The sequence below is a fragment of the Elephas maximus genome, chromosome 5 (genome assembly GCF_024166365.1).
Source record: "Elephas maximus indicus isolate mEleMax1 chromosome 5, mEleMax1 primary haplotype, whole genome shotgun sequence".
Lineage (NCBI taxonomy): Eukaryota > Metazoa > Chordata > Mammalia > Proboscidea > Elephantidae > Elephas > Elephas maximus.
The window spans coordinates 87,975,695-88,119,873 of NC_064823.1; the positions used below are offsets into that span (position 1 = coordinate 87,975,695).

At 36.4% G+C, this 144,179-nt stretch overlaps 1 protein-coding gene and 2 long non-coding RNA genes across 4 annotated transcripts; 1 reads left to right on the forward strand and 2 right to left on the reverse strand.

Moving 5' to 3' along the window:
* Nucleotides 1–2,560: 2,560 nt before the first annotated feature.
* Nucleotides 2,561–11,287, reverse strand: LOC126077149 (uncharacterized). 2 transcript variants are annotated; one of them, XR_007517661.1, is made up of 6 exons: nucleotides 11,200–11,287; nucleotides 8,726–8,789; nucleotides 7,680–7,700; nucleotides 7,580–7,600; nucleotides 6,374–6,475; nucleotides 2,561–2,988 (listed from the first exon to the last, which is right to left on the reverse strand). It is a non-coding gene; the product is annotated as an uncharacterized LOC126077149 (long non-coding RNA). The 2 variants fall into 2 exon arrangements; XR_007517662.1 differs by having other exon boundaries at nucleotides 11,178–11,263.
* A 4,478-nt stretch (nucleotides 11,288–15,765) lies between these two features.
* On the forward strand, nucleotides 15,766–35,876 carry LOC126077154 (uncharacterized). The gene is made up of 3 exons (XR_007517668.1): nucleotides 15,766–15,875; nucleotides 22,576–22,671; nucleotides 35,643–35,876. It is a non-coding gene; the product is annotated as an uncharacterized LOC126077154 (long non-coding RNA).
* Nucleotides 35,877–42,391: 6,515 nt separating this feature from the next.
* On the reverse strand, nucleotides 42,392–100,688 carry STATH (statherin). The gene is made up of 5 exons (XM_049885290.1): nucleotides 100,664–100,688; nucleotides 95,023–95,137; nucleotides 92,589–92,652; nucleotides 91,509–91,529; nucleotides 42,392–42,833 (listed from the first exon to the last, which is right to left on the reverse strand). The coding sequence occupies exons 1-5, from the start codon at nucleotides 100,686–100,688 to the stop codon at nucleotides 42,795–42,797; spliced, it is 264 nt and encodes an 87-aa protein (XP_049741247.1). The 3' UTR covers nucleotides 42,392–42,794.
* Between the last annotated feature and the right edge of the window lie 43,491 nt (nucleotides 100,689–144,179).

Genomic DNA, 144,179 nt, shown 5'->3' on the forward strand with positions numbered 1-144,179 from the left:
TCCAGTTGAGAGAATTTTTGTTTCCTTTATGCTGCAGCGTAATCCATAATGAAGTCTATTGTCTTTAATCTTCACCAGTAAGTGTTTCAAGTCTTCTTCATTTTCAGCAAACAGGTTTGTCTCATATTGCATGTTGCTAGTGAGTCTTCCTAAAATTCTGATGCTGAGTTCGTCTTTAGTATCATCCAGTTTCTGGATTATTTGCTCAACATACACGTGGAATAAATACGGTGAAAGGATACAACTCAGAGGCACACCTTTTATTATTTTAAACTACGTCCAGTATTCCCTTGTTCTGTTGGAATGACTGCCTTTTGGTTTATGTACAGGAGAGATGGAATAAATATGGTGAAAAGGTATAACCCAGACACACACCTTTTATTGTTTTAAACCAGAAAGTAGTGCTCATGAAATTTATCTTCAGTTAAAGTACTTTTTTCCATGATAATAATCTGAAGAATATAGCAAAAGTAGGGAGGAGGCAACTTTGATCATTTATTGTAAAAATTTAGGATTTTTCTCAATATATAATTATCTTTATTCTGAATGCAATGGTTTGTTAAATTAGGTTTCAAAAGACTAAGTAAGTACCTAACAGAAGTATCACATATTGTCATTAATTCTGAACTATTAATTTGTTCTTGGTCTTTGGCTTATATTTACTTTGTTTCAATATCTTTCGTTCCCTTTTAAAATCATTTAAGGGATCATAAAATTCATAGATCAATTTTCTTGTGCCATGTCTGTATCAATTCTTAATCTCTTCTTTAAATTAAACATTTGATCTCTATATAAATTAGAAATCTCCGGTTTTTCAAGGTTTTCACTTCCATTGTGGGCTAAATCAAGTGTCTGATGGTTTGAAATACATTCCTTTCTAAGGGCAGTAACCACCATCCATCTGTCAGTTTTTCCTATTGTTGTGGCTTGCGTGGTATGGTGATCCTGGAAGCTGTGCTACTGGTATTTCAAATACCAGGAGGCTCACCTATGGCGAACAATTTCAGGGAAGTCTCCAGACTATAATAGACTAGGAAGAAAGGGCAGGGGATCTACTTCCAAAAATTGGCCAGTGAAAACCCCAGGGATCACAATAGACAATTGTTCGGTGTAAGGCTAGAAGATGAGTTCACTAGGTTGCAAGCAACTTAAAATACATAGTGGCCTCAACAATGGGCTGAAGCATATGGATGATCATGAAGATGGTGCAGCATCAGATAACATCTGATTCTGTTGTCCGTGAGGTTACCAGGAGTCTGAGCTGACTCCTGGCAACTAACAACAAGCAAAGACAAGAGCAACAAAGTAGGAAGAAGCTGGGAGAGGCAAGGAAATGGATTCTCCCCTAGAGCCTCCAGAAAGGAACACACGCCTTCTGACATCTAAATTTTACTCCAGTGAGACTCATTTTAGACTTCTGTTTTCCAGAACTATAAGATAATAACTCTGTGATTAAGCCACGAAAGTTCTTGTAATTTTTTCACAACAGCAGTAGGACATTATCGCAGGCATTCTAGGGTATTATGATCCCATGGGCTTTGGAATCTAATGGACCTGAATATAGTTTACATCTCTAACAATTTACCCACTGTGTGACCTTGGGCAAATTACTTAATTCTGTTACCTAGGTCTCTTTATTCAAATGTAATTTTATCTGCTTCAACAGGATTACATAAAATCAATAAAATTACTTGTGGGAATGCTTACCCTTAGAGCATAAGAAAACCCAGTTGCCATTGCGTCCTTTACGACTCATAGCGGCCCTATAGGACAGAGTAGAACTGCCCAATAGGGTTTCCAAGGAGCGACTGGTGGATTTAAATTTCTCTTGGTATTTCTATTACAGTAGCACTAGATGACTAAGACACTCGCCAAAGTGGGAGGGATCAAAAGGCAGGTCAGGGGAGAGCACACAATGCTAACGCACATCTCACAGCATTCTCCCCACTTGCCCTCCCTCTCTAACTCCTTCCCCAGCAACTGAGCCCTAGCACTCTCCTTCTGCTTCCTTACAAAGGTCTTTGTCCCCAGCAGAGACCTTCCCTGCTCTGTGTAACTGGGGACTGGAGATTGGACTTTAGTTGCTAAACTCAAGGGGGAAAGCTCTGTTTTCATGGATTTTGGTGAATACAATTGTCTATCTCATCAAAATTGTAATACAGTGTAATCTGCAGGTTTTTAACTGCCAGTATGTGCAACCATTACATAGCTGAGATTTTCTTTTCAGCTACATAGTCAATCACTTACCTTTACAAATATGATTACAATTAGAAATATGATTTTGGTTAATAGTCTAGTGATTTCTTGTAAAGAGCATGGATCGGAAGTTCTTTGACTTCAAAATTAAAATGAAATTGCCGAGACAATGTTCATATCCCTTGATTAACCACCCAGCTATATCATGGTCTTCTTTCTTCCAATATAATTATCCCAGAAGATTATGATATGGTATTATGTGGCTTTTCTTTAGAAATATTGAGATACTGGAGAAAGAGTATCGGCGTATCATGTATGCAGAAAAATTATATTGAGATTTGAGATAATGATGAGATATACAGTATATGCTTGAGAGATGAATTTATTATGTATGAATAGTTTTTTTTTTAATTTTTATAATACTATTATACCAGAGAGCAAAGTAGAAAAAAATCAAAGAGCCTAGGAAATACTGTTACTACAGTTTCTAAAAATATTGATTATTATTGCAGGTATATAGCCATATTTGATTAAATTCTCTTTTCTGGCTTCAAAACATGGAATTTGGATACAGAGAAATTGTCCATGGATCAAATTATTTTCAAATTCCAATACAATACATGAGATAATGCAAATAGTACTTTCATATTTCAGATAATTTTATAAAACTTGCTTTTTAAAGAACTTCTTATGTGTTGTATGAGGTTTAATGAAACGTCGCTTGATGAGCAAACAGGTTTTAGAGTAGCAAAATCATCGTGAGTACAGAGCCAATAGGACTTCTTGACAAGCCTGTGGATAGGAAGAAAATACTATTTTTATTAAATTTGAACTATGTATTAAGTCACTGTTAATATTCTTATGCTTTCTTGGTTTTGAGTTACATCAGATGGTCAGTTACATCAGTTATGTCAGATGGTATGTTCCTTTGTGAAAAATATCCACCCCTAAAAATAGTGTCATATTGATTGAAACCCTTTGTATAAAAAAAAAGCTCTCCCAAAATTGTTCAAAAGCAGCCATATAATCAGAAGCAAAATTAGAGTACATGGCTACTGTATCTATCTCTACTACTTCTTTCTTAGTTCATTCTTTTATCTCTTTAAATTATTTTGACTGTTTCCCAATGACTCTTCATTATCTGTCTATCCTCTCTCTCACTCTTGCTGACATACCCCTGTTTGTGTTACATACCTATATAACCCATCCGGGCACATTGCTTCTTTATCAAAGGGTGTTCTATCCGATGATTGCCTGTTTTTTCATTTATCTCTAAAAGTAGACAATAAACCCTTAAATGCAAAGACTTTGGAGTAATGATATTTAGATCCCCAATGGCTATCACACTGCAATTCTCACTGATATGTGATCAAGAAATATCTAATGACTGAATAAACACCAATTTCAATTGGATCTTTCTTTCCTAAAATAATAACACAACAGTCAGGATTTCTTTCCAATCCTTCCAATCTTTTCTTACTAATATTTAAAAAAAAAAAAAAAAAGGACTCCTTTATTTCTTTCCTTAAATGTTGTAACTAAGCTAATTACATAGCAAACTACTGTTGTTTTTCTTGTACTTCTGGTACTTAAATATTTATTGAACGAATTTCTATGAAGTCTTTTTTTTTGTCTTTTTCTTCTTGTCATTTTTCATAGGAGGTTTAGTAGTTCAGTTCTGCGTTTTAACCCACTTTACTTTTCAATTTGAATGTTTCTTCTTTTTCAAAATTAGCATAATTATGTTCTTTAATTATCTTACTTATGTGGAACAAACCATACTCATAAAACAGAATTCCTTGGAGGGATCAGAGATAAAAACAAGCAAACAAACAGACTTTTAAAAGTTAAACTATTGCCCTTTTTTGGGAAAGGAATATTTGCTTACCACTTTTATCTGATAATCCATTCCTGACAAATTTAATATTTTTTTCCTCCATGGCTTGGTCTCTCATTCAATCTATCATGAAATCTGTTCATTATTCTTTCTTAGAGCCTCTTTTTCATGTTTCTTTATGTCTTTCTATCACCAAACTATTTCAGTTTTTCCCCTTAAATATAGCCTACATGCTTCATCCATAGTGGTCTTCCCAGAATAATATTTTAATACATCCTTACTTGATCAAGTATCTTTAGTTATTACCTAATGGCTAGGGGACCATGTTTAGACTCTTCACCCTGTCATTAATGGCAACAGAGAATTCAATTTGAATAAACTCTACAAGTGCATTTAAAAATAATTGAAATCCTTTGGAACAATGTCAACTTTAAATGTAAGACAGTCTTCTTTTATCTCCAGAAAATATTGCTTTATTTTTTGTAGCAAAATTCTTCATCTATCATAGAATTTGGAAGGCTTTATCTTCTGTGTGAATGGCTAAATTTAAATGTCTCAAAAAGAAATTAATAGTATTTTATATCTTCTTTTAGGTATTATACTAGGTCAGTGATCCTACTCCTAATTTCTCATTTTACTGTCTTAGGACAGGACTTCTCAATTTTGTGTATGTGAATTATATAGGGATCTTATTAAAACACAGACTCTGATCTGGTACAGTTGCTCCAAGGATTGTATTTTAGGTGGGAAATTTTTAAACAACATCCTAGGACAGATTTATAGACAGGACAGACTATAGTCACAATTATACACATTTCTGATCAAGAGCTTCATATGATATATGTCTTTTAACAGTTTCACCCTTCCTATACATGTGGTTAAGTATTATTATACTATTTTGTCAATGAAAAAATTGAGGTTTAGAGAGAATTAAGAATAGTTCATAGTCATGGAACTGCAAGTTGTCAGGTCCAGGATACAAACACAGGTGTTTCTTTCCACAGAGTCCAGACTCTTAACCTCAGTGGGATAAAAGCTTTCTTTTGGAAGCATTTACACAAATAATTACATTTCAGGAGAGGCACACCAGGGATGTCATTGCTGATATCAGATGGATCTTGGCTGAAGGCAGAGATTACCAAAAAGATGCCTACCTGTGTTTTTTTGGCTATGCAAAGGCATTCGACTGTATGGCTCATAACAAATTATGGGTAACACTGCGAAGAATGGAAATTGCAGAACATTTAATTGGGCTCATGAGGAATCAAGAGGCAGTTGTTTGGACAGAACAAAAGGATACTGCGTGGTTTAAAGTGAGGAAAGGTGTGCATCAGGGTTGTATCTATCCTCTGAGCAAATAACCTGAGAAGCTGGACTATATGAAGAAGAACAGGGCATCAGAATTGGTGGAAGACTCATTAACAACCTGCATTATGCAGATGACACAACCTTGCTTGAGGAAAGTGAAGAGGACTTGAAGCACTTACTGATGAAGATCAAAGACCACAGCCTTCAATGTGGATTACACCTCAACATAAAGAAAACAAAAATACCCCAGCTGTGCCAATAAGCAACATCATAATACACAGAGAAAAGATTAAAGTCAAGGATTTCATTTTACTTGGATGGCAATCACAGCCCATGGAAGCAGTAGTCAAGACATCAAAAGGCACATTGCACTGGGTAAATTTGCTGCAAAAGACCTCTTTAAAGTGTTGAAAAGCAAAGATGTCACCTTGAAGACTAAGGTGCACCTGACCCAAGCCACGGTATTTTCAATAGCATCATATGCAAGCAAAAGCTGGACAATGAATAAGGAAGACAGAATAAGAATTGATGCCTTTGAACTTTGGTGTTGGTGAAGAATATTGAATATACGATTTACTGCTAAAAGAACAAACTAATCTGTCTTGAAAGTAGTACACCCAGAATGCTCCTTAGAAGCAAGGATGTCAAGGCTGTGTCTTACATACTCTGCACATGTTGTCAGGAGGGATCAGTCCCTGAGAAGGACATCATGCTTGGTCAAGTACAGGGTCAGCGGAAAAGAGGAAGACCCTCAACAAGATGAATTGACACAGTGGCTACAACAATGTTCTCAAGCATAAAAAGAATTGTGGGAATGGCATACGACTGAGCAGTGTTTCGTTCTGTTGTATATAGGGTTGCTTGTTAGAACTGACACGATGGCAACTAACAACAACAACACCAGGAAAAATTTCTTGATGCAGAGCCAGTTTTTGTTTGAAGCTTTCTTTTGTTTTCCTTCTTTTAATTATATGTCATTATTGATATTTAGAAAAAAAATGGAGACCAAAAATATCACTAAACTGGGTTTACCTGTGTAATCAAGCCTCATGGTTACTGAGCAAAGTTGTTAGCTTATGGACCTCGGTAACGATAGGGATAACGTTCATAACGCTGATATTCACGATCCTTTTCCTGTATACACACAAAAGGAAAGAGAAAATCGCAGAGAATTGAGGCAGTGACAGTGCAATTATTTCACAATAATTTCCATTAAAAACTTAGGTTGTTTAAATTACTAGGAACTTATATATTATCTACATAACTATTTTTTCCGTTTCAGTTAGCTTTTCATTTTTTAAAATCAAATTTTAAAAAGAAGCTAAAATCATAAAATATTTACCATTTTACTTTTTACAGGCAATTTTGTTGTTTTGTAGTGCATCTGAGATGGCTGATTACATCCAAACGCTCAAACAGGACTTACATCTTCTTTATAATATTACCACCAAGCTACAGTCTTGCCCATCTTTGAATATTCCAGGAAGGAATAATTGATTAATGTCAACTTAGGTGGAGAGAAAGATTGTGTATGTGTGTGTGTAAAAGAGAGAGAAGGACGGAGAGAGATTCTGACTGCTTCACCTCACTTTTGATTTATAATAATTTTGCTCTTTCTTAAAATTCCTACATTACTTAATATTTACATCTGTTAATACAAATATCCTTATCTTTCCTTCTGTATCTTTTTATTTTATGCCATTTTAATTCATTTATTTACTATATTATTAAGAACAATCTTTCAGATCCTACTGCATTAATATAATATGCCAAAATAATCAGATGTCAAGGACACAGGTCATTAAGAAAAAATGTTAAAAAAATTAAAATTTCCACCTTTTTTAACATGGTCAGTTTAACCTACTGACTTTATCACCCCCCAAAAATCAGAAGGTAAAAACCACATCACTTACTTTATCAGCTCCATTAAGCATATATTGTACTTAATGGAGTCAGAATTTCAACTGCATTTTAGTCAAGGTGTTCATTTACCAGACAAAGATACTGAAATTCAGAGACTGGCTTCTTGAAGGTGGTATTTGAGTTTCTGTTTATATGTTACGGATACAACACTCTTGGATCTTTCTCTCGTGTATCATAAATATACGAAATCAATGTGTGTTTTGGGCATTCATGATATAAATACATTTCAAAAAAAATATCAACTTTTTTAATAGAATAAATACTCAGAAAAGGAAGTAGGTTTGAACAACACAATTTTATCAGGCAAATACTTACATGGAATCTTCTATGATGATGCTGTTAAAATAAAGAACAATTGTTTAAAACACAATACACTGTTGATTATTAAATGTTCCATTGAATGAAACTGTCTTACCTCTTCAGATGAATCAGCTCTCTTAAAAGGAGAAAAGAACAATATAGTTAACATCTTAATATTAATTCAAGATTGATTGTAAAAATGCGCTTAGCTGCCGCAACTGTGATTAAATCTAATAGATGGAAGTTGCTACTCTAAACTGGACAACTTTGTACAATGGCATCTTTAAAGTAAGTGAAGAGTAGGCTTTTGCTCTGAATAATCTGGGACATTTAAATGTCAGTTTACTTTGGGCCATGTTTCTTTTGTGTGGGAAAGATAGGGAGAGTATATTGCTGTGAATAGGAGAGTGAAAACTGAAAAGGTAAACTTTGATTTGGCCCCAAACAAAATTTTTTATATGCATAATATTTTAAGTAGCTCAAAAGCTACTTAAGCTTTTGTTGTGATGATAGAGCTCAGCTGTCTGCTTTTCTTCTTAGAGTTTTATTTTTTTCTGTCTATCCTTTTATAACAACATAATGTGATAAACTATGTTTCCATAGCTGATTGGATGTTTTAAACATCCTTTAGAATTTGGTGGATTAGTTGAAGTACTGTTATTACATGATAAATTTCCCAGTAATTTAGACATAAAGGATACCAGCATATAAACAAGCATTAATTTTACCAGAAGAAGAAAAAAAACCAAGTTTCGGAAAGGTCAAGTGCTTCACCTAGAGAAACAGAGTCATAAATGACAAAACTGTCTGGGAACTTCTGACTTCAGGTAGATCTGGAACTTTTTATATTTAAGTACATTTTATTAGGCTTATAGTTCCATATCTTTATGGAGGCTTTTTTAAAATTTATTTTTTCCATGAAATAATTACATTTGAAGTCTGTTTGTGTGGCTTTCTGTATGCACGTGTGTGTACTGAAGATTTATTCTATGTCTTGAATGAACTTATGTAGGTTAATTTAAGGAAAAAATTCATACAAAAGCATTAACATTTATAAAGCATTGTTTAGGTCAATGCAAAAAGGCCAGGACCCAGGTAATGAGCAAGATTCTTTGGAAAATTTCCGGGAACATATTCTTCAAAATTTCCTGATCTACTTACTGTCAAGGCAGCCATGATGGCCAAGATGAAGGCAAAGATAAAGAACTTCATATTTTGCTGAGTCCTGTGAAAGCATATGTTAGAAATCAGCAACACATTCATTCCTTGGCTCATTCATTAAACATTCATTGATCAAGCTTTGCTCCAAAGCTTTATGAAACATATTAGACGTACGAAGACAATTAGAACACATACCCTGACATCAGGGAATTTACAGACTAGTAAACCAAGACAAACAAACCCACTGCCATTGAGTTGATTCCAACTCATAGCAACCCTATAGGACAGGGTAGAGTTGCCCCATATGGTTTCCAAGGAGCAGCTAGTGGATTTGAACTGTTGACCTTTTCTTTGGCACCTGTAGCACTTTACCACTGGGTAAGAGATATTAATCAGTAAAAAATGAGTGTTCTGAAATGGAAAAACTAACATGCTCTAAAAGCACACAAAGAGGGCACCTTAAACAGACCAGGAGAATAAAGGTATAGAGTAAAGAGAGGGAAGGGAGAGGGGAAATGGAACATGTCTGGAGCCTGAAAGGAAATAAAAATGAGAAAAGCATAGAATGTTGGAAATGTAAATACTTCAGTAAGTAATGAGGAAACAACCTGAAACAGGACAACTTCTTATATAGTTGTGAGATTATATGAAACTTTGATTAAGGGTAATAATTAAGGCACAGTGCAAAGAGATGTTCAGAAAGTAGAATGACAGGCAATAGAGCCTGGTTTTACAGTAGAATGAGTCTCAATGTGCCAGGTTTCTGGCCTGAGCATTGTGTAGATAGTATAACCCTGATATCAGAACATTGATGATACTGGGCAGAGAACAACTGAATTGCAAAAGAACTCACGGGGAAAATATCTGTGGCTACTTTGGGCAATCAAAATGGTAAAAACAATTTAAATTTCCAAATATTCTTATTCAACATATTTAAGCTAGTCTGGAACTCTTTGATATATTTATATAATTCTTTGAATCCGGTTTCATAACTGTTGAAAAAGAAGCAAAGCAGATTATTTATCTCTGAATTCAAAAAAAGAAAAAAAAAAAAGAGACAAAACCGGTTGCCATCGAGTCCATTCCAACTCATTGCGAATCTATAGGACAGGGTAGAACTGTTCCTTTGGATTTCCAGGATGTAGCTGGTGGATTCCAACTGCTGACCTTTAGGTTAGCAGCCGAGCTCTTAGCCACTGCACCACCACGGCTCCAATTTGGAATTACAGACACCGGAGCAAAAATATTTTGACTGGAAAATTTTAGTATGGAGGAACTCACAGATACATGATATTTATACCTGTGAATTACAAACTGTAAAGGAAATCTTTAATGAATAAAGGGCATTTTATTTCATTTTTTAACTTGTCAGTTGTGATAGAATATTACAGTAACATCTTTTGTCTAATGATAGAAAAACTATTCTTCTCCTAATAACTTCAAAGTCTTCAACACGTGAAGCAGAGATCATGACGAGTGGTATGTTACCTGTTTCTTATCTGCTGTTTCTGCCTCACTGACTTAAGCCGAGGATGCTTGTATTAGACAAACTGTAACAATTACTTATTTGTTGATGAACGTTTTCTATCATTTAGTAGTTAACCCAAACTTTCCGTCATGTTAAGATGCAAAAAAGAATGCAACTTTTAGTTGTGTATGTCTGGAATTTGTATCAAAAATAAAGTTTTGGTGTTTTATATGCCTGGAATTTTATTGAAAATATCAAGGAATGCTTATATGAAGTGATTATATATATATCCCAGTGGGGCCATATACATATTTAAGGGCTGTGAGTCAAAAATATTTCCTAAAAATCACAATTAAAAATGTAGCCATTGAAATTTTCCCTTTCATCAAAATCAAAAATAAAAATGAGTTAAGACTAAGTAAAACAGAGAAGTGTAACTGCCATGCACTGTTAATTATGGAAAATAACAAAAAGTGTTTTGAATGATGAACAATGAAGAGTCCATTGACTTTTGAATTGAAGCCTTGAAAAGTCCATTTAAAATGATTTAACGATGGGAATAAAGTAACTTTGAGAAAAGTTACTTAAAACCTTTGAAACAGTACATACATTTGCAAACAGACAGCTTTTTAAACTACCCAAGAGATTATTTTCCTATAAAATTTAAACTTTAATTTTAAATTAAGGGTAAAATCATCATTGACAAAGTGGATGTCCGATATTTGGTCAAGGACGAAGAAAAGATAGCGCACATCCCCTCCATTTTCCAATGTTGACTTTGGACAGCAATGGCTAATGTTGACTCAGAGGCATTGAGATCCTGAACTCACCTTCAGATCCTGACATAACATCACCATTTCTTTAAAACTTTTGATGGAAAATTATCAATAAATAGTAGGCATTTTCATAAAAGGTTTTCAGTTTATTCTAGTAAGCAAAAGATTAGAATAAAACTTCATATTATAGTGCATGTAAATACATTACCTTTTACTCAAAATGAACTCACCAGTCAGAGGAGCCCAAATGAAGCCCTGAGAGATGGTGTGCTTCTCTAGAGGGCAGGTGTATTTAAATGCACTGGAATCCTTCCTCTGTTTTCCTAAACTATGTCAGTTATGAGATCATATGGGAACTGAAGTTAATCCTCAAAATCTGCCCTTGAGGATGCTGAGAAGAAACATACCAATGTGATTTTACAATAGAAGATTGTGAAGGCAAATTAACCAGGAAACAAAACACCCATCAAATGTTAATGCCAGTGTTAGTCTAGGCACCTGTGAATAGGGCAAAGGAAAAAGCATTTTAGAGTAAACCACGTGTAGAAATGAGTTGAAGTGGTAAAAATATTTCTGTAGAACTTCGTGGCCTCTATTTTCACAAACACATGTCCAAAAAAGATACCTACCATGTGAGTAAACTTAACCTGTCTTCTAATAAATGGTGATAACTGGCATAAGAAAATTGAAGTCATTTGTTTCTAATGCATTTCCTAAAAATTATCATTTAAATGTCACTTTCGCCTTGTTCCGTGGAGTCTAGACTATCTTATCAAGTAGAACCAAACATTTGCCAAAACCAGTGATTCTTTGGGCATTGTATGGTAAAATAAATCTGAAATTTAAAGTTAAATGACCCTAAAAGCTCAGGAAAGAAGCCCGGGTCACGGAGTGCTTAGTGAACTGGGCTGCTAAACAAAAGGTCAGCAGTTTGAACCCACCAGCTGCTCCCTGGAAAAAAGATGTGGCAGTCTGCTTCCCTGAAGATTTACAGCCTTGGACTTCCTATGGGTCCTTCTGTATTCTATTAGGTCCCTATAAGTCAGAATGGACTCGACAGGGGTGGGTTTGGTTTTTTTGTTTTAAGAGCTCAGTTACTATCTCACATTGTAACTGGTGCATTTGTTTGGGAACTTTAATTTACTTCCTTTGAGATTTTAGGGACTCATTCCTTATTGAAAACTGTGTGTTGACATGAGAACGCTAGATGGAAGGAAAAAGTAGTTTCAGTAAGTCCTTAGCCAAATGTGTACACATACAAAAAATCACCACTTTGCTACTGATTGGATAATTCATTATAGTCAGAACTGAGCAGCAGAAAATCATTTGGAAAGTTTGGCTGAGTTATATACCCTAATTCCTTGCTACTCCAGGAGCAGTCTATGGAACCCTCAGAATGAGCATCACCTGAGAGCTTGTTAGGACTGCAAAATCAGCCCCTAGTCCAGGCTGCTGAATTAGAGTCTTGGCAGTACAACAGGAAAATGCATTTTAATGACATCTACAGGTGATCTTATATGTACTCTAAAGTTTGAGAAGCCACATGATAGACCTTTACATGCATTGTCTATGGACTTGATGCCAAAATAGAATTTAAGGTTTAATTTTGTGTCAGTTGTTTTAAGGAAATATTTATTTGGTGAATTTTCTATGCTATATTTGAACAGCCCCATTCAAAATTAGGGTTATTCTCTGGGTAATATGCAAATTAATTTTAATGTTTATTGTTGTTATTAGGTGACCATCAGGTGTTTCTGACTCATGGGACTCAAAATACAAAAGAAAAAAAACCCTTTGCAGACTTGCCCCATCCCCACAATCCTTGCTATGCTTGAGTTCATCATTAAAGCCACTGTGTCAATCCATCTCATCAAGGGTCTTCCTCACTTTCCCTGACCTACTTTTCCAAACATGATGTCCTTGTCTATGGGCTGGTCCCTCCCAATAACATGTCCAGATTAATTGAGACGAAGGCTTGCCATCCTTACTTCTAAGAAGCGTTCAGGCTGTACTTCTTCTAAGATGGGCAAGTAAAAAATTCAAGTTAAATTTAATTTTAATTGTTCTTATTGTTTTTTGCCACAGGATTTCTAAGCATTTTACATACATCTACTCAAATGCAAAGCAAACTCAATCTTTAGTGCATTATCAACAGAAAAAAAAAAAAGATATATAAGACCTCTAGTGCATTATCCAGAAAACCTGCAGACGTAGTGCTTAAGAGCTACAGCTCCTAACCAAAAGGTCGGCAGTTCGAATCCACCAGGAGCTCCTTGTAAACCCTATGGGACAGTTCTACTCTGTCCTATAGGGTCGCTATGGGCCAGAATTGACTTGACGGCAATGGATTTGATTTGGTTTAGTGCATTATCAACAGAAAAAAAAAGAAGATATGTAAGGTTCCGTGGCTGTTGAAATGTTTTATTTTAAACAAATAAACCCTACCTTAGTCATTTTGGGAGTTTCAAAGAATGTTTTCCTTCCTTCTTTGACTTTTCCCTTTTCTCTCTCCTCTTTTCCTATTTCATTCCCTCCCTCTTTTTCTTTCTTTCCTTCCTTATTTAGTTCTTCATTAATTCATTTAACTGATGTTAATGGAATTATGATATACATGGCCTTTTGTTGTTGTTGTTGTTAGGTGCCGTTGAGTTGGTTCCGACTCATAGCGACCTTATGCACAACAGAATGAAACACTGCCCGGTCCCGCGCCATCCTTACAATCATTGCTATGCTTGAGCTCATCCTTACAATCATTGCTATGCTTGAGCTCATTGTTGCAGCCACTGAGTCAGTCCACCTCGTTGAGGGTCTTCCTCTTTTCCACTGACCCTGTACTCTGTCAAGCATGATGTCCTTCTCCAGGAACTGATCCCTCCTGACAACATGTCCAAGTATGTAAGATGCAGTCTCACCATCCTTGCCTCTAAGGAGCATTCTGGCCGTACTTCTTCTAAGACACATTTGTTTGTTCTTTTGACAGTCCATGGTATATTCAATATTTTTCGCCAACACCACAATTCAAAGACGTCAACTCTTCTTCAGTCTTCCTTATTCATTGTCCAGCTTTCACATGCATATGATGTGATTGAAAATACCATGGCTTGGGTCAGGCGCACCTTAGTCTTCAGAGTGACATCTTTGCTCTTCAACACTTTGAAGAGGTCCTTTGCAGCAGATTTGCCCAATGCAATGGGTCTTTTGATTTCTTGACTGCTGCTTCCATGGCTGTTGATTGTGGATCCAAGTAAAATGAAATCCTTGACAACTTCAACTTTTTCTCCATTTATCATGATGTTGCTTGTTGGTCCAGTTGTGAGGATTTTTGTTTTCTTTATGTTGAGGTGTAATCCATACCGAAGGCTGTGGTTTTTGATCTTCATTAGTAAGTGCTTCAAGTCCTCTTCACTTTCAGCAAGCAAGGTTGTGTCATCTGCATAATGCAGGTTGTTAATGAGTCTTCCTCCAATCCTGATGCCCCATTCTTCTTCATATAGTCCAGCTTCTCAAACTATTTGTTCAGCATACAGATTAAATAGGTGTGGTGAAAGAATACAACCTTGACGCACACCTTTCCTGACTTTAAACCAATCAGTATCCCCTTGTTCTGTCTGAACAACTGCCTCTTCGTCTATAAAGGTTCCTCATGAGCACAGTTAAGTGTTCTGGAATTCCCATTCTTTGCAATGTTATCCATAGTTTGTTATGATCCACACAGTTGAATGCCTTTGCATAGTCAGTAAAACACAGGTAAACACCCCTCTGGTATTCTCTGCTTTCAGCCAGGATCCATCTGACATCAGCAATGGTATCCCTGGTTCCATGTCCTCTTCTGAAACTGGCCTGAATTTCTGGCAGTTCTCTGTCTATATACTGTTGTAGCTGTTTTTGAATGATCTTCAGCAAAATTTTGCTTAAGTGTGATATTAATGAAATTGTTCTATAATTTCCACATTCAGTTGGATCAGCTTTCTTGGGAATAGGCATAAATATGGATCTCTTCCAGGCAGTTGGCCAGGGAGCTCTCTTCCATATTTCTTGGCATAGATGAATGAGCACCTCCAGCAGTGCCTCTGTTTGTTGAAACATATCCATTGGTATTCCGTCGATTCCTGGAGCCTTGCTTTTTGCCAATGCCTTCAGAGCAGCTTGGACTTCTTCCTTCAGTACCATTGGTTCCTGATGGTATGCCACCTCTTGAAATGGTTGAATACCGACTAATTCTTTTTGGTATAATGACTCTGTGTACACTTTCCACCTTCTTTTGATGCTTCCTGTGTCATTTAATATTTTCCCCATGGAATCCTTCACTATTGCAACTCAAAGCTTGAATTTTTTCTTCATTTCTTTCAGCTTGAGAAAAGCCAAGTGTGTTCTTTTCTTTTGGTTTTCCATCTCCAGCTCTTTGCACATGTCGTTATAATATTTTACTTTGTCTTCAGTTCAGTTCTTTTACCTCATCAATTCTTCCTTTTGCTTTAGCTGCTCAGTGCTCAAGAGCAAGTTTCAGAGTCTCCTCTGACATCCATCTTGGTCTTTTCTTTCTTTCCTGTCTTTTCAGTGACCTCTTGCTTTCTTCATGGGTGATGTCCTTGATGTCATTCCACAACTCGTCTGGTCTTCAGTCACTAGTGTTCAATGTGTCAAATCTATTCTTGAGATGGTCTCTAAATTCAGGTTGGATGTACTCAAGGTCATATTTTGGCTCTCATGAATTTGCTCTGATTTTCTTCAGTTTCAGCTTGAACTTACATATAAGCAATTGACGGTCTGCTCCACAGTTTGCCCCTGGCCTTGCTCTGGCTGATGATATTGAGCTTTTCCATACAGTGAATATATAAAGTTAACTAACACTCCAAAATCACAACCAAAAAATAACAAAACGACCACCACAACAGCAAACTACCAGGTAAGTTAAACTGATAGATGCTAAAAAACACTTTTAAATATAAGTTAAATCACACCTATTTTAGATTGTGATAAAAATTAAACAGTATTTCTGTAAAATAAGAGTTTTATTCAGATTCAAAGATTTGCAAATCTGGAAACGTCAAAATGAAAGTTCAACATGGTGTTCCAAAGAAGGAGCATAAGTATATGTCTTTTATAATTAGTTTTGCAGAACTTTGTACAGAGTTGGGAAGACTATGGGCATACAGTTGATTGGTTGGCATTTGACATGCTATCATAAGCCTTATTTAGAAAGAATTTCTATGAGCTTGGGTACTCAACCTTAGCTACAGTTCCCTATGATCCAGAGCTGGTTCCTTCTCCATCCCGCAAAACTCTGGGTGGGCCACCTCAGAATGTCACAGAACAAGTTTTCTTGGTCAAAAGCATGGTCATGGATCATGTATTCTGAAAAGCAGAGGCAAAGGGCTAGGATAAAATGGAGTCTGATTCAGGCCTTTGCCAGCCATTTTAGTTGTGGTTTAGAGTCCTCTTTCACATTTGGAACATCAAAATGCAGGCATTTTTCCACCCATTATTTTCTGATGCAATAAGACAGGAAGTGTGGGGATTATGTATGACAGTGGAAATAAGTATAGTTGACAATTGACACAAGAGTGACCTTCTTGTGTTATTCACCATCTCATACTCCAGTTACTCCAGTTACAGTAGGGCATTTTAGAAGACTGGTGAACCAGAACATGTCATGATATTTTATAATTAAGTAAAACAGATATTTTATTCTCTAAAACCAAATGCCACACACTTTGAAAATGTCAGGGTCATTTATAAGGAAAATCATCAACAAATTGCTGTTGCTAAATCACAGGTATGGCATTAAATTGATGGCGTAAGGATACAACCCGTGAACAGATATTTTTAGTGATATTTATGTTGACTTTTCCATCTTCTTCTCCTCCTTCTCCTTTATTTTTTCTATGATGAAAACATGGTCTACAATCTATGGGAAAACTCCATGATGCCTATTTAGTGAAAGAAATTTCTCGGATTATATACCCGATTTAATTACTAATATGAAAAAATCCACTGAAAAATTTCCTGAACACTGGAAATACAAAGAGACAAAATACTGTCCATTGTCTCAAGGCACACACTTTAAAATTTGTGAAACAGACAAGGTTAAAGGCAATGTCAGGTAGACAAGTCTAAGAAGCGTTTGGATATGTGAGTCTAAATCTGGGAGATGGTCCAGACTAGAACCGCTAATGTGGAAATCATCAGCTTATTGATTGTGATCACAACTCTGAATGTAGATTTTGGTAGGAAAAATGTATAGAGTCAGAAGTGAAGTAGATTAAGGAAAGGAGCCCTAGATAACATGAGTATAATGTGTGTGGCACAAAGAAATAAGTTTGGCTTTTTGTCTCTGGTTCCTGAAAATACCCTGGGCAATTAGGTCACTTTTTGAATGTTGATATTATTGTTGTTAGGTTCCATCAAGTCAGTTACGACTCACAGTGACCATATGTGCATCAGAACAAAACACTGCCTAGTCCAGTGCCATCCTCACAATCACTGTTGTGCTTGAGCCCATTGTTGCAGCTACCGTGTCAGTTCATCTCTTTGAGTGACTTGCTCTTTTTTGCTGACCCTCCACTTTACCAACCTTCTCCAGGGACTGGTTCCTCCTGATAACATGTCCAAAGTAAGCGAGATGTAGTCTTGCCATCCTTGCTTCTAAGGAACCATTCTGGCTTTATGTCTTCCAAGAAACATTTGTTCACTCTTTTGGCAGTCCATTGTATATTCAATATTCTTATTCAACACCATAATTCGAAGATGTGAATTCTTCTTTGGTCTTCCTTATTCATTTTCCAGCTTTTGCATCCATATAAGCCAATTAAAAGTGCCATGGTTTGGGTCAGGTGTACGTTAGTCTTCAAGGTAACTTCTGTGCTTTTCAACACTATAGACGTCTTTTGCAGCAAATTTGCCTAATGCAATGTGTCTTTTGATTTCTTGGCTGCTTCTCCCATGGCTGTTGATTGTGGATTCAAGTAAATTGAAATCCTTTACAACCTTGATCATTTCTCCATTTATCATGATGTTGCTTATTGGTCCAGCTGTGGGGATTTTTGTTTTCTTTTTGTTGAGGTGTAACCCATACTGAAGGCTGTGGCCTTGATCTTCATCAGACAGTGCTTCAAGTCCTCCTCACTTTAGCAAACAAGGGTGTGTCATCTACGTAATGCAGGTTGTTAATGAGTTTTCCTCTTATCCTGATGCCACCTTCTCTTTCATATAGCCCAGATTCTTGGATTATTTGCCTAGCATATAGACTGAATAAGTATGGCAAAAGGATACAACTGTGACACATACCTTTCATCACTTTAAAACAAGTAGCATTCCCTTGTTCTGTTCAAACCACTACCTACGTCACGTCTCTCATGAAAACAATTGAGTTTTCTGAGATTCCCATTCTTCTCAATGTTATCCATAATTTGCTCTGATCCACACAGTTGAATACCTTTTTCAGTCAATAAAACACCGGTAAACATCTTTCTGTTATTCTCTGCTGTCAGCCAAGATCCAACTTTCATCAGCAATGATATCCCTGGTTGGTTCCATGTTCTCTTTGGAATCCAGCTTGAATTACTGACAGTTCCCTGTTCATATTATTGGGTGTCACTAAGTCAGTTCTGATGCAGAGGGGCACTATGAACAACAAAAGGAAACACTGCCTGGTGCTGAACCAATCTCACAATTGTTGGTGTGTTTGAGCCCATTGTATTATCCACTGAGTCAGATCATCTCACTGAAGGTCATCCTCTATTTGTTGACCCTATTCTTTACCAAACATGATGTCCTTCTCTAGGGACTGGCCCCTCCTGATGTCATGTCCAAAGTACATGAGACAAAGTCTTACCATCCTCCCTTCTAAGGAGCATCCTGGCTGTACTTCTTCCAAAACAGATTTGCTCATTCTTCTGGCAGTCCATGGTATATTCAGTAAATGAATTAGGAGCACCAAATTTATCCTCTTGGGAACAAGACTCAGGGACATGATGAGCCCTCCACTGCCTTACCTTTAGAGGCCTGATACTTGCACATGTAGCATGCTATCTGGGCTTTGGAGTTTAAAAATGGCTGGCTGAGGGACCTTATCTTAGTTTTCTCATACTGCTATAACAATAGTGCTATAAGTGAGTGAGAGAAACATTTTCTCTCTCACTGTTTAGAGGGCTAGAAGTCTCAGTTCAGACTGCCAGCTCTAGGGAAGGCTTTCTCTCTCTGCTCTAGAGGAAGAGCCTTTTCTCTTCTGAGCTTCTGTTCCTGGGCAATCTTCATGTGGCTTGGCATCTCTTTTCCCCATCTCTACTACTTAGTATGCTTGTTTAATCTCTTTTATATTTCAAAAGAGAATGACTTTAGATAATCCTAATCCTGCCTTATTAACATAAGAATCATAATTTAATACTCATTAGCATAACCAAATCTTGCTTCGTTAGTATAACAAACATATTCCATTCAGAAATGAGATTATAACCATGTGCAGAGGTTATGATTTATGACCCGTCACAGAATGGAGGATAATTACACCAGATCACAAAATGGAGGACAACCATACAATACAGGGAATCATGGCCTAGCCAAGTTGGCACGTATTTTGGGGGAACACAATTCAATCCCCCTAGTTTTTTTAGTGTCCTTAACTACAATGCTGGGACAGAGCATCCACAGTGTTGAATTAAATATCCTGTTTCCTTTGCTGGACTTTCTCTCCCCCCAGCTTTGCATCTGAATCCTGTTTTTCCTTGGAAGTTATAGGTAAACCCTACTGTGTCTGCATAGTATGCTTAAGAATGTTGCTGTGGTAACTTGTATGAACTCCATGCTTGTAAACCCTTTAAAAGTAACTTGCCTGCCCACCCTTGGCGAGCAGTCTAGGCAGCAGCAGCTCTGCCTGATTCCTTATTTTGGTACAGTGAAATAAAAATTTCTTTCCTGTATTCCCACCTGCTTCTCTTATTTTGTTTTCTCTTGCTTATTGACCAATACGAGTCACGCCCAGCAAAAAGCTGGGGTTTGCACCTTCTAACTATGCTAGGTGGAACATGGTTAGCATAATTTTTCAGCCTACCCAATTAGGTCTACCTGACCAGGAGGATACTAACAAAATTTGCATCCTCTTCTTAAGTCCGTCACCTATGGAGCTGTGAACACACTAAAATCTTAAACAGGCTTTGCTGGGCTAAGCTGAAAGATGTTGACTCAAGGTAAAGAACAGGAAACCTCCCTTAAAGCAAAATTCCTTAATGCTTAAATTTCCAGATGTCCTTTGATATATGGCAAGTCCTTAAAAACTGTTTTTGCAGCCTACTGACCCTGAAACCCTGCAAGTGCTTTGATGTTATCTCCTGAAAAATTAACATGATAATGACCTTCAGGGAACTGCCCTGCAGGACCCAGTACTTTGGATTCTTGACAGCTGGTCACCTTGAAGATCAATGGAATGCACCTTGATGAACAAGGGCTATGGTGCTATATCCAAAGGTCAACCAATGACCTAAACAACCAGCTTTCACTGTTCCCTCTTTGGAGTACTCTTCCATTACATTTGGATTGGCGCTGCTCCAGTTGAATTGTATCTGCTCATAATAAACACATTCTGTTACACTGATTTCTGCTGTTTCCCTGCACATTTAGGTTTTTGATAGCACATGGTGGGGCGCACATGGAAGAGTCGCCATTTCCACCCAGACAGCCTTCTCAGGTTGGGGGATGCTCAAAAATGGATCCGCATATGTTCTGGTGTGCTGTCTGCTTCTTGATGAATGGAATAAAAGCTACTTGCCATGTGCTCACATCTGTTCCAGCTCTGATTGAAAGGATATGATCTTATGAAACAATCTGTATTAAGAGTTATTTCCCTTTTACTAATGCCCTCCTAACTATCTATTTTGAAATCAGTGAGCACCCGAGAGTTCCATGCAGTCTTGGCATGTTGTCTTGTAATATGTGAGAGAAAATAGAGAATCCCATGAAAATATTCTGTAAGAAAAAGAATACCAGAAGACTCTTTCTAAGCAAGTTATATATTGTGAAATCCAAGGGGAAGATATTTTAAAAAGGAAAGTTAAAGCACCAAGGACAAATGTTGCAGTGATGCTGGAGGTTACTTAATCTCTCAGCATCAATTGTGTTATCTTGAAGATGTTATAATAAAGTTGGGAATGGATTAAATGATAATGTATATAAACCATGTAGCAAATAGAAATTGTTCAAATATAAATGTTAGGTACTATCATTATTATTTTTATCATCATAATCTTCTTTTGAAAGTGTTTTAACAATAATACTAAAAATCCTACATTTAAAATAAAAATTTAAAGTAAAAATGTCCTAATAATAAAGTAGGAAATGAAAACTAAAAAACAAAGAGAAGATGTCTGTGGAAAGATGAGGGTCAGCTCAACTTTAAGCTTGGAGAGAGAGAGTTTGAAATCTGATGAGTCAGAGATCAGTTTACAGAAGAGTGAGTGTGGAAAATGGAAGGCAGTTATGTAAAATGAACTCAATTTTCTCTATGAAATAAGAAGATGATTTTTTTTTTTAATTGAGTACTAGGGGAGATAAGTTAGATACTACCAAAAATTATTGATGTGTTGGCACTTTATTGAAGGGAAAAAGAGAGCTATTTGATCAAATATTAGGAAGAGATTTACAAAACATATAAAAGACACATTATCTTTCCCTTGAGAACTGAGATTCCTGGGTAGAGAAATAGTGTACATAAATTTAGGGATATTCCAGGATTGAGAGTTTAACAAGTAGAGTTACTCAAAGCCAGGGGTTCACAGAATTTGTTTGAGTGAATGATAAATATGAAGTCATGAATTAGAAGAAAATAATATGAAATTAAAACTTAACAGATAGAATAAAAAGATACAGAAAAAGCAAGAGTGTAGAGATTGCTATAAGGTCAACAGAAAGTTATAATTGCTTTCACCCTTGCCTCCCTTCCAAAGTATAAATCAGATCATGTCTTTCTTCAGTGGCTTCCATCTCAATCCAGAATTTAAGTTTAAACCACAGAGATTTAATAACCAGCACCTCGGTATCTCTCTAACCTAATTTCTTTCTATCCACGTCTTACCTTCTTCTTCATCCATGTTTTTCTCCTTGAAGACTCCCCAAGCAAAACATATTCCTACCACAATGTATTTGTATTTGGTATTCCTACCTCTTGGAATTGCATTTCTCCGTGCACAACCCCATATCTAATTCATTTCTTATCTAAAATGTCACTCTACAAGAAAGGCCATCCTTGACTATGCTGCTCAAAATTGTATGTATGCCCTTGCCTGTGTTTCATTCTTTATCGTTATGTATTATTTGCTTATTTCTTGTCTGTTCTTCCCAAATGAAATATAAGCTCCATGAAAGTAGAGCTTTTGTCTTCTATTCCTGCTACATTTTCTGCATCTAGAACAGCTTCTGGTAGTTAGTAGGTAACTAAATCGACTCGATGGCACTGGGTAGTTAGTAGGTACTCAATACATATTTTTTAAATGACAGTTATTGGTGACACCACTGCTAAAAAAAAAAAAAAATTTTTTTTTTTTTTTTTTAATGCTTATGTTCTCAGTGTCTGCCACACTGCCTGCGGATTGACAGTAGGATTTCTTTTCTTGCAGGTATGAACTGAGACAGGAAATGCAACCAACTCTGGGAAAGATTTAAGAAAGGTGCTGTGGCAAAGGGAACCAGAAGCAAATCTGGAAAATGTTAAAGTAAGTAACTCAAGGAATTCAGGTATGGTTGTCAACCATATATTTGTTGTTATTGTAGTTAAGTGTCACTGAGTCATTTCTGACTCATGGTTACCCTATAGGACAGAGAAGAACTGCCCCATAGGATTTCCAAGGCTTTAATCTTTACCGAAGCCTACTGTCACTTCTTTTTCCTGTGGAGAGGCTGGTGAGTTTCAACCACCAACTGCCTACTTTTTGGTCTCTATGAGGGTCTCTAGGAGTCAGATTGACTAGATGGCAATGAAAGATATTTGTGGGATATAAGATATTACAGTCTAAATTGAAATTAATTGACCTCGAGTGAACACTCATATTAAGTAGTCTTACTGCTGCCCAAACTGGGAAAAATAAGTGCTTAAAGGAATGGTTATGTTAGCATAGGAGCCCTTGTGGGTCAGTGGTGAAACAGCTTAGCTGTTAACCAGGAGGTCGGTGGTTAGAGCCCACCAGCACATCCGTGCGGGAGAAAGCGAAAATTCACAGCCTTAGAAACTGTATGTGGCCATTCCACTGTGTCCTGTAGGGTTGATATGATTTGAGTTGACAGCAATGGGTTTGGTTTAGTTTTTGAGTATGCTAGCATAATCTGTAAATATGAAAAATAGAAATAAAGACTGTGTATGTAGGAATATGCTTGAAATTTTTGTCTTTTTGAAAGAAAAAAACATATTTCTAGTCCTCTGAAACAGCAGTGAAAACAGCTCAATACTTTGAAATTGTGACCATTTTATCACACGCGGATTAGGACAGGAAGTATCACAAAACAGAAAATATGCAGCATAATCTTTCTTTTATTGTACATTGTCTTTTTGATAATTCTGCCAAAACATACTTGTAGTATAGTATGATATGAGAGATGACAGAATCACATGTATTTCCGTCAAACCTATTCAGAAAAAGAAAATAACAGATTATCCATAACAGTCAGAATTCTGTAAACACAAACACACCCATTATATCTATATCTATGTCTGTGTCTATGTCTATACCTGTATCTCTATCTCTTTCTTTATCTCTATCTAATCTATATCTCTATCTGTATCTGTATCTATCTCTATCTGTATCTCTATCTATCTCTTTATCTCTCTCTAATCTATATCTATATCTGTATCTATCTACATATCTGTATCTCTATCTCTATCATCTCTTTATCTCTATCTAATCTATATCTATATATCTATACCTATCTATATCTATATCTGTATCTATATCTGTATCTAATCTATATCTATATCTATGTCTGTATCTGTATCTATCTATATCATCTATCTCTATCTCTGTCTCTATCTCTCTATCTCTATCTCTCTATCTATGTATCCTGGCCTTGTGTAGAGTACCTATTTATAGGTCATTTTAGTTGGAGTCCTGGCGGCACATAGGTTAAGAGCTTGGCTGCTAAACGGTAAGTCTGTACTTCAAATCCATCAGTAGCTCTTTCGAAATCCTATGGGGCAGTTCTACACTGTCCAATTGGGTTGCTATGAGTTGGAATAAACTTGATGCCAATGGGTTTTTTGGAGAGGTTATTTAATATAATCAGAGGTCCTAAATAGTATCTGACACAGACTAGAAAGTTACATATTTGTTAAATTAGTACCTGAAAAAAATAAAAATTAGCTTTTCTAGCTTCTTCAATTACACAAAAAGAATGTTTATATTTATACATTCGATAACAAATATTTGTTTTAGAAGATGTTGATGGAACATAGTTAATTGATTCTAATTTTGTTCAGTAGTTTTGTAGGCATTAGAAGACACTGCAACTTCCTAAAATTACAATATTTTGATCTAATTGAAATCTAGATTTACTCAATTTTGATATCAGAATAGCCTTGAACAACTGCAGAGTAACTTTCTTTAGAATTTATTTTAAAACAAAACCCTTCAAACTTGTATTGCTGCTATTCAATCATCTCCAGATAGCCTTCATATGAGCCTTGTAAATTTCCTTAATTTTTTGCCTTAAAATGTCATCCTACCATATCTAATTATTCTAGAAGTCTTAGTTCAGCAAAATCTACATTTTGCTTTTGTGCTATCACAGAATCCTACTCATTTAATTTTTCTGGAACTAATCTTCCTGAGGGAAGTGTCCATATTGCATTTCTGCATCTATAACATTTCTTGATTTGTATGGTGGATATTGTTTTGTTATGAGCCATGGAGTCAATTCCAACTCTTACTGACACTATCTGACAGAAAACTGCCACATAGAGTGTAGTCTTTACAGAAGCAGATCAACAGGTCTTTTCTCTCACAAAGTGGCTGGTGGGTTTAGAGTACCAGCCTTTTGGTTGGCAGCACAGGCCTCACTGTATGGTACGTAAACAAAAAATTCATGTTGTTGAGTCAGTTCCAACTCATAGCAACCCTATAGGACAGAATAGAACTACCCCTTAATGTTACCAAGGATCAGTTGGTGGATTCGAACTGCTGACATTTGATTAGCAGCCCGAGCTTTTAACCACTGTGCCACTGGGTCCCAGTATACCCCGTTGCTGTCGAGTCGATTCCAACTTATAGCGACCATATAGGATAGAGTAGAACTTCCCTGTGGAGTTACCAAGGAGTACCTGGTGAATTTGAACTGTCCGATATAGTACATTAAAAAAAAAAAAAAAGGCAATTAGTCAATTCCAACTCATAGTGACTCTGTAGGCAGAGTAGAGCTGCCCCACAGGCTTTCTAAGGAGTAACTGGTGGATTCGAATGGACAACCACTTAGTTAGCAGCTGAGTGTTAACCACTGTACCACCAGGGTTCCGTATGATACATCGTGAGTACTAAATAAATGTGAAATGAATGAGTGAAAAGAAGTTTCAAAGTGTGCATTACTACAGTGCAATCAGTGAAAGCCAGAGCTCAAAGGGCCTGCCTTGTTTTTCTTGGTCTCACAAATATTCTGCTTTGGACAGGTGCAATTGTTTTACCACTTTCCTATCGCTGATTTTAATGGAAAAATATCTTCATTTCCCTTCTCCGACAGTTTCCTGCCTTAGATTTCTTCTTTAGCAGGTTTTACTGTATTATGCAAATTATATGTGTAACCTCAACTGTTAACAAAATGACGATTTTTGTTATTATTTTTCTAACACTGTGTTACTATTTTTAAGTGTCTTTTTCCTTTCATGTATTTCATAAAGAGAGAGACCATTGAATCTTGTTGTTGTTGTTACATGCCATTGGGTCAGTTCCAACTCATCACGACCTTATGCACAGCAGAACGAAACACTGCCCGGTCCTGCACCATCCTTACAATCATTGCTATGCTTGAGCTCATTGTTGCAGCCACTGTGTCAATCCACCTCGTTTAGGGCCTTCCTCTTTTCCGCTGACCCTGTACTCTGCCAAGCATGATGTCCTTCTCCAGGGACTGATCCTTCCTTACAACATGTCCAAAGTATGTAAGATGCAGTCTCGCCATCCTTGCTTCTAAGGAGCATTCTGGCCTTACTTCTTCCAAGACAGATTTGTTTGTTCTTTTGGGAGTCCATGATATATTCAATATTCTTCACCAACACCACAATTCAAAGGCGTCAATTCTTCTTCGGTCTTCCTTATTCATTGTCCAGCTTTCACATGCATATGATGTGATTGAAAATACCATGGCTTGGGTCAGGCGCACCTAAGTCTTCAGGGTGACATCTTTGCTCTTCATCACTTCAAAGAAGTCCTTTGCAGCCGATTTGCCCAATGCAATGCGTCTTTTGATTGAATCTTAGGAGAATATTCTGTAGGTAAGATGTTTTTTTTTTATATATTTCCAATAGTGTATAAATACCCCCATTCCTTTAGAAGAAATGTACTATAATTTATTCTTAAGAGAATACTTACAAGGCATGCTTTCAAGTTACACAATTTTCCTTTGTGATTTAAAGACATATTAAAGATTAAAGTATGTCGTAACTGGCCGAAAGTTTGACAATTCAAACCCACCCAGAGGAGACTCAGAAGACAATCCCAGTGATCTGTTTCTGAAAGATCACAGCTTTGAAAACCCTATAGGGTGGTTCTACTTTGCATATGTGGGGTCACTATCAGTCATAATTGACTCATTGGCAAGTAGTTTTCACAATCCTGGGAACAAAAACAGGCTTAAAATAGATAATGTTTCCACTATTCAAAGTGGAAATACCTTGTGGTACACCTGATATTGATTAAAGAATGCAGAAAGGTATTGCTTCAATAGTGGATTAAATTAGCCCTAGGTGGAAGCCTTCTCTGCTGTGTTGCCAAATTATTATAATAAATTCACTGACACATAAAACATAAAAGATATTCAGCATCCAAAAAAGGAAAAATCACAATATCAGATGTACAGTATAAAATTACCAGGTTTGGGAAAATAGGAAAAATGTGAATTCTAATGAGAAAAATCAATTAATATAAAGAAATCTAGAAATGGCACCCCACACGTGTCTGTTGGTTTGTCAGAACTGTCAGAAATTCAGGCTGGATTCAGAAAAGGATGTGGAGCCAGGGATATCATTACTGATGTCAGATGGATCCTGGCAAAAAGCAGAGAATACCAGAAGGATGTTTACCTCTGTTTTATCGACTATGCAAATGTATTCGACTGTGTGCAGCATAACAAATTATGGATAACATTGAGAAGAATGGGAATCCCAGAAAACTTAATTGTGCTCAAGAGGAACCTGTACCTAGATCAAGAGGCAGTTGTTTGGAAAGAACAAGGGGATACTGAGTGGTTCAAAGTTAGGAAAGGTGTGTGTCAGGGTTGTATCATTTCACCATACCTATTCTATCTGTATGCTGAGCAAATATTCCTAGAAGCTGGACTATATGAAGAAGAACAAGGCATCAGGACTGGAGGAAGACTCATTAACACCCTGCAATATGCAGATGACACAGCCTTGCTTGGTCAAAGTGAAGAAGACTTAAACCACTTACTGATGAAGATCAAAGACCACAGCCTTCAGTATGGATTACACCTCAACATAAAGAAAACAAAAATCCTCACAACTAGACCAATAAGCAATATCATGATTAACAGAGAAAAGATTGATGTTGTCAGGGATTTCATTTTACCTGGCTCAACAATCAATGCTCACAGAAGCAGCAGTCAAGAAATCAAAAGACACATTGCATTGGGAAATTTCTGCTGCAAAGGACCTCTTTAAAGTGTTAAAAAGCAATGATGTCACCTTGAAGACTAAGGAGCACCTGACCCAAGCCTCGGAATTTTCAATCACATCATATGCATGTGAAAGCTGGACAATGAGTAAGGAAGACTGAAGAAGAATTGACACCTTTCAATTGTGGTATTGGCAAAGAATATTGAATATACCATGGACTTCCAAAAGAAAAAAACAAATCTGTCTTGGAAGAATTGCAACAAGAATGCTCCTTAGATGCAAGGACGGTGAGACTGCAACTTATATACTTTGAACACATTATCTCTAGGGATGAGTTCCTGGAGAAGGACTTCATGGTTGGTAAAGTACAGGGTCAGCAGACGAGAGGGAGACCCTCAATGAGATGGACTGACACAGTGGCTGCAACAATGGGCTCAAGCATAACAACAAATTTAAGGATGGTGCAGGGGCAGAAGCATTTCATTCTGTGCTACATATGGTGGCTGTGTGTTGGAACCAACTCAATGGTACCTAACGACAACGGCAACAACAGAGGTGACATGATAGAATTATCAATGATATTAAATTACTTACTGTAATATTACATATGTTTAAGGCCCTAGAAAAGCAGAAGTGTGGTAACTAGAGACATAACAGGGAGAAGAAGACCCAATTTTTTATTTGAAAACCTTAATGTTTAAAATGAGAAGTACACTGTATATAATTAACACCAAACTAAATACTGAAGAGGAAAAGTTTCATAAACCTGAAGATAGGGAATATAGTGAATAAAACTATCAAAAGTAACATGAACAAGAAAAAAAAGGGGGGAAGCACTTCAAATGGCTGTGGTACAATTTCAAGTGTCCCATAATAGATGTAATTGTAGTCCCTAAAAAACAGGAAGGGGACAGGAAAAATATTTGTGAATAATGGTTCTAAAATGTGGAAATCTGATGAAAACTCTAAACTCATATATTCAAGAAACTCAACAAATTATAAGAAAAGAATATGAATAAAACAATAACAAAGCTTATTATAATCAAATTGCTTAAAATCAGTGAAAAAAATAAGTCCTAAAAGCAGCCAGAGAAAAGGAGACATATTAGGTACAGAGTAATAAGCAATCCAGAAGAGAGAGACACAAAGTTTTAATATCTGAAAAGGAAAACTATGTTGACCAAATTCAATAACCAACAAAAATATATTTCTAAAATGAAAGTAAAATACTTTTTTAGATTTACAAAACTGAAAGAATAAATCACCAGCAGACCTGTTCTCCAAGAAATATTAAAGAAAGTCTTTCAGAAAGAGGGAATGATACTACTTGGAAATCTCTATCTTCTCAAAGAAATTTACAGAAAATGATAAATGTGTGGGTAAATATAAAACATTTTATTTTCTTCTTTTTGAAAACACTGAAAAACCCAAATTACATTTAAAAATAATAGAGGCAGAGCCAATGTGGTGCAATAGATATAACCACCATGCCCATCTAATACAGTAAAAACTCAAAAAACTGAGTAAAACATATAAATGTCAACCCTGGAACATTAAGCATGAAATGAAGAGATAACTCGATCAAGCAGTAAATGGAATAAGATAGTGACAAAGAACAGAGAAGGAGGAGTGCTATGGCGTGGAGGTCCCCTACTAGCTAACGCAGCACAGATTCACCATTTTGACCTCAACCACCAAGAACAGCAGACAGGAGGTTCATAAAGGCAAATTCACAGAGTTCACAACAGGAGACAGAGTACCTGATCTATACAACACACTCGTTCCCTTCCTTCCTGCCTCTCTGTACTTCCCACCAAATGCCATGCCCCTGAAGGGCACTGGCATAGACAACTGGATCCCACCAGCACCTTCAGCCCCAGTACATGTTGTAAAAAACCCATCCCAGCCCCTCCCCCACTGAACCTGCCCTGCTACACCATAGCTGACCAGCACCACCTATCTGGACAAGGTGGTGAGAAGTATTGTGCCCACAGACAAGCAAGCAAGAAAACAGGCCCAACCTGCCTGCCCAGATATAACTAAATAAAATTAAAAAATCAGGATGAAACAAACAAATCTACAATCAATACACAGAGAAAATAATTCCTGAATGTCTCATAACAGGAAACAATGTTGAAACATACAAAAAAATAGAACAGGATGGCTACAGAAAGCAACCAAAATAAAACAGCAGAAGACCTTCTGGTAGAAGAAAAGGCACTGGAACTACCTGAGAGTTCAAAACTCTAATATTCAGGGCTTTCCAAGAGACGAAGAAAAACACAGACAAAAAATAAGGAAAACATAGACAAAATCATTGAAAATACAGACAAAATCAAGGAAAACAAACAAAGCAAAGGAAGAATTCAGGAAAATAATACAGAAACAAACTATGAAAATAAATAAACAACTAGAAATTGTATGACAGCAGCACTTAGAAATCAAAACAAGATTTCAGAAACGGACAGAGTAATAGAAGGTTTTAGAAGCAAATTTGAAACAATGGAAGACAGGATCAGCAAAATTGAAGACAAATTCTTGGATACCATTTTAAGGAAAAATCAGAGAAATGCTTGAAGACACTCTGAAAACAATGTGAGATACAATCAAAATAAGAAATTTGAGTGTGATTGTAATTACAGAACAGGGAGATAAAATGGAAATCACAGAGAGGATCACTGAAGAATTACTGGCAGGAAACTTCCTGAATATCATGATATGAAAAGCTGACCATCCAAGAAGCTCAAGAACCCGGTATAGGACAAACTCCAGAAGAAAATCTCCAAGAAATATCATAATCACACTCACTAAAACAAAAGACAAAGAATCCTTAGAGCAACTCAAGAAAAATGAAAAGTCACATACAAAGGTGAAACAATAAGACTAAACTCTGATTACTTGGAAGAATCTGCACAGGCAAGGAGGCAATGGGATGACGTATATAAGTCTTTGAAAGAAAAAATTGCCAACCAAGGATAATATATCCTGCAAAACTCTTGCTCAAATATGATGACAAAATTAGGACATTTCCAAATAAACAGAAATTAAGGGAATAAGTTAAAACCAAATCAAACTTACAAGAATTATTAAAGGAAGTCCTTCTGCTGGAGAACCATCAACATCAGATAGCAATGTAAATCTAGGACACAAGACTGCATCAACAACAATAACAACAAAAAAACCCACTATGAAACGACAGCAATAAACTCGTACTTATCAGTAATCACACTGAACTTAAATGGCTTAAATGCACCCATAAAGTGACAGAGAGTGACAGAATGGGTAAAAACACAGGACTCATCAATATGCTGTCTAAAAGAAACACATCTTAGAAACAAAGACGTGAATATATAAAGGAAAAAAAGGGTGCAAAAATATATACCAAGTAAATACCAATAAATAATGAACAGGACTAGCAATACTAATTTCAGATAAATAGACTTTAAAACAAAATCCACCACAAAAGACAAGAAAAAGCATTACACAATGATTAAAGGGACAATCCACCATGAGGACATAAGAATAATAAATATCTATGTATCCAATGACAGGGCTCCAAAATACATGAAATAAAAAACCTCTAACAGCACAGAAAAGGGAAATTGACGGTTCCACAGTAATAGTAGAGACTTCAACACACCATTCTCAGTAAAGGACAGAACATCTAGAAAGAAACTCAACAAAGATACAGAAGACCTAAAGGCCACAACCAATCAATTTGACCTCATAGATGTATATAGAACACTTCACCAAACAGCAGCAAAGTACAAATTCTTTTCCAGTGCAAATGGAACGTTTCCCAGAACAGACCACATCTCAGGCCACAAAGCAGCCCTCAACAAAACCCCAAACACTGAGCTAATACAAAACATCTTCTCTGATCACAACATCAGAAAAGTAGAAATTAATAACAGGAAGAACAGGGAAGAAATTATATACATAGAAAGTGAAAGACACCATGCTTTTAAGACCACTGGTTAATAACTCAGTGCCATCAAGTCGATTCCAACTCATAGCGACCCTATAGGACCGAGTAGAACTGCCCCCATAGAGTTTCCAAGGAGTGCCTAAGATGGAATGAAAAAATTACTAGAATCAAATGAGAACAAAATCACACCATACCAAAACCTTTGGGACAGAGCAAAGACAGTGCTCCAAGGTCAATTTACAGCAATAGCTGCACACATCAAAAAAGAAGAAAGGAACAAAATCAAAGCATTAGCTACACAAATCGAAGAAATAGAGAGCAGCAAAAGGAGCCCACAATCACCAGAAGAAAGAAGGTAATAAAGATCAGAGCAGAAATAAATGAAATAGAGAATAGAAGAACAATAGAAAGGATCAACAAAACCAGAAGTTGGTTTGTTGAAAGGACCAAAACTGACAAATCATTGGCCCAACTGAAAAAGAAACTCAAGAGAGGACTCAAATAATCCAAACAAGAAATGAAATGGGGGACATTATAATAGACCCAACTGAAATGACAAAGTACTATGAAAATAGGTAATCGAACAAATCTGGAAACAGTGGATATGGACAAATTTCTAGAAACACACTGCTTACTTAAACTAACACAAACTGAGGTTGAAAATCTGAATAGACCCATGACAAGAGATGAGATTGAAAAGGTAATTAAAAAAAAAAAACTCTCAACAAAAAAATTCCTGGCCCAGTTGGCTTCACTGAAGAATTCAACCAAACATTCAGAGACGAGCTTGCACCCATACTACTCAAACTCTTTCAGAACATAGAAAAGGAAGCGATACTTCCCAATTCATTCTATGAAGCCAGCATAACCCTGATAACAAAACCAGGCAAAGACACTGTAAATAAACAAAATTAGAGACAAATCTCACGAATATAGGTGTAAAAATTCTCAAAAAAAAACTCTAGCCAATAGAATTAAGAATCATGTACCAAAAAATAATACACCCCAACCAAGCAGGATTCATACCATGTATGCAAGAATGGTTCAACATTAGGAAATCAATCAGAGTAATCTGCCACATAAATGTAACAAAAGATTCACATGATCATCTCATCTAACACAGAAAAGGCATTTGATAAAGTCCAACACCCATTCCTGATTAAAAAATCTCAATAAAATATAGAAGGGAAATTCCTCAACGTAATAAAAGACATCTATACAAAATCAACAGCCAATATCATTCTTCAAGAAGAGAAGGTGAAAACATTCCCGCTAGAACAGGAAAAAAGGCTACCAAGTCAAACCAAACCCATTGCCATCGAGTTGATCCTATTCATAGTGACTCTGTAGGACAGAGTAGAACTGCCCCAAAAGGTTCCCAAGGAGCAGCTGATGGAATCGAACTGCCAATCTTTTGTTTAGCAGCCGTAGCTCTTAACCACTATGGCACAGGAAAAAAAGGCAAGAATGCCTTTTATCGCTTCTCCTATTTAACATTGTGCTGGAAGCCCTGGCTAGATCAATATGGGAAGAAAAGGAAATAAATGGCATCCAAATTGGTAAGGAAGAAGTAAAACTGTCCCCAAATGTGGATGTTATGACACTATAAATAGAGAATGCAAAAGACTCCACAAGAGAAATCCTGGAACTGATAGGAAGATTCAGCAGATTAGCCAGTTACAAGATAAATGTACAAAAATCTATTGGATTCCTATACACCAATAAAGAGAAGGACAAAAAGGACATCAGGAAAACAATATGATTTATAATTTAAAAAAAAAAAAAAAAACCCTAATAGCCCCTAAAAAAATAAAATACTTAGGACTAAGTCTAACCAGGGAAGTAAAAGGCCTATACAAAAAAAAAAAAAACCCTAATAGCCCCTAAAAAAAATAAAATACTTAGGACTAAGTCTAACCAGGGAAGTAAAAGACGTATACAAAAAAACTACAAAACACTACCGCAAGAAACCAAAACATGCCTTCATAAATGGAAAACATACCATGCTCATGGTAAGGTAGACACAACATTTTGCAAATGTCAATTCTACCCCGAGTAAGCTACAAATACAATGCAATCCTGATTCAAATACCAGCTACATTCTTTAATGAGATGGAAAAAATTAATCATTAACTTTATATGGAAAGGAAAGAGGCCGTGGATAAATAAGGCACTATTGAAGAAGAAGAATAAAGTTTTTTTTTTTTTTTTATTGAAGAAGAAGAATAAAGTAGGAGGATTCACACTACTTGACCTCAGAACCTACCATACAACTAAGGTAATCAGGACAGCCTGGTACTGGTACAAAGGCAGACACACTGACCAAAGGACCATCCAGCTATGGTCACCTGATCTTTGACAAAGGCTCAAAATCCATCAGATGGGAAAAAGACAGTCTTTTTAACAAATAGTGCTGGCAAAACTGGGTGTCAATTTGTAAAAAAATGAAACAGGACCCATACCTCACATCGTGCACAGAAACTAATTCTAAAATTATCAAAAACCTAAATATAAAACCAAAAACTACAAGGGTCATGAAGAAAAATAATAGGGTCAATGCTAGAGCCCTTAATACACTACATAAATAGGGTACATACAAAAGTATCAATACAAAAATACCAGAATATAAGCTAGATAGCTGGGATCTTCTAAAAATTAAACACTTAAGCTCATCAAAAGAGAAAAAAAATAATTTACACACTCAGAAAAAAATTTTGACTATGGCACATCTCACAAAGTTCTAACCTCTAAAATCTGCAGAAAAATCCAAAACCTCTGCAAAAAAAAAATTAAAAAATGGGCAAAGGATATAAATAGACTCTTAACCAAAGGAGGCTTTCGGATGGCTAATAGAAACATGAAGAAATGCTCTTGATCACTAGCCATCAGAGAAATATAAATCAAAACCACAATGAGATTCCATGTCAGTCAGACATTACTGGCAGGAATCAAAAAAACGAAAAATAACAATGTTGGAGAGGCTCTGGGGAGATTGGAACTCTTATGCCCTGCTGGTCGGAATGAAAATGGTACAACCGTTTTGGGAAACAATACAGTGTTTTCTTTAAAAACTAGAAATAGAAATACTACTCCTGGAGATATATCCTAGAGAAATAAGAACCATCACACGAATAGACATATACACCCCCATGTTCACTGCATCATTATTCACTATAGCAAAAAGATGGAAACAATCTAAGTGCCCATCAACAGATGAATGGATAAACAAACTATGGTACACACACACAATGGAATACTATGCAATAATAAAGAACAAAGATGAATCCGTGAAACATCTCATAACATGAATGAATCTGGAAGGCATTATGCTGTGTAAAATAAGTCAATCACAAAAGGACAATATTGTATGAGACCACTATTATAAAAACACATGAATTGGTTTACACACGGAGAGAAACAGTCTTTGATGGTTACGAGGGAGGGGACATGTGTCGAGGGAAAAACTCTAATTAGAGAACCCATAAGTGGTAACTTTGGTAGGGTAAGACAGTACACGATACTGAACATCCTTTTAACTGAGTACTGATGTCACTCCTGAGTTTCAACACTCAGCAAAAGATTAGAAAAAAAAATTTTATACAGGCCCATAAAACAAAACAAGACTAAAATGGCACAGCAGCCCAGGGGCAAGAATGAGAAGGCAGGAGGGGACAGGAAAGCTGGTAATGAGGAACTGTTATGAATTGAATTGTCTCCTTAAAAATGTATGTCAACTTGGCTAGTCCAGGATTGCCAGTATTGTGCAATCGTCTACCAGTTTGTCATCTGATATGATTTTCCTACATATTGTAAATCCTACCACTATGACGTTAATGAGGTGGAATTAGTGGTGGTTATGTTAATGAGGCAGGACACCATCTACAAGATTAGATTGTGTTTTAAGTTAATCTCTTTTTGAGCTATAGAAGAAAGAACCGATTGGTAAGACTTGGGGACCTCATACTACCAAGAAAGCAGCACCGGGAGCACAGTACGTCCTTTGGACCCAGGGTTCCTGCTCTGAGAAGCTCCTAGACCAGGGAAAGATTGATGACAAGGACCTGCCCCCAGAACCAACAGAGAAAGCCTTCCCCCAGAGCCGGCACCCTGAGTTCAGACTTCTAGCATCCTAGACTGTGAGAGAATAAATTTCTTTTTGTTAAAGCTATCCACTTGTGGCATTTCTGTTATAGCAGCACTAGATTACTAAGAAAGAAAGCCAAGGTCAAGAAGGAGAGAGTGTTGACATGTTGTGGGGTTGGCAACCCATGTCACAAAGCAATATGTGTATTGTTTAATGAGAAATAAATTTTCTGTAAACTTTCATTTAAAGCAAAAGAAAAAAATAAATAAAAGGTAAAAAATAACAATTGTGCATACTTTAACAGGTGTACAATTAAAATGAGTGACAACTACAATACATTGGTTTGGAGAGGAAATGGAAGGATACTATAAGTTTAGAAAATTGAATGGCCTTATACGAAACAAGCAAACAAACGAACAAAAAAAGAAAAACAAAAAAGCCCTGACTCTTACTTCATATCATATAAAAAAAAAGTAACTCAAAATAAATTATAAAACTGAAAATGACAACTAGAAATACAAAACTTATAGAAGCAAACATTGGATACAATCTTTGTAACTTTGTTGTTGTTAGGTGCTATCAAGTTGCTTCCAACTCAGCGACTCCACGCACAACAGAAGGAGATACTGCCCGGTCCTGCGCCACTCTCACAATTTTTGCTATGCTTGAACCCATTGTTGTAGCCACTGTGTCAATGCATCTTGTTGAGGGTCTTCCTCTTTTCCACTGACCATCTGCTTCACCGAGCATGATGTCCTTCTCCAGGGACTGATCTCTCCTGATAACATGGCCAAAGTGTATGAGACGTAGTCTCGTTATCTTTGTTCCTAAGGAACATTCTGGTTATACTTCTTCCAAGACAGATTTTTCCATTCTTTTGTCAGTCCACGGCATAGTCAATATTCTTTCATCAACACTACAAATCAAAGGCATCAATTTTTCTTTGGTCTTCCTTATTCATTTTCTAGCTTTCTCATGCACACGAAGGGATTGAAAACTCCTTGGCTTGGGTCAGGCCAACCATAGTCTTCAAGGTTATGGCCTTGGTTTTCAACACTCACAACTCAATAAAAAGAAAAACAATCCAATAAAAATGTGTAAGTATTTGAAAAAAAATCAAAGAGATAAACAGATGGCAAAGATTATAAAAAAAAAGATTATAGACAATGGCAAATAGGCACATAGATCTCACTGGTCATTAGGGAAATGCAAATTAAAACCACAACAAATTGTCACTTTCACCACTACAATGGTTACAATTAAAAACACTAACACTACCAAGTTGTAGTGAGGATATAGAACAATTGAAATTCTTATGCAATGCTGTTGGTAATGTAATGGTATAGCTACTTTGGAAAATGAGTGATTTCTTTAAAAAGATAAAAACATATCTACCATTTGAAACAGCCACTCTACTTCTAGTTATTTACTCAAGATAAATTAAAATATATGTCTACATCTGAAAAAGTGTACAAAGACTTGTGTACAAATCTTTATGCCGCCATTACTTGTAATGTAAAAAAGTGTTATATTCTTGCAAGGGAATTTTACTCAATAGCAACAAAAGGAATAAACTATGTCTTGATTTGGGCAAATAAATACATGCATCTCAAAGTAATTTTCCGAAGTAAAAGAGAGAGAAAAACATATATTCATATACAGTATATGATTCCAGTCATATGAAATTTTGTAAAATGCAAACTTATCTATAGTGACAGAAAACAGGTCAGTGTTTTTCTAGGGATGATATGTGAGAGAAATATATTACAAAGAAATACAAAGAAACTTTTGTTGGTGACGGAAAAATTCATTATCTTCATTGAGGTGAAAGTTTCACAAGAGTATGCATATGTCAAATTTTATCAAGAATAAATTTTAAATATGTATGATTTATAATGTGTAAATGATACTTTGAAATAACTGAAAAAAAGCTGGATCGGGGGGAAGATGTACCATGTTTTTACACAAATAACACATGCCTTTTTTTGTGTTTCCTTACCAATTGCTCCCTCCCATAAGAGGGCTATGCTAAATCTTTAACAACAATATGTTAAAAAAAAAATTGGCATAGCAGTATTTACAAAAATACCTGGAGGGACCAGGGAGCAGTTGGCAAAAAAGTATAGAAGGCATGCGTTATTTACATAAAAATACAATACTCTGATTGGATCATTTGGCTTTGAGCAGAGAATTGACGAATACTTATTTCCATTTTAAGAGATAACAACTCTGCTAAAGGAGACAGACAAGTGCCAGGGGAAGAAACATAGAGGACAATCTGGAGATAATTGTAATAATTCACACACAAGATAATGTTGGTAGCAGTGGAAGAGATAAGAAGATAACCTAATGCGGCTATAATTTGGACTTAAGCGTTAACAGAATTTGTTAATGAATTGGATGAGGCATTAGAGAAAAGGGGAAGGTAAAAATTTATTCAGATTTTTGGCTTATGCACCTGGCAGGAGGTATTGCCCTTTCCATGTTTGGGGAATACCATGAGCCAAGTAGGTTTGGAGGCAACATATCAGGACCTTCATTTTGCACATGTTAAGTGTGACATACAAGAAGATATATTGCATAGGAAGTGGTACTGTAGTCTGGATTCCAGGGAAGATGGTAAAGCTGACCTAAACTTTTTGGACTTATTAAATATGGTTACATATGGTGTTTAAAATAATGAAACTAGATAAGATTCCCAAGGGAATAAGTGTAGATAGAAAAGAGATTATATGGGAGCATCTAAGCTCTGGACACTCCAACACTGACAAGTCTTGGAGATGAGGAGGAAAACACAAATGAAGCAGAGAAAGAGCTACCAGAAAGGTAGGCAGATAACAAGTTGAGAAGAACACCCTGGAAGTGATGAAAATAAAGACGGAGCGATGAACTGCATCAAATATTGTAATAAGCAAATTAAGATCAATTTTCTTTTATATGTATAATACTTATGTATTTTTTATGTATAATACTGTGCTGACAAAACAAAAAACATGGACAGATTTCAGCCTGCAGGATCTGCAGCCTGTTATTTAATGTCATTGTTGTTGTTAGGTGCCTTGGAGTCAGTTTCAACTCATATAGACCCTATGCATTAGCAGAACTAAACATTGCCCAGGACTGTGCCATCCTCACAACAGTTGCTATTTTAGAGCCCATTGTTTCATTTCCTTTGTCAATCTATCTCACTGAGGCTCTTCCTCTTTTCCCTGGTCCTCTGTTTTACCAAGCATGATATCACAGATTGGTCCCTCCTGATAATACGTCCAAAGTAAGTGAGACAAAGTCTCTCCAGCCTTGCTTCTTAGGAGCATTCTGGCTGCACTTCTTCCAAGACAGATTAGTTCATCCTTCTCGCAGTCCATGGTATAATCAGTATTCTCTGCCAACACCAAATGCAAATACATTAAATTCTTCTTAGGTCTTCCTTATTCATGTCCACCTTTCACATGTATTTGAGACAATTGAAAACACCATGCTTTGGAAAGGTGCACCTTAGTCCTCAAAGTGACAGCTTTGCCTTTCAACACTGTAAAGTGGCCTTTTGCAGCAGATTTGCCCAATGCAATATGTTGTTGATTTCTTGACTGCTGCTTCCGTGGGCATTGACTGTGAATCCAAGTAAAGCGAAATGCTTGACAACTTCACCATTTTCTCCTTTTGTCGTGATGTTGCTTACCGGTCCAGTTGTGAGAATTTTTATTTTCTTTATGCTGCGGTGTAATCCATAATGAAGCCTGTTGTCTTTAATCTTCATCAGTAACTGTTTCAAGTCCTCTTCATTTCCAGCAAACAGGTTTGTCTCATATTGCAGGTTGCTAGTGAGTCTTCCTAAAATTCTGATACTGAATTTTTCTTTAGTATCATCCAGTTTCCTGGATTATTTGCTCAGCATATGTATGGAATAAATATGGTGAAGGGATACAACTCAGATGCACACCTTTTATTATTTTAAACTACGTCCAGTATTCCCTTGTTCTGTTGGAATGACTGCCTTTTGGTTTATGTACAGGAGAGATGGAATAAATATGGTGAAAAGGTATAACCCAGAAACACACCTTTTTTTGTTTTAAACCAGGAAGTAATGTTCAGTGAAATTTATCGTCAGTTAAAGTACTTTTTTCCATGATAATAATCTGAAGAATATAGCAAAAGTAGGGAGGAGGCAGCTTTGATCATTTATTGTAAAAATTTAGGATTTTTCTCAATATATGATTATCTTTATTCTGAATGCAATGGTTTGTTAAATTAGGTTTCAGAAAACTAAATAAGTACCTAACAGAAGTATCTCATATTGTCATTAATTCTAAATTATTAATTTGTTCTTGTTCTCTGGCTTATATTTACTTTGTTTCAATATCTTTTGTTCCCTTTTAAAATCATTTAAGGGATCATAAAATTCATAGATCAATTTTCTGTGCCCTGCCTGTATCAATTTTTAATCTCTTCTTTAAATTAAACATTTGATCTGTAAATAAATTAGAAATCCCAGGTTTTTCAAGGTTTTCACTTCCATTGAGGGCTAAATCAAGTGTCTAAGGGTTTGAAATACATTCCATTCTAAGGGCAGTAACCACCATCCATCTGTCAGTTTTTCCTATTGTGTAGCTTGCATGGTGTGGTGATGCTGAACACTGTGCCACTAGTATTTCAGATAGCAGAAGAGTCATCTACGGTGAACAATTTCAGGGAAGTCTCCAGACTATAATAGACTAGAAAGAAAGGCCTGGGAATCTACTTCCAAAAATTGGTCAGTGAAAACCCCAGGGATCACAATAGACAATTGTTCGGTGTAAGGCTAGAAGATGAGTTCACTAGGTTGCAAGCAACTGAAAATACATAGTGGCCTCAACAATGGGCTGAAGCATATTGATGATCATGAAGATGGTGCAGCATCAGATAACATCTGATTCTGTTGTCCGTGAGGTTACCATGAGTCTGAACTGAATCACAGCAATTAACAACAAAGACAAGAGCAAAAAAGTACGAAGAAGCTATGCACAACAGATAGTCATCCTCGATTTTTGATTTGGTGTGGTCATACTCTATTTTCACATTAGAACAGTTCTTCATAAAGACCTGGTCTTTGGAAAATAACCATGTTAAAAAGTGAGGAGAGGGTATATATATATATATATATATATATATATATATATATATCAGGTAGAGTCCAGCAGATTTGCTAATACATTGACAGAAGGACACAGGATTTTAATCTGAGCAAGTTCATGGTGAAATTAACTGATACGGGGGGACCCAAAACCATACCAAACCCCTTCCCATCAAGTCAACCCTATAGGACAGAGTCAAACTGTCCCTTAGAGTTTCCAAGGAGCGGCTTGTGGATTAGAACTGCCAATCTTTTGGTTAGCAGCCTTAGCTCTTAACCACGGTGCCTCCAGGGCACAATAATATTGTATTTTTGATATCTTAACCTTCAGAAATCTTTTACACACTGTCATGGGTTGAATTTTGTCCCCCCAAAATCTATGTATAAACCTGGTTAGGCCATATGTGGTTGTCCTTCATTTTACGATTGTAATTTTATGTTAAAAGGATTAGAGTGGGATTTAAATGCCACCCTTATTCAGATTGCCTTCCTGATCCAAGGTAGAGAGTTTCTGTGGAGTGTGGCCTGTAGCAGCTTTTATCTCTCAAGAGATAAAAGGAAAGGGAAGCAAGCAGAGAGTTAGGGACCTTATACCACCAAGAAAGCAGAACCAGGAGCACAGAGGGGGTCCCTGTGACTGAGAAGCTCCTCATCCAGGGGAAGATTGAGGACAAGGACCTTCTTCCAGAGCCAACAGAGAGAGAAAGCCTTCCCCTGGAGCCGACATCCTGAATTTGGACTTGTAATCTACTAGACTGTGAGAAAATAAATTCCTCTTTGTTAAAGCCATCCACTTGTGGTATTTCTATTACAGTAGTACTAGATAACTAAGACACTCACCAAAGTGGGAGGGATGAAAAGGCAGGACAGGAGAGAGCACACAATGCTAACACACACCTGACTCCTTCCCCAGCATCTGAGCCCTAGCACTCTCCTTCTGCTCCCTTACAAAGGCCTTTGTCCCCAGCAGAGATCTTCTCCGCTCTGTGTAACTGGGGATTGGGGATTGGACTTTAGTTGCCAAACTGAAGGGGGGAAGCCGTGTTTTCATGGATTTTGGTAAACACAATTGTCTAACTCATCAAAATTGCAATACAGTGTAATTTGCAGATTTTTAACTGCCAGTATGTGCAACCATTACATAGCTGAGATTTTTTCAGCTACATAGTGAATCATTTAACTTTACAAATATGATTACAATTACAGACAGGATTTTGATCAATATTCTAGTGATTTCTTGCAAAGAGCATGGATCAGAAGTTCTTTCATTTCAAAATTTCACAATTAAAATGAAATTGCCGAGACAATGTTCATGCCCCTTCATTAACCACACAGATATGACATGGTCTTCTTTCTTCCAATACAGTTATCCCAGAAGATTATGATATGGTATTATGTGGCTTTTCTTTAGAAATACTGAGATGCTGGAGAAAGAGTATTGGCATATCATGTAGGCAGAAAAATTATACTGAGATTTGAGATAAAGATTAGATATCCAGTATATACTTGAGAGATGAATTTATTATGTATGAGTAGTTTTTTTTTTAATTTGTATGATACTATTATATCAGAGAACAAAGCAGAAAAAAAATCAAAGAGTCTAGGGAATACTACATTTTCTAAAACTATTGATTATTATTATAGATATGTAGCCATATTTGATTAAATTCTCTTTTCTGTCTTCAAAACATAGAATTCAGATACAGAGAAGTTGTTCATGGATCAAATTATTTTCAAATTCTAATACAATACATAAGATAATGCAAATAGTACTATAATATTTTAGATAATTTTATAAAACTTGCTTTATAAGGACTTCATTTGTGTTGTATGAGGTTTAATAAAATGTTGCTTGAGGGGCAAATAGGCCTTAGAGTAGGAAAATCATCGTGAGTACAGAGCAAATAGGACTTCTTGACAAGCCTGTGGATAGAAAGAAAATACTATTTTTATTAAATTTGAACTATGCATTAAGTCATTGTTAATATTCTTATGCTTTCTTGGTTTTGAGTTACATCTTGTCAGATGATATATTCCTTTGTGAAAAATATCCACCCCTAAAAATAGTGTCATATTGATTGAAACCTTGTGTATAAAAAGCTCTCTCAAAATTGTTCAAAAGCAGCTATATAATCGGAAGCAACATTAGAGTACATGGCTACTGTATCTATCTCTACTACTTCTTTCTTAGTTTATTCTTATATCTCCTTAAATTATTTTGACTGTTTCCCAATGGCTTCTTCATTATCTGCCTATCCTCTCTCACTCTTGCTGACATACACCTGTTTGTGTTACATACCTATATAACCCATCCGGTCACATTGCTTCTTTATCAAAGGGTGTTCTATCCAATGATTGCCTGTTTTTACATTTATCTCTAAAAGTAGACAATAAACTCTTAAATGCAAAGACTTTGGAGTAATGATATTTAGATCCCCAATGGCTATCACACTGCAATTCTCACTGATATGTGATCAAGAAATATCTAATGACTGAATAAACACAAATTTCAATTGGATCTTTCTTTTCTAAAATAATAACAAAACAATCAGGATTTCTTTCCAATCCTTCCAATCTTTTCTTTCTAGTATTTTAAAGGACTCCTTTATTTCCTTTTCTTTAAATATTATAGCTGAGCTGACTACATAGCAAATTACTGTTATTTTTCTTGTACTTCTGGTACTTATTTATTGAATGAATTTCTATCAAATCTTTTTATTCTTCTTGTCATTTCTCATACAAGGTTTAGTAGTTCAGTTCTGCATTTTAGCCCACTTATCAATTTGAATTATTCTTTTTCAAAATTAAGATAAGTATGTTCTTTAATTATCTTACACAGAACAAACCATACTCATAAAACAGAATTCCTTGGAGGGATAGGAGAGAAAAACAAACAAACAAATAGACTTTTAAGAGTTGACTATTCTCTTTTTTTCAGAAAGGCATAGTTGCTTAGCACTCTTATCTGATAATCCAGTCCTGAGGAATTTCATTTATTCCCCCCCCCCCCTCCGCTTGGTCTCTCATTCAATCCCTCATGAAATCTGCTCATTGTTCTTTCTTAGAGTTTCTTTTTCATGTTCCTTTATGTCTTTCTGTCACCAACCTACTTTACTTCTTCCCCTTAAATATAGCCTACATGCTTTATCCATATGGATCTTCCCAGAATAATATTTTAATACATCCTTACTTGATAAAAATCCTCAGTTATTACCTAATGCCTAGGGGACCATGTTCAGACTCTTCACCCTGTCATTAATGGCAACAGAGAATTCAATTTGAATAAACTCCACAAGTGCATTTAAAAGTAATCGAAATCCTTTGGAACAATATCAACTTCAAATGTAGGACAGTCTTCTTTTATCTCCAGAAAATATTGCTTTATTTTGTAGCAAAATCCTTCATCTTTCATAGAATTTGGAAGGCTTTACGTTGTGTGTGAATGGATAAAACTGAATGTCAGAAAAATAAATTAGTAATATTTTCTATCTTCTTTTTGGTATTATATTAGATCAGTGATCCTGCTCCTAATTTCTCATTAAACTGCCTTAGGGCAGGGATTCTCAACTTTGATTGTATATGTGAATTATATAGGGAACTTATTGAAATGCTGATTCTGACCTGGTACAGGTGCTCAAAGGATTGTATTTTAGGTGGGAAACTTTGAAACAAAATCCAGGAACAGATTTACAGACAGGAAAAACTGTAGGCACAATTGTACAAATTTCTGATCAAGAGCTTCATATGATATATATATTTTAACAGTTTCACCAATCCTAAAAATGTGGTTAAGTATAATTATAATATCTATTTTTGTCAATGAAAAAATTGAGGTTTAGAAAGGATTAAGAATGGTTCAAAGCCATGGAACTGCAGGTTGTCAGGTCCAGCCTACAAACACAGGTATTTCTCTCCACAGAGTCCAGACTCTTAACCACAGTGGGATAAAAGCTTTCTTTTGGAAGCATTCACACAAATAAGTACATTTCGGGATAGGCACACCAGGCATATCATTGCTAATGTCATATGGATCTTGGCTGAAGGCAGAGAATACCAGAAAGATGCCTACCTGAGTTTTATTAGGTATGCAAAGACATTCAAATGTGTGGATCATAACAAATTATAGATAACATTGAGAAGAATGGAAATTCCAGAACACTTAATTGTGCTCATGAGGAACTGTACATAGATCAAGAGGCAGGTGTTTGGACAGAACAAGAAGATACTGGGTGGTTTAAAGTCAGGAAAGGTGTGCGTCAGGGTTGTATCCTTTCATCATACTTATTCAATCTGTATGCTGAGCAAATAATACAAGAAGCTGTACTACATGAAGAAGAATGGTACATCAGAATTGGTGGAAGACTCATGAACAACCTGCATTATGCAGACGATACAGCCTTGCTTGCTGGAAGTGAAGAGGACTTGAAGCACTTACTGATGAAGATCAACGACCACAGCCTTCAGTGTGGATTACACTTCAACATAAAGAAAACAAAAATCCTCACAACTGGACCAATAAGCAACACCATGATAAATGAAGATTGAAGTTGTCAAGTATTTCATTTTACTTGGATCCATAATCAACACACGGAAGCGCAAGTCAAAAACTCAAAAGATGCATTGCATTTAACAAATTTGTGGCAAACGAACTCTTTAGAGTGTTGAAAAGCAAAGATGTCACCTTGAAGACTAAGGTGTGCCTGACTCAAGCCATGCTATTTTCAATAGTTTCATGTGCAAGCAAAAGCTGGACAATAAACAAGGAAGACAGAGGAAGAATTGACACCTTTGAATTGTGGTGTTGGTGAAGAATATTGAATATACCATATACGGCCAAAAGAATGAACAAATCTGTCTTGGAAGAAGTATACCCAGAATGCTCCTTAGAAGCAGGGATGGCGAGACTGTGTCCTATATACTTTGGACATGTTGTCAGGAGAGCTCAGTCCCTGGAGAAGGACATCATGTTTGGTAAATTACAGGGTTAACAAAAAAGAAGAAATCCTCAATGTGATGGGTTAACTCAGTGGCTGCAACAATGGCGTCAAGCAAAAGAACGATTGTGGGAATGGCACAAGACCAAGCAGTGTTTCATTTTGTTGTATATTAGGGTTGCTATGAGTCGGAACTGACTCAATAGCACCTAACAACAACGCCAGGATAAATTTCTTAATGCCGACCTGGTTTGGGTTTGATGTTTTCTTCTTTTAACTATATGTCATTATTGATATTTACAGAGAGCAAAAATGTCACTAAACTTGGCATACCTGTGTAATCAACTCTTGTGGTTACTGAGGAAAGTTGTTAGCATATGGACCTGGGTAAGGTGGTGCGGGATAATATTGTTGATAGTATCCTGGAAAAGGCTGATATTCAAAACGTTCTCCCTGTATACACACAAAAGGAAAGAGAAAATTCTAGAGAATTGAGGCAATGACAGTACAATTATTTCACAATAATTTCCATTGAAAATGTAGGTTCTTAAAATTAGTAGGAACTTACATATTATCTACATAATTATTTTTCCAACCTTTCCGTTAGCTTTTCATTTTTTATAATCAAATATTTAAAAGAAGGTAAAATCATAAAATATCTTTTTACCATTTACTGGCAATTTTGTTGTTTTGTAGCACATCTGACACTACTGATTACATCCAAACACTCAAAGGAGACTTACATCTTCTTTATAATATTACCACCAAGCTACAGTCTTGTCCATCTTTGAATATTCCAGGAAGGAATAATTGATGAATATCAACTTAGATGGAGGGAGAGATTGTGTGTATGTGTGTGAGACAGAGAGAGAGGGATGGAGAGAGAGATTATGGCTGCTTCGCCTTATTCTTGATTTATAATGATTTTGTTCTCTCTTAAAATTCCTACATTACTTAATATTTACATTTGTTAATACAAATATCCTTATCTTTCCTTCTGTATCTTTTTATTTTATGTCATTTTAATTCATTTATTTACTATATCTTTAAGAATCTTTCAGACCCTACCATGTTAATGTAACATGCCAAAACAGTGAGATGTCAAGGGTTCACGTCATTAAGAAAAAATGTTAAATAAATTTTCCACCTCATTTAACATGGTCAGTTTAACCTGCCAACTTCATCACCCACCTAAAATTGGAAGGTAAAAACCACATCACTTACATTATCAGCTCCATTAGGCATATACTGTACTTAATGGAGTTAGAATTTCAACTGTATTTTAGTCAAGGTGTTCATTCACCAGACAAAGATACTGAAATTCAGAGACTGGCTTCTTGAAGGTGGTATTTTAGTTTCCATTTATATGTTACTGGTACACAACAGTCTTGGATCTTTCTCTGGTGTATCATAAATATATGAAATCAATGTGTACTTTGGGCATTCATGATATAAATACATTTCAAAGAAAAGTATTGATTTTTTTAATAGAATAAATACTCAGAAAAGGAAGTAGGTTTGAACAACACAATATTTTCAGGCAAATACTTACACGGAATCTTCTATGATGATGCTGTTAAAATAAAGAACAATTGTTTAAAATACGATACACTGTTGATTATTGAATGTTCCATTGAATGAAATTGTCTTACCTCTTCAGATGAATCAGCTCTCTTAAAAGGAGAAAAGAACAATATAATTAACATCTTAATATATAACTCAAGATTGAATGTAAAAATGCACAAAGCTGCAACAATTATGATTAAATCTAATGGATGGAAGTTGATACTCTAAACTGGACATCTTTGTACAATGGCATCTTTAAAGTAAGTGAAAAGTAGGCTTTTGCTCTGATTAATCTGTGATATTTAAATGTCAGTTTATTTTGGGCCATATTTCTTTTGTGTGTGAAAGATAGGGAAAGTCTATTGCTGTAAACAGGAGAGTGAAAACTGAAAAGGTAAACTTTGGATTTGGCCCCAAACAGAATTTTTTATATGCATAATGTTTTAAGTAGCTCGAAAGCTACTTAAGCTTTTGTCTCGCTGATAGAGCTCAGCTGTCTGCTTTTCTTCCCAGAGTTTTATTTTTTTTTTCTATCTATCCTTTTATAACACAATAATGTGATAAACTGTGTTTCCATAGCAGACTGGATGTTTTAAACGTCCTTTAGAATTTGGTGGATTAGTTGAAGTACTATTATTATTGCATGATAAATTTCCCAATAATTTAGACATAAAGAATACCAGTGTAGAAAGAAGCACTAATTTTAGCAGAAGAAGAAGAAAAACAAGCAAAAAGGTCAAGTGCTTTACCAAGAGAAACAGAGTCATAAATGACAAAACTATCTGGGAACTCCTGACTTTAGATATATCTGGAACTTTTTATATTTAAGTATGTTTTATTAGATTTGTAGTTCCATATCTTTATGGAGGCTTTTTAAAATTTATTTTTACAATGAGATAATTACATTTGAAGTCTTTGTGTGTGCATGTGCATGTACCCAAGATTTATTCTAAGTTTTTAATGAACTCATGTAGGTTAATTTAAGGAAAATATTCATACAAAAGCATCAACTTTTATAAAGCTTTGTTCAGGTCAATGCAAACATAGGCCAGAACACAGGTAATGAACAAGATTCTTTGGAAAATTCCTGAGAACATATTCTTCAAAATTTCCTGATACACTTACAGTCATGGCAGCCATCACGGCCAAGATGAAGGCAAAGATAAAGAACTTCATATTTTGCTGAGTCCTGTGAAAGCATATGTGAGAAATCAGCAACATATTTATTCCTTGGCTCATTCATTAAACATTTATTGATCAAACTATGCTCCAAAGCTTTATGAAACATACTAGACATACAGAAACACTTAAAACACATACTGTGACATCAGGGAATTTACAGACTAGTAAACCAAGATAAACCCACTGCCACTGAGTGATTCCAACTCATTCCAACCCTATAGGATACAGTAGAATTGCCCCATAGGTTTCCTAGGAACAGCTAGTGGATTTGAACTGTTGACCTATTGGTTAGCAGCTGTAGCACTAAACCACTGGGTACCCAAACCAACCAACCAACCCAATGCCGTCAAGTCGGTTCCGACTCATAATGACCCTATAGGAGAGAGTAAAACTGCCCCATAGAGTTTCCAAGGAGTGCCTGGTGAATTCAAACTGCTAGACATTTGGTTAGCAGCCATAGCACTTAACCACTACTCCACCAGGGTTTCCAACCACTGGGTAGGAGATAATAACTAGTAAAAAAAAAAAAAAAAAGTGTTCTGAAATGGAAATACTAACATGCTCTAAAAGCACGCAAAAAGAGCACCTTATACAGACCAGCAAAACAAGGGTATAGAGCAGGGTAAAGACAGGAAAGGGAGAGGGGAAGTGGAACACGTCTAGAGCCTGAACAGAAATAAAAACGTGAAAAAGTACAGAATGTTGGAAATGCAAATACTTCAGAAAGTAATGAGGAAACAACCTGAAACAGGGCAACTTCTTAGATAGTTATGAGATTATATGAAGCTTTGAGTAAGGGTAATAACTAAGAGACAGCACAAAGAGACGTTCAGAAAGTAGAATGACAGGCAATAGAGCCTGGTTTTATAATAGAATGAATCTTAATATGCCAGGTTTCTGGCCTGAGCATTGTGTAGATAGTACAACCCCAACATCAGAACATTGATGATACTGGGCAGAGAACAACTGAATTGCAAAAGAACTCACAGGGAAAATATCTGTGGCTACTTTGGGAAATCGAAATGGTAAAAGCTATTTAAATTTCCAAATATTCTCATTCAACACATTTAACCTGTTCTGGAACTATTTGATATCTTTATACAATTCTTTGAATCCGGTTTCATAACTGTTGAAAAAGAAGCAAAGCAGATTATTTATTTCTGAATTCAAAAAAAAAAAAAAAAAGACGAAACCCGTTGCCATCGAGTCCATTCTGACTCCTTGCGAACCTATAGGATGGAGTAGAACTGTCCCTTTGGATTTCCAGGATGTGGCTGGTGGATTCCAACTGCTGACCTTTAGGTTAGCAGCCGAGCTCTTAACCACTGCACCATCACAGCTCCAGTTCGGAATTACAGACACCCGAACAAAAATATTTTGACTGGAAAATATTATTACGGAAGAACTCACAGACACATGATATTTATACCTGTGAATTACGAACTGTAAAAGAAATCTTTAATGAATAAAGGGAGTTTTCTTTCTTTTTTTTTAACTTGTCAGTTGTTATAGAACATTATGGTAACATCTTTCGTTTAATGACAGAAAAGCTATTTTTCTAAATAATTCTAAGTCTTCAACATGTGAAGCAGAGGTCATGGCAAGTGGTATGTCCCCTGTTTCTTATCTGATGTTTTTGTCTCACTGACTTAAGCTAAGGTTGCTTGTATTAGACAAACTATAACAATTACATATTTCTTGATGAACTTTTTCTATCATTTAGTAGTTTAGTTAACCCAAACTTTTCGTCATGTTAAGATACAAAAAAGAATGCAACTTTTAGTTGTGTATGTCTGGAATTTGCATTAAAAATTAAGTTTTGGTGTTTAATATGCCTGGAATTTTATTGAAAAGCATCAAGGGATGCTTATATAAAGTGATTACATATATATATAGATATATATGTATGTGTATATTATATATATTCAAGGGCTGTGAGCAAATATTTCTAAAAATCACAATTAAAAATGTAGGGGTTTAAATTTTCCCTTTGACCAAAATCATGAATAAAAATGAGTAAAGACTAAGTAAAACAGAGAAGTGTAACTGCTATGCACTGTTAATTATGGAAAATAACAAAAAGTGTTTTGAATGATGAAAAGAACAATGAAGAGTCTATTGACTTTTGAATCGAAACCTTGAAAAGTCCATTTAAAATGATTTAGTGATGGGAATAAAGTAACTTTGAGAAAAGTTACTTAAAACCTTTGAAACAGTACATACATTTGCAAAAAGACAGCTTAAGCAATTCAGGAGATTATTATCCTATGAAATTTTAACTTTAACTTTAAATTAAGAGAAAAAGTAATCATTAACAAAGTGGATGTCAGATGTTAGGTCAAGGATGAAGAAAAGATAGCGCACATCCCCTCCATTTTCAGTGTTGACTTTGGACAGCAATGGCTAATGTTGACTCAGAGGCATTGAGATCCTGAACTCACCTTCAGATCCTGACATAACATCACCATTTCTTTAAAACTTTTGATGGAAAATTATCAATAAATTGTATGCATTTTCATAAAAGGTTTTCAGTTTATTCTAGTAAGCAAAAGATTAGAATAAAGCTTCATATTATAATGCATGTAAATGCATTACCTTTTACCCAAAATGAACTCACCAGTCAGAGGAGCCCAAATGAAGCCCTGAGAGATGGTGTGCTTCTCCAGAGGGCAGGTATATTTAAATGCACTGGAATCCTTCCTCTGTTTTCCTAAACTATGTCAGTTATGAGATCATATGGGAACTGAAGTTAATCCTCAAAATCTGCCCTTAAGGATGCTGAGAAGAAACTTACCAACGTGATTTTACAATAGAAGATTGTGAAGGCAAATTAACCAGGAAACAAAATACCCATCAAATGTTAATGCCAGTGTTAGTCTAGGCACCTGTGACTAGGGCAAAGGAAAAAGCGTTTTAGAGTAAACCACGTGTAGAAATGAGTGGTAAAAATATTTCTGTAGAACTTCGTGGCCTCTATTTTCACAAACACATGTCCAAAAAAGATACCTACCATGTGAGCAAACTTAACCTGTCTTCTAATAAATGGTGATAACTGGCATAAGAAAATTGAAGTCATTTGTTTCTAATGCATTTCCTAAAAATTATTATTTAAATGTCACTTTTATCTTGTTCCGTTGTGTCTAGATTAGTTTATCAAGTAGAACCAAACATTTGCCAAAATCAGTAATTCTTTGGGTATTGTATGGTAAAATAAATCTCATATTTAAAGTCAAATGACCCTAAAAGCTCAGGAAAGGAGCCCTGGTGGTGGATGGTTAGTGAGCTGAGCTGCTAAACAAAAGGTCAGCAGTTTGAACCCACCAGCTGCTCCCTGGAAAAAAGATGTCGCAGTTTGCTTCCCTGAAGATTTACAGCCTTGGACTTCCTATGGGTCCTCCTCTATTCTATGAGGTCTCTGCAAGTCGGAATCAACCGGACAGTGTTGGGTTTGGTTTTTTTGGTTTAAGAGCTCAGTTACTATCTCATATAGTAACTGGTGAGTTCGTTTGGGAGCTTTATTTCCTTTGAATCTTTAGGGACTCATTCCTTATTGAAAACAGTGTGTTGATATAATAACGCTGGATGGAAGGAAAAATTAGTTTCAGTAAGTCCTTAGGCAAGTGTGTATACATATAAAAAAATCACCTCTTTGCTACTGATTGGATAATTCATTACAGTCAGAGCCGAACAGCAGAAAATCATTTGGAAAGTTTGGCAGAGTTATATATCCTAATTCATTTGCTACTCCAAGAGCAATCTGTGGAACCCTCAGAATCAGCACCACCTGAGAGCTTGTGAGGACTGCAAAATCACATGCCCCTATTCCAGGCTGCTGAAATAGACTCTTGGCAGTACAGCAGGAAAACGCATTTTAGCGGCATCTACAGGTGATCTCATATGTACTCTAAAGTTCAAGAAGCCACGTGATAGACCTCTAAATGCATTGTCTATGGACTTAATGCCAAAACAGAATTTTAGGTTTAGTTTGTGTCGAGCATTTTAAAGAAATATTTATTTGGTGAATTTTCTATACTGTATTTGAACAGCCCCATTTGAAATTATGGTTATTCTCTGGGTAATATACAAAATAATTTTAAAGTTTATTGTTGTTATTAGGTGACCATCAGGTGTTTCTGACTCATAGGGACTCAAAGTACCAAAGAAAGAACACTAGGCAGTCTTGCCCCATCCTCACAATCATTGCTATGCTTGAGTTCATCATTAAAGCCACTGTGTCAAGCCATGTCATCGAGGGTCTTCCTCACTTCTACTTTTCCAAGCATGATGTCCTTCTCCATGGGCTGCTCCCTCCCAATAACATGTCTGAATTAATGAGACGAAGGCTTACCATCTTGGGTTCTAAGAAGCATTCAAGCTGTACTTCTTCTAAGACAGTCAAGTAAAAAATTCAAGTTAAATTTAATTTTAATTGTTCTTATTGTTTTTTGCCATAGGATTTCTAAGCATTGTATATACATCTACTCAAATGCAAAGGAAACTCAATCTTTAGTGCATTGTCAAAAAAAAAAAAAAAAAAAAGATATATAAGCTCTCTAGTGCATTATCCAGAAACCCTGGTTGTGTAGTGGTTAAGAGCTACAACTACTAACCAAAAGGTCAGCAGTTCGAATCCACCAGGAGCTCCTTAGAAACCCTTTGGGGCAGCTCTACTCTGTCCTATAGGGTCACTATGAGATGGAATCAACTCGATGGCAGTGGATTTGGTTTGGTTTACTGCATTATCAACAGAAAAAAAAAAAGAAGAAGATATTTAAGGTTCAGTGACTGTTGAAATAAGTCTTATTTTAAAAAATAAACCCTGCGTTAGTCATTTTTGGAGTTTTAAAGAATGTTTTTCTTCCTTCTTTGCTTTTTCTCTTTTCTCTCTCCTCTTTTCGTATTTTATTCCCTCCCTGATTTTCTTTCTTCCCTTCCTCATTTATTTCCTCATTAATTCATTTAACCAATGTTAAAGAATTATGACATACATGGCCTAGTGAATAAATAAACTAACCCTCCAAAAACACTACCAAAAAATAAGAAAACAACAACCACAACAGCAACCTACCAGGTAAGATAAACTGATAGATGCTAAAAAAAAGCACTTTTAAAAATAAGTTAAGTCATACAGATTTTAGATTGTGCTAAAAATTAAACAGCATTTCTGTAAAATAAGACTTTTATTCAGATACAAAGATTTGCAAATCTGGAAACGTCAAAATGAAAGTTCAACATGGCATTCCAAAGAAGGAGCATAAGTATATGTCTTTTATAATTAGTTCTGTAGAATTTTGTACAGAGTTGGGAAGACTACAGGCACACATTTGATTGGTTGGCATTCGACATGCTATCACGAACCTCATTTAGAAAGATTTTCTATGAGCTGGGGTACTCAGCCTTTGCCAGTTTCCTATGTTCCAGAGCTGGTTCCTTCTGTTTCCCGCAACACTCTGGGTGGGCCACCTGAGAATATTGCAGAACAAGTTTTCTTGGTCAAAAGTGTAGTCATGGATCATGTACTCTGAAAAGAGAGGCAAAGGGCTATGACAACATGGAGTCTGATTCAGGCCTTTGCCAGCCATTTTAGTTGTGGTTTAGAGTCCTCTTTCACGTTTTTTTTTTTTCACATTTGGAACACCAAAATGTAGGCATTTTTCCACCCATTATTTTCTGATGCAATAAGGTAGGAAGTGTGGGGATTATGTATGACAGTGGAAATAAGTATAATGGAAAATTAACACAGGAGTGACCTTCTTGTGTTATTACCATCTCATACTCCAGTTACAGTAGGGCATTTTAGAAGACTGGTGAACCAGAACATGTCATGATATTTTATAATTAAGTAACAGATATTTCATTCTCTAAAAGCAAATACCACACACTTTGAAAATGTCAGGGTCATTTATAAGTAAAAACATCAACAAATTGCTGTTGCTAAATCACAGGTAAGGCATTAAATTGATGGCATAACGATGCAACCCGTGAACAGATATTTATAGAGATATTCGTAGTATATTTATGCTGACTTTTTTGCCTTCTTCTCCTCCTTCTCCTTTATTTTTTCTATGATGAAAACATGGTCTACAGTTTATGACAAAACTCCATGATGCCTATTTATTTAAAGAAATTTCCTGGGTTATGTTCCTGACTTAATTACTAATATGAAAAAATCCACTGAAAAATCTCCTGAAGAGTGGAAGTACAAACAGACAAAATCCTGTCCTGTCTCTGAAGGCACATACTTTAAAATTTGTGAAACAGACAAGTTTAAAGGCAATGTCAGGTATACAAGTCCAAGAAGTGATTGGATATGTGAGTCTAAATTTGGGAGATGGTCCATACTAGAACTGCTGATGTGGAAATCATCAGCTTATTGATTGTAATCACAACTCTGAATGTAGATATCGTATAGGAAACATGTGTACACTCACAAGTAAGTAGACTGAGGAAAGGAGCCCTAGATAACATGAGTATAATATGTGTGTCACAAAGAAATAAGTTTGGTTTTTTGTCTCCGGTTTCTGAAAATAGCCTGGGCAATTAGGTCACTTTTTGAATGTTGATGTTATTGTTGATAGGTTCCATCAAGTCAGTTACGACTCACAGTGACCATATGTGCAACAGAACAAAACACTGCCTAGTCCAGTGCCATCCTCATGGCCACCGTGTCAGTTCATCTCTCTGAGAGACTTGCTCTTTTTTGCTGACCCTCCACTTTACCAACCTTTTCTAGGGACTGGTTCCTCCTGATAACATGTCCAAAGTAAGTGAGATGTAGTCTTGCCATCCTTGCTTCTAAGGAACCATTCTGGCTTTATGTCTTCCAAGAAACATTTGTTCATTCATTTGGCAGTGTATTGTATATTCAATATTCTTATTCAACACCATAATTCAAAGATGTGGATTCTTCTTCAGTCTTTCTTATTTGTTTTCCAGCTTTTGCATGCATATGAGGTGATTAAAAGTGCCATGGTTTGGGTCAGGTGCACGTTAGTCTTCAAGGTGACATCTTTGCATTTCAACACTTTAGAGAGGTCTCTTGCAGCAAATTTGCCTAATGCAATGTGTCTTGATTTCTTGACTACTGCTTCCATGGGTGTTGATTGTGGATGCAAGTAAATTAAAATCCTTGACAATCTCCATCTTTTCTCCACTGATCATGATGTTGCTTTTTGGTGCAGCTGTGAGAATTTTTGTTTTCTTTATGTTGAGGTGTAATCTATACTGAAGGCTGTGGTCCTTGATCTTCATCAGTAAGTGCTTCATGTCCTCTTCACTTTCAGCAAGCAAGGTTGTGTCATCTACGTAATGCAGGTTGTTAATGAGTTTTCCTCTAATCCTGATGACACCTTCTCTTTCATATAGCCCAGATTCTTGGATTATTTGCCTAGCATATAGACTGAATAAGTATAGTGAAAAGTACAACAGTGACACACACCTTTCCTCACTTTTAACCATGTAACTTCCCCTTGTTTTGTTCAAACCACTGTCTATCTGTGTCACATTTCTCATGGAAACAATTAAGTTTTCTGGAATTCCCATTCTTCTCAATGTTATCCATAATTTGTTATGAACCACACAGTCTAATGTCTTTGTATAGTCATTAAAACACAGGTAAATATCTTTCTATTATTCTCTGCTTTCAGCCAAGATGCATCTTTCATCAGCAATGATATCCCTGGTTCCATGTCCTCTTTGGAGTCCAGCTTGAATTACTGGCAGTTCCCTGTCAATGTTATTAGGTACCACCAAGTCGGTTCTGATTCATAGTGACACTGGGAACAACAAAACAAAACACTGCCTGGTACTGCACCAATCTCACAATTGTTGCTATGTTTGAGCCCATTGTATCATCTACTGTGTCAGATCATCACACTAAAGGTCACCCTCTTTTCTCTTGACCCTGTTTTTTACCAAACATGATGTCCTTCTCCAGGGACTGGCCCTTCCTGATCACATGTCCAAAGTATATGAGTCAAAGTCTCAGCATCTTCCCTTCTAAGGAGTATGCTGGCTGTACTTCTTCCAAAACAGATTAGCTCATTCTTCTGGCAATCCATGGTATATTAAGTAAAAGAATTAGGAGCACCAAATTTATCCCCTTGGAAACAAGCCTCGGGGGCATGATGAGACCTCCACTGCCTTACCTTTAGAGGCCTGATGCTTGCACATGTAGTATGCTGTCTGGGCTTTGGAGTATAAAAATAACTGGCTGTGGGCCTTTGCTTTAGTTGTCTAATACTGGTATAACAAAAATGGTGCAAGCGGGTGGCTTTAACACACAGAAATGCATTCTCTCACAGTTTAGAAGGCTAGAAGTCTCACTTTAGATGGCCAGCTCTAGGGGAGGCTTTCTCTCTCTGCTCTGGAGGAAGAGCCTTGTCTCTTCTGAGCTTCTGTTCCTGGGCATTCTTCATGTAGCTTGCCATTCTCTTCCCTCGTCTCTACTACTTAGTTTGCTTGTTTAATCTTTTTTATATCTCAAAAGAGAATGACTCTAGGTATACCTTAATCTTGCCTTATTCACATAAGAAACATAATTTAATACTCATTAATATAACCTAATCTTGCTTCATTAGTATAACAAACATAGTCCATTCAGAAATGTGATTATAACCATATGCAGAGGTTAAGATTTATGACCCATCACAGAATGGAGGATAGTTACACCAGATCACAAAATGGAGGACAACTGTACAATACTGGGAATCATGGCCAAGCCAACTCGGCACATAATTTGGGGGGTACAATTCAATCCTTGTAGCATTCTCAGCTATGATGCTGAGACAGAGCATCCATAGTGTTGTATTAAGAATCCTGTTTCCTTTGCTTGGTTTCCTCTCCCCCTAGCTTTGCATCTGAACCCTGCTTTTCCTTGGAGGTTATAGGTAAACCCCATTGTGCCTGCATAGTATGTTTAAGAATGCTGCTGTTGTAACTCGTATGAACTCCCTGCTTGTAAACCCTTTAAAAGTAACTTTGCCTGCCCACCCTTGGCAAGCAGGCTAGGCAGCAGCAGCTCTGACTGATTTCTTATTTTTGTGCAATGAAATAAAAGTTTCTTTCCTGTACTCCCACCAGCTTCTCTTGTTTATCGGCCAATACGAGTCATGTCCAGCAAAAACTTGGGGTTTCCACCTTCTAACAATGCTAGGTGGAACATAGTTAGCATAATTTTTCAGCCCACCTAATTAGACTTACCTGACCAGGGGGAGACTAGCAAAATTTAGACCTCCTTCTTAAGTCCCTCACCTATGGCACTATGAACACCCCAAAATCCTAAAACAGGCATTGCTGAGCTAAGCTGAAAGAGGTAAGATGAACTCAATTTTCTCTATGAAATAGGAAGATGATTTTTTTTGGAAATGAGTACTAGGGGAGATTAGTTAGATGCTTCCAAAAATTATTGATGTGTTGGCAGTTTATTGAAGGGTAAAGGAGAGGTGTTTGACCAATATTAGGAAAAGATTTAGAAAACATAAAGAAGAAATATTTCCTTTTCCTTGAGAATTGAGATTCCTGTGTAGAGAAATAGTGTACACGAATTTAGGGATTTTCCAGGATTGAGAGTTTAACAAATAGAGTTACTCAAATCCAGGGGTTCACAGAATTTGTTTAAGGTATTGTAAGTTTATTTTGAATGATAAATATGAAGTCATGAATTAGAAGAAAATAATATGAAATTAAAACTTAACAGATGGAATAAAAAGATACAGAAAAATCAAGAGTGTAGAGATTTCTAGAAGGTCAACATAAAGGTATCATTGCTTCCACTGTTGCCTCCTTTCCAAAGAATAAATCAGATAATGTCTTTTCTCAATGGCTTCCATCTTGATCCAAAATTTAAATTGAAACCACAGAGATTTAATAACTGGCACCTCGGTTTCTCTCTAACCTAATTTCTTTCTATCCGCTTCTTACTTTCTTCTCCATCCATGTTTTTCTCCTTGAAGATTCCCCAAGCAAAACGTATTCCTACCACAATGTATTTGTATTTGGTATTCCTACCCCTTGGAATTGCATTTCTCCATGCACAGCCCCATACTTAATTCATTTCTTTTCTAAATTGTCACTCTACAAGAAAAGCCATCCTTGACTATGCTGCTCAAAATTGTATGTATGCCCTTGCCTGTGTTTCACTTCTTTATCATTATGTGTTATGTATTATTTGCTTGCTTCTTGTCTGTTCTTCCCAAATGAAATATAAGCTCCATGAAAGTAGAGCTTTTGTCTTTTATTCCCTACTATGTTTTCTGCATCTAGAATAGTGTCTGGTAGTTAACAGGCACTCAATACATATTTTTTGAATGACAGATATTGGTGACACCACTGCTAGAGGACATTAAAATGCTTATGTTCTCGGTGTCTGCCACACTGCCTGTGGATTGACAGTAGGATTTCTTTTCTTTCAGGTATGGGCTGGGATAGGAAATGCAACCAACTCTGGGAAAGGTTTAAGAAAGGTGCTGTGGCAAAGGGAATGAGGAGCAAATCTGGAAAATGTTAGAATAAATAACTCAAGGAATTCAGCTAAGGCTGTTGACCATATATTTATTCTTATTGTTGTTAAGTGTCACTGAGTCATTTCTGACTCATTATAATCTGATAGGACAGGGTAGAACTGCTCCGTAGGGGTTTCGAGGCTTTAATATTTCCAGAAGCCTACGGCCATTTCCTTTTCCTATGGTGAGGCTAGGGAGTTTCAACTACCAACTACCTACTTTTTGGTCTCTGTGAGGGTCTCTAGGAGTCAGATTGACTAGATGGCAATGAAAGATATTTGTGGGATATAAGATATGACAGTCTAAATTGAAATTAAGTGACCTCGAGGGGACACTTATATTATGTAGCCTTACTGCTGCCCAAACTGGGAAAAATAAGTGCTTAAAGGAATAGTTATGTTAGCATAGGAGCCCTTGTGGGTCAGTGGTAAAACAGCTTAGCTGTTAACCAGAAGGTTGGTGGTTAGAGCCCACCAGGCCCTCTGTGTGCGAGAAAGTGAAAATTTACAGCCTTAGAAACTGTATGTGGCCATTCCACTGTGTTCTGTAGGATTGCTATGATTTGAGTTGACAGCAATGGGTTTGGTTTGGTTTTTGAGTGTGTTAGCATAATCTGTACATATAAAAAGTAGAAATAAAGACTGTGCATGTAGGAATATGCTTGAAATTTATGTCTTTTTGGAAGAAAAAAATGTATCTCTAGTCCTCTGAAACAGCAGTGAAAACAGCTCAATAGTTTGAAATTGTGGCCATCTTATCACACATGGATTAGGACAGGAAGTATCACAAAACAGAAAATATGCAGCATAATCTTTCTTTTATTGTGCATTGTCTTTTTGATAATTCTGCCAAAACATACTCATAGCATAGTATGATATGAGAGATGACAAAATAACATGTATTTCCAGGCAAACCTATTCAGAAAAAGAAAATAACAGATTATCTATAACAGTCAGAATTCTGTAAACACGCACACATTATACATATCCTGGCCTTGTGTAGAGTAACTATGGGTCATTTTAGTTGGAGCCCTGGTGGCACATAGGTTAAGAGCTTGGTTACTAATCAGTAAGTCAGCACTTCAAATCCATCAGTGGCTCCTTTGAAATCCGATGGGACAGTTCTACTCTGTCCATTCAGGTTGCTATGAGTCAGAATCGACTTGACACCAATGGGTTTTTGGGGGGGATTATTTAATATAATCAAGTGTCCAAAATAGTAGCTGACACAGACTAGACAGTTACATATTTGTTGAATGAGTAGCTGAACAAATAAAAGTTAACATCTTGCTTCTTCAGTTACACAAAAAGAATATTTATCTTCATACATTTGATAACAAATAGTTATTTGTTTTAATTATGTCGATGAAACATAGTTAATTGTTCTAATTTTGCACAGTAGTTTTGTAGGCATTAGAAGACACTGCAAGCTCCTAAAATTACAATATTTTGCTCTAGTTGAAATCTAGATTTACTCAATTTTGATATCAAAATAGCCTTGAGCAACTGCAGAATAACTTTCTTTAGAATTCATTTTAAAAGAAAACCCTTCAAAATTGTATTGCTGCTATTCAATTACCTCCAGGTAGCCTTCAGATGAGCCTTGTAAATTTCCTTAATTTTGTGCCTTAAAAGGTCATCCTACCGTATCTAATTATCCTAGCAAAATCTTTACTTTGGTTTTACATTTTGACAGAATCCTGCTCATTCAATTTTTCTGGAACTAATCTTCTCAGGAAGTGTCTATATCTCATTTCTGCATGTATAACATTTCTCAATTTGTATGTTGCATATGTTATTTTGTTATGTGTCATGGAGTCAATTCCAACTCTTACTGACCCTATCTGACAGAGAATCCCCCATAGGAGGTAGTCTTTACAGAAACAGATCACCAGGTCTTTTCTCCCACAGAGTGGCTGGTGGGTTTAAAATACTGACCTTTTGGTTAGCAGCATAGGACTCCTTTGTATGGTACGTAAACAAAAAATTCATGTTGTCTAGTCAGTTCCAACTCATAAGAACCCTACGGGACAGAATAGAACTTCCCCTTAATGTTAACGAGGAACGGTTGGTGGATTCGAATTGCCGACATTTCGTTAGCAGCTGAGCTTTTAACCACTGTGTCACCTGGGCCCAGTATAACCTGTTGCTGTTGGGTTGATTCCAACTTATAGAGACCCTATAGGACAGAGTAGAACTTCCCTGTGGGGTTTCCAAGGACTGCCTGGTGAATTTGAACTGCCTTGTATTTTTTTTTTTTTTGTATAGTACATTAAAAAAAAAAAAAAAAAAAAATTGCCGATCTGTCAATTCCAACTCATAGTGACCCTGCAGGCCAGAGTAGAGCTGCCCCATAGGGTTTCTAAGGAGTGACTGGTGGATTCGAACGGCCAACCACTTAGTTAGCAGCTGAGCTCTTAACCACTCTACTACCAGTGTTCCATATGCTACATACCAAAACCAAAATCAAACAGTGCCATGGAGTAGATTCTGACTCATAGCAACCCTATAGGACAGGGTAGAACTGCCCCATAGAGTTTTCAAGGAGTGCCTGGCAGATTCCAACTGCCAACCCTTTGGTTAGCAGCCATAGCACTTAACCACTACGCCACCAGGGATTCCATATGATACATATATGATACATAGTGAGTACTAAATAAATGTGAAATGAATGAGTGAAAAAAAGTTTCAAAGTGTGCATTACTACAGTGAAATCAGTGAAAGCCAGAGCTCAAAGGGCCTGCCTTGTCTCCCTTGGTCTTGCAAATATTCTGCTTTTGACAGGTGCAGTCTTACCACTTTCGTATTGCTGATTTTAATGGAAAGATATCTTCCTTTCCTGTCTCTGACAGGTTTCTGCCTTAGATTGATTCTGGCATTAGCAGGTTTTACTGTATTATGCAAATTATATGTGTAACCTCAACTGTTAACATAATGGCAATTTTTGTTATTATTTTTCTAACACTGTGTTACTGTTTTTAAGTCTCTTTTTCCTTTTGTGTATTTCATAAAGAGAGAGACCACTGAATCTTAGAAGAATATTCTGTAGGTAAGATTTTTTTTATATAGTTCCAATAGTGTATAAATATCCCTCATGTCTTTAGAGGAAATGTGCTATAATCTATTCTTAAGCAAATACTTCAAAGCTATGCTTTCAAGTTACGCAATTTTTATTTATGATTTCAAAATATATTAAAGTTTAAAGTATGTCGTAACTATCTGAAACGTTGGCAATTCAAAACAACCCAGAGGAGACTCAGAAAACAGTCCTAGTGATCTCCTTCCAAAAGATCACAGCCTTGAACACCCTATGGAGTGGTTCTACTCGGCATATATGGGGTCACTATGAGTCATAATTCACTGATTGGCAACTAAAAACCATAATGGTGTAGTTTTCACAATTCTGGGAAGAAAAACAGGCTCATAATAGATAATGTTTCTACCAGTCAAAGTGGAAATATCTTGTAGTTCTTTACACACCTGATACTGGTTAAAGTAATCAGAAAGGTATTGTGTCAGTAGTGGATTAATTTAGCCCTGGATGAAAGTCCATTCCACTGTCTTGCCAAATTATCATACTAAATTCACTGACACATAAAACATATATCAAGAATATTTAAAGAAATAAAAGGTATTCAGCATCCAAAAAAGGTAAAATCACAATTTCAGATATCCAATAAAAAATTACCTGGTTTGGGAAAATAGGAAAAACATGAATTCTAATGAGAAAAATCAATTAATATAAACAGAACTAGAAAAGACACCCCATCATGTGTCTATTGGTTTGTCAGAACTGCCAGAAATTCAGACTTGATTCAGAAAAGAACGTGGAACCAGGGGTATCATTGCTGATGTCAGATGGATCCTGGCTAAAAGGAGAGAATACCAGAAAGATGATTACCTGTGTTTTATTGAATATGCAAAGGTATTCAACAGTGTGGATCATAGCAAATTATGGATAACATTGACAAGAATGTTAATTCCAGAATACTTAATTGTGCTCATGAGGAACCTGTACCTAGATCAAGAGGCAGTTGTTTGGAAAAAACAGGGAAATACTGGGTGGTTCAAAGTCAGGAAAGGTGTGTGTCAAGGTTGTATCATTTCACCATACCTATTCTATCTGTACGTTGAGCAAATATTCCGAGAAGCTGGACTATCTGAAGAAGAATTGGGCATCAGGATTGGAGGAATACTCATTAACAACCCGAGTTATGCAGATGACACATCCTTACTTGCTCAAAGTAAAGAGGACTTAAGCCACATACTGATGAAGATCAAAGACCACGGCCTTCAGTATGAATTATACCTCAACATAAAGAAGACAAAAATCCTAACAACTGGACCAATAAGCAACATCATGATTAACAAAGAAAAGATTCAAGTTGTCAGGGATTTCATTTTACTTGGATCTACAATCAACGCTCACAGAAGCAGCAGTCAAGAAATCAAAAGACAGATTAGATTGGGCAAATCTGCTGCAAAGGACCTCTTTAAAGTGTTAAAAAGCAAAGAAGTCACCTTAAAGACTAAGGTGCACCTGACCCAAGGCATGGTATTTTCGATCACATCATATGCATGTGAAAGCTGGACAATGAGTAAGGAAGACTGAAGAAGAATCCACACCTTTCAATTGTGGTATTGGCAAAGAATACTGAATATACCATGTACTGCCAAAAGAAAGAACAAATATGTCTTGGAAGAAGTACAACCAGAATGCTCCTTAGATGCAAGGATGGTGAGACTGCATCTTATATGCTTTGGACATGTTGTCAGGAGGGATGAGTCCCTGGAGAAGGACACCATGGTTGGAAAATACAGGTTCTGAGGAAGAGAGGGAGACCCTCAATGAGATGGATTGACACAGCAGCTGCAACAATGCACTCAAGCATAACCACAATTGTAAAGGTGGCGCAGGGCCAGGCTGCATTTCATTTTGTGGTACACAGGGTGGCTATGTGTTGGAACTGACTCAATGGTACCTAACGACAAGAGCAAGAACAGAAGTGACTTGTGATAGAATTATCAGTGATATTAAGTTACTTACTACAATATTCCATATGTTTAAGACCCTAGAGAAAAGCCTAACCGCAGTAACCAGAGACATAACAAGGAGAAAAAAGACCCAATTTTTTATTTGAAAAACATAATATCTGAAATAAGAAGTACCCTGTACATAATTAACAGCAGGTTAAATATTGGAGAGGAAAAGTTTCATAAACTTGAAGATAGAAAATATAGTGAATAAAATTATCTAAAATACCATGAACAGGAAAAATAAAAAGGGGGTACACTTCAAATAGCTGTGGTACAATTTCAAGTGTCCCATAATAGATGTAGTCCCTAAAAAACAGGAAGGGGACGGGAAAAATATTTGTGAATAATGGTTCTAAAATGTTCAAATCTGATGAAAACTCTAAACTCATATATTGAAGAAGCTCAACAAATTAAAAGAACAAGAATACAAATAGAATAATAACAAGGATAATTATAATCAAAATGCATAAAATCAGTGATAAAAATAATCTTAAAGGCAACCAGAGAAAAGGAGACATATTAGGTACAGAGTAACAAAGATATGAAAGACAGTAGGCTTGACCATACAGAAAGCAATCTAGAAGAGAGAGACACAAAGTTCAAAAATCTGAAAAGAAAAACTATGCTGACCAAACTCAATAACCAGTAAAAATATATTTCTAAAATGGAATTAAAATACTTTTTTAAATATACAAAACTGAAAGAATACATCACCAGCAGACCTGTTCTCCAAAAAATATTAAAGAAAATCTTTCAGAAAGAGGAAATGATACTACTTGGAAATCTCTATCTTCTCAAAGAAATTTATTGAAAATGATAAACATGTGGGTAAATATAAAACACTTTATTTTCTTTTTTTTGAAAACACTGAAAAATCTAAATTACATTTAAAAACAAAAATCATAGGGACAGGGCCAATATGGTGCAATAGATATAACCATCATGCCCCCCCCCAATACAGTAAAGACCAGAAAAGCTAAGTAAAACAAGTACATATGTCAATTCTGGAACATCAAGCATGAAATGAAGAGGTGTCTCAATCAAGCAGTGAATGGAATAAGAAAGTGACAGAGAACAGAGAACAAGGAGCGCTATGGACTGGAGGTCCCCTACTAGCTAACGCAGCACAGATTCACCATTTTGACCTCAACCACCAAGAACAGCAGACAGGAGGTTCATAAAGGCAAATTCACAGAGCTCACAACAGGAGACAGAACACCTACTCCATACATCACATTCTCTCCCTTCCTTCCTGCCTCTCTGTACTACCCACCAAATGACATGCCCCTGAAGGGCACTAATATGGACAACTGGATCTCACTCTGCACTGTCATCCAGCGCAGCACATTCAGCCCCAGTGCATGTTGCAAACAACCCATCCCAGCCCCTGCCCCACTGAACCTGCCCTGCTTCACCATACCTGACCAGCACTGGCTACCTGGACAAGGTGGTGAGCAGCATTGTGCCCATAGTCAAGCAAGCAAGAAAGTAAGCCCAACTCACCTGCCCAGACATAAACAATTAAAATAAAAAATCAGGACGAAACAAACAAATCTACAATCAATAAACAGAGAAAATAATTCCTGAATGTCTCGAAACAGGACACAATGTTGAGACATATATAAAAAAAACCAGGACAGATGGCTCCAGAAAGTGACCAAAATAAAACAGCAGCTGATCTTCTGGTAGAAGAAAAGGCCTGGAACTACCTGAGAGTTCAAAACTTTAATATTCAGAGCTCTCCAAGAGATGAAGAAAAACACAGACAAAAAATAAAGAAAAAATAGACAAAATCATTGAAAATACAGACAAAATCAAGGAAAATAAACCAAGGAAGAATTTGGGAAAATAATGCAGGAAAAAAATGTGAAAATAAATAAACAACTAGAAAGTATACAAAAACAACAATTAGAAATTGAAACAAGATTTTAGAAACGGACAGAGTAACAGAAGGTTTTCGAAGAAAATTTGAAACAATGGAAGACAGGATCAGAAAAATTGAAGACAAATTCTTCAATACCACTTTAAGAAAAAATTAGAGAAAAGCATGAAGACACCCTGAGAATGATGTGAGATACAATCAAAATAAAAAATTTGAGTGTGATTGCAGTTACAGTATGGGGGAGAAAATGGAAAACACAGAGAGAATCGTTGAAGAATTACTCACAGAAAACTTCCTGAATATCATGAAATATGAAAAGCTAACCATCCAAGAACTCAAAGAACCCCATATAGAACAAACCCCAGAAGGAAATCTCTAAGAAATGTCATAATCACAGCTGCTAAAACCAAAGACAGAGAATCCTGAGAGCAGTTTGAGAAAAATGAAAAGTCAAATACAGGCGGGAAACAATAAGACTTAACTCTGATTACTCAGAAGAACCTGCACAAGCAAGGAGGCAATGGGAAGATACATATAATTCCTTGAAAGAAAAAAAAAAAAAATTGCCAACCAAGAATAATATATCCTGCAAACTATCACTCAAATATGATGGCAAAATTAGGACATTTTGAAATAAACAGAAATTAAGGGAATGTGTAAAAGCCAAATCAAACTTATAAGAACTATTAAAGGGAGTTCTTTTTTTTTTTTTTTTTTCTGTTGGAGAACCAACAACATCAGATAACAATGTAAATCTAGGACACAAGACTGCATCAACCAGATACCAACCTAGGTAATGGGCTCACCAGGATTAATCAAAACTAAAAGATTTATAATAAGGAACCAGAGATGTTAATCTGTAAATGACAACTTTCAAATGAGGAGGAAGTCAAGGAGATACCAACTAATAAATGGCTGATTTAAACTTAGGAAGATAATGGTAAATTTCAAGGTAAACGGAAAGAAAGTTAACAAACCAAATCATCAAAATAAAGATAAACACAAAGTCTCAATAAAAACAAAACCTACAAAAACAAAAGAAACAGAAAGAAAAACAATCCAGAAACAAAGGGAATTCAGCACAGGAGAGTAAGTGCAGCAAAGAAAACAACAGCACCACAAGAAAAAAAAAAAAAAAAAGGCACTAGAAAATGACAGCAATAAACTCATACCTATCAAAAATCACACCAAACTTAAATGGCTTCAATGCACCCAGAGAGTGACAGAATGGATAAAAACACAGCACTCGTCAATATGCTGTCTAAAAGAAACACATCTTAGAAACAAAGACGTGAATATATAAAGAAAAAAAAAGGGTGCAAAAATATATACCAAGTAAATACAAATAAATAATGAACAGGACTAGCAATACCAATTTCAGATAAATAGACTTTAAAACAAAATCCGCCATAAAAGACAAGAAAAAGCATTACATAATGATTAAAGGGACAATCCACCATGAGGACATAAGAATAATAAATATCTATGTATCCAATGACAGGGCTCCAAATTACATTAAAAAAAAAAAAAACAAAAAAACTCTAACAGCACAGAAAAGAGAAATTCGACAGTTCCACAGTAAAAGTACAGACTTCAAGACACCACTCTTTGTAAAGGACAGAACATCTAGAAAGAAACTTCACAAAGTTACAGAAGATCTAAAGGCCACAATCAATCAACTTGACCTCATAGATATATATATAGAACACTCCACCTAACAGCAGCAAAGTACACATTTTTTTCCAGTGCACATGGAGTGTTTCCCAGAGTAGACCACATCTTAGGCCACAAAGCAGCCCTCAACAAAATCCAAAATACTGAGATAATACAAAACATCATCTCTGATCACAACACCAGAAAAGTAGAAATTAATAACAGGAAGAACATGGAAAAAATTATATACATGGAAACTGAATAACACCTTGCTTTAAGACCCCTGGTTAACAGAAGATATCAAAGATAGAATCAAAAAATTCCTAGAATTCAATGAGAATGAAAACACACCATACAGAAACCTTTGGGACATAGCAAAGGCGGCGCTCAGAGGTCAAATGACAAAAATAGATGCACACATCAAAAAAGAAGGGAACAAAATCAAGACATTAGCTACACAAATTGAAGAAATAGAGTGTAGCAAAAGGAGCCCACAACCACCAGAAGAAAGAAGATAATAAAGATCAGAGCTGAAATAAATGAAATAGAGAATAGGAAAACAATAGACAGAATCAATAAAACAAAAAGTTGGTTCGTTGAAAGGGTCAAAATTGAGAAATCACTGGCCCATTTGAAAAAAGAAACAAAAGAGAGGACTCAAATAATCCAGACAAGAAATGAAATGGGGAACATTACAATAGACCCAACTGAAATGACAAAGTACTATGAAAATAGGTAATCGAACAAATCTGGAAACAGTGGATATGGACAAATTTCTAGAAACACACTACTTACCTAAACTAACACAAACTGAGGTTGAAAATCTGAATACACCTGTAACAAGAGATGAGATTGAAAAGGTAATAAAAAAAAACCCAACAAAAAAATTCCTGGCCCAGTGGGGTTCACTGGAGAATTCTGCCAAACATTTAGAGAAGAGCTTGCACCTATACTACTCAAACTATTTCAGAACATAGAAAAGGAAGCAATACTCTGAGTTCACTCTATGAAACCAGCATAACCATGATACCAAAACCAGGCAAAGACATGACAAAAAAAAGAAAATTAGAGACAAGTCTCTCTCATGAATATAGGTGTAAAAATTCTCAAAAAAAAAAACAAAAAACTCTAGCCAATAGAATTCAGAACCACGTACAAAAAAAGAATACACCTCTACCAGGTAGGATTTATACCAGGTATGCATTTTTTTTTTTTTTTTTTATGCAAGGATGGTTCAACATTAGAAAATCAATCAATGTAATCTGCCACATAAATGAAACAAAAGATTCACATGATCATCTCATCTGACACAGAAAAGGCATTTGACAAAGCCAGTGTCCATTCCTGATTAAAAAACTCTCAATAAAATAGGTATAGAAGGGAAATTCCTCAACATAATAAAAGGCATCCATACAAAATCAAAGGCAACATCATTCTTAAAGAAAAGAAGCTGAAAACATTCCCCATGAGAACAGGAGAAAGGCAACCAAACCAAACCCATTGCCATCGAGTCAATTCCTATTCATAGAAACTCTATAGGACAGAGTAGAACTGCCCCATAGGGTTTACAAGGAATGTCTGGTGGATTCAAACTGCCAGCCTTTTGGTTAGCAGCCATAGCTCTTAACCACTATACCACAGGAAAAAAGGCAAGGATGACTTTTATCACCACTTCTATTTAACATTGTGCTGGAAGACCTGGCTAGATCAATAACGTGAGAAAAATAAATAAATGACATCCAAATTGGTAAAGAAGAAGTAACACTGTCCCCAAATGTGGGCGATATGACAATATAAATACAGAACCCAAAAGACTCCACAAGAAAATTACTGGAACTAATAGAAAGATTCAGCAGACTAGCAGGTTACCAGGTAAACATACAAAAATCTGTTGGATTCCTATACACCAATAAAGAGAAGGACAAAAAGGAAAACAGGGAAACAATATGATTTATAATAGCATCTAAAAAAAATAAAATACTTAGGAAGCAGGGCCAAGATGGCTGACTATGTAGAAGCTACCAAGGATCCCTCTTGCAACAAAGACTCGGAAAAACAAGTAAATTGATCACCTACATGACAATCTACGAACACTGACCATCAAACACAGAACTAAGGAGTTTACCTGAGTGACAGGGGAGCGAAAAGACATGCACTGAAGCAATGACCACTTCTGGAACTGGCGTCCCGCACTACAGCCTTGAGCCCTCACAGTTCCCTGGTGCCAAAGCGGTTGGGGTGATCACGGCTTACTGAGACGATGCAAGCATGGGATGCAGCCCTAACCCCCTGGAGTAACCTTGGCCTGAAATCCAGCCAGTGCAAGCAGACTGCACACCAACAGGGCTGATAGGAGAAGGAGAAACCACAGGGAAGCAGTGACTGGTTTTGGAGCCTGGAGTGCAGTGTCCCAGCCAGAAAACTTTGGCACTGGGCTTTGGACTAGGAGCAGAGGAGTTGATCACAGCTTCTTAAGACAGCGCAAGCAAGGGACACAGGCCTAACCCTCGGGGGCAATCTCGACCTAGCCACTGCACACAGGCTACACGACACTCTGGAATCTCAGATAAAACAGTCTTCACCAAACAAGATAAGTAAATTTGTCTATATTGCTGGGCTAATCTCTCCTATCTATCTGATCCCTCCCCTCCCTGCCCCAGGTGGATTCATTAACATTGGAATTTCCTGTGCCAGGGAGTGAAGTGCTCTGTGGGGATTTTTTTTTCTAACCCATTCCCCTGGCCTGAGAGAAGCAGCAATTAACAATCCAGGGGTGTGGGGGAATCCTTCCCTGACTTCCCTAAACTGGAACCAACTCCAGCCAAGCAAAAGAGACCCACAGTTTTGGCTTTTATCCCTACAGGGAACCAGGTGGCTATTATAATGCAAAAGCAATTCTGATAGAGATCTGACTGTAATTGTTTTAGCAAAGCAGTGAAAAGACAAGTTTTGGAAGTCTGATACCTCTCTACCTATTAAACAGAGCCCTCACTAATCCACAGACGGGAACTGAGGGCTGCAGCTCCACCCACACCACCTAACCACCTGCTAAAGGGGCCTGAGAATAGAGACACCTACCAATCTGTAGAGGTAGAAGCATTGGGTGCCTAAGGTACAGCTGCAGAGCCCACCCACAAAGTGTTCTAAGAATACAGACACTCCTGCCTCATTGGCATGTGGGGTATGCTCTGAGCATCCTGCCCTCCTCGGAGTGTGACTCCCTGCCGCTACTAGTATCTGGTGCATACAACTATCACCGCTACTCCTCTAAGTTAATAGGTGACAGCCTACACCACACACTAGGTGACCCACAATTAGAACACCTAAGCTGATTCTATTTAAGAATAGTGAATGGACTTATAGGTTCATATATCTGGTAACAGCTCAAACCAGCTGGTAATAGGACATAAGTGATTCAAAGGCTACAACAATCAAGATACCACAATCTAGTAGCCCGTCTGGGTATATTGAAACAAAAAAAAAAAAAAAAGAAGATAAGACTCAGTGAGCAAATATAAAATAAATCATTACAATATCTTATAGATGGCTTGGAGACAGCAGTCGATATCAAATCACATAAAGAAGCAGACCATGACAGCTTCTACAAATACCCAGATCAAAGAATCAAAATCTTTCCCAAATGAAGATACAATCCTGGAGTTGCCAGACGTAGAATATAAAGAACTAGTATACAGAATCCTTCAAGACATCAGGGATGACCTTAGAAATGAAATGAAGCAATCTATAGAAAAAGCCAAGGAACACACTGATAAAGCAGTTGAAGAAATCAAAAAGATTATTCAAGACCCTAGTGAAAAAATTAATAAGCTGCAAGAATCCATAGAGTGACAGCATTCAGAAATCCAAAAGATTAACAGTAAAATTACAGAACTAAAAAGCCAAGGAACACACTGATAAAGCAGTTGAAGAAATCAAAAAGATTATTCAAGAACCTAGTGAAAAAATTAATAAGCTGCAAGAATCCATAGAGTGACAGCATTCAGAAATCCAAAAGATTAACAGTAAAATTACAGAATTAGACAACACAATAGGAAGTCAGAGAAGTAGAATTAAGGAATTGGAGTGCAAAATGGGGGAGATAGAGGATAAGGCAATTGACACCAATATATAAAAAAAGAAAAATCAGATAAAAGAATTAAAAAAAAAAATGAAGAAGCCCTAAGAATCATGTGGGACTCTATCAAGAAGAATCACTTGCATGTGTTTGGAGTTCCAGAACAGGGAGGGATAACAGAAAATACAGAGAGAATAGTTGAAGATCTGTTGGCAGAAAACTTCCCTGGCATCGTGAAAGATGAAAGGATATCTATCCAAGATGCTCATCAAACACCATACAAGATAGATCCCAAAAGAAAAACACCAACGCATAGTATCATCAAACTTGCCAAAACCAAAGATAAAGAGAAAATTTTAAAAGCAGCCAAGGATAAACAAAAAGTCACCTACAGAGGAGAATCAATAAGAATAAGTTCAGACTACTCAGCAGAAACCATGAAGCCAAGAAGGCAATGGGATGACATATATAGAGCACTGAAGGAGAAAAACTGCCAGCCAAGGATCATATATCCAGTAAAACTCTCTCTCAAATATGAAGGTGAAATTAAGACATTAACAGATAAACACAAGCTTAGAGAATTTGCAAAAACCAAAGCTACAAGAATTACCAAAGGAAATTGTTTGGTCAGGAAATCAATAATATCAGATACCAACACAACACAAGGTCACAGAACAGAACATCCTGATATCAACTCAAACAGGGAAATCACAAAAACAAATTAAGATTAATTTAAAAAAGAAAAAAAAAATCTCAAAACAAGGAATCAGAAGTCATTAAGTAAAACATTACAATAATCTAAAAAGTAGGATTAAATACAGGAGGCATAGATCTTCCATATGGAGAGGAAAACAAGGCGATATAGGATGATACATGTTAGGACTTTACTTAGAAAAATAGGTGTAAATATTAAGGTAACCACAAAGAAGTCTAACAATTCCATACTTCACAATAAAAACCAAGATAAACACAATGACTCAGCAAAAAGAAATTCAACTACTATGAAAATGAGGAACACACAATTTACAAAGAATAACTGCTCAGCACAAAAAAGTAAGTGGAAAAATGAAATTGTCAACAACACACATAAAAAGGCATCAAAATGACAGCACTAAACTCATAAAAAAACTCATACTTATCTATAATTACGCTGAATGTAAATGGACTAAATGCACCAATAAAGAGACAGAGAGTCTCATACTGGATAAAAAAACACAATCCATCTACATGCTGCATACAAAAGACACACCTTAGACTTAGAGACACAAACAAACTAAAACTCAAAGGATGGAAAAAAATATATCAAGCAAACAATAAGCAAAAAAGAAGAGGAGTAGCAATATTAATTTCTGACAAAATAGCCTTTAAAGTTAAATCCACCACAAAGGACAAAGAAGGACACTACATAATGTATAAGGGGACAGTTTACAAGAAAGATATAACCATATTAAATATTTATGCACTCAATAACAGGGCTGCAAGATACATAAAACAAAGTTTAACAGAATTAAAAGTGAGATAGACACCTCCACAATTATAGTAGGAGACTTCAACAGACCACCTTTGGTGAAGGATAGAACTTCCAGTAAGAAGCTCAATAGAAACACGGAAGATCTAATTGCTACAAACAACCAACTTGACCTCGTAGACTTATACAGAACACTCCACCCAACAACTGCAAAGTATATTTATTTTTTCTAGTGCACATGGAACATTCTCTAGAATAGACCACATATTAGGTCATAAAACAAACCTTTGCAGAATTCAAAACATCAAAATGTTACAAAGCAGCTTCTTGACCACAAGACCATAAAAGTAGAAATCAATACCAGAAAAATCAGGGAAGAGAAATCAAATACTTCAAAACTGAACAATACTTGCTCAAAAAAGACTGGGTTATAGAAGACATTGAGGATGGAATAAAGAAATTCATAGAATGCAACGAGATGGAAAACACTTCCGATCAGAACCTGTGGCACAGTGAAAAAAGTGCTCAGGGGTCAATTTACATCAAGAAATGCACACATACATAAAGAAGAGCCAAAATCAGAAGACTGTCTCTACAACTTAAACAAATAGAAAGAGCAACAAAAGAATCCATCAGGCACCAGAAGAAAACAAATAATAAAAATTAGAGCAGAATTAAATGAATTGGAGAACAGAAAAACATTTGAAAGAATTAACAAAGCCAAAAGCCGGTTCTTTGGAAAAATTAACAAAATTGATAAACCATTGGCCAGACTGACTAAAGAAATACAGGAACAGGAACAAATAACCTGAATAAGAAATGAGATGGGCCATATCACAACAGACCCAATTGAAATTAAAAGAATCATATCAGATTACTACAAAAAATTGTACTCTAATGAATTTGAAAACTGAGAAGAAATGGATGAACTCCTAGAAACACACTACCTACTTAAACTAACACTAACAGAAGTAGAACAACTAAATAGAGCTGTAACAAAAAAAGAAATTCAAAAGGTAATCAAGAAACTCCCACCAAAAAAAAAAAAAAAAATCCCTGGCCTGGAAGGCTTCACTGCAGAGTTCTACCAAACTGTCAGAGAAGAGTTAACACCACTACTACTAAAGGTATTTCAAAGCATAGAAAAGGATGGAATACTACCTAACTCATTCTATGTGGCCAGCATATCCCTGATACCAAAACCAGGTAAGGACAGCACAAAAAAGGAAAATTACAGACCTATATTCCCTCATGAACATAGATGCAAAAACCCTCAACAAAATTCTAGCCAATAGAATTCAACAACATATCAAAAAAAAAACCCACCATGACCAACTGGGATTTATAACAGGTATGCAAGGTTGGTTCAATATTAGAAAAACCATTAATGTAACCAACCATATAAATAAAACAAAGGACAAAAACCACATGATCTTATCAATTGATGCAGAAAAGGCATTTGACAAAGTCCAACACCCACTCATGATAAAAACTCTCAGCAAAATAGGAATAGAAGGAAAATTCCTCAACATAATAAAGAGAATTTATACAAAGCCAACAGCCAACTTCATCCTAAATGGAGAGAGCCTGAAATCATTCCCCTTGAGAACAGGAACCAGACAAGGATGCCCTTTATCACCACTCTTATTCAACACTGTGCTGGAAGCCCTGGCCAGAGCAATTAGGCTAGGGCACCCGGATTGGCAAGGAAGAAGTAAAATTGTCTCTATTTGTAGATGACATGATCTTATACACAGAAAACCCTAAGGAATCCTCAACGAAACTATTGAAACTAATAGAAGAGTTCAGCAGAGTTTCAGGTTACAAGATAAACATACAAAAATCAGTTGGATTCCTCTACATCAACAAAAAGAACATCAGAGAGGAAATCACCAATCGATACCATTCACAGTAGCCCCCAAGAAGATAAAATACTTAGGAATAAATCTTAGCAAAGATGTAAAAGACCTATACAAAGAAAACTACAAGGTACTACCGCAAGAAACTAAAAATGACCTACATAAGTGGAAAAACATACCTTGCTCATGGATAACCCAAAAGGAAGACTTAAATTGTAAAAATTTTTATTCTACCAAAAGCCGTCTATATATATATTCCACTTCCGATCCAAATTCCAATGACATTTTTAATGTGATCTAGAAACAAATCACCAACTTCATATGGAAGGGAAAGAAGCCCTGGATAAGTAAAGCATTACTGAAAAAGAAGAACAAAGTGGGAACCCTCACTCTACCTGATTTTAGAACATATTATACAGCCACAGTAGTCAAAACAGCCTAGTACTGGTACAAGAACAGTCACATAGACCAATGGAACAGAATTGAGAACCCAGGTATAAGTCTATCCTCATATGATATTTGACAAAGGCCCAGTGCCAGTTAATTGGAGAAAAGGCAGACTTTTTAACAAATGGTGCTGGCATAACTGGATATCCATCTGCAAAAAAATGAAGCTGGACCCATACCTCATACCATGCACAAAAACTAACTCTAAATGGATCAAAGGCCTAGACATAAAGTCTTAAACAATAAAGATCATGGAAGAAAAAATAGGGACAATGTTAGAAGCACTAATACAAGGCATAAACAGAATATAAAACATTACTAAAAATGAGGAAGAGAAACCTGATAACTGGGAGCTTCTAAAAATCATAGACCTATGCTCATTTAAAGACTTCACCAAAAGAGTAAAAAGACCATCTAGAGGTTGGGAAAAAATTTTCAGCTATGACATCTCCAACCAGCGCCTGATCTCTAAAATCTACATGATTCTGCAAAACTCAACCACAAAAAGACAAACAACCCACTTAAAAATTGGGCAAAGGATATGAACAGGCACTTCACTAAAGAAGACATTCAGGCAGCTAACAGATACATGTGGAAATGCTCTCGATCATTAGCCACTAGAGAAATGCAAATTAAAACTACAGTGAGATTCCATCTCACTTCAACAAGGCTGGCATTAACCCAAAAAGCACAAAAGAATAAATGCTGGAGAGGATGTGGAGAGATTGGAACATTATACTCTGCTGGTGGGATTGTAAAATGGTACAACCACTTTAGAAATCAATTTGGTGCTTCCTTAAAAAGCTCAAAATAAAACTACCATACGTTCCAGCAATTCCACCCCTCAGAATATACCCTAGAGAAATAAGAGCCTTTACATGAACAGATATATGCACACCCATGTTTACTGCAGCACTCTTTACAGTAGCAAAAAGATGGAAGCAACCAAGGTGCCTGTCAACAGATGAATGGATAAATAAATTATGGTATATTCACACAATAGAATACTAGGCATCGATAAAGAACAGTGAGGAATCTGTGAAACATTTTATAACATGGAGGAACCTGGAAGGCATTATGCTGAGTGAAATTAGTTGCGAAAGGACAAATATTGTATAAGACCACTATTATAAGATCTTGAGAAACAGTTTAAACTGAGAAGAAAACATTCTTTCGTGGTTACGAGAGCGGGGAGGGAGGAAGGGTAGGGGAGGTTATTTACTGATCAGATAGTAGATAAGAACTACTTTAGGTGAAGGGAAGGACAACACTCAGTACAGGGGAGGTCAGCACAACTATACTAAACAGAAAGCAAAGAAGTTTCCTGAATAAACTGAATGCTTTGAAGGTCAGCAAAACAGGGGCAGGGGATTGGGGGCTATGCCTTCAGGGGACATCTAAGTCAACTGGCAAAATAAGATATATTAAGAAAACATTCTGCATCCCACTTTGAAGTGTGGTGTCTGGAGTCTTAAATGCTAGCAAGCGGCCATCTAAGATGCATTAAAGAGTCTCAACCCACCTGGATCAAAGGAGAATGAAGAACACCAAGCTCACAAGGTAATTATGAGCCCAAGAGACAGAAAGGGCTCCATGGACTAGAGACTACATCATTCTGAGACCAGAAGAACTAGATGGTGCCCAGCCACAACTGATGACTGCCCTGACAGGGTACACAACAGAGAACCCCTGAGGAGCAGGAGAACAGTGGGATGCAGACCCCAAATTCTCATAAAAAGACTAGACTTAATGGTCTGACTGAGACTAGAAGGACTTTGATGGTCATGATCCCCAAACCTTCTGTCAGCCCAGGACATGAACCATTCTTGGAGCCAACTCGTCAGACATGAATTGGACTGGACAATGGGTTGGAGAGAGATGCTGATGAAGAGTGAGCTACTTTCATCAGGTGGACACTTGAGACTATGTTGGCATCTCCTGTCTGGAGGGGAGAAGGGAGGGTAGAGGGGGTTAGGAACTGGTAAAATGGGCACGAAAGGAGAGACTGGAAGGAGGGAGTGGGCTGATTTATTAAGGGGAGAGTAAATGGGAGTATGTTGTAAGGTGTATATGTTTATATGTGAGAGACTGACTTGATTAGTAAACTTTCACTTAAAGCACAATACAAATTATTAAAATAAAATACTTTGGAATAATCCTAACCAGGGAAGTAAAAGACCTATACAAAGAAAACTACAAAACACTACTGCAAGAAAGCAAAACATGCTTGCATAAATGGAAAATATACCATACTCATGGATAGGTAGACTCAACATTTTGAAAATTTCAATTCTACCCAGAGTAAGCTGCAAATACAAGGCAATCCTGATTCAAATACCAACAGCATTCTTTAATGAGATGAAATAAACTAATAATTAACTTTACATGGAAAGGAAGGAGCCCTTGGATAAATAAGGTACTATTGAAGAAGAAGAAGAATAAAGTAAGAGTACTCAAACTACTTGACCTCAGAACCTACCATAAAAAAACAGCTAAGATAATCCAGAGATCCTGGTACTGGCACAACGACAGACACACTGACCAATGGAAAGAATCGAGAACCCAGGTGTAAACCATCTACCTATGGTCACCTGATCTTTGACAAAGGCCCAAAATCCACCAGATAGAAAAAAGACAGTCTTTTTAAGAAATGGTGCTGGCAAAACTGGATGTCAGTTTGTAAGAAAATGAAACAGGACCCATACCTCACATCATGCACAAAAACTAATTAAAAAATGATCAAAGATGTAAATATAAAACCAAAAACTGCAAGGACCATGAAGAAAAATAGTAGGATCAATGCTAGAGCCCTTAATACACTACCTAAATAGGATACATACAAAATTATCAAGACAAAAATAGCAGAATATAAGCTAGATTGCTGGAATCTTCTAAAAATTAAACACTTAAGCTTATCAAAAGAGTAAAAAGAGAGCCTACAGACTCAGAAAAAAATTTTGACTATGACAAATCTGACAAAGTTCTAACCTGTGAAATCTATAGAAAAATCCAAAACCTCTAAAACAACAAGAACAAAAAAACCAAAGAACCCAATTAAAAATGGGCAAAGGATATGAATAGACTCTTCACCAAAGAAGACTTTCAGATGGCTAATAGACACATGAGGAAACGCTCTTGATCGCTAGCCATCAGAAAAATGTAAATCAAAACCACACATAAGATTCCATGTCACTCTGACATTACTGGCATGAATCAAAAAAAAAGGAAAATAACAATTTTGGAAGGCTATGGATAGATTGAAAGTCTTATGCCCTGCTGGTGTGAATGAAAATGGTACAACCATTTTGGGAAACAATACAGCACTTCCTTTAAAAGCTAGAAATAGAAATACCACTCCTGGGAGTATATCCTAGAGAAATAAGAACCATCACATGAATAGACATATGCATCCCCGTTTTCTTCTTTGGTCTTCCCTATTCATTGTCTAGCTTTCTTATGCACATGAAATGATAGAAAAGGCCTTGCTTGGGTCAGGCCAACCATAGTTCTCAGGGTGACGACCTCGCTTTTCGACACTCACAACTCAATAAAAAGAAAAACAATCCAATAAAAACATGTAATTATTTGAAAAAAAAATCATCAAAGAGATAGACAGATGGTAAAGATAGAGAGAATGGAGAATAGGCACATAGATCTCACTAGTCATTAGGGAAATGCAAATTAAAACCACAATGAAATGTCACTTTCACTACTAGAATGGTTACAATTAAAAAAACTAACATTACCAAGTTATAGTGAGGATACAGAACAATTGAAATTCTTATGCAATGCTGGTGGTAATGCAATGGTATAGCAACTTTGGAAAATGAGTGATTTCTTAAAAAAAAAAAAAATGAAACAAGATAAAAATATATCCACCATTTGAAACAACCACTCTACTTCTAGTTATTTACTCAAGAGAAATGAATATGTATATCTACAATATGTCTGAAAAAGTGTACAAGGACTTGTACACAAATCTTTATGCCACCCTTAATTATAATAGTAAAAAAGTGTTAGAGTCATACAAGGGAATTTTATTCAATAACAACAAAAGGAATAAACTGTATCTTGATTCAGGCAAATAGATACATGAATCTCAAAGCAATTTTTCTAAGTAAAAGAGAAAGAAAAAAAATATTTATATATAGTATATGATTCCAATTATATGAAATTTTGTAAAATCCAAACTTATCTACAAAAAAATTGTTTGTCTAGGGATGATATTTGAGAGAAATATATTACAAAGAAATAACAAGGAAACTTTTGGTGGTGATGGAAAAATTCATTATCTTCATCGAAGTGAAAGTTTCACAAGGGTATGCATACGTTAAATTTCATCAAGTATACATTTTAAATATGTATGATTTACAATGTGTCAATGATACCTTGATATAACTGAAAAAAAAGTTGGGTCATGGGGGGGAAGGTATACCATATATTTACACAAATATATGGCCTTTTATGTTTGTTTGCCAATCGCTTCCTCCTTCAGTGAGGTATTTCATAAGAGGGATATGCTAATTTTTTCACAACTTGTTAAAAAAAATTGGCATACCGGTATTTAAGAAAATACCTGGAGGGATGAGGGAGCAGCTGGCAAACAAGTGTAGAAGGCATGCATTATTTGCATAAAAATACAATACTCTGGATCATTTGGCTTTGAGCAGAGAAGTGGCAAATACTAATTTCCATTTTAAGAAGATAAATCTCTGCTACAAGGAGACAGATAAGAGCCAGGGGAAGAAGCATAGAGGACAATCTGGAGATAATTGTAATAACTCAGACACAAGATGATGCTGGCAGTAGTGGAGGAGATGAGAAGATTTCCTAATATGGATATAATTTGGAGGTAAGCATTAACGGAGCTTGTTAATGAATTGGATGAGACATTAGAGAAAAGGGGAAGGTAAAAATTTATTCAGATTCTTGGTTTAAGTGCCTGGCAGGAGGTATTGCCCTTTCCTTGTTTGGAGCATACCATGAGCCAAGTAAGTCTGGAGGCAACATATCAGGACCTTCAGTTTGTACATGTTAAGTTTGATATCTGAGAAGATATATTGCATAGGAAGTGGTACTGTAGGTCTGGATTCCAGGGAAGATGGTAAAGCTGACCTACACTTTTTAGAATTATTAAATATGGTTACATATGGTGTTTAAAATAATGAAACTAGACAAGATTCCCAAGGGAATAAGTGTAGATAGAAAAGAGATTATATGGGAGCATCTAAGCTCTGGACACTCCAACACTGACAAGTCATGGAGGTGAGGAGGAAAACACAAATGAAGCAAAGAAAGAACTACCAGGGAGGCAGGCAGAAAACAAGTTGAGAGGAACACCCTGGAAGTCATATAAATAAAGATGAAGGAGTGATGAACTGCATCAAATGTTGGAATAGGCAAATTAGATCAATTTTCTGTATATACATATATAATACTGTGCTGACAAAACAAAAAACATAGACAGATTTCAGCCTGCAGGAATTTGTAGCCTGTTATTTAATGTTGTTGTTGTTAGGTGCCTTGGAGTCAGCTTCAACTCATAGAGACCCTATGCATTAGCAGAACTAAACATTTCCCCGGCCTGTGCCTATCTCACAATAGTTGCTATTTTAGAGTCATTGTTGTATTCCCTGTGTCAATCTATCTCACTGAGGCTCTTCCTCTTTTCCCTGGTCCTCTGTTTTACCAAGCATGATATCACAGATTGGTCCCTCCTGATAATACGTCCAAAGTAAGTGAGACAAAGTCTCTCCAGCCTTGCTTCTTAGGAGCATTCTGGCTGCACTTCTTCCAAGACAGATTAGTTCATCCTTCTCGCAGTCCATGGTATAATCAGTATTCTCTGCCAACACCAAATTCAAATACATCAATTCTTTTTAGGTCTTCCTTATTCATGTCCGCCCTTCACATGTATTTGAGCCAATTGAAAACACCATGCTTTGGAAAGGTGCACCTTAGTCCTCAAAGTGAAATCTTTGTTTTTCAACACTGTAAAGTGGCCTTTTGCAGCAGATTTGCCCAAGGCAATGTGTTGTTGATTTCTTGACTGCTGTTTCCATGGGCATTGACTGTGAATCCAAGTAAAGTGAAATGCTTGACAACTTCACCGTTTCTCCTTTCGTCATGATGTTGCTTACTGGTCCAGTTGTGAGAACTTTTGTTTTCTGTATGTTGCAGTGTAATCCATAACGAAGCCTATTGTCTTTAATCTTCATCAGTAAGTGTTTCAAGTACTCTTCATTTGTAGCAAACAGGTTTGTCTCATATTGCATGTTGCTAGTGAGTCTTCCTAAAATTCTGATGCTGAGTTCTTCTTTAGTATCGTCCAGCTTCTGGATTATTTGCTCAGCATACATGTGTAATAAATACGGTGAAAGGAGTCAACTCAGATGCACACCTTTTATTATTTTAAACTACGTCCAGTATTCCCTTGTTCTGTTTGAATGACTGCCTTTTGGTTTATGTACAGGAGAGATGGAATAAATATGGTGAAAGGGTATAACCCAGACACACACCTTTTATTATTTTAAACCAGGAGGTAGTGCTCAGTGAAATTTATCTTCAATTAAGGTACCTTTTTCCATGATAATAATCTGAAAAATATAGTAAAAGTAGGGAGGAGGCAGCTTTGATCATTTATTGTAAAAAATTTGAATTTTTCTCAATATATAATTATCTTCATTATGAATGCAATGGTTTATTAAATTAGGTTTCAGAAAACTAAATAAGTACCTAACAAGAGTATGCATGTTGCCATTAATTCTGAGTTACTAATTTGTTCTTGGTCTTTGGCTTATATTTACTTTCTTTCAATATCTTTTTTTCTCTTTTAAAGTCACTTCAGGAATCATAACATTCATAAATCAGTTTTCTGTGCACTGCATGTATCAATTCTTAATGTCTTCTTTAAACTTTGATCTCTACGTAAATTAGAAATCTCCGGTTTTTCAAGGTTTTCGCTTCCATTGTGGGCTAAATCAAATGTCTAATGTTTTAAAATACATTCCTTTCTAAGGACAGTAACCACCATCCATCTGTCAGTTTTTCCTATTGTGTGGCTTGCGTGCTGTGGTGATGTTGGACACTGTGCCACTGGTATTTCAAATACCAGAAGGCTCACCTATGGTGAACAATTTCGGGAAAGTCTCCAGACTATAACAGACTAGGAAGAAAGGCCTGGGGATCTACTTCCAAAAATCAGCCAGTGAAAACCCTAGGGATCACAATAGACAATTGTTCAGTATAAGGCTAGAAGATGAGTCCACTAGGTTGCAAGCAACTTAAAATACATAGAGGCCTCAACAATGGGCTGAAGCATATGAATGATTGTGAAGATGGTGGAGGATCAGGTAACATCTGATTCTGTTGTCCATGAGGTCACCATGAGTCTGAGCTGACTCATGGCAGCTAACAGACAAAAATAAGGGCAGTAAAGTAGGAAGAAACTGGGAGGGGCAAGAAAATGGATTCTCCCCTAGAGCCTCCAGAAAGGAACATAAGCCTACTGACATCTTAATTTTAGTCCAGTGGGACTTATTTTGGATTTCTGTCCTCCAGAATTGTAAGATAATAACTCTGTGTTGATTAAGCTGATTAATTTTTTCACAACAGCAGAAGGACACTGATGCAGGCATTCTAGGGTATAATAATCCCATGTGCTTTGGAATCTAATGGACCCAAATATAGTTTACATCTCTAACAATTTACTCACTGTGTGACCTTGGGTAAGTTACTTAATTCTGTTAAACCTAGGTCTCTTTATTCAAATGTAATTTTACCTGCTTCAACAGGATTATGTAAAAATCAATAAAATAACTTGTGGGAGTGCTTAACCTTAGAGCATAAGAAAATCCATTTGCCATTGAGACAGTTAAGACTCATAGCGACCCTACAAGACAGAGTAGAACTGCCCCATAGGGTTTCTAAGGAGCGGCTGGTGGATTTGAACTTCTGACCTTTTGCTTACCAGCAGGCTCCTAATCTCTGCACAACCAGGGTTCTCAGCTTTGAACAGAGTGAGTGATAACCATAGATGCTGTGATTTGTAAATATCTGCTCTATGCTGGAGCCCTGGTGATGCAGTGGTTAAAAAACCTGGCTGCTAATCAAAAGGTCAGCAGTTTCAATCCACTACTTATAGGGTCGCTATGAGTCGGAATCAACTGGACAGCACTGGGTTCACTGGGTTACCTGTTCTTTGGAAACTCTATGCTCTAAGGTTCTACTCTGTCCTATAGGGTTGCTACAGGTCGCAATTGACTTGATGGCAATGGGCTTGGACTTGCCCTATGCCAGGCATTGTATAAGGTATCTGCCATTGGTTATCATATTAATTTTTCTAGAAATTCCTTTAGGAATTTAGGATGTCTTCACTCAGAAGACAACTGGGATTCAGAAAGTTAAGTACCTTGACCAAATCCCTATCATCAGAAGGTGAGTGATCCATAATTAAATATTTGATTAAAAAAAATTGATAGATGAATGTTAATGATGACTGTTTGAGTGCCAGACCATGGATCAGATAATATCTAAAGGCTGATTATTTCCACCCAGACATCTTCTAAAGAAAGCCACAAAACCAAGTTCTTGTTCCATGCTGATTTACTAACAATGCTAAGTCAAGGGAATGTCTTTACAGCCTCTTCACATTTTAAGGCATATATATTTTGAAACCACCCAGTACTTGAACTCCTTTATGAACAAAATTTTCACTGGGGCCACAAACAGTGAGTTGACGTTTTATTCAACAGTTCACCTTCTCCTCAGTTATCAATTATCTTGTTAGCAGATATTTTGGATTTATGACAACAGTAAAAAATCTACTATCTGACTATTTTGGGCATTAAAGTTCTATGTAAACAAGTGCTGAAAGGTGAGATGAAAATAATGCTGCTTTGATGGTTAAAGTGATATGTCAACTTGGCTGCGCTATGATTCTCAGTGGTTTAGCAGTTAGGTAATGATATAATCTGGCAGTTATGTAATGATATTGTTGTTGTGTACCATTGAGTCAATTCTGACTCATAGCAACCCTATAGGTAGAGTAGAACTTCCCCATAGGGTTTCCAAGAGTGGCTGGTGGAATCGAACTGCCGACCTTTTGGTTAGCAGCCCGAGCTCTTAACCACTTTACCACCAGAGCTCCATGTAATGATACATTGTTGTTGTTAGGTGCCGTCGAGTGGGTTCTGACTCATACCAACCCTATGCACAACAGATAGTCATCCTCGATTATTGATTTGATGTGGTCATACTCTATTGGCACATTAGAACAGCTCTGCATAAAGACCTGTTACTGGGAAACTAACCATGTCAAAAAGCGAGGATAGCTATGAGTCAGAATCGACTCGACGGCACTGGGTTGGGCATATATATATATACACGCATATATATATATATATATAAATAAACCAGGTAGAGTCCACCGATTTGCTAATACAATGACTATATGTAAAAGCTGAAGGACAGAGGTTTTTAATCTGAGCGAGTGCATGGTGAAATTAACTGAGACCGAGGGACCCAAAACCAAACCAAAGCTGTTGCCATCAGGTCAACCCTATAGGACAAACTGTCCATTAGAGTTTCCAAGGAGTGGCTGGTGGATTAGAATTGTCAACCTTTTGGTTAGCAGCCTAGCTCTTAACCACAGTGCCACCAGGGCACAATAAAACTGTATTTTGAATATCCTAAACTTCAGAAGTCTTTTACACAGTGTCATGGATTGAATTTTGTCACCCCAAAATCTGTGTATCAACCTGGTTAGGCCATATGTGGTTGTCCTCCATTTTGTGATTGTAATTTTATGTTAAAAGAATTAGAGCAGGATTTTAACACCACCATTTTTCAGGTCACCTCCCTGATCCAAGGTAAAGAGAGTTTCCCTGGAGTGTGGGCTGTACCAGCTTTTATCTCTCAAGAGATAAAAGGAAAGGGAAGCAAGCAGAGAGTTAGGGACCTCATACCACCAAGAAAGCAGAACCAGGAATAGAGCGTGTCCTTTGGACATGGGGTCCCTGTGCCTCAGAAGTTCCTCAACCAGGGGAAGATTGAGGACAAGGACCTTCTTCCAGAGCAACAGAGAGAGAAAGCCTTCCCCTGAATTTGGACTTGTAACCTACGAGACTGTGAGAAAATAAATTTCTCTTTGTTAAAGCCATTTACTTGTGGTATTTCTATTATAGTAGCACTAGATGACTAAGATATTCACCTAAATGAGAGGCATCAAAAGGCAGTTCAGGGGAGAGCACACAATGAAAACACACATCTCACAGCATTCTCTCCACTTGCTCATACTCTTCTTCTGCTCCCTTACAAAGGCCTTTGTCCCCAGCAGAGACCTTCCCTGCTCTGTGCAAGTGGGGATTGGAGATGGGACTTTAGTTGCTTTACTCAAGGGCGGAAGCCCTGTTTTCATGGATTTTGGTGAATACAATTGTCTATCTCATTAAAATTGTAATACAGTGTAATCTGCAGATTTTTAACTGCCAATATGTGCAACCATTACATAGCTGAGATTTTCTTTACAGCTACAGTGAATCACTTAACTTTACAAATCTGATTACATTTAGAGATACGATTTTGATTAATATTCTAGTGATTTCTTGTAAAGAGCATAGATTAGAAGTTCTTTCATTTCAAAATTAAAATGAAATTGCCAAGACAATGTTCATGCCCCTTCATTAACCACACAGATATGACATGGTCTTCTTTCTTCCAATACAGTTATCCCAGAAGATTATGATATGGTATTATGCGGTTTTTCTTTAGAAATACTGAGATACTGGAGAAAGAGTATCGGCATATCATTGTATGCAGAAAAATTATATTGAGATTTGAGATAAAGATGAGATATCCAGTATATGCTTGAGAGATGAATTTGTTATGTATGAGTACTTTTTTAAATTTGTATAATAGTATTATATCAGAGAACAAAGCAGAAAAAAATCAAAGAGTCTAGGAAATACCACAGTTTCTAAAACTATTGATTATTATTGTAGATATGTAGCCATATTTGATTAAATTCTCTTTTCTGTCTTCAAAACATGGAATTTGGATACAGAGAAGTTGTTCATGGATCAAATTATTTTCAAATTCCAATACAATACATAAGATAATGCAAATAGTACTATAATATTTTAGATAATTTTATAAAACTTGCTTTATAAGGACTTCATTTGTGTTGTATGAGGTTTAATAAAATGTTGCTTGAGGGGCAAATAGGCCTTAGAGTAGGAAAATCATCGTGAGTACAGAGCAAATAGGACTTCTTGACAAGCCTGTGGATAGAAAGAAAATACTATTTTTATTAAATTTTGAACTATGCATTAAGTCATTGTTAATATTCTTACGCTTTCTTGGTTTTGAGTTACATCTTGTCAGATGATATATTCCTTTGTGAAAAATATCCACCCCTAAAAATAGTGTCATATTGATTGAACCCTTGTGTATAAAAAGCTCTCCTAAAATTGTTCAAAAGCAGGTATGTAATCGGAAGCAATATTAGAGTACCTGGCTACTGTATCTATCTCTACTACTTCTTTCTTAGTTCATTCTTTTATCTCCTTAAATTATTTTGACTGTTTCCCAATGGCTTCTTCATTATCTGCCTATCCTCTCTCTCACTCTTGCTGACATACACCTGTTTGTGTTACATACCTATATAACCCATCCGGTCACAGCGCTTCTTTATCAAAGGGTGTTCTATCCGATGATTGCCTGTTTTTACATTTATCTCTAAAAGTAGACAATAAACTCTTAAATGCAGAGACTTTGGAGTAATGATATTTAGATCCCCAATGGCTATCACACTGCAATTCTCACTGATATGTGATCAAGAAATATCTAATGACTGAATAAACACCAATTTCAATTGGATCTTTCTTTCCTAAAATAATAACACAACAATCAGGAATTCTTTCCAATCCTTCCAATCTTTTCTTTCTAGTATTTTAAAAAGGACTCCTTTATTTCTGTTTCTTTAAGTGTTGTAGCTGAGCTAATTACATAGCAAACTACTGTTATTTTTCTTGTACTTTTTTCTGGTACTTAAATATTTATTGAATGAATTTCTATCAAATCTTTTTTTTCTTCTTGTCATTTCTCATACAAGGTTTAGTAGCTCAGTTCTGCATTTTAGCCCACTTTACTTTTCAATTTGAAAGTTTTTTCTTTTTCAAAATTAACATAATTATGTTCTTTAATTATCTTACTCGACAGCACTGGGTACACAGAACAAACTATACTCATAAAACAGAATTCCTTGGAGGGATAGGAGAGAAAACAAACAAACAAAAAGACTTTTAAGAGTTGACTATTGATTTTTTTAAGAAGGGCATATTTGCTTAGCACTCTGATAATCCAATCTTGGTGAATTTCATTTATTTTTTTTTCGCCCCTGGCTTGGTCTTTCATTCAAACCATCATGAAATCTGCTCATTGTTCTTTCTTAGAGTCTCTTTTTCATGTTTCTCTAAGGTCTTTCTAGCACCAGCCTACTTCTTCCCATTAAATATAGCCTACATGCTTTATCCATATGGATCTTCCCAGAATAATATTTTAATACATCCTTCCTTGATATATATCTTCAGTTATTACCTAATGCCTAGGGGACCATGTTCAGACTCTTCACCCTGTCATTAATGGTAACAGAGAATTCAATCTGAATAAACTCTACAAGTGCATTTAAAAGTAATCGAAATCCTTTGGAACAATATCAACTTCAAATGTAGGACAGTCTTCTATTATCTCCAGAAAATATTGCTTTATTTTGTAGCAAAATCCTTCATCTTTCATAGAATTTGGAAGGCTTTACGTTGTGTGTGAATGGATAAAACTGAATGTCAAAAAATAAATTATTAATATTTTCTATCTTCTTTTTGGTATTATATTAGATCAGTGATCCTGCTCCTAATTTCTCATTAAATTGCCTTAGGGCAGGGATTCTCAACTTTGATTGCATGTATGAATTATATAGGGAACTTATTGAAATGCTGATTCTGACCTGGTACAGGTGCTCAAAGGATTATATTTTAGGTGGGAATCTTTTAAAAATAATCCAGGAACAGATTTATAGACAGGACAGACTGCAGTCACAATTATACAAATTTCTGATTAAGAGCTTCATATGATATACGTCTTTTAACAGTTTTACCAATCCTACAAATGTGGTTAAGTATTATTATAATATTTATTTTTGTCAGTGAAAAAACTGAGGTTTAGAGAGGATTAGGAATAGTTCAAAGCCATGGAACTGCAGGTTGTCAGGTCTAGCCTGCAAACACAGGTATTTCTCTCCACAGAGTCCAGACTCTTAACCTCAGTGGTATAAAAGCTTTCTTTTGGAAGCATTTACACAAATAAGTACATTTCGGGAGAGGCACACCAGGGATATCAGATGGATCTTGGCTGAAGGCAGAGAATACCAGAAAAATGCCCGCCTGTGTTTTTTTTGGCTATGCAAAAGCATTCGACTGTGTGGCTCATAACAAATTATGGATAACGTTGCAAAGAATGGAAATTACAGAACATTTAATTGTGTTCATAAGGAACCTGTACACAGATCAAGAGGCAGCTGTTTGGACAGAACAAGAGGATACTGCTTGGTTTAAACTCAGGAAAAGTCTGCGTCAGGGTTGTGTCCTTTCATCATACTTGTTCAATCTGTATGCTGAGCAAATAATCCGAGAAGCTGGGCATTATGAAGAATGGGGCATCAGAATTGGATGAAGACTCACTAATAACCTGCATTATGCAGATGACACAACCTTGCTTGCTAAAAGTGGAGAGGACTTGAAGCACTTACTGATGAAGATCAAAGACCACAACCTTCAGTGTGGATTACACTTCAACATAAAGAAAACAAAGATCCTCACAACTGGACCAATAAAAAACATCTTGTTAAATGGAGAAAAGATTGAAGTTGTCAAGGATTTCATTTTGCTTTGATTCACAATCAACACCCATGGAAGAGGCAGTCAAAAAATCAAAAGATGCATTCCATTGGACAAATCTGTGGCAAAAGACCTCTTTAAAGAGTTGAAAAGCAAAGATGTCTCCTTGAAAACTAAGGTGTGCCTGACTCAAGCCATATTTTCAATAGTTTCATATGCAAGCAAAAGGTGGACAATAAATAAGGAAGACAGAGGAAGAATTGACACCTTTGAATTGTGGTGTTGCTGAAGAATGTTGAATACACCATATACTGCCAAAAGAATGAACAAATTTGTCTTGAAATATGTACACCCAGAATGCTCTTTAGAAGCACAGATGGTGAGACTGTGTCTTACATAGTTTTGACATGTTGTTAGGAGGGCTCAGTCCCTGGAGAAAGACATCATGTTTGGTAAAGTACAGGGTTAACAAAAAACAGGAAACCCTCCATGAGAAGGATTAACACAGTGGCTGCAACAATGGCCTCAAGCATAACAACTATTGTGAGAATGGCAGAAGAAGGAGCAGTGTTACATTCTGTTGTGTATAGGGTTGCTATGACTCGGAACTGACTGGAAGGCACCTAACAACAATGCCAGGATAGATTTCTTAATGAGGAACCGGTTTTGGTTTTATGTTTTCCTTCTTTTAACTATATGTCATTATTGATATTTATACAGATCAAAAATGTCACTAAACTTGGCATACCTGTGTAATCAAGTCTTGTGGTTACTGAGGAAAGTTGTTAGCATATGGACCTGGGAAAGGTTGTTTAGGAAAATATTGCGGAAAGTTTCGTGGAAAAGGTTGAAATTCAAAACGCTCTCCCTGTATACACACAAAAGGAAAGAGAAAATTGTAGAGAATTGAGGCCATGACAGTGCAATTATTTCACAATAATTTCCATTGAAAATTTAGGTTGTTAAAATCAGTGGGAACTTGCATATTATCTACATAATTATTTTTCCAACCTTTCCGTTAGCTTTTCTTTTTTTATAATCAAATGTTTAAAGGAAGCTAAAATCATTAAATATTTACCTTTTTACCATTTACTGGCAATTTTGTTGTTTTGTAGCACATCTGACACTACTGATTACATCCAAACACTCAAAGGAGACTTACATCTTCTTTGTAATATTACCACCAAGCTACAGTCTTGCCCATCTTTGAATATTCCAGGAAGGGATAATTGATTAACATCAACTTAGGAGGAAGGAGAGATTGTGTATGTGTGTGTGTAAGAGAAAGAGAAGGACGGAGAGAGAGATTCTGATTGCTTCACCTTACTCTTGATTTATAATGATTTTGTTCTCTCTTAAAATTCCTACATTACTTAATATTTACATTTGTTAATACAAATATCCTTATCTTTCCTTCTGTATCTTTTTATTTTATATCATTTGAATTCTTTCATTTACTATATTATGAAGTAGAATCTTTCAGACCCTACCACATTAATACAACATGCCAAAATATTCAGATGTCAAGGGTACACATCATTAAGAAAAAATGTTAAATAAATTAAATTTTCCACCTGATTTTACATGGTCAGTTTAGCCTGTTAACTTTATCGAAAAAGAAAAAAAAATTTTTTTTTTTTTTTTCTAGAAGGTAAAAACCACGTCACTTATGTTATCAGCTCCATTAGGCATATACTGTACTTAATGGAGTCAGAATTTCAACCGTATTTTAGGCAAGGTGTTCATTTACCAGACAAAGATACTGAAATTCAGAGACCGGTTTCTTGAAGGTGGTATTTGAGTTTCCATTTATATTTTACTGGTACACAACACTCTTGGATCTTTCTCTGGTGTATCATAAATACATGAAATCAGTGTGTACTTTGGGCATTCATGATATAAATACATTTCAAAGAAAATTATCAATTTTTTTAATAGAATAAATACTCAGAAAAGTAAGTAGGTTTGAACAACACAATATTATCAGGCAAATACTTACACGGAATCTTCTACGAAGAAATCGCTGTTAAAATAAAGAAAAATTGTTTAAAATATGATACACTGTTGATTATTAAATGTTCTATTGAATGAAGGTGTCTTACCTCTTCAGATGAATCAGCTCCCTTAAAAGGAGAAAAGAACAATATAGTTAACATCTTAATATTAACTCAAGATCGAATGTAAAAATGCACTTAGCAGCCACAATTGTGAATGGAATCTAAGGGATGGAAGTTGATACTCTTTATTGGACATCTTTGTACAATGACATCTTTAAAGTGAGTGAAGAGTAGGCTTTTGCTCTGATTAATCTGCAATATTTAAATGTCAATTTACTTTGGGCCATGTTTCTTTTGTGTGCGAAAGATAGGGAAAGTCTATTACTATGAATAGGAGAGTGAAAACTGAAAAGATAAACTTCGGATTTGGCCCGAAACAAAATTTTTTATATGCGTAATGTTTTAAGTAGCTCAAAAGCTATTTAAGCTTTTGTTGTGATGATAGAGCTCAGCTGTCTGCTTTTCTTCTTAGAGTTTAATTTTTTTCTGTCTATCCTTTTACAACAACATGATGTGATAAACTATGTTTCCATAGCTGACTGGATGTTTTAAACATCCTTTAGAATTCGGTGGATTAGTTGAACTGCTATTATTATTGCATGATAAATTTCCCAATAATTTAGACATAAAGGATACCAGCGTATAAACAAGTATTAATTTTAGCAGGAAAAAAAAAAAAAAAAAAACAAGTTCCAGAAAGGTCAAGTGCTTTACCTAGAGAAACAGAGTCATAAATGACAAAGCTATCTGGGATCTCCTGACTTTAGGTAGATATGAAACTTTTTATATTTAAGTACATTTTATTAGGCTTGTAGTTCTATATCTTTATGGAGACTTTTTTAAAATTTATTTTTTCAATGAGATAATTACATTTGAAGTCTGTGTGTGTGGCTTTCTGTGTGCATGTGTGTGGCTTTCTGTGTGCATGTGTGTGTACTGAAGATTTATTCTAAGTCTTGAATAAACTCATGTAGGTTAATTTAAGGAAAATATTCATATAAAAGCATGAACATTTATAAAGCATTGTTCAGGTCAATGGAAACATAGGCCAGGACACAGGTAATGAACAAGATTCTTTGGAAAATTTCTGAGAACATATTCTTCAAAATTTCCTGATATACTTACAATCATGGCAGCCATGATGGCCAAGATGAAGGCAAAGATAAAGAACTTCATATTTTGCTGAGTCCTGTGAAAGCATGTGTGAGAAATCAGTAACACATTCATTCTTTGGTTCATTCATCAAACATTTATTGATCGAACTATGCTCCAAAGGTTTATGAAACATACTAGATGTACAAAGACAATTAAAACACATACCCTGACATCAGGGAATTTACAGACTAGTAAACCAAGATAAACAAACCCACTGCCATTGAGTTGGTTCCGACTCATAGCAACCCTGTTGGACAGAGTAGAGTTGCCCCATAGGGCTTCCAAGGAGCAGCTAGTGGATTTGAACTGTTGACCTTATTATTTGAGACCTGTAGCACTTAACCACTGAGTAGGAGTAAAAAAATGAGTGTTCTGAAATGGAAATACTAACATGCTCTAAAGGCACACAAAAAGAGCACCTTAAACAAACCAGGAGAATAAGGGTATAGAGTGGAGTAAAGAGAGGGAAGGCAGAGGGGAAACGGAACATGTCTGGAGTCTGAACAGAAATAAAAATGAGAAAGAACATGGAATGTTAGAATTGCAAATAGTTCAGAAAGTAATGAGGAAACAGCCTGAAACAGGACGACTTCTTAGATAGTTGTGAGATTATATGAAGCTTTGAGTAGGGGTAATAATTAAGGGACAGCACAAAGAGATGTGCAGAAAGTAGAATGACAGGCAATAGAGCCTGGTTTTATAATAGAATGAATCTCAATGTGCCAGCTGTCTGGCCTGAGCATTGTATAGACAATATAATGCTGACATCGGAACAGTAATGATATTGGACAGAGAACAATCAAACTGAAAAAGAACTCACAGGGAAAATATCTGTGGCTACTTTGGGAAATCGAAATGGTAAAAATTATTTAAATTTCCAAATATTCTTATTCAACACATTTAAGCTAATCTGGAACTCTTTGATGTATTTATATAATTCTTTGAATCCGGTTTCATAACTGTTGAAAAAGAAGCAAAGCAGATTATTTCTGAATTCAAAAAAAAAGAAAAAAAAAAAGACCAAACCCGTTGCCATCGAGTCCATTCCGACTCCTTGTGAACCTATAGGATGGAGTAGAACTGTCCCTTTGGATTTCCAGGATGTGGCTGGTGGATTCCAGCTGCTGACCTTTAGGTTAGCAGCTGAGCTCTTAACCACTGCACCATCACAGCTCCAGTTCGGAATTCCAGACACCTGAACAAAAATATTTTCACTGGAAAATATTTTTATGGAAGAACTCACAGACACACGATATTTATACCTGTGAATTACGAACTGCAAAGGAAACCTTTAATGAAAAAAAAAAAAAAAAAGGGCGTTTTATTTCATTTTTTTTAACTTGTCAGTTGTGATAGAACATTACGGTAACATCTTTTGTTTAATGATAGAAAAACTATTCTTCTCCTAAATAATTCTAAGTCTTCAACACATGAGGCAGAGATCATGACAAGTGGTATGTTCCCTGTTATCTGCTGTTTTTGCCTCACTGATTTAAGCTAAGCATGGTTGTGTAAGACAAACTATAATAATTGCGTATTTCTTGATAAACTTTTTTTGTCATTTAGTAGTTAACCCAACCTTTCCGTCATGTTAAGATACAAAAAAGGATGCAACTTTTAGTTGTGTATGTCTACAATTTGTATTAAAAACAAAGTTTTGGTGTTTTATATGCCTGGAATTTTATTGAAAAGCATCAAAGGATGCTTATAAAGAGATTTATATATATATTTAAGGGGTTTAAGCAAGTATTTCCTAAAAATCGCAATTAAAAATGTAGGGGTTTAAATTTTCCCTTTGATCAAAATCACAAACAAAAATGAGTAAAGACTAAGTAAAACAGAGACGTGTAACTGCTGTGCACTGTTAATTATGGAAAATAACAAAAAGTGTTTTGAATGATGAAAAGAACAATGAAGAGTCCATTGGCTTTTGAATTGAAAAGTCGAAAAGTCCATTTAAAATGACTTAGTGATGGGAATATAGTAACTTTGAGAAAAGTTACTTAAGCCTTTGAATCAGTACATACATTTGCAAAAAGACAACTTTTTAAACTACCCAAGAGATTATTTTCCTATAAAATTTAAGCTTTAGCTTTAAATTAAGAGTAAAAGTAATTATTAACAAAGTGGATGTCCGATATTTGGTCAAGGACGAAGAAAAGATAGCGCACATCCCCTCCATTTTCCACAGTGTTGACTTTGGACAGCAATGGCTAATGTTGACTCAGAGGCATTGAGGTCCTGAACTCACCTTCAGATCCTGACATAACATAACCATTTCTTTAAAACTTTTGATGGACAATTATCAACAAATAGTATGCATTTTCAAAATGGTTTTCAATTTATTCCAGCAAGCAAAAGATTAGAATAAAACTTCATATTATATTGCACATAAATACATTACCTTTTACCGAAGATGAACTCACGAGTCAGAGAAGCCCAACTGAAGCCCTGAGAGATGATGTGCTTCTCTAGAGGGCAGGTGTATTTAAATGCACTGGAATCCTTCCTTTGTTTTCCTAAACCATGTCAGTTATGAGATCACATTATGGGAACTAAAGCTAATCCTCAAAATCTGTCCTTCCAGATGCGAAGAAGTAACTTATCCAGGTGATTTTACAATAGAAGATTGTGAAGGCAAGTTAACCAGGAAACAAAAGGACCTGTCAAATATTAAGGCCAGTGTTAGCCTGGCCACCTGTGAACAGAGCAAAGGAAAAGCCTCTATTTTCACAAACACATGTCCAAAAAAGTTACCTACCACATTAACAAACTTAACCTGTATTCTAATAAATAGTGATAACTGGCATAGTAAAAGTGAAGTCACTTGTTTCAAATGCATTTCCTAAAGGTTTTTAAATTTCACTTTTATGTTATTTCATGGATTTTAAAAAATTTTAAGTTATCAACTAGAAGCAAACATTTGTCAAAATCAGCAGGCATTTGAGTATTGCATGGTAAAATAAATCTCGTATTTAAAGTTAAATGACCCTAAAAGCTCAGGAAAGGAGCCTTGGTGATATAGTGGTTAGTGAACTGGGCTGCTCAACAAAAGGTCAGCAATTTGAACCCACCAGCTATTCCCTGGAGAAAAGATGTGGCAGTCTGCTTCCATAAAGATTTATAGCCTTGGACTTCCTATGGGACTTCCTCTGTTCTATAGAGTCCCTGGTAAGAATCGGCTTGACAGAATGTGTCACTATCTCACACAGTGACTGGTGCATTTGTTTGGAATTTAATTTACGTGCTTTCAGTCTTTAGGGACTCATTCCATACTGAAATCTGTGTGTTGACATGATAACGCTTGATGGAAGGAAAAATTAGTTTCAGTAAGTCCTTAGGCAAATGTGTATGCATGTAAAAAATCACCTCTTTGCTACTGATTGGATAATTCATTATAGTCAAAACTGAACACCAGAAAATCATTTGGAAAGTCTGGCTAAGTTATATAGGATTCCTTGCTACTCCAAGAGAGTTCTCAGAATCAGCATCAGCTGAGAGCTTCTTAGAACTGTGAAATCAAACGCTCCTAGTCCAGGCTACTGAATTAGAATCTTGGCAGTACAACAGGAAAATACATTTTAACAACATCTACAGGTGATCTTATATGTACTCTAAAGTTCGGGAAGCCATATGATAGACCTATAAATGAATTGTCTATGGACTTGATGCCAAAATAGAATTTAAGGTTTAATTTTGTGTCAGTTGTTTTAAGGAAATATTTATTTGGTGAATTTTCTCTACTATATTTGAACAGGCCCATTCGAAACAATGGTTATTCTCTGGGTAATATGCAAAATAATTTTAATGTTTATTGTTGTTTTTAGTTGACCATTGAGGTATTTCTGACTTATAGGGACTCAAAGTACAAAAGAAGAAAACGCTATGCAGCCCTGCCCCATCCTCACAATCGTTGCTATGCTAGAGTTCATCATTAAAGCCACTGTATCAATGCATTTCATTGAGGGTCTTCCTCACTTTCCCTGACCTTCTACTTTTCCAAGCATGATGTTCTTTTCTATGGGCTGGTCCGTACTGATAACGTGTACAAATCAATTGATACGAAGTCTCTCCATCCTGGCTTCTAAGGAGCATTCAGGCTGTACTTCTTCCTGTCTCAAGACAGGCAAGTAAAAACATTCAAGTGAAATTTAATTTAAATTGTTCTTATTGTTTTTTGTCATTGCATTTCTAAGCATTGTACATATATCTACCCAAATGCAAAGGAAACTCAATCTTCAGTACATTACGAGCAGAAAAAAAAAAGATACATAAAGTCTCTAGTGCATTATCCGGAAACCCTGTTTGTGTAGTTGTTAAGAGCTACAACTACTAACCAAAAGATTTGCAGTTCGAATCCACCAAAAGCTCCTTAGAAACCCTATGGGGCAGCTCTACTCTGTCCTATAGGGTCACTATGAGATGGAATTGACTCGATGGCAATGGATTTGGTCTGGTTTAGTGCATTATCAACAGAAAAAAAAAGAAGATATATAAGGTTCAGTGACTGTTGAAATAAGTCTTATTTTAAAAAATAAACCCTGCCTTAATCATTTTTGGAGTTTTAAAGAATGTTTTTCTTCCTTCTTTGCTTTTTCTCTCTCCTCTTTACTTATTTTATTCCCTCCTTGATTTTCTTTCTTTCCTTCCTCATTTATTTCTTCATTAATTCATTTAACCAACGTTAAAGAATTATGACATGCATGGCCTAGTGAATAAATTAACCCTCCAAAATCACTACCAAAAAATAACAAAACAACAACCACAACAGCAAAATATGAGGTAAGATAAACTGAAAATGTAATAGATGCTAAAAAAACACTTAAAAATAAGTTAAATCATACAGATTTTAGATTGTGCTAAAAATTAAACAGCATTTCTGTAAAATAAGACTTTTATTCAGATACAAAGATTTGCAAATTTGGAAATGTCAAAATGAAAGTTCAACATGGTGTTCCAAAGAAGGAGCATAAGCATACATCTTTTATAATTAGTTCTACAGAACTCTGTACAGAGTTGGGAAGACTACAGGCACCCATTTGTTTGGTTGGCATTCGACATGCTATCATGAACCTCATTTAGAAAGATTTTCTATGGGCTTGGGTACTCAACCTTAGCTACAGTTCCCTATGATCCAGAGCTGGTTCCTTCTCTGTCCCGCAACACTCTGGGTGGGCCACCTCAGAATGTCACAGAACAAGTTTTCTTGGTCAAAAGCATGGTCATGGGTCATGTACTCTGAAAAGAGAGGCGAAGGGCTACAACAACATGGAGTCTGATTCAGGCCTTTGCCAGCCATTTTAGTTGTGGTTTAGAGTCCTCTTTCACATTTGGAACACCAAAATGTAGGCATTTTTCCACCCATTATTTTCTGATGCAATAAGATAGGAAGTGTGGGGATTATGTATGACAATGGAAATAAGTATAGTGGACAACTGACACAGGAGTGACCTTCTTGTGTTATTTATCATCTCATACTCCAGTTACTCCAATTACAGTAGGGCATTTTAGAAGACTAGTGAACCAGAAAATGTCACGATATTTTATAATTAAGTAAAACAGATATTTCATTCTCTAAAAGCAAATACCACACACTTTGAAAATGTCAGGGCCATATATTTAGAAGGAAAACATCAACTAACTGCTATTGCTAAGTCACAGGTAAGGCATGAAATTGATGGCATAAGGACACAACCCACGAACAGATATTTATAGTGATATTTATGCTGACTTTTCCGTCGTCTTCTCCTCCTTCTCTTTTATTTTTTCTAGATGAAAACATTGTCTACACTCTATGATGCCTGCCTATGCATTTAAAGAAATTTCTTGGGTTATATTCCTGTTTTAATTAGCAATATAAAAGAATCCACTGAAAAATCTCCTGAACAATAGAAATACAAAAAGACAAAATCCTATCTCTTCTCTTAGGGCACATAGTTTATAATTTGTGAAACAGACAAGGTTAAAGGCAATATCAGGTAGATAAGCCCAAGAAGCAATTGGATATGCGAGTCTAAATTTGGGAGAAGGTCCGGACTAGAAGTGCTGAATTGGAAATAATCAGCTTATTGATTGTAATCAAAACTCTGAATGTGGATATCGTATAGGAAAAATGTGTACAGTCAGAAGAGAAGTAGACTGAGGAAAGAACCCCTAGATAACATGGGTATTAAATGTGCAGCACAAATAAATAACTTTGGCTTTTTGTCTCTGGTTTATGAAAATAGCCTGGGCAATTAGGTCACCTTTTGAATGTTGATGTTATTGTTGTTAGGTTCCATCAAATCAGTTACAACTCATAGTGACCGTATGTACAACAGAACAGAACACTGCTAGTCCAGTGCCATCCTCACAATCATTGTTATGCTTGAGCCTACTGTTGCAGCTACCGAGTCAATTAATCTCTTTGAGGAACTTCCTCACTTTAGCTGACCCTTTACCAACTTTCTCCAGGGACTGGTTCCTCCTGATAGTATGTCCAAAGTAAGTGAGGTGTAGCCTTGCCATCCTTGCTTCTAAGGAACATTCTGGCTGTATTTCTACAAAGACACATTTGTTCATTCTTTTGGCAGTCCATTGTATATTCAATATTCTTATGCAACACATAATTCAAAGGTGTAAATTCTTCGGTCTTCCTTATTTGTTGTTCAGCTTTTGCATGCATATGAGGCAATTAAAAGTACCATGGTTTGGGTCAGGTGCACCTTAATCTTCAAGGAGACATCTTTGCCTTTCAGCACTTTAAAGAGGTCTTCTTCAGCAAATTTGCCTAATGGAATGTGTCCTTTGATTTCTGGACTGCTTCTTCCATGGGTTTAGATTGTGGACGCGAGTAGATTGAAATCCTTGATGACCTCAATCTTTTCTCCATTTATCATGAAGTTGCTTATCTGTCCAGCTGTGAGGATTTTTGTTTTCTTTATGTTGAGGTGTAATCCATACTGGGAACCCTGGTGGCTTAGTGGTTAAGTGCTACAGCTGCTAACCAAAGGGTAGGCAGTTTGAATCTGCCAGGTGCTCCTTGGAAACTTTATGGGGCAATTCTACTCTGTCATATAGGGTTGCTATGAGCTGGAATCGACTCGACAGCTCTGGGTTTGGTTTTTTGGTTTTTAATCCATACTAAAGGCTGTGGTCCTTGATCTCCATCAAAAAGTGCTTCAAGTCCTCCTCACTTTCAGCAAGCAAGGCTGTGTCATCTACGTAATGTAGATTGTTAATGAGTCTTCCTCTAATCCTGATGCCACATTCTTCTTCATATAGTCCAGCTTCTCAGATTATTTGCTCAGCATATAAACTAAGTAAGTATGGTGAAAGGATCCAACCCTGAAATACACCTTTCCTCACTTTAAACCATGTAGCATTCCCTTGTTCTGTTTGAGCCACTGTCTCATTAACTACGTCAGGTTTCTCATGAAAACAATTCAGTTTTCTGGGATTCCCATTCTTCTCAATGTTATCCATAATTTGTTATGATCCACAAAGTCAAATGCCTTTGCATAATCAATAAAACACAGATAAGTGTCTTTCTGGTATTCTCTGCTTCCAGCCAAGATCCATCTTTCATCAGCAATGATATCCCTGGTTTCATGTCCTCTTTGGAATCCAGCTTGAATTACTGGCAGTTCCCTGTCCATGTTATTAGGTGCCATCAAGTCAGCTCTGATTGATAGGGACACTGTGAACAACAAAATGAAACACTGCCTGGTATTGCATCAATCTCACAATCAGCATATAAACTCAAATATGTTTGAGCCCATTGTATCATCCGCTGCATCATATCATCTCTTTTTTGCTGACCCTATTCTTTACCAAACATGATGTCCTTCTCCAGGGACTGGCCCCGCCTGATAACATGTCCAAAGTACATGAGACAAAATCTCACCATCCTCTCCTCTAAGAGGAATCCTGGCTGTATTTCTTCCAAAGCAGATTTGCTCATTTTTCTGGCAGTCCATGGTATATTCAGTGAATGAATTAGGAGCACCAAATTTATTCCCTTGGACACAAACTTCAGCGACATGATGAGACCTCCACTGCCTTACCTTTAGAGGCCTTATGCTTGCCCATCTAGCATGCTGTCTGGCCTTTGGATTATAAAAATGGCTGGCTGAGGGCCCTTGTCTTAGTTGTCTAGTACTGCTATAACAAAAGTGCTGCAAGTGGGTGGCTTTAACACACAGAAATGCATTCTCTCACAGTTGAGAAGGCTAGAAGTCGTAGGGGAGCCTCGTCTCTAGGGGAGGCTTTCTCTCTCTGCTCTGGGAGAAGAGCTTTTTCTCTTCTGAGCTTCTGTTCCTGGGCAATCTTCATGTGGCTTTGGCATCTCTCTTCCCCCATCTCTACTACTTACCTTACTTATTTAATCTCTTTTATATCTCATAAGGGAAGGACTCAAGAGCTAATCCTGTCTTATTAACGTAAGAAACATAATTTAATCCTCATTAACATAATTTAGTCTTGATTCATTAGTATAACAAACATATTCAATTCAGAAATGGAATTATAACCATATACAGAGGTTATGATTTACGACACGTCATGGAATGGAGGATAATTACACGAGACCACAAAATGGAGGACATCCACAGAATACTGGGAATCATGGCCTAGCCAACTGAACACGTATTTTTGGGGGGCACAATTCAATCCTCGTACTGTCCTCAGCTATGATGCTGGGACAGAGCATCCACAGTATTGGATTAAGAACCCTGTTTCCTTTGCTGGGCTTCCTCTCCCCCCAGCTTTGCATCTGATTACTGCTTTTGCTTGGAGGTTATATCTAAACCCCATTGCGCCTGCAGTGTATGTTTAAGAATGTTGCTGTGCTAACCTGTGTTAACACCCTGCTTGTAAACCTTTTATAAGTAACTTGTCAGCCCACCCTTGGCAAGCAGTCTAGGTAGAAGCTGCTCTGACTGACTCCTTTTTTGGTGTGCAATGAAATAAAGGTGTCTTTCCTGTACTCCTACCTTGGTCTCTTATTTATTGGTCAATGCAAGTCATGTTGAGCAAAAACCTGGTTTCTACCCTGTAACAATGCTAGGTGGAACATGGTTAGCATAATTTTTCAGCTCACCTCATTAGGCCTACCTGACCAGGGGGAGACTAGCAGAAGTTAGGACTCCCTTTTTATTTTTTTTTTAATTTTTATTGAGCTTCAAGTGAACGTTTACAAATCAAGTGAGTCTGTCCCATATAAGTTTATATACACCTTACTCCATACTCCCACATCCCCTCCCCCTAATGAGTCAGCCCTTCCAGTCTCTCCTTTCGTGACAATTTTGCCAGCTTCCAACCCTCTCTACCTCCCATCCCCCCTCCAGACAGGAGATGCCAACACAGTCTCAAGTGTCCACCTGATACAAATAGCTCACTCTTCATCAGCATCTTTCTCCTACCCACTGTCCAGTCCCTTCCATGTCTGATGAGTTGTCTTCGGGAATGGTTCCTGTCCTGGGCCAACAGAAGGTTTGGGGACCATGACTGCCAGGATTCCTCTAGTCTCAGTCAGACCATTAAGTATGGTCTTTTTGTGAGAATTTGGGGTCTGCATTCCACTGATCTCCTGCTTCCTCAGGGGTTCTCTGTTGTGCTCCCTGTCAAGGCAGTCATCTGTTGTGGCCGGGCACCAACTAGTTCTTCTTGTGTCAGGATGATGTAAGGCTCTCGTTCATGTGGCTCTTTCTGTCTCTTGAGCTCATAGTTATCATGTGACCTTGGTGTTCTTCATTCTCCTTTGATCCAGGTGGGTTGAGACCAATTGATGCATCTTAGACGGCCGCTTATTAGCATTTAAGACCCCAGATGCCACATTTCAAAGTGGGATGCAGAATGTTTTCATAATAGAATTATTTTGCCAATTGACTTAGAAGAAGTCCCCTTAAACCATAGTCCCCAAACCCCCAACCTTGCTCTGCTGACCTTGAAGCATTCAGTTTATCCCAGAAACTTCTTTGCTTTTGGTCCAGTCCAGTAGAGCTGACCTTCCATGTATTGAGTATTATCCTTCCCTTCACCTAAAGTAGTTCTTATCTACTAACTAATCAGTAAAAACCCCTCTCCCACCCTCCATCTCTCCCCGCCTCATAACCACAAAAGTATGTGTTCTTTTCAGTTTATACTATTTCTCAAGATCTTATAATAGTGGTCTTATACAATATTTGTCCTTTTGCCTCTGACTAATTTCACTCAGCATAATGCCTTCCAGGTTCCTCCATGTTATGAAATGTTTTGCATATTCGTCACTGTTCTTTATTGATGCGTAGTATTCCATTGTGTGAATATACCACAATTTATTTAACCATTCATCCGTTGATGGACACCTTGGTTGCTTCCAGCTTTTTGCTATTGTAAACAGTGCTGCAATAAACATGTGCGTGCATGTATCTGTTGGTGTGAAGGCTCTTATTTCACTAGGGTATATTCCGAGGAGTGGGATTTCTGGGTTGTATGGTAGTTCTATTTCTAACTGTTTAAGAAAATGCCAGATAGATTTCCAAAGTGGTTGTACCATTTTACATTCCCACCAGCAGTGTATAAGAGTTCCAATCTCTCCACAGCCTCTCCAACATTTATTATTTTGTGTTTTTAGGATTAATGCCAGCCTTGTTGGAGTGAGATGAAATCTCATCGTAGTTTTAATTTGCATTTCTCTAACGGCTATTGATCAAGAGCATTTTCTCATGTATCTGTTGGCTGCCTGAATATCTTCTTTAGTGAAATGTGTGTTCATATCCTTTGCCCACTTCTTGATTGGGTTGTTTGTCTTTTTGTGGTTGAGTTTTGACAGAATCATGTAGATTTTAGAGATTAGGCCCTGGTCGGAGATGTCATAGCTGAAAATTTTTCCCAGTCTGTAGGTGGTCTTTTTACTTTTTTTGGTGAAGTCTTTAGATGAGCATAGGTGTTTGATTTTGAGGAGCTCCCAGTTATCTGGTTTCTCTTCGTCATTTTTGGTAATGTCTTGTATTCTGTTTATGCCTTGTATTAGGGCTCCTAACATTGTCCCTATTTTTTCTTCCATGATCTTTATCGTTTTAGTCTTTATGTTTAGGTCTTTGACCCACTTGGAGTTAGTTTTTGTGCATGGTGTGAGGTATGGGTCCTGTTTCATTTTTTTTGCAAATGGATATCCAGTTATGCCAGCACCATTTGTTAAAAAGACTGTCTTTTCCCCAATTAACTGACACTGGGCCTTTGTCAAATATCAGCTGCTTATATATGGATGGATTTATATCTGGGTTCTCAATTTTGTTCCATTGTTCTATGTGCCTGTTGTTGTACCAATACCAGGCTGTTTTGACTACTGTGGCTGTATAATAGGTTCTGAAATCAGGTAGAGTGAGGCCTCCCACTTTCTTCTTCTTTTTCAGTAATGCTTTACTTATCTGAGGCTTCTTTCCCTTCCATATGAAGTTGGTGATTTGTTTCTTCATCACATTAAAAAATGACATTGGAATTTGGATCGGAAGTGCATTGTATGTATAGATGGCTTTGGGTAGAATAGACATTTTTACTGTGTTAAGTCTTCCTATCCATGAGCAAGGTATGTTTTTCCACTTAAGTAGGTCCTTCTTAGTTTCTTGTAGTAGTACTTTGTAGTTTTCTTTGTATAGGTCTTTTACATCTTTGGTCAGATTTATTCCTAAGTATTTTATCTTCTTGGGGGCTACTGTGAATGGTATTGATTTGGTGATTTCCTCTTCGATGTTCTTTTTGTTAATGTAGAGGAATCCAAGTGATTTTTGTATGTTTATCTTATAACCTGAGACTCTGCCAAACTCTTCTATTAGTTTCAGTAGTTTTCTGGAGGATTCCTTAGGGTTTTCTGTGTATAAGATCATGTCATCTGCAAATAGAGATAATATGACTTCTTCCTTGCCAATCCGGATGCCCTTTATTTCTTTGTCTAGCCTAATTGCTCTGGCTAGGACCTCTAGCACAATGTTGAGTAAGAGCTGTGATAAACGGCATCCTTGTCTGGTTCCCATTCTCAAGGGAAATGCTTTCAGGCTCTCTCCATTTAGAGTGACGTTGGCTGCTGGCTTTGTATAAATGCCCTTTATTATGTTGAGGAATTTTCCTTCAGTTCCTATTTTGGTGAGAGTTTTTATCATAAACGGATGTTGGACTTTGTCAAATGCCTTTTCTGCATCAATTGATAAGATCATGTGGTTTTTGTCTTTTGTTTTATTTATATGGTGGATTACATTAATGGTTTTTCTAATATTAAACCAGCCTTGCATACCTGGTATAAATCCCACTTGGTCATGGTGGATTATTTTTTTGATATGTTGTTGAATTCTATTGGCTAGAATTTTGTTGAGGATTTTTGCATCTATGTTCATGAGAGATATAGGTCTGTAATTTTCTTTTTTTGTGATGTCTTTACCTGGTTTTGGTATCAGGGATATGGTGGCTTCATAGAATGAGCTAGGTAGTATTCTGTCATTTTCTATGCTTTGAAATACCTTTAGTAGTAGTGGTGTTAACTCTTCTCTGAAAGTTTGGTAGAACTCTGCAGTAAAGCCATCTGGGCCAGGGTTTTTTTTTGTTGGGAGTTTTTGGATTACTGTTTCAATCTCTTTTTTTGTTATGGATCTATTTAGTTGTTCTACTTCTGATTGTGTTAGTTTAGGTAGGTATGTTTTTCCAGGAATTCATCCATTTCTTCTAGGTTTGCAAATTTGTTAGAGTACAATTTTTCATAATAATCTGAAATGATTCTTTTAATTTAAGTTGGATCTGTTGTGATGTGGCCCATCTCGTTTCTTATTCGGGTTATTTGTTTCCTTTCCTGTATTTCTTTAGTCAGTCTAACCAATGGTTTATCAATTTTGTTAATTTTTTCAAAGAAACCGCTTTTGGCTCTGTTAATTCTTTCAATTGTTTTTCTGTTCTCTATTTCATTTAGTTCAGCTCTAATTTTTATTATTTGTTTTCTTCTGGTGCCTGATGGATTCTTTTGTTGCTCACTTTCTATTTGTTCAAGTTGTAGGGACAGTTCTCTGCTTTTGGCTCTTTCTTCTTTTTCTATGTTTGCACTTATCGATCTAAATTGGCCTCTGAGCACTGCTTTTGCTGTGTCCCAGAGGTTTTGATAGGAAGTATTTTCATTCTCGTTGCATTCTATGAATTTCTTTATTCCCTCCTTAATGTCTTCTATAACCCAGTCTTTTTTGAGTAGGGTATTGTTCAGTTTCCAAGTATTTGATTTCTTTTCCCTAATTTTTCTGTTATTGATTTCCACTTATATGGTCTTGAGGTCTGAGAAGATGCATTGTAATATTTCCATGTTTTGGATCCTGCGAAGGTTTGTTTTATGACCTAATATGTGGTCTAGTCTAGAGAATGTTCCATGTGCGCTAGAAAAAAAAGTATACTTTGCAGCAGTTCGATGGAGAGTTCTGTATAAGTCAACGATGTCAAGTTCATTGGTTGTAGTAATTAGGTCTTCCGTGTCTCCACTGAGCTTCTTACTGGATGCCCCGTCCTCCTCCGAAAGTGGTGTGTTGAAGCTTTCTACTATAATTGTGGAGATGTCTACCTCACTTTTCAGTTCTGTTAACATTTGTTTTATATATCTTGCAGCCCTGTCATTGGGTGCATAAATATTTAATATGCTTATATCTTCCTGGTCTATTGTCCCTTTTATCATTTTGTAGTGTCCTACTTTATCCTTTGTGGTGGATTTAACTTTAAAGTCTATTTTGTCAGGAATTAATATTGCTACTCCTCTTCTTTTTTGCTTATTGTTTGCTTGATATATTTTTTCCATCCTTTGAGTTTTAGTTTGTGTCTCTAAGTCTAAGGTGTGTCTCTTGTAGGCAGCATATAGACGGATCGTGTTTATTTAACCAGTCTGAGACTCTCTGTCTCTTTATTGGTGCATTTAGTCCATTTACATTCAGCGTAATTATACATAAGTAAGTGTTTAGTGTTGCCATTTTGATGCCTCTTTATGTGTATTGTTGACAATTTCATTTTTCCACTTACTTTTTTGTGCTGAGACATTTTTCTTTGTAAACTGTGTGTCCCTCATTTTCATAGTATTTGACTTTATGTTTGCTTAGTCGTTACGTTTTTCTTGTTTTTTATTTTGAGTTATGGAGTTGTTATACCTCTTTGTGGTTACCTTAATATTTACCTCTATTTTTCTAAGTAAAAACCTAAATTATATTGTCCTATATCGCCTTGTATCCCTCTCCATATGGCAGTTCCGTGCCACCTGTATTTAGTCCCTCTTTTTGATTATTGTGATCTTTTACATATTGACTTCAATGATTCCCTGTTTTGAAAAATTTTTTTTTTAATTAATCTTAATTTGTTTTTGTGATTTCCCTATTTGAGTTGATATCAGGCTGCTCTGTTCTGTGACCTTGTGTTGTGCTGGTGTCTGATATTATTGGTTTTCTGAACAAACAATTTCCTTTAGTATTTCTTGTAGCTTTGGTTTCATTTTTGCAAATTCTCTAAGCTTGTGTTTATCTGTAAATATCTTAATTTTGCCTTCATATTTCAGAGAGAGTTTTGCTGGATAAATGATCCTTGGCTGGCAGTTTTTCTCCTTCAGTGTTCTGTATATGTCATCCCATTGCCTTCTTGCCTGCATGGTTTCTGCTGAGTAGTCTGAACTTATTCTTATTGATTCTCCCTTGTAGGAGACCTTTCTTTTATCCTTGGCTGCTTTTAAAATTTTCTCTTTATCTTTGGTTTTGGCAAGTTTGATGATAATATGTCTTGGTGTTTTTCTTTTTGGATCAGTCTTAAATGGGGTTCGATGAGCATCCTGGATAGATATCCTTTCGTCTTTCATGATGTCAGGGAAGTTTTCTGTCAGCAGATCTTCAACTATTCTCTCTGTGTTTTCTGTCCTCCCTCCCTGTTCTGGGACTCCAATCACACGCAAGTTATCCTTCTTGATAGAGTCCCACATGATTCTTAGGGTTTCTTCATTTTTTTAATTCTTTTATCTGATTTTTTTTCAGCTATATTGGTGTTAATTCCCTGGTCCTCCGATTTCCCACTCTGCATTCTAATTGCTCGAATCTGCTCCTCTGACTTCCTATTGCGTTGTCTAATTCTGTAATTTTATTGTTAATCTTTTGGATTTCTGCATGCTGTCTCTCTATGGATTCTTGCAACTTATTAATTTTTCCACTATGTTCTTGAATAATCTTTTTTAGTTCTTCGACTGCTTTATCAGTGTGCTCCTTGGCTTTTTCTGTAGCTTCCCTTATTTCATTTCTGAGGTCATCCCTGATGTCTTGAAGCATTCTGTAAATTAGTTTTTTATATTCTGTATCTGGCAATTCCAGGATTGTATCTTCATTTGGGAAAGATTTTGATTCTTAATTTTGGGGGGTTGTAGAAGCTATCATGGTCTGCTTCTTTATGTGGTTTGATATCGACTGTTGTCTCCGAGCCATCACTAAGATATTGTAGTGATTTATTCTATATTTGCTCACTGAGTCTTTTCTTGTTTTGTTTTCTTTCAATATACATAGATGGGCTACTAGATTGTGCTGTCTTGATTGTTGTAGCCCTTGACTCACTTATGACCAATTACCAGCTGGTTTGGGCTGTTACCAGATATATATGCCTGAGTCCATTCACTATTCTTGAGTAGAATCTGATTTTGGGTCATCAAGTGTGTAATGCAGACTGTTACCTATCCACCTAGAGAAGTAGTGGTGATAGTTGTGTGCACCAGATTCTAGTAGCAGCTGGGGTTCACACTCCAGGTGGGGCAGGATGCTGACAGGCTTCCCCCAAGTGTCAGTGAGGTAGGTGTGTCTCTATTCCTAAAGCACCTTGGTGGCTGGGCTCTGCAGCTGTACCTTAGGCCCCCAATGCAAGTATCTCTACAGATTGGTAGGTGTCACCCTCCTTAGACCCCTAAGGCAGGAGGTTAGGTTGTCTGGGGGGAGCTTCAGCCCTCAGTTCCCTGTTGTGGGTCAGTGAGGGCTCTGTTGAATACACAGAGATATCAGACCTGGTAAACTTATCTTTCCAGTAAATCAGCTAAAAGAATTGCAGTCTGATCCCTATCAGAAATGCCTTTGCATTATAATAGCCACCTTGTTCCCTGTAGGGATGAAAGCCCGAGATATGGATCACATATGCTTGGCTGGAGCTGGTTCTGTTTTTAGTCCAATTAGGGAAGGATTTTTGGTCCCTGGGTTTTTTTGTGGTTGCGTCTCTCAGGGCAGAAGAATGGGTTAGGAAAAGACCAAAAAAAAAAAAAGGAAAAGAAAAACCGTGGAGCAATTCTCCCTCTGTCAGGAAATTCCAATGTTAATGAAGCTGCCTAGGAAGGGGAGGGGAGTGTTCAGATAAACAGCAGAGAGTAGCACCCTGGAATATAAACAAAGTTACTTATCTTGCTTGGGATGACTGTTTTATCTGAGATTCCCGAGGGGTGCGTCGACTGTTTGCGCTGGCTGGCTAGAGATTACCCCCGAGGGTCAGGCCCGCGTCCCGTGCTTGTGCTGTCTCAGAAGCCACGGTCAGTTCCTCTGCTGCCAGTCCAAAGCCCAGCGTCAAGGTTCCCCGGTTGGGACACTGCACTCCCGGCTCCAAAACCTGTCGCTGCCTCCCAGTGACTTCTTCTCCTGTCAGCCGCGCCGCTGCGCTGCCTGCTTGCACTGGCTGGGCTTCCCCCGAGGTCAGTTCAGGGGGCTGGGGCTGTGCACCATGTGTGCACCATCACAGGATGCCATGCTCAGCTCCCCTGCACCCTGTCCAAAGCCCCGCGCCAAGGTTCCCTGGCTGGGACACTGCACTCCCGGCTCCAAAACCAGTCCCTGCCTCCCGGCGACTTCTCCTCCCACCAGCCGCGTTGCTGCGCCTCCCTTGCGGAATGGCTGGGCCCCCTCCCACGGTCAGTTCAGAGGGGAAGGGCTGCGCCCCGTGTTTGCGCCTTCGCAAGATGCCATGCTCAGCTCCCCTGCACCCAGTCCAAAGCCCAGCGCCAAGGTTTCCTGACTGGGACACTGGCTCCAGGCTTCAAAAACAGTCACTGCTTCCCCGTGGTTGTTTGTTCTCAGTCTCTGTCACTCAGGTCAACTCTTTAAATCTGTGTTTGTTGGTCAGAGTTGGTAGATTGTCATGTATGTGATCAATTCCCTTGTTTTTCCGAGTCTTTGTTGCAAGAGGGATCTGAGGTAGCGTCTACCTAGTCAGCCATCTTTGCCCCGCCTCTAGGACCCCTTTTTAAGCCCCTCACCTGCAGCACTGTGAACACCCCAAAATCCTAAAAAAAGGCTTTGTTGGGCTAAGCTGAAAGAGGTCGACTCAAAGTAAAGATTAGGAAACGTTCCTTAAAGCAAAATTCCTTGATGCTTAAACTTCTAGATGTTCTTTGATATATGGCATGTCCTTAAAAATTCTTTTTGTAGCCTACTGACCCTGAAACCCTGCATGTGCTTTGATGTTATCTCCTGAGAAATTAACATGATAATGACCTTCAGGGAACTGCCCTGCAGGACCCAATACTTTGGATTCTGGAGAGCTGGTCACCTTGAAGATCAATGCAAAGGACCTTGATGAATAAATGCTGTGGTAGTATATCCAAAGGTCAAAAAATGACCTACACAACAGGTATTCACTGCTCCCTCTTTGAAGTGCCTTTCTGTTACATTTGGATTGACACTGCCCCAATTGAATTGTATCTGCTCACAATAAACACATGTTTTTATGCTAGTTTCTGCTGTTTGCACATTTAGGTGTTTGGTAGCACATGGTAGAAGGCACATGGACGAGTCATCATTTCCTCTTTGACAGCCTTCTCAGGTTGGGAAGTGTTCCAAAATGGATCTACATTTGTTCTGAAGTGCTGTCTGCTTCTTGTTGAATGTAATAAAAGCTACTTTCCCTGTGCTCACATGTGTTCCGGCTCTGATTGGAAGGATGTGATCTTATGGAACAATCCGTATTAGTTGTTACTTCCATTTTACTAATGTCCTCCTGACTATCTAGAAATCAGTGACCACCCGAGAGTACCATGCAATCTTGGCATGTTGTCTTGCAATATGTGAGAGACAATAGAGAATGTCATGAAAATCTTCTATCAGAAAAAAAATACCATAAGAGAAAACTATTTCTAGACAAGTTATGTATTGTGGAAGTCAAGGAGAAGAAATTTTAAAAAGGAAAATTAACCACCAAGGACAAATGTTGCAGTGATGCTGAAGTTTGCTTAAGCTCTTAGCATCGATTTTCTCATCTCAAAGATGTTATAATAAAGTTGGGAAGAGATTAAATGATAATGTATATAAATCAAGTTGTGATTAGAAGTTGTTCAAATATATGTGTTAGGTAATATCATTACTATTTTTCCCATCATAATCTTCATTACAGAAAGTGTTTTAAAAATAATTTTAAAAATTCCTGCATTTACTATAAAAACTTGAAGTAAAAATTCCCTAATAATAAGGTAGGAAATGAAAACCAAAAAGCAGTGAGAAGATATCTTTGGAAAAGATGAGGGTCATCTCAACATCAAGCATGGAGAGAGAGATTTAGAAATCTGAGTCGGAGATCAGTTTATAAAAGAGTGAGGGTGGGAAGTGGACTGCTGTTATGCCAAATGAATTTTCTCTATGAAATAGGAAGATAATTTTCTTGAATTGACTATTAGGTGAGATAAGATAGATGCTTCAAAAAATTATTGATGGGTTTGACAGTTTCTTGAAGGGAGAAGGAGAAGTATTTGATCAAATATTAGGGAAAGATTTAGAAAACATATAGAAAAAACATTTTCTTTCCCTTGAGAACTGAGATTCCTGGGTAGAGCAACAGTGTACACAAATTGAGGGATTTTCCAGGATTGAGATTTTAACAAATAGGGTTACTGAAAGCCAGGGGTTCACAGAATTTGTTTGAGTTACTGTGAGTTTATATTGAATGATAAATATGAAGTCATGAGTTAGAAGAAAATAACATGATATTAAAACTTAACAGATAGAATAAAAAGATACAGAAAAATCAAGAGTGTAGAGATTTCAATAAGATCAACATAAAAGTATCATTGCCTCTACCATTGCCTCCCTTCCAAGGTATAAATCAGATCATGTCTTTCTTCAGTGGCTTCCATCTCAATCCAAAATTTTAACTTAAACCATAGAGATTTAATAACCAGCACCTTGGTTTCTCTCTAATCTAATTTCTTTCTATGTACTTCTTACATTCTTCTTCATTCATGTTTATCTCCTTGAAGATTCCCCAAGCAAGACATATTCCTACCCCAATGTATTTGTATTTGATATTCATTCTTCTTGGAATTGCATTTCTCCATGCATAATACGATACTTAATTCATTTCTTTTCTGAAATGTAACTGTACAAGAAAGGCTATTCTTGACTGTGCTACTCAAAATTGTATGTATGCCCTTGCCTGTGCTTTACTTCTTTATTACCCTCTCAGATATCATGTATTATTTGCTTACTTTTTGTCTGCTGCTCCCAACTAGAATATAAGCCCCATGAAGGTAGAGCTTTTGTGTTATTCCCTGCTATGTTTTCTGCTTCTAGAATAGTGCCTGGTAGTTAGTAGCCATTCAATACATATTTTTTGAATGGCAGATATTGGTGACACTACTCATAGAGGGCATTAGAAACTTTATGTTCTCAGTTTCTGCCACATTGCTTGTGGGTTAACATTAGGATTTCTTTTCTTGCAGATATAGACTGAGGTAGGAAATGCAAACAACTGTGGGAAAGGTTTAAGAAAGGTGCTGTGGCAAAGGGAACCAGGAGCAAATATGGAAAATATTAGAATAAATAACTCAAGGAATTCAGCTGAGGTAGTTGGCAATATATTATTTGGTACTGTTGTTAAGTGCCACTGTGTCATTTCTGACTCATGGTGATCCTATAAGACAGAGTAGTACTGACCCATAGGATTTCCAAGGCATTAATCTTTACAGAAGCCTATTGCCATTTCTTTTTCCTGCAGAGTAGCTGGTGAGTTTCAACCAACAACCTTCTCTTCTTCTGTCTCTAGGAGTTGGAGTGACTAGATGGCAATGAAAGACATTTGTAGGATATAAGTTATGACAGTCTAAATTGAAATTAATTGACCTCGAGGTAACACTCATATTAAGTAACCTTACTGCTGCCCAAACTGGGAAACATAAGTGCTTAAAGGAATGGTTACATTAGCATAGGAGCTCTTGTGGGTCAGTGGTAAAACAGCTCAGCTGTTAACCAGCCCATCTGCGTGGGAGACAGTGAAAATTTACAGCCTTAGAAACTCTGTGTGGCCATTCTACTCTGTCCTATAGGGTCGTTATGATTTGAGTTGACGGCAATGGGTTTGGCTTGGTTTTGGTTGAAGCTACCATAATCTTTATATATGAAAAATAGAAATAAAGACTGTGCATATAGGGATACACTTGAAATTTATGTCTTTTTGAAAAGAAACAAATATGTATTTCTAGTACTCCAAAACAGTAGTGAAAACAGCTCAATGGTTTGAAATTGTAGTCATCTCACCACACATGGATTAGGACAGGAAGTATCACAAAACACAAAATATGCAGCATAATCTTTTTTTATTGTGCATTTTCTTTTTGATAATTCTGCCAAAACATACTGGTAGTATAGTATGATATGAGAGATGACAGAATCACATGTATTTCCAGTCTAACCTATTCAGAAACAGAAAATAACACATCATCTATAACAGTCAGAATTCTGTAAACACACACACACACACACATATATATATATAAATCTGGCTTTGTAGAGTAACTACAGGTTGTTTTAGTTGGAGCCCTGGGGTTGCAGTGGTTAAGAGCTTGGCTGCTAACCAGGAAGTCAGCAGTTCAAATCCTTCTACTCTGTCCAGTCAGGTTGCTATGAGTCAGAATTGACACCAATGGGTTTTTTGGGGGACTTATTTAATATAATCAATTGTCCAAAATAGTGTCTGACACAGACTAGACAGTAACATGTTTGTTGAATGAGTACCTGAATAAATAAAAATTAACATCTAGCTTCTTCAGATGCACAAAAAGAACATTTATCTTTACACATTTGATAAGAAATGGTTATTTGTTTCAGAAAATGTTGATGGAACATAGTTAATTATTCTAATTTTGCTCAGTACTTTAGTAGGTATCAGAAGACACTGCAACTTCCTAAAATTAGAGTATTTTGATTTAATTGATTCCAGATTTACTCAATTTTGATATCAAAATAGCCTTGAGCAACTACAGAGTAACTTTCTTTAGAATTCATTTTAAAACAAAACCCTTCAAAATTGTATTGCTACTATTCAATCACCTCCAAATAGCCTTCATATTGGCCTTGTAAATTTCCTTAATTTTTTGCCTTAAAATGTCATCCTACCCTATCTAAATATCCTAGAAGTCTTAGAAGAAAAGGCACTGGAACTACCTGATTGGGAATTCAAAACTCTAATATTCAGGGCTTTCCAAGAGATGAAGAAAACACAGAAAAAAAATAAGGAAAAAATAGACAAAAGCATTGAAAATACAGACAAAATCAAGGAAAACAGTCAACGCAAAGGAAGAATTCAGGAAAATAACACAGGAACAAAATGTGAACATAAATAAACAACTAGAAATTATACAAAAACAGCAATTAGAAATTGAAACAACAAGGCTTCAGAAACGGACAGAGTAATAGAAGGTTTTAGAAGCAAATTTGAAACCATGGAAGACAGGATCAGTGAAATTGAAGACAAATTCTATGATATCACTTTGAGGAAAAATCAGAGAAAAGCATGAAGATACTATGAGAACAATGTCAGATAGAATCAAAATAAAAAAATTGAGTGTAATTTTAGTTACAAGACCAGGGAGAAAACAGAAAACACAGAGAGGATCATTGAAGATATTACTGACAGAAAACTTCCTAAATATCATGAAATATGAAAAGCTGACCATCCAAGAAGCTCAATGAACCCCATATATGACAAACCCCAGAAGAGAATCTCCAAGAAATATCATAATCATACTCGCTAAAACCAAAGACAGAATCCTGAGAGCAGCTCAAGAAAAATGAATATTCACATACAAAGGGGAAATAATAAGACTAAACTCTAATTATTCAGGGGATTCCATGCAGGCAAGGAGGCAATGGGATGACATATGTAAGTCTTTGAAAGAAAAAAAATTGCAAACCAAGAATAATATATCCTGCAAAACTCTCACTGAAATATGATGGCAGAATTAGGTCACTTCCAAAGAAACAATTTAAGGGAATATGTAAAAACAAAAACAAATTTATAAAAGATATTAAAAGGAGTCCTTTGGTTAGAGAACCAACAACATCAGATAGCAATGTAAATCTAGGACACAAGACAGCATCAATCAGATACCAATCTAGGTAATGAGCTCACCAGGATTAAGAAAACAAAAAGGTTTACAACAAGGAACCAGAGATGTTAATCTGTAAATGACAATGTCATAACAACAAAAGAGGGAATAAACAGTGTAGGTATAGAACTTTCAAATGAGAATGAAGTCAAGGCGATATCAAGTAATAAAAGACTGATTTAAACTTAGGAAGACAATGGTAAATTTTAAGGTAACCAGAAAGAAAGTTAACAAACCTACCATCAAAATAAAGAAGATAAAAATAAACACAAAGTCTCAGTAAAAACAAGACCTACAAAAACAAAAGAAACAGAAAAAAAAAAAAAAATCCACAAAGGGAATTCAGAACAGGACTGTAAGAGCAGCAAAGAAAATACAAAAAAAATAAATGAATAAATAAAAACACTACAAAATAACAGCAATAAATTCATGCCTAACAATAATCACGCTGAACTTAAACGGCTTCAATGCACCCATAAAGTGACGGAGAGTGATAGAATGGGTGAAAACATAAGACCCATCAATATGCTGTCTAAAAGAGACACATCTTAGAAACAAAGACATGAATATATAAAAACAAAGGGTGCAAAAATATATACCAAGTAAACAGCAATAAAAAAAGAAAAGGACTAGCAATACTAATTTCAGATAAATAGACCTTAAAACAAAATCCTCTATAAAAGACAGGGAAGGACATTACATGATTAAATGGACAAACCACCATGAGGACACAGCTGTAATAAATATCTACACATCCAATGACAGAGCTCCAAAATATATAAAATAAACTATAATGGCACCGAAAAGAGAAATTGACAGTTCCACGATAATAATTGAGACTTCAACACACCTCTCTCAGTAAAGAACAGACCATCGAGAAACTCAACAAAGATACAGAGGATCTAAAGGCCACAATCAATCAACTTGACTTCATAGGCATATATAGAACACTCCACCCAACAGCAGCAAAGTATACATTTTTTTCCAATGCACTTGGAGCATTTCCCAGGTTAGACCACATCTTAGACCACAAAGCAGCTCTCAACAAAATCCAAAGCACTGAGATAATACAAAACATCTTCTCTGATACCAACACTAGAAAAGTAGAAATTAATAACAGGAAGAAAGGGGAAAAAATTATATACATAGAAAATGAATAACATCTTACTTTAAAACCACTGGTTAATAGAGGATACGAAAGATGGAATAAAAAATTTCTAGAATCAAATGAAAATGAAAACACACCATACCGAAACCTTTGGGACATAGCAAAGGCCGTGCTCGGAGGTCAAATGACAAAAATAGATGCACACATCAAAAAAGAAGAAAGGAACAGAATCAAAACATTAGCTACACAAATTGAAGAAATAGAGAGCAGCAAAAGGAGCCCACAACCACCAGAAGAAAGAAGATAATAAAGATCAGAGCAGAAATAAATGAAATAGAGACTAGAAAACAATAGACAGAATCAACAAAACCAAAAGTTGGTTCATTGAAAGGATCAAAATTGACAAATCATTGGCCCAATTGAAAAAAGAAACACAGGAGAGAACTCAAATTATCCAAACAAGAAATGAAATGGGGAACATTATAATAGACCCAACTGAACTGACAAAGTACTATGAAAATCTGTAGTCAAACAAATTTGGAAACATAGCGGGTATGGACAAATTTCTAGAAACATACTACTTACCTAAACTAACACAAACTGAGGTTGAAAATCTGAATAGGCCTGTGACAAGAGATGAGACTGAAAAGGTAATTAAAAAAAAAACAAAAAACTCCCAACAAAAAAATTCCTGGCCAAGTTGGCTTCACTGGAGAATTCTACCAAACATTCAGAAAAGAGCTTGCACCCATACTACTCAACTGCTTCAGAACATAGAAAAGGAAGTGATACTTCTGAATTCATTCTAAGAAGCCAGCATAACCCTGTTACCAAAACCAGGCAAGGACATCACAAAAAAAGAAAATTAGAGACAAATCTCTCTCTTGAATACAGATGCAAAAATTCTCAACAAAACTCTACACAGTAGAATTCAGCATCGAGTACAAAAAAATAATACACCCCACCCAAGTAGGATTCATACAAGGTATGCGAGGAAAGTTCAATACTAGAAAATCAATTTAATCTGCCTCATAAGTAAAAGATTCACATGATCATCTCATCTGACACAGAAAAGGCATTTGATAAAGCCCAACACCCATTACTGATTTAAAAAAAAAAAAAAACTCTCAGTAAAATAAGTATAGAAGGGAAATCCCTCAACATAATAAAGGGCATCTCTACAAAATCAACAGCCAACATTATTCTTCAAGAAGAGAAGGTAAAAACATTCCCCTGGGAACAGGAATAAGTCAGCCAAATCTACCAAACTCATTGCCATCGAGTCAATTCCTATTCATAGCGACTCTATAGGACAGAGTAGAACTGCCCCTTAGGGTTTCCAAGGAGTGCCTGGTGGATTTAAACTGCCAAACTTTCATTTAGCAGCCGTAGCTCTTAACCACTATGCCGCAGGAAAAAGGCAAGGATGCTTTTTATCACCACTTCTATTTAACATTGTGCTGGAAGTCCTAGCTAGATCAATAATGTAAGAAAAAGAAATAAACAGCATCCAAATTGGTAAGGAAGAAGTAAAACTGTCCCTAAATGTGGATATGATATAATAAATAGAGAACTCAAAAGACTCCACAAGAGAACTACTGGAACTAATAGATTCAGCAGTTTAGCAGGTTACAAGATAAACATACAAAAATCTATTGGATTCCTGTACACCAGTAAAGAGAAAGACAAAAAGGAAATCAGGAAAGCAATATGATTTATAATAAAAACCCACTGCCATCAATAATAGCCCCTAAAAAAATAAAATACTTAGGAATAAATCTAATCAGGGAAGTCAAAGACCTATACAAAGAAAACTACAAAACACTACTGCAAGAAACCAAAACATATCTGTATAAATGGAAACCATACCACACTCATGGATAGGTAGACTCAACATTTTGAGTCTACTCTACCCAGAGTAAGCTACAAATACAAGGTACTCCCGATTCAAATACCAGCAGCATTCTTCAATGAGATGGAAAAAAACTAATCATTAAATTCATATGGAAAGGAAAGAGGTCCTGGATAAATAAGGTACTATTGAAGAAGAAGAATAAAGTAGGAGGACTCACACTACTTGACCTCAGAACCTACCATACAGCTACGATAATAAAAACAGCCTGGTACTGGTACAACAACAGACACACTGACCAATGGAACAGAATCGAGAAACCAGATGTAAACCATCCACTTACAGTCACCTGATCTTCGACAATGGCCCAAAATCCAACAGATGGGGAAAAGACAGTCTTTTTAACTATTGGTGCTGGCAAAACTGGATGTCAACCTGTGAAAAAAAAAAAAAAGAAAGAAACAGGACCCATACCTCACATCATGCACAAAAACTAATTCAAAAATGATCAACGACCTAAATATAAAACCAAAAACTACAAGGATCATGAAGAAAAAAAATTAGGGTCAATGCTAGAGGCCCGAATACACTACGCAAATAGAATACATACAAAAGTATCAATACAAAAACACCAGAATATAAGCTAGATAGCTGGGATCTTCTAAAACTTAAACATTTAAGCTTATCAAAAGAGTAAAAAGAGAACCTACAGACTTGGAAAAAATTTTTGGCTATGACATATCTCACAAAGTTCTAACCTCTAAAATCTATAGAAAAATCCAAAACCTCTACAACAAAAAAAAAAAGACCCCAATTAAAAAAAGGGCAAAGGATATGAATAGACTCTTCACCAAAGAAGATATTCAGATGGCTGATAGACACATGAGAAACGTTCTTGATCACTAGCTATCAGAAAAACGTAATTCAAAACCACAAGGAGATTCCATGTTGCTCCGACATTACTGGCACAAATCAAAAAAACAGAAAATAACAATGTTGGAGATGCTGTGGGAAGATTGGAACTCTTATGCCCTGCTGGTGGGAATGAAAATGGTATAACCATTTTGGAAAACAAAAGACTCCTTTAAAAGCTAGAAATAGAAATACCACTCCTGGGAATGTATCCTGGAGAAATAAGAACCATCACAAGAATAAACTTATGCATATCCATGTTCACTGCAACATTATTCACAATAGGAAAAAGATAGAAACAATCTAAATGCCCATCAACAGATGAAAGGATAAACTATGGCACATACACACAATGGAATACCATGAAATAATAAAGAACAAAGATGTATCTGTGGAACATCTCACTAAATGAATGAACCTGGAGAACATTGTGCTGAGTAAAACAAGCCAATCACAAAACGACAAATTTTCTATGAGACCACTATTATAAAAACACATGAATTGGTTTACACACAGAGAGAAACAACTTTTGATTGTTACAAGGGAGGGGACGGGTGTTGAGGGAAAAACTCTAAATAGAGAATCCATGAGTGATAACTTTGGCGAAGGGTAAGACAGTACACAATACTGAACACCCTTTTAACTCAGTACTGAAGTCACTCCTGAGTTTCAAAACTTAGCCAAAGATTAGACAGGCCCATAAAACAAAATGAGATTAAATTGGCACACCAGCCCAGGGGCAAGAATGAGAAGGCAGGAGGAGACAGGAAAGCCGGTAGTGAGGAACTGCTATGAATTGAATTGTGTCCTCTCAAAAAAAGTATGTCAACTTGGCTAGTCCATGATTGCCAGTATTGTGTAATTGTTTACCACTCGGTCATCTCATGTGATTTTCCTACATGCTGTAAATTCTACCACTATGATGTCCATGAGGTGGGATTAGTGGCAGTTATGTTAATGAGGTAGGACACCACCTACAAGATTAGTTTGTTTTAAGTTAATCTCTTTTGAGATATAAAAGAAAGAACTGATCAGTAAGGCTTGGGGACCTCACACAACCAAGAAAGCAGTACCGGGAACAGAGCATGTCCTTTGGACCCAGAGTTCCTGCTCTGAGAAGCTCCTAGACCAGGGAAAGATTGATAACAAGGACCTGCCCCCAGAACTGACAGAGAAAGACTTCCTCTTGAGCTGACACCCTGAATTCAGATTTCTAGCATCCTAAACTGAGAGAATTAATTTCTCTTTGTTAAAACTATCCACTTGTGGCATTTCTGTTATAGCAGCACTAGATTACTGACAGAAAGCCAAGGTTGAGAAGAAGAAAGTGTTGACATGTTGTGGGGTTGGCAACCCATGTCACAAAACAATATGTGTATCGTTTAATGAGAAATAAATTTGGTGTAAACATTCTTTTAAAGCACAATAAAAAAATAAAATAAAAGGCAAAAATAACAACAATGAATTGTTCATGCTTTAACATATGTACAATTAAACTGAGTGACAACTACAACACATTGGTTTGGAGGGGAAGTGGAAGGATACTATACTTTTAGAAAATTGAATGGCCTTACACAAAACAAGCAAACAAACCAACAAAAAAAAAGAAAAACAAAAAAACCCTGACTCTTACTTCATAACATATTAAAAAAAGTAACCCAAAATAAATCATAAAACTGTAACAGCTAGAAATACAAAACTTATAGAAGCAAATGTTGGATAAAACCTCTGTAACTTTGTTGTTGTTAGGTGCCGTCAAGTTGCTTCCGACTCAACAACGCTATGCACAACAGAAGGAAACACTGCTGGGCCCTGCGCCAACCTCACAATTGTTGCTACGCTTGAACCCATTGTTATAGCCACTGTGTCAATCCATCTTGTTGACGGTCTTCCTTTTTTCCACTGACCGTCTACTTCGCCAAGCATGATGTCCTTCTCCAGGGACTGATCCCTCCTGATAACACAGCCAAAGTGTGTGAGACGTAGTCTCACTGTCTTTGTTCCTAAGGAACGTTCTGGTTATACTTCCTCGAAGACAGATTTGTTCCTTCTTTTGGCGGTCCATGGTATATTCAATATTTTTTATCAACACCACAATTCAAAGGCATCAGTTCTTCTTTGGTCTTCCTTATTCATTGTCTAACTTTCTCATGCACATGAGGGGATTGAAAATGCCTTGGCTTGGGTCAGGCCAACCTTAGTCCTCAAGGTGACAGCCTTGCTTTTCAACACTCACAACTCAATAAGAAGAAAAAAATCCAATAAAAATGTGTAATTACTTGAAAAAAAAATCATCAAAGAAGATAAACAGTTGGCAAAGATATAAAGAATGGCAAATAGGCACATAGATCTCACTAGTCATTAGGGAAATGCAAATTAAAACCACAATGAAATGTCACTTTCACCACTAGAATGGTTACAATTAAAAAGACAGACATTACCAAGTTGTAGTGAGGATACAGGACAATTGGAATTCTTATGCAGTGCTGGTGGTAATGTAATGGTATAGCAACTTTGGAAAATGAGTGATTGTTTAAAAAGATAAAAACACATCCACCATTGAAAACAGCCCCACTCTACTCCTAGTTATTTGCTGCAGATAAATGAAAATATATGTTTACAATATGTCTGAAAAAGTGTACAAAGACTTGTATACAAATCTTCGTGCCACCCTTATTTGTAATAGTAAAAAAGTGTTATATCCGTACAATGGAATTTTACTCAATAACAACTAAAGGAATAAACTATGCCTTGATTTGGGCAAATAAATACATGAATCTCAATTTTCCTGAGTAAAAGAGAAAGAAAAAAAAATATATATAGTATATGATTCCAATTATATAAAATGCAAACTTATCTATAGTGACAGAAAACAGGTCAGTGGTTGTCTAGGGATGATAGGTGATTTGTTTCAAAGGAATACAGGGAAACTTTTGGTGGTGAGGGAAATATTCATTACTTTCATTGAGGTGAAAGTTTCACAAGTGTATGCATACGGCAAATTTCATCAATTATACACTTTAAATATACACTTTTAAATATGTATGATTTATAATGTGTCAATGATACCTTTATAAAACTGTAAAAAAAGCTGGCTCAAGGGGGGAACACATACCATATTTTTACATGAATAACACATGCCTTTTATGTTTGTTTGCCAGTTACTCCTTCCCTCTGCGAGGTATTTTCATTAAAAGGCTATGCTAAGTTTTTTACAACAACTTGTTAAAAAAAATTGGCATACTGGCATTCATGGAAATACCTGGAGAGATGAGGGAACAGTTGGCAAACCAGTGTAGGAGGCATGCGTTATTTGGCTAAAAATACAGTACTCTGATTGGATCGTTTGGCTTTGAGCAGAGAATTGGCAAATACTAATTTCCATTTTAAGAAGATAAATCTTTGCTAAAAGGAGACAGACAAGAGCCAGGGAAAGAAGATAGAGGACAATCTGGAGATAATAGCAGTAATTCAGACACAAAATGATGTTGGTAGTGGTGGAGGAGTTGAAAACTTTTCCTAATCTGGATATAATCTGGAGTAAGTGTTAACAGAATTTGTCAATGAATTGAATGTGACATGACAGAAAAGGGGAGGGTTAAGATTTATTCAGATTTTTGGCTTGAGCACCTGGTAGTAATGATTACCTTTTCCTGGTTTGGGGAATACCTTGAGCTGAGTAGGTTTGGAGGGACCATATCAGGACCTTCATTTTGTACGTGTTAAGTTTGATATCCAAGTAGGCATACTGCATAGGCAGTACTACAATTAGTCTGGATTCCAGGGAAGATGGCAAAGCTGGATCTAAAATTTTTGGAATTATTAGGTATTGTTACATATCATGTTGAGTATAATAATACTAGATAAGAGTTCCAAAGGAATAAGTACAGATAGAAAAGAGGTTCTATTGCAGTCTCTAAGCTCTGGACAGTCCAATATTGACAAGTCATGGAAGATGAGGTTGTTGTTAGGTGCCATCGAGTCGGATCCGACTCATAGCGACCCTATGCACAACAGAACGAAACACTGCCCGGTCCTACACAGTCTTTATAATCATTGTTATGCTTGAGTTCATTGTTGCAGCCACTGTGTCAATCCACCTCGTTGAGGATCTTCCTCTTTTCCACTGACCCTGTATTTTGCCAAGCAAAGATGAGGGAAAGATGAGGAGGAAACCACAAATGATCAGAGAAAGAACTGCCAGTGAGACAGGCAGAAAACAAGTTGAGAAGAATGCCCTGGAAGTCATATAAATAAAGATGGAGTGATGAAATAAAACAAATGTGGCAATAAGCACATGAAGATCAATTTTCTGTATATATATATGTGAAGCCCTGGTGGTGCAATGGTTGAGAGCTCAGGTGCTAACCAAAAGGTCAGCAGTTCAAATCTACCTGCGGTCCCTGGAAACTCTATGGTACAGTTGTACTCTGCTCTATAGAGTTGCTGTGAGTTAGAATCAACTGGATGACAATGGGTTTGGCTTTTGGTTTTACACACACACACACACACATATATATATACATATACCCCATTGCCGTTGAGTTGATTCTGACTCTTAGCAACCCATCCTCACAATAGCTGCTATTTTAGAGCCCGTTGTATCCACTGTGTCAATCTACCTCATTGAGGCTCCCCCTCTTTTTCTCTGACCCTCTACTTTACCAAGCATGATGTCTTCTCCAGAGACTGGTCCCTTCTGATAATATATTCAAAGTAATATGTCCAAATTCTCACCATCCTTACTTCTAAGGAGCATTCTGGCTGTACTTCTTCCCTCTAATGCATCAGTTCTTCTTAGGTTTTCCTTCTTCACTGCCCAGCTTATTCATTGCCCAGCTTTCCCACACATATTAGGCAATTGAAAATACAATGCCTTGGGGTGGGTGCACCTTAGTCATCAAAGTGACATCTTTGCTTTTTTAACAGTTTAAAGAGGTCTTCTGCAGCAGATTTTCCTGATGCAATACATCATTTGATTTCTCGAAGGCTGGTTCCATGGCGTTGACTGTGGATGCAAGTAAATTGAAATTCCTGACAATACTTTCTCAGTTTATCACGATGCTGCTAATTGGTCCAGTTGTGGCAATTTTTGTTTTGTTTATGTTGTGATGTAATCCGTAATGAAGGCTGTAGTCTTTGATCCGCATCAGTAAGTGTTTCAAGTCCTCTTCATTTCTGGTGAGCAGGATTGTCTCACATCATAGGTTGCTAATAAGTCTTCCTCCAATCCTGATGCTGAGTTCTTCTTTATATTGTCTAGCTTCTGGGATTATTTGCCCAGTATACATATGGAATAAATATGGTGAAAAGATACAGTCCAGACACACAGCTTTTATCATTTGAAACCATGCAGTATACCTTTGTTCTGTTGGAATGTCTGCCTTTTGGTTTACTTACAAGACAGATGGAATAAAGATGGTGAAAGAATACAGCACAGATGTACACCTCTTATTATTTTTAAACATGCAATATTTCCTTGTCCTGTGGAAAGAATGCCTTTTGGTCTATGTACAGGCTCTGAATGAGCACAATTAAGTATTCTGGAATTCCCATTCTTTTCAATGTTATCCATAATTTGTTATGATCCACACAGCCAAATGCCTTTTCTTAGTCAATAAAACAAAGGTAAACATCTTTCCATTACTCTCTGCTTTCAGCCAAGATCCATATGACACCAGCAAATATGTATCTCATTCCATGTCCTCTTCTGAATCTGGCTTGAATTTCTGGCACTTCCATGTTGATGTACTACTGCATCCATTTTTTAATTATCTTCATCAATATTTTACTTGCAAGTGATATTGCTATAATACCTATATTCTCATGGATCACCTTTCTTTGGAATGGGCATAAACATGGATCTCATCCAGTTGGTTGGCTAGGTAGTTGTCTTCCAAATTTCTTGGCATAGATGAGTGAGCGCTTCCAGCATTGCAACCATTTGTTAAAGCATATCAATTGGTATTACATCAATTCCTGAAGTCTTGTTTTTCACCAGTGCCCTCAGTGCAGCTTGGGCTTCATCTTTAAGTGCTATCAGCTTTTGATCATATGCTATATTCTGAAATAGTTAAAAATTGACCATTGTTTTTGGTGCAATGGCATTGTGTATGGCTTCCATCTTTTTTTGATACACCCTATGCAGATCAATTTTTTTTTCTCATAGCATCCTTCAATATTGTAACTTGTGGCTTGAATTTTTTCTTCTGTTCTTTCAGCTTCAGAAATTCTGAGGATGATCTTCTCTTTTGATTTTCTAACTCCAGGTCTTTGCACATTTTATCCTAATGTTTTACTTTGTCTTCTCAAGCCACCCTTCATTCAACTCTTTTCCTTTATCATTTCTTCTGTTCGATTTAGCTCCTGTACATTCTAAAGAAGAAGAACAAGGTATCAGAATTTGAGGAAGACTAATTAACAACTGTGATATGCAAATGACACAACCTGGCATGCTGAAAGTAAAGAGGACTTGAAGCACTCTCTGATGAAGCTCAAAGACAACAACCTTCAGTACGGAATATACCTCAACATAAAGAAAAAAACTCTCACAACGGGACCAATATGAAATATCATGATAACCAAAGAAAAGATTGAAATTGCCAAAGATTTTAGTTTACTTGGATCCACAATCAGTGCCCATGGAAGCAGCAGTCAAGAAATCAAGACATATTGCATTGGGCAAATCTGCTGCAAAAGACCTCTTTAAAGCGTTAAAAAGCAAAAATGTCAGTTTGAGAACTAAGGTGCACCTGAACCAATCCATGGTACTTTCAGTTGCCTTATATGCATAGGAAAGCTGAACAATGAATAAGGAAGACCAAAGAAGAAATGACGTCTTTAAATTATGAAGTTGGCAAAGAATATTGAATATACCAGAAGAATGAACAAATTTGTCTTGGAAAAAGTACAGCCAGAACACTCCTTATAAGCCGGGAAGGCACAGCTTTGTGTTATGAACTTTGACATGTTACCAGGAGGTACCAGTCCCTGGAAAGGACATCATGCTTGCCAAAGTAGAGGGTCAGTGAAAAAAGAGGAAGACCCAAAATGAAATGAATTGACACAGTGGCTACAACAAAGGGCTCAAACATAGCAAAGATTGTGAGATTGGTGCAGGACCAGGCAGTGTTTCATTTGGTTTTACGTAGGGTCTCTATGAGTCAGAACCCACTTGATGGTACCTAACAACAACAACAATGTTCAAGAGCAAGTTTCAAAGTTTCTTCTGATTTCCATTTTGGTCTTTTCTTTCTTTCCTGTCTTTTTTACGACCTTTTGCTTTCTTCACGTATGATGTCCTTGATGTCATCTCACAATCTTATGGTCTTCAGTCATTAGTGCTCAACATCTCAAATTTCGTCTTGAGATGGTTTGTATTTCCTGGTGGGATATATTGAAGGTTGTGCTTTGGCTCTGTTGGAATTGTTTTAATTTCTTTCAGTTCCAACTTGAACTTGCATACGATCAAGTGATGATCTATTCTTCAGTCTGTCGAGTCCTTGTTCTTACTGATGATATTGAGCTTTTCCATTATCTCTTTCCACAGATGTAAATGATTTGATTTCTGCATATGCCATCCAGGGTGGACCACATGCATAATCACCATTTATGTTGTTAAAAAAAAATGGTGTTTCTAATGAATAAATTATTGGTTTTCTAAAACTTTGTCATTTCTATCACCAAATCCATATTTTCCAACTACTTATTCTTCTTCTTTGTTTCCAATCAACAGTAACTATCAATTCATCTTGATTGGATATTTGATCAATTTCGGACTGTAAAAGTTGGTAAAAATCTTCAATTTCTTCATTTTTTGCATCAGTAGTTGGTGTGTAAATTTGAATAATAGTCCGATGAGCCTGTCTTCCTTCTAAGCATATGGATGTTATCTTATCACTGACAACTTTGTACTTCAGCATAGATCAATATTCTTCACCAAAATTCAAAGATATCAATTATGAGCTCATTCAAATTTCCCATGTTTTCACCTGCCATTATTGCATTAAATTGCAAAATATTAATGAAAATACAAATAAAATTAAAACAACACAAAGCTTTTGGTAGGTTGTTGTTGTTGTTCTGGGCCATTGCATCCCTTCTGACTCATAGCAACCCTATGTACCACAGAACGAAGCACTGCTGAGTCCTGTGCCATCCGTAAATCGTTGTTATGCTTGAGCTCATTGTTGCAGCCACTGTGCCAATCCATCTTGTTGAGAGTCTTCCTCATTTCCACTGACCCTGTACTTTACCAAGCATGATGTCCTTCTCCAGGGACTGATCCTCCCGGCAACATGTCCAAAGTATGTAAGATGCAGTCTCGCCATCCTTGCTTCTAAGAAGCTTTCTGATTGTACTTCTTCCAAGTCAGATTTGTTCCTTCTTTTGTCAGTCCATGGCATATTCAGTATTCTTTGCCAACACCACAACTCAAAGGCATCAATTCTTCTTTGGTCTTCCTTATTCATTGCCAAACTTTCACATGCATATGATGTGATTGAAAATACCTAGGCTTGGGTCAGGTGTGCCTTACTCTTCAAGGTGCCATCTTTGCTTTCAACACTTTAAAGAGGTCCTTTGCAGTAGATTAGCTCAATGCAATGTGTCTTTTGATATCTTGACTGCTGCTTCCATGGATTGTGATTGTGGATCCAAATAAATGAAATCCTTGAGAACTTCAATCTTTTCTCCGTTTATCATGATGTGGTGTATTGATGCAGTTGTGAGGATTTTTGTTTTCTTTATGTTGAGGTGTAATCCGTACTGAAGGCTGTGGTCTTTGATCCTCATCAGTAAGTGCTTCAAGTCCTCTTCACTTTCAGCAAGAAAGGTTGTGTCATCTAATGTTATTAATAAGTTTTAACATTAATGAGTCTTCCTCCAATCCTGATGCCCCATTCCTCTTCTTACAGTTCAGCTTCTTGGCTTATTTTCTCAGTATACAGATTGAATAGGTATGGTTAAAGGATACTACCCTGATGCACAACTTTCCTGACTTTAAACCACTCAGCATACCCTTATTCTGTTTGAACAACTGCCTCTTGATCTATGTACAGGTTCCTTATGAGCACAATCAAGTGTTCTGGGATTCACATTCTTCACAATGTTATCCATAATTTGTTATGATCCACACAGTTGAATGCCTTTGCATAGTCAGTAAAACACAAATAAACATCCTTCTGGTATTCTCTGCTTTCAGCCAGGATCCATCTGACATCAGCAATGATATCCCTGGTTCCTCATACTCTTCTGTATCCAGCCTGAATTTCTGGCAGTTCCCTTTTGATATACTGCTGCAGCCACTTTTGAATCATCTTCAGCAAAATTTTGCTTGCATGTAATATTAATGATATTGTTCAATCATTTCCACATTTGGTTGGGTCATTTTTCTTGGGTATAGGCATAAATATGGATCTCTTCCAGTCAGTTGACCAGGTAGCTGTCTTCCAAATTTCTTGGCATAGATAAGTGAGCACTTCCAGTGCTGCATCCATTTGTTGAAACATCTCAATTGATATTCTGTCTATTCCTGGAGCCTTGTTTTTTACCAATGACTTCAGTACAGTTTGGGCTTCTCTCTTCAGTACCATCTATTCCTGATCATACATCGACTAATTCTTTTTGGTATAATGTCTCTGTGTATTCATTCCATCTTCTTTTGAAGCTTCCTGTGTCATTTAATATTTCCCCCATAGAATTCTTCACTATTGCAACTGGAGGCTCGAATTCATTCTTCAGTTCTTTCAGCTTGAGAAATGCCAAATGCGTCCTTCCCTTTTGGTTTTCTATCTCCGGCTCTTTGCACCTGCCATCATAATACTTTACTTTGTCTTCCCATGCCATCCTTTGAAATTTTCTCTTCAGTTCTTTTACTTATATCTGACTCTTCTGAGTATTAATGACGTACGTTAGCAAATGCTGAGGTGCAAGGCCAGGGTAACGCTGGCTTTGATGGTTAAGGCTATGTGTCATCTTAGCTGAGCCATTATTTTCAGTGGCATGGCAGTTATGTAATGATGTAATCCGACAGTTACATAATGATGTAATTTGACAGTTATGTAATAATATAGTCACCCTCCATTTTTGATTTGATATTGTCATACTCCGTTTTCACATAACACCAATTTTGCATAAAGACCTGGTCTTTGAAACTTAACCATATCAAAAGTGAGGAAAGGGTGTATATATATATGTGTATTAGAAATAAAGTCTACTAAATTTGCTGATAATAATTTTTTTTTTATTTTAAAATAAATTTGCTGATACATTGTACATAAAACGGGAAAGACAGAGGAGGAAAAACCATCAATAATTATTCTTAGGTTTTGAATCTGAGCAAGTCCTTAGTGAAATGAGCTGAAACTCAGGGAGGGGCATAATAAAATTGTATTTTGAATGTGCTAAACTTCAGAAGTCTTTGGCACATCAAAGTGGGAGGGCTTAAAAGGATGTTTAGAAGAGATGTTAATACACATCTCACAGCATTCTCCCCACTTGCCCTCACTCTCTGAATCCTTCCCCAGCAACTGAGCCCTAGAACACTCCTTCTGCTCCCTTACAAAGGCCTTTGTTCCCAACAGAGACTTTTCCTGCTCTGTGCAACTGAGGATTGGAGATTGGACTTAACGTTCCTTTACTCAAGGGGAGAAGCCCTGTTCTCATGGATTTTGGTGAATACAATTTTCTATCTCATCAAAACTGTAATACAGTATAATCTGCAGATTTTTAACTATCAATATGTACGACCATTACATAGCTGAGATTTTCTTTTCAGCTACATAAAGAGCGAATCACTTATATATACAAATAGGATTAAAATTAGAGATAAGATTTTGATTAGTATTCTGGTAATTTCTTGTAAAGTGCATGGATCAGAAGTTCCTTTATTTCAAAATTAAAGTGAAATTGCCAAGACAATGTTCATGCCCCTTGATTAACCATTCAGCTATGTCATGGTCGCCTTTCTTCCAATATAGTTGTTTCAGAAGATTAGGAAATAGTATTATATGGTTTTTCTTTAGAAATACTGAGACACTGCAGAGATAGTACTGGCATATCATGTGTGCAGAAAAATTTTATTGAAATTTGAAATAAAGATGAGATATCCAGTAAATGGTTGATAGCTGAATTTATTATGTATGAGTAGTTTTTTATTTTTACAGTACTATTAAATCAGAGAACAAAGCAGAAAAAAATCAAATAGTCTTGCAAATATCGTAACTACAGTTTCTAAAAATATTGACCATTATCTCAGATGTGTAGCTCTATTTGATTAAATTTTCTTTTTTTTAAAAAAAAAGCATAGTTTGGATACAGAGAAATTGTTTACGGATCAAATTATTTTCAAATTCCAATATAATACATAAGATAATGCAAACAAGACTATAATATTTTGGAGAATTTTATAAAACTTGCTTTTTAAAGGGCTTCATATGTATTGTATGAGGCTTAATAAAATGTTGCTTAGTGGGCAAACAGGTTTTAGAGTAGGAAGAATCATCATGAGTACAGAGCAAATAGGACTTCTTGACATGCCTGTGGATAGAAAGAAAATATTATTTTTATTAAATATGAACTATACATTGAGTTTTTGTTAATATTCTTATGCTTTCCTTATTTGAGTTATATTCTGTCAGGTGATACATTCCTTTGTGAAAAATCTTTTCCCCTAAAAATAGTACCGTTTTGATTGAAGTCATTCATAAAAAAAGCTCTACCAAAATTGTTCAGAAGCAGCTGTATAATCAGAAGCAACATTGGAGTATATGGTTACTATATCTATCTCTACTACTTCTTTCTTAACTCAAGCTCTTGTCTCTTTTAATTATTTTGACTGTTTCCCAATGACTTCTTTATTACCTATTGATCCTTTCTCACTCTTGCTGACATACAGCTGTTTGTGTAATATAACTATATAATCCATCCAGTCACAACACTTCTATCTGATATTCTATCTGATGGTTGCCTGTTTTTACACTTATCTCTAAAAGTAGACAATAAACTCTTGAATGCAGAGATTTTGGTTTAAAGGTGTTTGTATCAATGGCTATCACAATGCTCACTGATATGTGATCAATAAATGTCTGATGACTGAATAAACACAGATCTCAGCTGAGTCTTTTCTAAAATAATAACACAACAATCAGAATTTCTTTCCAAGCCTTCTAATCTTCTCTTTCTAATATTTTAAAGGACTCCTTTATTCTTGTTTCCTTAAACCTTGTAGCCGAACTAATTATATAGCAAACTGCTATTATTTTTCTTGTACTTCTGGTACTTAAATATTTATTGAATGAATTTCTATCAAATCTCTTTTTTTTTTTTTTGCTTTTTCTACTTGTCACTTCTCATACAAAGTTTAGTAATTCAGCTCTGCATTTAAGCCCACTTGGTTTTTCAATTTGAAAGTTTTTTCTTTTTCAAAATTAACATAATTATGTTCTTTAATTATCTCACTTAAACAAAACAAATTCTTCGGAGGGATAGGAGACGAAAACAAAAAAACGAAGAGACAAATTGACATGTAAGAGTTGACTATTGCTTTTGCTTTTTTTTTTCTGGAAAGGCATATTTGCTTACCACTCTTATCTGATAATCCAATCCTGAAAAATATCATTTAATTTTTTTTTCCTCCCTGGCTTGGTGTCTCATTCAATCCATCATGAAATCTGCTCATTGTTCTTTCTTAGAGCCTGTTTTTCATGCTCCTTTTAAGTCTTTCTATCATCAAGCTACTTTAGTTCTTCCCATTAAGTATAGCCTACATGCTTCATCCATATTGATCTTCCCAGAGTGATATTTTAATAACGCTTCCTTGATCAGATATCTTGAGTTATTACCTAATGCCTAGGAAATCATGTTTGGACTCTTCACGCTGTCATTAATGGCAACAGAGGATTCAATTTGAATAAACTCTGCAAGTGTGCTTAAAAATAATTGAAATCCTTTGGAACAATTTCACCTTTGAATGTAGTATAGTCTCCTTTTATCTTCAAAAAATATTGCTTTATTTTGTAGCAAAATTCCTCATCTTTCATAGCATTTAGAAGATTCTATATTGCATGTGAGTGGATAAAATTAAATGTCTAAAAAATAAATTGACAATATTTCCTATCTTCTTTTTGGTATTATATTAAGTTAGTGAACCCACTCCTAATTTCTCATTAAACTGTCTTAGGTCAGGGCTTTTCAACTCTGATTGTGTGTATGAATTAGGTAGGGATCTTACTAAAATGCAGATTCTGAGCTGGCGCTGTAGCTCCAAGGTTGCACTTTAGGTCAAAAATTTTAAACAACCACCCAGGATAGATTTATAGACAGTACAGACTGCAGTCACAATTAATTATACACATCTCTGATCAAGTACTTAATATGTAATATGTCCTTTAAGAGTTTTACCAATCCTACAAATGTGGTTAAGTGTTATTATAATATCTTTTTGTCAATGAGAATTAAGAATAGTTCAAAGTCATGAAACTACTAGCTGTCAGGTCCAGGCTAAAAACACAGGTATCTCTATACACAGAACTCTAACTCTTAACGACAGCGGGATAGAAGCTTCCTTTTGGAAGCATTCACACAAATAAGTACATTTTGTGAGAGGTACAGGAGGGTAAATTTCTTAATGTGGAACCAGTTTTGGTTTGATGTTTTCTTTTGTTTTTCTTCTTTTAACTATATGTCATTACTGATATTTATGGAGAGCAAAAATGTCACTAAACTTGGCTTACATGTATAATCATGTCTTGTGGTTACTGAGGAAAGTTGTTAGCATATGGACCTGGGTAGGGACCATTTTGTGGGTATAGATATCGTGGATACAGTGGATAAGGCCAGTAGGGAAGATACTCTCTTTGTACACACACAAAAGGAAAGAAAATTGCAGAGGATTGAGGCAATGGCAGGGCAATTATTTTCTAACAATTTCCATTAAAAACTTAGGTTGTTACAATCAGTACAAACTTAAATATTACCTTTTCAAACTTTCAGTTAGCTTTTCGTTTTTTATAATCAAATGTTTAAAAAAGCTAATACTTAAAATACTTAAAAGGAGGCAAAATCATAAAATATTTACCTTTTGCCATTTACTGTCAATTTTGTTTGTAGTACATCTGACACTGCTGATCACATCCACTCAAACGAAACTTAAAACTTCTATATAATATTACAGCCAAGCTACAGTCTTGCCCATCTTTGAGTATTCCAGGAAGGAATAATTGATTAATATCAACTTAGGTGGAGGGAGAGATTGTGCGTATGTGTGGGAGACAGAGAGAGAGGGATGTTGGGAGAGATTCTGACTGCTTCACCTTACTCTTGATTTATGATGATTTTGCTCTCTTTTAAAATTACTGCGTTACTTAATTTTTACATCTGTTAATACAAGTATCCTTATCTTATGTCATTTTAATTCATTTTATGTCATTTATTTACTATATCATTAAGAAGAATCTTTCAGACCCTTCCACATCAATATAACATGCCAAAATAATCAGATGTCGAGGACACAGGTCATTTTAAAAAATGTTAAATAAATTTTCCACCTCCTTTAACATGGTCAGTTTAACCTACTGACCTCATCACCCACCAAAAATCAGAAGGTAAAAACCGTGTCACTTATGTTATCAACTCCATTAGGCATATACTGTACTTAATGGAGTCAGAATTTCAACTGTATTTTAGTCAAGGTGTTCATTCACCAGACAAAGATACTGAAATTCAGAGACTGGCTTCTTGAAGGTGGTATTTTAGTTTCCGTTAATATGTTACTTATACACGACAGTCTGGGATCTTTCTCTGGCGTATCATAAATATATGAAATCAATGTGTACTTTGGGCATTTATGATATAAATACATTTCAAAGAAAAGTATTGATTTTTGTAATAGAATAAATACTCAGAAAAGGAAGTAGGTTTGAACAATACAATATTATCAGGCAAATACACGGAATCTTCTATAATGAAGTCGCTGTTAAAATAAAGAACAATTATTTAAAATACAATACACTGTTGATTATTAAATGTTCCACTGAATAAAAGTATCTTACCTCTTCAGATGAATCAGCTCTCTTAAAAGGAGAAAAGAACAATATAGTTAACATCTTAATATATGACTCAAGATCAAATGTAAAAATGCACTTAGCTGCCACAATTATAGTTAAATCTATGGATGGAAGTGATACTCTAAACTGGACATCTTTGTACAATGGCATCTTTAAAGTGAGTGAAGAGTAGGCTTTTGCTACAATTAATCTGTGGTATTTAAATGTCAGTTTATTTTGGGCCATATTTCTTTTGTGTGGGAAAGATAGGGAAAGTCTATGGCTGTGACTGTGAATACGAGAGTGAAAACTGAAAAGGTAAACTTTCATTTGGCCCCAAACAAAATTTTTTATATGTATAATGTTTTAAGTAGCTCAAAAGCTACTTAAGCTTTTGTCTCGCTGATAGAGCTCAGCTGTCTGCTTTTCTTGAGTTTTATTTTTTTTCTACCTATCCTTTTATAACAACATAATGTGATAAACTGTGTTTCCATAGCCGACTGGATGTTTTAAACGTCCTTTAGAATTTGGTGGATTAGTTGAAGTACCATTATTGCATGAGACATTTCCCAATAATTTAGACATAAAGGATACCAGTGTAGAAAGAAGCATTAATTTTAGCAGAAAAAGAAGAAAAAAAAGAAAACAAAAACAATTTCCAGAAAGGCCAAGTGCTTTACCTAGAGAAACAAAGTCATAAATGACAAAACCATCTGGGAACTCCTGACTTTAGGTAGATCTGGAACTTTTTGTATTTAAGTATGTTTTATTAGACTTGTCGTTCCATGTCTTTATGGAGGCTTTTTTAAAATTTATTTTTTCAATAAGATAATTACATCTGGCGTCTGTGTGTCTGGCTATGTGTGTGCATGTGCGTGTACTGAAGATTTATTCTCAGTCTTAATGAATACCCGTAGGTTAATGTAAAGAAAACATCCATACAAAAATATTCACATTTACAAAGAATCATTCAGGTCAATGCAAACATAGGCCAGGACACAGGTAATGAACAAGATTCTTTGGAAAATTTCTGAGAACATATTCTTCAAAATTTCCTGATCTACTTACTGTCAAGGCAGCCATGATGGCCAAGATGAAGGCAAAGATAAAGAACTTCATATTTTGCTGAGTCCTGTGAAAGCATGTGTGAGAAATCAGTAACACATTCATTCCTTGGTTCATTCATCAAACATTTATTGATCGAACTATGCCCCAAAGGTTTATGAAACATACTAGATGTACAAAGACAATTAAAACACATACCCTGACATCAGGGAATTTACAGACTAGTAAACCAAGAAAAACAAACCGGCTGCCACTGAGTTGATTCTGACTCATAGCAACCCTATAGGACAAAGTAGAATTGTCCCACAGGGTTTTCATGGACCAGCTGGTGGATTTGAACTGTTGACCTTTTAGTTAGCAGCTGTAGCACTTAACCACTGGGCCACCAGTGCTCCGGTAGGTACTCATAGGAGATATTAATCAGTAAAAAATGAGTGTTCTGAAATGGAAATTCTAACATGCTATAAAGCTAACAAAAAGAGCATCTTAGACCAGGAGAACAAGAGTATAGAGTAAAGACAGGGAAGGGAGAGGGTAAATGGGACATGTCTGGAGCCTGAACAGAAATAGAAATGAGAAAGAACATAGATTGTTGGAAGTGCAAATAGTTCAGTAGGTAAGGAGGAAAAACTTGAGACAGGACAACCTATCTTGGACTGTTGTGAGATTATATGAGACTTTGAGTAATGATGTTAGGGATGGTAATTAAGGGACAGTGCAAAGAGATATTCAGAAAGTAGAATGGCTGGCAAGAGAGGCGGGTTTTATAATAGAATGAGTCTCAATGTGCCAGGTTTCTAGGCTGAGCATTGTGTAGATAGTATAATCCTGACATCAGAATATTAATGATACTGGGCAGAGAACAATCAAATTGCAAAAGGACTTACAGGGACAATATTTGTGGCTACTTTGAGGAATTGAAACGGTATAAAACTACTTAAATTTCCAAATATTCTTATTCAACACATTTAAGCTAATCTGGAACTCTTTGATATCTTTATATAATTCTTTGAATCCGGTTTCATAACTGTTGAAAAAGAAGCAAAGCAGATTATTTATTTCTGAATTAAAAAAAAATAAAAACAAAAGGAAGACCAAGCCTGTTGCTACTGAGTCCATTCCGACTTATGCAACCCTATAGGACAGTGTAGAATTACCCCACTGGGTTTCCAGGATGCAGCTGGTAGAATCCAGCTGCAGACCTTTAGGTTAGTAGCTGAGCTCTTAACCACTGCCCCGCCAAGGCTCCAATTCTGAATTGCAGACATCTGAATAAAAATATTTGCCTGGAAAATATTATTATGGAAGAACCCACAGATATGTGATGTATATACCTGTGAATTACAAGCTGTAAAGTCAATCTTTAATAAATAGTTTTCTTATTTTATTTTTTACCTGTCAGCTGTGATAGAACATTACAATAACATCTTCTGTCTAATGATAGAAAACTATTCTTCTCCCAAATAATTCTAAGCCTTCAACACAAGAAGCGGAGGTCATGGCAAGTGGTATGTCCCCTGTTTCTTATCTGCTGTTTTTGCCTCACTGACTTAAGCTGAGGATGCTTGTATTAGACAAACTATGATAATTACATTTTTCTTCATGAACTTTTTTTAAGCCAAACTTTCCATCATGTTAAGATACAAAAAAGGATGCAAATTTTAGTGTGTGTATGTCTGGAATTAGTATTAAAAATAAAGTTTTGGTGTCTTTTATGCCTGAAATTTTATTGCAAAGTGTCAAGGGACTCTTATAGAAAGTAATTATGTACATATATATATGTATGTATGTATATCTATACACATGTATTGAATGGCTTTGAGCAAATATTTCCTAAAAAAACACAGTTAAAAATATAGCGGTTTAAATTTTCCCTTGGGAAAACCACAAATAAAAATGAGTAAAGTCTAATTTCACAAAAAAGAGAACTGTAACTGTTAAAAATTTTTTTTATGCACTGTTAATTATGCAAAATAACAAAAACCATTTTGAATGATGAAAAGAACAATAAAAAGTCCACTGACTTTTCATTGAAAAGTTGAAAAGTTCATTTAAAAGGATTTAGTGATGAAAATAAAGTAACTTTGAGAAAAGGCTGCTTAAACCTTTGAAACAGTACATACATTTGCAAAAACATAGCTTTTTAAGCTACCTAAGAGATGATTTTCCAAAAAAATTTAAACTTTAAATTAAGAGTAAAAGTAATTATTACCAAAGCCGATGTCAGATATTTGGTCAAGGACAAAGAAAAGATAGCGCACATCCCCTCCATTTTCCGCATTAGGTTCAGCAATTGTTGAAATAAGCCTCATTAAAAAAAAATAAATGCCGCTTTAGTCATTTTGGGAGTGTCGAAGAATTTTTTTCCTTCCATCTTCGCCTTTCCCCTTTTCTCTCTCCTCTTTTCCTTTCTCATTTATTTAGTCACTAATTCATTTAACCAATATTAATTTAATGGAACTGTGATATACATGGCCTAGTGAATGTAAAGTAAACTAACTCTCCAAAAACATTACCAAAAAATAACAAAAACAAGCACCACAACAGCAAACTACCAGGTAAGATAAATTGATAGATGTTAATAAACACTTTTAAATATAACTTAAATCACATTTATTTTAGGTTATGTTAAAAAATTAAACAGCATTTCTGTAAAATAAAAGGAGAGTTTTATTCAGATTCAAAAGTTTGCAAATCTGGAAGCTTCAAAATGGAAGTTCAACATGGCATTCTGAAGAGGGAGCGTAAGCATACATCTCTTTTTTTATTTTTATAATTTTTATTGTGCTATAAGTGAAAGTTTACTAATCAAGTCAGTCTGTCACATATAAGCTTATATGCACCTTACTACATACTCCCATTTACTTTTTTTTTTTTTTTTTTTTAATGAGTCAGCCTGCTCCCTCCTTCCAGTCTCTCCTTCCGTGACCGTTTTGCCAGTTTCTAACCCTCTCTATCCTCCCATCTCCCCTCCAGACAGGAGAGGCCAACACAGTCTCAGGTGTCCACCTGATACAAGTAGCTCACTCTTCATCAGTATCTCTCCAACCCATTGTCCAGGCCTTTCCATGTCTGATGAGTTGTCTTCGGGAATGGTTCCTGTCCTGGGCCAACAGAAGGTTTGGGGACCATGACCGCCGGGATTCTTCTAGTCTCAGTCAGACCATTATGTCTGGTCTTTTTATGAGAATTTGGGGTCTGCATAAAATTTTTTTTTTTTTTTTTTATCCCACCGTTCTCCTGCTCCCTCAGGGGTTCTCTGTTGTGCTTCCTGTCAGGGCAGCCATTGGTTGTGGCCGGGCACCATCTTGTTCTTCTGGTCTCAAGATGATGTAAGTCTCTAGTTCATGTGGCCCTTTCTGTCTCTTGGGCTCATAGTTATCATGTGACCTTGGTGTTCTTCATTCTCCTTTGATCCAGGTGGGTTGAGACCGATTGATGCATCTTAGATGGCCGCTTGTTAGCATTTAAGGCCCCAGACGCCACACTTCAAAGTGGGATGCAGAATGTTTTCATAACAGTATTTATTTTGCCAATTGACTTAGAAGTCCCCTTAAGCTATAGTCCCCAAACCCTGCCCTTGCTCTGCTGACCTTCGAAGCTTTCAGTTTATCCCAGAAACTTCTTTGCTTTTGGTCCAGTCCAGTTGAGCTGACCTTCCCTGTATTGAGTATTGTCCTTCCCTTCACCTAAAGTAGTTCTTATCTACTTACTAATCAGTAAATAACCCTCTCCCACCTTGCCTCCCTCCCCCCCTCATAACCACAAAAGTATGTGTTCTTCTCAGTTTATACTATTTCTCAAGATCTTATAATAGTGGTCTTATACAATATTTGTCCTTTTACAACTGACTAATTTCACTCAGCATAATGCCTTCCAGGTTCCTCCAGGTTATGAAATGTTTCACAGATTCCTCACTGTTCTTTATCGATGCGTAGTATTCCATTGTGTGAATATACCATAATTTATTTAACCATTCATCTGTTGATGGACACCTTGGTTGCTTCCAGCTTTTGCTATTGTAAACAGAGCTGCAATAAACATGGGTGTGCATATATCTGTTCGTGTAAAGGCTCTTATTTCTCTGGGGTGTATTCCGAGGAGTGGGATTTCTGGGTTGTATCATTTCTAACTTTTTAAGAAAACACCAGATAGATTTCCAAAGTGGTTGTACCATTTTACATTCCCACCAGCAGTGTATAAGAGTTCCAATCTCTCTGCAGCCTCTCCAACATTTATTATTTTGAGTTTTTTGAATTAATGCCAGCCTTGTTGGAGTGAGATGGAATCTCAATGTAGCTTTAATTTGCATTTCTCTAATGGCTAATGATCGAGAGCATTTTCTCATGTATCTGTTAGCTGCCTGAATATCTTCTTTAGTGAAGTGCTTGTTCATATCCTTTGCCCACTTTTTGATTGGGTTGTTTGTCTTTTTGTAGTTGAGTTTTAACAGAATCATACAGATTTTAGATATCAGGTGCTGGTCAGAGATGTCATAGCTGAAAATTTTTTCCCAATCTGTAGGTAGTCTTTTTACTCTTTTGGTGAAGTCTTTAGATGAGTATAGGTGTTGGATTTTTAGGAGCTCCCAGTTATCTGGTTTCTCTTTGTCATTTTTAGTAATGTTTTGTATTCTGTTTATGCCTTGTATTAGGGCTCCTAACGTTGTCCCTATTTTTTCTTCCATGATCTTTATCATTTTACTCTTTATGTTTAGGTCTTTGATCCACTTGGAGTTAGTTTTTGTACATGGTGTGAGGTATGGGTCCTGTTTCATTTTTTTGCAATTGGATATCCAGTTATGCCAGCACCATTTGTTAAAAAGACTATCTTTTCCCCAATTAACTGACACTGGGCCTTTGTCAAATATCAGCTGCTCATATGTGGATGGTTTTGTATCTGGGTTCTCAATTCTGTTCCATTGTTCTATGTGCCTGTTGTTGTACCAGTACCAGGCTGTTTTGACTACTGTGGCTGTATAAGAGGTTCTAAAATTAGGTAGAGTGAGGCCTCCCAAATTCTTCTTCTTTTTCATTAATGCTTCTTTCCCTTCCATATGAAGTTGGTGATTTGTTTCTCCATCACATTAAAAAATGACATTGGAATTTGGATCGGAAGTGCCTTGTATGTATAGATGGCTTTGGTAGAATAAACATTTTTACTCTGTTAAGTCTTCCTATCCATGAGCAAGGTATGTTTTTCCACTTATGTAGGTCCCTTTTAGTTTCTTGCACTGGTACTTTGTAGTTTTCTTTGTATAGGTCTTTTACATCTTTGGTAAGATTTTTTCCTAAGTATTTTATCTTCTTGGGGGCTACTGTGAATGGTATTGATTTGGTGATTTCCTCTTCGATGTTCTTTTTGTTGATGTAGAGGAATCCAAGTGATTTTTGTATGTTTATCTTATAACCTGAGACTCTGCCAAACTCTTCTATAAGTTTCAGTAGTTTTCTGGGGGATTCCTTAGAGTTTTCTATGTATAAAATCATGTCATCTGCAAATAGAGATAATTTGACTTCTTCCTTGCCAATCCGGATGCCCTTTATTTCTTTGTCTAGCCTAATTGCTCTGGCTAGGACCTCTAGCACGATGTTGAATAAGAGCAGTGATAAAGGGCATCCTTGTCTGGTTCCTGTTCTCAAGGGAAATGCCTTCAGGCTCTCTCCATTCAGGATGACGTTGGCTATTGTCTTTGTATAGATGCCCTTTATTATATTGAGGAATTTTCCTTCAATTCCTATCTTGCTGAGCGTTTTTATCATGAACGGGTGTTGGACTTTGTCAAATGCCTTTTCTGCATCAATTGATAAGATCATGTGGTTTTTGTCTTTTCTTTTATTTATATGGTGGGTTACATTAATGGTTTTTCTAATATTAAACCAACCTTGCATAAACCTTGCATACCTGGTATAAATCCCACTTGGTCCTGGTGGATTATTTTTTGATATGTTGCTGAATTCTATTGGCTAGAATTTGGTGAGGATTTTTACATCTATGTTCATGAGGGATATAGGTCTGTAATTTTCGTTTTTTGTGGCGTCTTTACCAGGTTTTGGTATCAGGGATATGGTGGCTTCATAGAATGAGTTAGGTAGTATTCCGTCATTTTCTATGCTTTGAAATACCTTTAGTAGTAGTGGTGTCAACTCTTCTCTGAAAGTTTGGTAGAACTCTGCAATGACGCTGTCCGGGCCAGGGCTTTTTTTTTTGTTGGTAGTTTTTTGATTACCTTTTCAATCTCTTTTTTTGTTATGGGTCTATTTAGTTGCTCTACTTCTGATTGTGTTAGTTTAGGTAAGTGGTGTTTTTCTAGGAATTCATCCATTTCTTCTAGGTTTGCAAATTCGTTAGAGTACAATTTTCCATAATAATCTGATATGATTCTTTTAATTTCAGTTGGGTCTGTTGTGATGTGGCCCATCTCGTTTCTTATTCAGGTTATTTCTTTCCTTTCCTGAATTTCTTTAGTCAGTCTGGCCAATGGTTTACCAATTTTGTTAATTTTTCCAAAGGACCAGCTTTTGGCTTTGTTAATTCTTTCAATTGTTTTTCTGTTCTCTAATTCATTTAGTTCAGCTCTAATTTTTATTGTTTTCTTCTGGTGCCTGATAGATTCTTTTGTTGCTCGCTTCCTATTTGTTCAAGTTGTAGGGACAGTTCTCTGATTTTGGCTCTTTCTTCTTTTTGTATGTGTGCATTTATCGATATAAATTGGCCTCTGTGCACTGCTTTTGCTGTGTCCCAGAGGTTTAGATAGGAAGTGTTTTCATTCTCATTGCATTCCATGAGTATCTTTATTGCCTCCTTAATGTCTTCTATAAGCTAGTCTTTTTTGAGCAGGGTACTATTCAGTTTCCAAGTATTTGATTTCTTTTCCAGATTTTTCTGTTATTGATTTCCAGTTTTATGGCCTTGTGGTCTGAGAAGATGCTTTGTAATATTTCGATGTTTTGGATTCTGCAGAGGTTTGTTTTATGACCTAATATATGACCTATTCTAGAGAATGTTCCATGTGCGCTAGAAAAAAAGTATACTTTGCAGCTGTTGGGTGGAGTGTTCCTTATAAGTCTATGAGGTCAAGTTGGTTGATTGTAGTAATTAGGTCTTCCGTGTCTCTATTGAACTTCTTACTGGAAGTCCTATTCTTCTCCAAAAGTGATGTGTTGAGGTCTCCTACTATAATTGTGGAGGGGTCTGTCTCACTTTTCAGTTCTGTTAAAGTTGGTTTTATGTATCTTGCAGCCCTGTCATTGGGTGCATAAATGTTTAATATGGTTCTATCTTCCTGGTCAATTGTCCCTTTAATCATTATGATGTGTCCTTCTTTATCCTTTGTCTTGGATTTAACTTTAAAAGCTATTTTGTCAGAAATTAATATTGCTACTCCTGCTCTTTTTTGCTTGTTGTTTGCTTGATATATTTTTTTCCATCCTTTGAGGTTTAGTTTGTTTGTGTCTCTAAGTCTAAAGTGTGTCTCTTGTAGGCAGCATATAGACAGATTGTGTTTCTTTATCCAGTCTGAGACTCTCTGTCTCTTTTTTGTTGCATTTAGTCCATTTACATTCAGCGTAATTATAGATAAGTATGAGTTTAGAGCTGTCATTCTGATGCCTTTTTGTGTGTGTTATTGATAATTTCATTTTTCCACGGACTTTTTTGTGCTGACATGTTTTTCTTTGTAAATTGTGTGTTCCTCATTTTCATAGTAGTCGAATTTATGTTTGCTGAGTCGTTATGTTTTTCTTGGTTTTTATTTTGAGTTAAGGAATTGTTAGACCTCTTTGTGGTTACCTTAATATTTACCCCTATTTTTCTAAGTAAAAACCTAACTTGTTTCGTCCTATATCGCCTTGTTTTCCTCTCCAGATGACAGTTCTAGGCCTCCTGTATTCAGTCCCTCTTTTTGATTATTGTGATATTTTACGTAATGACTTCAGTGATTTCCTGTCTTGAGCATTTATTTCTTTTTACAATTAATCTTAATTTGTTTTTGTGATTTCCCCATTTGAGTTGATATCAGGATGTTCTGTTCTGTGGCCTTGTGTTGTGTTGGTATCTGATATTATTGATTTTCTGACCAAACAATTTCCTTTAGTATTTCTTGTAGCTTTGGTTTGGTTTTTGCAAATTCTCTAAGTTTGTGTTTATGTGTAAATGTTTTAATTTCACCTTCATATTTGAGAGAGAGTTTTGCTGGATATATGATCCTTGGCTGGCAGTTTTTCTCCTTCAGTGCTCTATATATGTCATCCCATTGCCTTCTTGGCTTCATGGTTTCTGGTGAGCAGTCTGAAATTATTCTTATTGATTCTGCTTTGTAGGAGACCTTTCTTTTATCCCTGGCTGCTCTTAAAACTTTCTCTTTATCTTCGGTTTTGGCAAGTTTGATGATAATATGTTTGGTGATTTTCTTTTTGGATCAATCTTAATTGGGGTTCGATGAGCATCTTGGATAGATATCCTTTCGTTTTTCATGATGTCAGGGAAGTTTTCTGCCAACAGATCTTCAACTATTCTCTCTGTATTTTCTCTTATCCCTACCTGCTCTGGAACTCCAATCACACGCAAGTTATTCTTCTTGATAGAGTCCCACATGATTCTTAGGGTTTCTTCATTTTTTTTTAATTCTTTTATCTGATTTTTCTTGAACTATATTGGTGTCAATTGTCTTATCCTCCAAGTTCCCCACTCTGCATTCCAATTGCTCAATTCTGCTCCTCTGACTCCCTATTGAGTTGTCTAATTCTATATAAAAAAAAATTCTATAAAGCTGTTGTTAATCTTTTGGATTTCTGAGTGCTGTCTCTCTATGGATTTGTGCAGCTTATTAATGTTTCCACTATGTCCTTGAATAATCTTTTTGATTTCTTCAACTGCTTTATCAGTGTATTCCTTGGCTTTTTCTGTAGATTGCCTTATTTCATTTCTGAGGTCATCCCTGATGTCTTGAAGCATTCTGTAAATTAGTTTTTTATATTCTGCATCTGGCAATTCCAGGATTGTGTATTCATTTGGGAAAGATTTTGATTCTTTAGTATGGGGAGTTATAGAAGCAGTCACGGTCTGCTTATTATGTGGTTTGATATCGACTGCTGTCTCCGAGCCATCAATAAGATATTGCAATGATTTATTTTATATTTGCTCACTGAGTTTTATCTTGTTTTGTTTTCTTTCAGTATACATAGATGGGCTACTAGATAGCACTGTCTTGATTGTTGTAGCCTTTGAATCA

Bases quoted from the DNA above. Each gene is read 5' to 3' on its own strand.
- STATH (XM_049885290.1), bottom strand. From the start codon at position 100,688: ATGGGCAAGCATAAGGCCTCTAAAG. The intron at 95,138-100,663 runs GTAAGGCAGTGG...GACATGGTTTAG, and splicing joins CAAGCATAAGGCCTCTAAAG to GAAAACAAAGGAAGGATTCC. The intron at 92,653-95,022 runs GTAATGTATTTA...ATGCTTTCACAG, and splicing joins GAGTTCATCTTCGGTAAAAG to GACTCAGCAAAATATGAAGT.